Raw genomic sequence first — 143,775 nt, 5'->3', positions numbered from 1 at the left:
CTAATGTAGACTGCACTGCACTCTGTTATATTTGAATAGCTTTTATCCTTATGTTACTTGAATCTAATAAGTTATATTTGATTCAATTATGATTTGATAGGTCACTTTTTGCACCTCAGTATGCATCAGTCCCACTATCAGAGAGACCAAAGGTGATCAAGATTATTATCAACACCACCTCTCACATTCAAATAGTTGTTTAATGTGTTCATTTAAATCTCTAAAATCTATGGTTTATCTCGATAACTCACACAATTTTAATGTATCTATGATTTTAGCAAAAATCTCTTACAAGTGCTCCATGTGAACCTGCTTTCATCTGTGAAAAGAATGAGGCGACAGTGGCCAATTCTGGTGTTCTTAGATGAATGCCATTCAAGCTGCACAGCACTGAGCTGTGAGCACAGGTCCCACTAAAGAAGGTCAGGATCTCACTTCACACTCATGGAATCTCTTTCTTACAACACTGGAGGTCATGCTGTGGGGCTGTGTTACTGCTGCTCCTGTTTCTCTTTGCACAAAGGAGCAGGTAACAGTGAGCAGCAAAAAGCAAAACTACAGAAAGATCTGTTAGGATGAAATAAGGAGAGAGCAATGGTCTGTGGCCACCACCACCTCCAAAACCCTTCGCTTTTGAAGGTTTTCACTTTGTCGCATCGCATGGTTGGAAATCACTGAAAAACATCATAAAACTAAGGTTAAATGAAGTCTCATCACACCGGCAAAATTGTAGTAGTAGTCCTTCATGTTTCCATCAACATAAAGACCATACAGGGAACCATCCATTCTGCCTTTGCCCAGATTACCTAGATGTCCACTTTTGGACAACAGAAAATAGCATCTCACATACATTTGTCTGTTTCTTTGGGATCTGACTGGCATTACAGTGCAGTTTAAACCATTTCAGCCACAGCTATGATCTTAATTAGCTATACCTAAAGCCCAACTCTTCCCCAGACAAGTCTAATTAAGCCCAGCGCCTCTCCCCAGCCAGAGCCCCTCTGTTGGCTAAAAAGGAGCCCACAATCTCTTGTCCAAGGATTACAACTTGGGACATATTACAAGCAATCATTTTCCCCCCACTGCACCAGAACCCTTGGCCAATGTCCCCCCATCCTTGTTTCATGAAAAGCACAATATTATTTCCCTAATAATTTGCTCTGAGTGTGTATTAAACAGCCAAGCAAAGAGGAGAATCTTTTGCCCCCCAGGATTCTTAATAAGAAGGGCAGACAGGCTAACTGGATAGCAAAGACCAGTCGCTCTTTTGTACATGACAGCAGCCGCTCAAGCTAAACAGTTTTTTATTAGTAGGGGGGGGTTGCATGATGTGTTTTCTTAATTGGATAGTTCCCTTAACCCTGCTAGGATCTTTGATCCTTATTGTAAACTTTCATTGTTGTCCATCAGTCTTACCACAGCTACTGCAATTGCTTGGCCTCATCTTAGCATCCTAAACTCCTTAGTGTTAGTATCAGCTCAAGCTCTTAGCGCTGGATAAGCTCTTACTAATGTCATAATGGTGATGATTTGGCTGAGCCCTCCAGCGTTATGTCAATTCAGCAGAGGAGAGCAACAGCCTCAATTAGCAGAAATTAGCTAAATGCTACTGAGTGGTTCTGCATATTTGAGGGCAGGGGGCTGACCTCCACAACCCTACAATGTGTCGGCAATCAATTATATTTTCAATGGTGCAGCCTAACTTCATGATTGTGAGTATCAAGCAGAATCTTTCAGTCAATTACAGTCAAGTAGCTGATTATCTGTGGAGTTTAGATGCTTTTTGCCTCATCACCAATTTACCCTGCATGGATGAGAGCACGCTATTACAGAAATGCTTTTTATATCAGTCAGTAATACACACTCTGGGTTACCAATTCCATGAAATGTCTGTATATGAAACACATTTGAAACTGCATGATTTTTAGCTGTGTTGACAGCTTGCAAATTTTATAGCTTTAGCAACCAGAGGTACACAGTGGAAGGCGTTGCTGCCTCCACTTGTAGTTAAAACAGCTGAAATGACTCTGTGCACTACCACTTTGAAGTTCCTTAGCAGACTTGTGGGTCAGACCTCCTGAGGAGAGAGAAAGACTCAATTCATCAGGGTGCAATAGAAGTGAAAGTAGAATACTCTTCATGTCCAATCACTGAGGGAGGGCCTGAGGAAGAGCGAGTGTGTGAGGCTGGGAGTGAGAGTGGTGCAGGAAAGACAGAGCGAAGGAGTGTGTGGGGATCTCCTGCGAGGAGCCCAGCCCTGGGTGGTTCTCACTGAAAGCCTATTTGTGGATGAAAGTGCACCAGCCCTGGGGTCCACTCGCTCAGAGAGACGAGGCCAGTGATTAAGGGGGCGCGAGGGCAGGATGGCCCTTTAATTTGGGGCTGCAGAGAGAAGGGGAGCCAGCACTGGTGTATCTGTAGCCAGACAATGGCGATTACCTTCCTCTTTATCTGGCGGAGAGGGGGCTTTGAGAGAGCAATCTGAGGAGCGGAGGAAATGGCACGACACAGGATTAGTGGCACAACAGGATGGTAAATTAAATGTTGGAGATGAAAGAATGAGGCTCTGACATGCATCAATAGAGAGCATTTGCTGCATTCTAATAACAGCAGCCGAGGAGAAATACCTGTAGAGATTAGTGTGTGTATAAGAGAGAGCCGGGAAAGATACACAATCACATAAATGACTTCAGATGTCTTTTGTCATGTGACGACCCCGGGTGGGTAAGTAAACAGGAGGGGTATGTTTGTGACCATGTATGCAACACCACTGTATGGTGTGTGTATCTGTGTGAGAAAGAGACACACAAAAATGGTGTCAGCAGGTCATAACTTCTCAAACACGGCGGTGTAAATGTTAGAGCAAAGATAATCCATAGCACGTCCACTGTACAGTAGCCCTAGGGTCAGGTGTATTGTAGGCATCCCTACATCAAAGTAGCTGATTGGCTGTGGGTGACCCTTCTTTATTCTTTAAACGTGAAAACCAAAATAACAAATATTCATTATTTCATATCGGACTGATACTAGTGCAAGAGGATCAATACTTTGTTTCTATCCTCTAAGTTCAGCACGTAGCACACTGATTTGATTTAAAATGATGATGATTCATCTCATAAGTCATGACACACTGCTCTGCCCTACACAAGCTGCCTTTATAGGTTAAAAGTATTGGTACTGACATCTGTAAGACTGACTCTGTAATTACTCAGTACTGGATCGATAACAAAATTTAAAGTATTGCGCAGCAATAATCTAATGATGTTTATATAAGAATATAATGATTTCCCCTTCATACATAAACTGAATTTGAAACAGGTTTATTCATCAACAAGAGTAAAAAAGGCTATTTTAAACAAGAGAATCTTATCAAAGGATATCAAAAAATTGCTCCAAGTAACCTTCTTTAATTTATTCTTCAATTATATTTCTGCTACAAATATATCATTGCCATAATCGATTAACTTACATTCATTAAGAATATTTTAATGCATTTTGACCAATATTTACTTTGTTAAAGGAATTATATTATAATAGCAATAACAGTAATTCTATATGTTATTTAAGTACATGAGGACATTTAAATGCCGTGTAACTGAGTGCCATAATAATGTTTATACGTAAATCCAGAAGCCAAAGGTTTCATATCCTACCTGAGAAAGTTGTGAAGAAATCTGTACCATTTTGTTTTCACCAAAACAGAATTTGTTTTTGTGTTTGTTGGTTGTGATGCTGGGATGTACAAATATTGCACTTAAAATAGCCACACTGTGCGATAATCATCATCAATAAGTCCTTATTTGACTTCCGCATGAAACCAAACACAACTAAATTCTCCTAAACCTTAGCACTCATGGTCACATGGATCTAAAGACCTGTCTGTAACCTGCTGGATCCTCTGGTAGGTTAGGAAAATGTGTTTTGCCCAACTGGTTGGTGAGTGGTTGCTGGAGGTTGCTGACTGTCGCTCAGTGAAATCGGTTCCAAAGAGGCTGCTGCAACAAAACTTCATTGTGATTACTTTAGTTGCTAGCAGATTACCGCAGTCACCCATCCTTTCAATTAGGTTTCTGGAATTTGAAAAAGTGTGACACAAATCAAAAATGGAGAAAGTTCCCCTTCAAATTAAAAGTTGCGCCTTACCGCAGACAGTAGAAAACATGAACGTAGCTTCCAGGTGGGAAAAAGGAAACCAGTGCAGAAGTTAAATTTCTGCCTATCTGAAGGTCACCACTGATGGTCCTAATGGAAAATGGCGTTATGTCACGCTGTCTGTAAGCACTTTCCTGCTGAGTTTCTGGTGTTTGTTAACCGATGACAGCGCAGTTTCACAGTCAGACCCACCCTTCTTCATCACATCTGATCTTTTTGCAACAAAAGAGGACTTCAGAAACTAATGGGCGATGTCATAGTAGCTACGTCTTTGATACTTTCTACGGCTACAAACAAGTTTTTTTTACTGCTGGTTTTTAAGGTTCTTAACGGTACTGCACCTCCTTACCTGGCAGAGCTTCTTAGCATTTACCGCCCCAGGAGATCTTTGAGGTCAGCAGACCTGATGCTTTTAGATGTTCCCAGGTACAGATTAAAGACTAGGGGAGAGAGGGCTTTTGCTGTGGCTGCACCCAGACTGTGGAACAGTTTACCTCCTCACATCAGATTTTCCACAAGCCTAGGAACTTTTAAAACTGCTCTTAAAACTCACCTCTTCTCATTGGCTTTTAGCAAGGTTTAACTTACTGTTTTAACTTATTGTTTTATCAGTGAGGTGTTTTATGTACTTGCGTTTTATTGTATTTTACATTTGTATTTTATTGTACAGCACTTTGGTCAGCCTTGGTTGTTTTTAAATGTGCTTTATAAATAAACTTGACTTGACTTGACTTGAATATGCTTCAAAAGGTGCAACTTTTACTTTAAAGGTGAATGTTCTCCATTTTCAGATTTTCATTACCACTTGGTGAGTAGTTTGCGAGTGTTTGCAGACAAGTCATCGTCTTCCATGCAAACCTATGACTGAAGTATTTGGTGCGACACCATACCGTTTTTGCAACAGCTCACAGCCTCCACTAATCATTGATTAGCAGTCAGGAAATACTAATTTTTACTTAGCAATCAGATGTTGGCAGAAGTCTCCAACTGATCTAAAGGCCTGTGTGACCAAAATCTTCTATGCACACTAAGAACTTAATAAACAATTTACATGTATCTATGGTCCAACTTCTACCCAAACTAACATATCAGAAAATCCATGTATTACTCTGTGCATTACAGCAATCAAAAGGCATTATTCAGTTATATTCAAGTCATCATTAGCAGAAATCTACATACACAAATGTTCTCATTAGTTTCTAGCAGTGACTGACAGGTATTACAGATAGAAACTTAGAGAATAAACAGAGTGGCAGAGTTATGAAGAAAAATAAAGCGTAAATATGAGGCGTCTGATACACGAGCGACAGCTGACAGGAAGAGAAAGAGAGGAGGTCCTGAACACGCACAGAAATGATTCAATCAAAGACTAGCTTTATCTAGGTTATTACTACACCGAAGGAGGATGATGAAGAGGAGGTTTGCCTTAATCCTGGCCACAATGGAAGGGAACAAAGGCGTACTTACAAGCACTATCAGCCACAAATATCAAATCAGCTCTAGCTGCACCTAATCCCGCCAGACAGCATTGTTGATTCAGTGAACCTGCGGTCAGAGACATACACAAACAAATGTGTAAAGGAGGCAGATACACACTGTGACACACAAATGTACATGTACAGTGTTCGTATCACTGGAGAAAGTTTATTATATGTTATGTTATAACACTGTATTCTTATTGAAACAACCTTAATCCACAATAGCAAGAAAATTCATATAACTTATCCTTTTTTCATGACCACATTTGAACATGCGTGTTAAAGGTTTTTGAAACTCAGGATTATGATTTTTCTTGATTTAACACTGGGTAACAAATGCAATACCTGCTCAAAACACCACATCCTAATGGAAATTAGGTTGCCACTTCACCACTACACAAAGACAGCCGTAAAGCCTTATGCTACCACTATACACCGTACTATTCCCATACCAGATCATGGTTTGTGACCCCTGAACTTCTCAACAACCTTCCCCTCAGGGCCCTGTCCACAGTAACAGGAGCAGTGGAGCGATTGTCCTTGTACAGGATGTCGCTTGGCAGAGGGAAAAGGACACTGGCAACTTCATTATCCTGCAATAACAGGCTAATTATTGTGTTTGTTAGCAACAAATCAGAGCACAACAGACTGCATGTCCCTGTCCTGTTTTGAGCATCTTAATTACTTACCCCCCCCTCCATCCGCATCCCTCTCTCTGTTGCCACTGCTGCTGTTGTTATTTTGCATATAAAAGGCACAGCTAATTGTCTGGACTATAAATATTCGGCATGCAATTAGCATCCTGGCCTGCCTCTACGTTGTGTTATCACCTCGCTGTTTGGTACGTAGTGAAGACCGCACACTCAATTCTCCATATCTAATGAGAGTTTGATAGCAGCAAAGAACCTTTGTTTCTAAGAACAAATGATAGAGAGTGCTTCCCTGTTGTCTCAACCCTCCATTTTGCTTTGAGAAAGAACACATCCACAACATCATTTGAGTAAGGGAGCAGCAGAAGGTTAATGCCACTCACAATATACCTGTAAAAGGTGAGTTACCTAGGGTCATGTAAGAAGAGCAATTAAATGAAGTTCCATGAACAACGATTAAAAGATTTTTGACCGTGTTATGAGAAAAATAATGTAAACTTACAAGCAATCTGTCCTTCTGTTCTATAGAAATAGCTCTTATGGTCCACTGAGCAGGTTCGGGTGTTGGTGCCAGTTCTGCCTTGGTGCTTCTTGAGAGCTAACCAGTTGAGGTTTTGCAAATGTGTGTCCACTAATTATGTGACATCAAGTTGATTTCCATGTATAACACTCATAGTGACAACATAAGATCAAGTGAATAAGGCCCCAGTCATACATACCAAGAGACTGATCCATGACCATTTGTCAACTACAGGAAAATCAGAAAAACCACCAGAAAAATCAGTATTCTCTGACCGGCTGGCAAAAATCTCCTTGTAATTGCTTTGGTGGCTAAGATATCGCTGCAGTCCTAGTCTGAACACAAGGGATGGACTTGTCTCCAAAGGCTCTCCAGCTACTTTCTGAGTCGCAGTGAAACTTGGAAAAGTGCAACACAAACAGGAAATCAAGAAGGTTTACATTCAAAGTAAAAGCTGTGCTTCTGCACTGCAGCCAGCAGATTCCAAAAAGGTCTGACTTTTATTTTGAAGGTGAACCTCCTCCATTTCTGGTTTGCTTCACATTTTTCCAAGTTTTACTACCATTGGACTAATAGATAACAAGTATTTGCATATAAACATTAAAAAACAGGCAACAGTGACAATCTGGTAGCAACTAAAAAAAACAACTTGGTGCAGTGTATAGTTTGCAACTGATTTCAGTCAGAGAAAGCCAGCAACATCCAAGTTGGATGTTGGGAAATAAACAGTTTTCCCTAACAACTCATGGTTGCATCACATCCAATATGGCGGACAACTCTTGCACTCAATGTGCACATAGCCCCATGTAAGAAAGATCAGTACTTTTTTGGGCAAAACAAAATATGTGTAGCTGATTCCAGAATATGCACCATTGAGAAAGAGGTAAAAGTTAGCTTTGCTAGTTTAGCACTGGCCCACTGACTCCAGGAAAAAGGAGCCAAATCATGAGAAAGACATGAGGAGGGGCTGAGGAAAAAGAGGGGTCCAAACACCAGGGTGCTGTGACACTCTTTTCCACCCCACCTAAAATCAAAGAAAGTATGGAAAGGGTAAGGTGCACAAGAGAGACAGCGGGGGAGGGGAGGTAGGAGAGACTTCACGGATGATTGCAGCCCTGTTTGAGCCGCTAAAGTGCAGACGGGAACTTCTTTCATCTCCCTTCAGGGTCACTGTCCATGGAGGGAAGGGGCCTGTCATCCTGCTCTCACTTCCCCATAGCTAGCCTTACATCTTCTCAAGATCCCCACCCAACAGAGCCACAGCACCCTGTGAAAGACCAGCAAATACAGCGGGAGTAACATCAGGCAAAAGCTGGGAGCAGAAGTATGAGAAGCAGAGAATGATAGCATGGCACAGCCTGTGGAAGGCCAGAAAGAGACCACTTTCACTTTTGGATTTGAAAATATAAAACAAGTCTACAAGAGAGCCAAAAGGGTTCACTGATGGAAGAAACATGGAGCAAAAAAAAAAAAAAAAATAGCCAGTTTGTGTTTTTTTAACTTGTTTTTTGTGAGACATAAAGACATACAAAGAAACTGCAAAATAAAATTTAATATAACATTAAACTAGTTTGGCCCTTCAAAGTGAGATGAAGGGGGAAAATGGGTAAAGAAAGGCAGAAAAGAGCAGGTGGAGATTTTGGGTGAAGTTGGAGGGGGTGTAAGTAGAATGAGCAAGGCTGACCCTAGTCTGTGTGGAAAGGCTGACTGGAGCCTGGAGGCTCGTTAGAGGCAAAATCCTGAGGGCTCCTAATTGGGCCGGCCAGGGCCATGCAGTCTAAGACAGCAGAGTCAGTCTCAAGGTTTGCAGAGGGGGAGGATGAAGGGGTGCAGGAGTTAATGGTGAAACGAGGGGGGAAGGGGGGGCTTTCCAAGTCACATGAAAGTTTGTGGGGATGAATGTACCATAATTAGATTAATAAGTAGCTTAATTTATCGCAGCAGAGGATATCAGCGGCTCCACATTAGAAGCAGGCCAGAAGATTAGCCTCGATCGGCGTTTCCAAAACACGATTAGCCCCCCGGCACAAAGACCAGGCTCTTTCACAGGTTCCTACCACAAGGGCTGGGATTAGAGAAACATGTTGAATAATCAGCAGTGCCCCCGCATGCTCCTCTCAAGTCTGCACCACAGCCAGGGGCGTAGTGCAACCCTTTGCCCCCTCCCTGTCCCACTCACAACACTTATCAATTAGACTATTATAAGGCCAATTAAAGTCAAGAGCAGCCATGTTAAAACAAGGTTTGACCGTACCACCCAGGTTCAGATACACACCTTTTGCATGTCCACTTTATCCACCTGCAGATACATGAGTCATCCTTTAGCAATGTAAAGAAAATCAGTGAGTGGTATTCAACCAGTGGCATTTGCCCATGAAGTCAAGCCCAGGGAATCAGCATCTTTGTGTGAGTACGGCCACTAAGTCATTTGTATATCCCAAGAGACCCAGAGGACTCACAGCAAATTGATTGTCCCTCCAATCTTCCCTAGAATGCCAATAAAGACTTCAGCATATGTTTTCCTCCGTTCCCGACCATCAGACACATGCATCATGAATGCAGTGCTTTTACTAAGCTTTAGATCCCTTGATCCTCTGCATTCTCCACATCCGGCCTCTTGTTTGGGGAGAAAAAAATCTGATGGTCCTTGAGCCAAGATTTTTGCAAAGTATCCCATCAATAGCAGAGAGGTTGCAGCTGTTAGCTATCTTCCGATAGGGTACTCTAGGAATATCTCTTGGATTGGTCACTCAAGTAAAACTCCACTTTGGCTCACAGGATGGTATTTTACATAAAAGGACATTTGGTTGATCTTTGTTTCGTGGCTCAAGAGTTGGGAGCTTGCCTTGTAATCGGAAGGTTGCTGGTTCGAGACCCTGCTTGGACAGTCTCGGTCGTTGTGTCCTTGGGCAAGACACTTCACCCGTTGCCTACTGGTGGTGGTCAGAGGGCCCGGTGGCGCCAGTGTCCGGCAGCCTCGCCTCTGTCAGTGCGCCCCAGGGTGGCTTTGGCTACAATGTAGCTGCCATCACCTGTGTGTGAATGTGTGTGTGAATGGGTGGATGACAGGTTGTGTAAAGCGCTTTGGGGTCCTTAGGGACTAGTAAAAGCGCTATATAAATACAGGCCGTTTACCATTTGTTTCTGTTCACAGACTGCAAAACTGCAGAGCTGCAATTAGAATAACACATGAGAGGAAACTCAGGTGAACCTCTGCATGCAACTCCACTGACTTAATACTGAGCTCAGAATACTACTGCGCTCATGTGGGAGAGTTTTAAAAAGCATATTTATAAATCACTCAGCTGTCACCACCTTGTCATGGAGACAAGTTCTATTTACCCTTGAACAACCAGCAACTTTTACATTTTCCACCACTGTGCCACTACTGCATGCCAATTATCCAATGTGACTATGCAGCACCATGCATTGATATTAATGTGCGCAGAAGATGCTTGCTGACAGATGAATCTTGCTGTACTGGCCTGTACGGCTGGTTGGGATGAGGTTTGAAGGGGCTAACTTGTAGGTGACCATGGATGTATTTGTGTGTGTTTTTTGAAGGAAGCGGGTGATACCATGCTTTCTGGATATTTAGTTTACAGATCCTGCAGTGTCAAAATATCTTCAGGCAATATGTATGGTTGCCCTTAGAGGTCAATGCCACAGCAACACAAGAAATCCAGGGGAACTATTACAATTTTAACAATATAGCTGTCTGTACATAGCAAAGCAGCACAACAAAGCACACTCCTGCTAAACCTGCAACCCAATCTAGGTTAATTATGTAAAACTGGCATCTAAGGAAATACCACCTTCTCTAACCAAATAATTCCTAAAGGAAATTAAGTTTTTATTTAAACCAACTTACATAGCACATTTGTGTTTTTTTAATTACATTTTTTATGTAAATAAGAATCTTTGGTTTTAGTCCATTAGCGTGTCAGCGGTTTCTTATCCACCATTCATTACTTAAACCTTTAATGCTCCCAAGCTCTTTATTCTGCGTTTTTATATTAATTAGTACTTAAGGCAGAACGTGAGCTTAGTTTGACTTCTTAAAATAGATCGTTTGACCTTTCAAATCCCTCAGTGGCATCAGATTGTCAAATTTAAAAGGGTTGGCTGGAGTTGAGGAGATGATTTAGAGTTTCACCTGTGAGGAAGAGACAAAAGTGACTGAATGAAAGTTAAAAAGCAGTTTAGATGCTATAGAGAGAAGGCGGAGGTTCAAAGACCTTCAAAAACATTGTCCATAACTTTTAAATCCTACTTTAACTATGACTGAAAAAATCTCTTGGATGAGAATAAAGCACTATCTACAGGTTAGAGGTGATAAGGTACCACAGCCCATGATCCATGATACCATTTATGCACCCAGCCTGTTGCCAGCTTCACCACTGGTTAGCCAGCTCTCTCCAAAACTTCACTCCAACATCACGGACCAGCACTCTCTGCACTCTGCTTGTTAGATAGCAGCTGTTACTCTCTTTCCCGGTGAAGCAATGTCTGTTGTTGGACAAACGAGGGAAAACAAGCAAACCCTGGGCTTGATCAGGGCCATGTGAAGCATGCGGCGTGTTGTACACCCTGCTCCGCTCCGCTAGCTACCCCATCAGCTAACCTTCGCCATGCACCAAATTAGAAACCCTTGCCATCAGGCAGACAGCTGGCAACCATCCCCCGGGAATGCCAATTAAGTTTGTAAAACATTTAGACAACAAAACTGTACAAGAGAAAAACATCCCACAGAGGCGGCCGTCCCCACAACTCCCAGCAGTCCTCACCATAACCTCCACTGCCCCCTCCCCATCTGCAGCAGCTCCAAGAAGCCTCACCTCACAGCATATACAGGCCCAGGAGAACAGCAAATATGTTCAGAGAAATACATGAATATCAAATCAAAGCCATTGATTTTGTCATGCTAATGTGTTGTTATAGCAAATTAAGAGATGATGTTTTATTAATAAGTTGGCGCCTACTCAGTTAGATAAAGACTGGCAGCTCAGTCTACTGCTGAACATTCACATACTAATTAGCAGCACTACAACGCTGGATTCCTGATACAATCACCTATCATGACAGTGGAGTCAGAAGACTAGGTTGAATACCTCGAATCTGCCACTGTTGGCTTCTTATGCTCTAACAAACAGCTTCAAACTTTAGCAGTGCATTTGATCAACTGTCCAAAGTGGTAACCTGAGTTGTTGGCCTTGGGGGGAAGAAACTGGGTAGGGATTAGAATAATACCTAAGTAGCTTTCTGAAAATCGAACCCTTGAGTAGGAAAAGAATATGTTGGCCTTAGGCAGAGAGTGTGACCCACGCTCTCTTGCTGAATGCTTGCACTCACATTGCTGTTTGTTCATCCAGACAGCCCACTCCATAGTTGTTTCAGTGTGACACACCAGGATGTGACAGACAGACTGACAGCGTGAGTAACTAATTGCGACAGGATGCAAAAAAAAAAAAAAAAAGATCCCCTGAGCTTTAAGTAAATGGAAGTGGGAGAATGCCCTCATCTCCCAGCACTCCCCACCTCTCCACACACACACACAAGCACGCAGAGCACTATCCCAGCTTAGGGCATCTCTATCAGTGTTAATTAGCTGAGCAATGATTAATATAGACGCTAAATGAAGTTATTTCTTGTAATCTGTGTTTCCTTTGAAACATCATTCATTGTGTCAATAAAACACTGTTTGAATTCATTTAAGACAACATTGTTACAGCGAGAGGAGAGAGGTGACAGGAGCTGAAAGCATGAAAATGAAGAAGAAACGCAGCGAACGTGGTCCACAAATTACAAAGTGTAACACGCGAGCCCAATTTATTAATTCACGACAGAGATTTTCTTTCATCTCGTTTGTTTGAACCAAAATGCCTGTCTTCATTTTCATTACTAACTAATATCGATTCTCACAAGAGAAGTCGATCTTCCACTACATCCACAGGTTTTCCATTTTCTACACTAAGGTTATCCAGAAAAGTCATTGAGGCAAACATTTAAACAAAACAAACAATAACATTTTGAATAATTAAAATTAAAAAAAAAAAAACTGTAATTGTGTTGTGTAGTCCGTTACAGTAATCGCATCTAATTTAACAAGTCACGGTTATATTCCTGTTGCATATGAACCCACGTGACTCTACAGTCAAACTGCACTCATAGCTGCACTACCACACAATCACTGCTTACATAGAAAAATGCTGAACCTTGTCTGGAAATCAGAGCAAGATGGCCTCACTTACGCAACAAGAGATAGTTTGCATCAGACGTTTTTGTGACTGGAAGTACTCTGGTGTAACCCAGGGTACCGACCAGCTACAGCGTGCAGGATGCAGGACACGTGATGACCACTTATTAGCTGTGAGTTCACCTGACTCTTACCTCAGATCATCACATTATAGCATCACGCAAACTTTCTACGAGTGAGCTGGCTGGTTGAAAAACGTTGAATCCGTCTGTATCAGATCACATGCACTGCTATTGGTTAATGTGTTGAAAACAGTGCTTTCTTTTTCTAATCAGGTGAACACGTCTAACAGATATCTTTTGTTTCAGTTTGGGCATCGATAGAATCACGTGTCCCAAAAAATAGGCCACATTAATTGGAAAAAAAAAAAACTTAAATAAATACAAAAAGAAACCAAACAGATGCAAAAACGGAAACAGCAGGTCAACTAACAGTTTTAACAAGTATTGCAATAGAAAAATGAAATATTAATATGTAAATTTAATAAGACTTTAAACCAAACGTTTGCTTCAATTTCCACATTTTGCTTGCCATTGTGCATTGTGAGGGATTTGCGAAAGCTGCATTCAAATAAATGACAGTATACAGTGCTGTGAAAAATGTGCTCCCTTTCTGATTTCTTAGATCAATCGATAAAGATTCGTTGTCAGTTCCCATATGGAAAAGAAATAGTAAAAACATATATGATTTACTCATGAAAGTGGCCACTTTCTCATTACTTTCATATTTTTTTTTAGTAAGTATACAAAACATACAAGTTTCATTATATAATTTTTCATGGGATCTTATATGTGCTTTCACTCTTGTATGCTTTTCATACAAGTTTCATACAAGACAGATACAAACTTTATAAGATTTATATATATCTTTTCCATATGGGTTAATCTGATGATTGATTGCAGTTCTTGCTACCGAGGGTGGCATGACTAGTTGTTAGGTTTAGGGGGCAATTGCTTTTTTACACAGGGCCAAGTAGGTTTGGATCATTTTTTTCCTTAATAAATATAAATCATAGTTTAAAAACTCCATATTGTATTTACTTAAAATTTCAACCTACCTCTCTGCATTAGTAACATCTCGCACATTGTTCCCCACAATCACTCTTTTCTCCAATTCTAATTTGTTGGATGAGAGGAAACCAAATTATAACATTGCAAGAAGATGCAGGGCACTAAAATACTGAGGAACACAGTAGGCTGCTGACAGCTAGTTAACAAACAGTGACTCCATTCATTAAGTTAATTTAAAAAAATATAGCAAAGCTACAACAATATGTATCAAACAGCTCAGAGGAACCTTATATACTTGCCATGGTGTGATGGCCCAGGAGAATGGGTCTTAGGTTTGTCTGCTTCAGTGCTATTAAAGAAAATGCGTAATGGGTGAAGCAAAACTTTGGCCACTGGAGGCAGCGTGGCACAAAGACTCTTAATCAAACTTCCCAAGGTTTCAGCTTTCTTTTAAATCAAGAGCAGCAATCAGTAGATTAAACTGTAGCCACTGTTAGACTCTCTGTGCCTGATTTTCTCCTCCTCTGTCTCTCATCATTACCGCTATCTGATGACCTCTCTTCTATGGATGGCACAAGAGCAGGCACTGACAGCTTCATAATTCTCCTGACAAACAGCTCAGTAAATGATCACTTTGCCACTACGATAAGTGCCAGAGTGGATGTAAAGCGCACAGCCCCAGGAATGAAGCCAGAATTTAATTTCTGGCAGCTGTGTGCCCATCGAGATATACTCTTATTAAGAAAAGAAAGCTGGTAATTTTAGATACAAGCGGAGTAAATGCACAGACAACTAATGGAGGCCTATTTCGCCCCTCTTTTTGGGCTAGCAGAATCTAATCTCAGCCTATTGTCAAGATGGACAGAGAGTCTAATCACTCTTAACCTTGTATCAGTGCCATAACCCCTTCTTTTTCTTTGCCCCCCAACAATTTTAAAATGATCTTAACATAATAACGGGACTTTTTTGCATCCCAGTGACTGCACCTTCTTCCAGAATCACCACGGCTAATGGGATCTAATCTATACAATAAGGGACATTAATATATATGCAAATCAGATGCAGCTACATCTCTCGCAGAGGAGACGGAGCCAGTTGGCACACACTTGTATCATTTCTGTCACATGTGTCACTTAGTTGTTAATTACTGTTAACATTCCTAAAATGCAAATATGCAGTTCTGCAAATACCGCAGCACATGTATCCTTAAGTAATAATGCTCTGAGAAGAAAAAGACCCCTTCCCCCCTTGAAGGTCCAGCAGTGTGGGGGGAATTTGAAGCGTTGGGGGGTTGAGGCTGCAGGTCGGCTGTTCAAAGCCACTCCGTGCATTGTTGGGCAGTAGGGGATTAGGTCTCTCCAGGCTGCAGAATTTGCTTTCTAATTAAAAGGGATAAGATGTAGAAAAATAGTGAGAGGCATTACTACTGTAGAAAAGAAAAGGGGTGGAAAGAGCAATGGTGAAAAGGAGGAATAGAAGTTTGTAGTGTAACCACTGGTGCTTGATCACAAGACTGGGCAAGAGTTACCAACCTCTTGTAGCTCTGGCCTCCATCTCATCAACTTGCACACTTTAACCTCGAAACTAAATATTTGTGTTATTGTTTTCCTTTTCCAACACGGAGAAAGCAACTTGTCACATTCACACACCAGCTTTTCTATGATTTAAGCAAATAATATAGTGTATAATGTGCTGTGGTTCCCCTCTGTTTCCAGTTCCAAATCTTTAATACTTTACTCCTTTTCTGAGGGAAGTATTACAATTTTTAAAACACTACTCGTTCATCTTAAGACAAAGTATGTAACCTTTATAAATACTGTGTATGAACCAATCAAAATTAAAACCACGTTGAAGTACAGCATTTAAAGTTCAGACTTTCTGAAGGAGTACTTTTTAAAGTAGATTTTGCTGATAATACGTCTGCAGTTTTAAATCTTAAATCAGACATGATCAGTGATGAGTTGGGTCAAAAAATAAATACATAACTAAAAGCTTTTTCAGACTACTGAAACACTTCATTTGAGCAACTTAACTGTTTATTGCTGAACCCAGGGGGGCTGCTCTATGACCCAGCATGTGGTTTTATTTAACCCTTTACTCCACCCCTTTTGTCAGCATGCTGCTGTTTTGGTACCCTGTCCTCCAGCAGGGGTGCAGTGCTCCCCGGGCATCTTACAAACGAACCCTGAGTTTAAAGCATACAGAGGACTGATTCCCTTTCCCCCCCAATCCCCAGGAGGTTAACGACATGCCAACGACAAGCCAGTGGAGAGTGTGGTCTCCACCTCGCTCTCCTCCCCTCTTGGCCAACGCATGCACTGGAGTTTTGTGGTCGTTCTGCACCAGCACCAAAACCCCTCTGAAATCTCCAAGAACTAGAAAGTCCATCTCAAACTGAGCTCATTTCCTGGTAGTGTCTGGTTGCTGAAGCATCTCCACACCACCTCCTCCTCTATTTTAACCAAGCTCCATGTAGCTCTCACCTTTTGCTCCCAGGCAATCTGATCCTATTTGGAGTGTGTGACGAGGGCTATTCTCCATCACCTCACTGATCAAGAGCTCCCCCTGTAAAGCGGGCCCAGGGATGAGCAGGTACAGATTTGGGGAGATGAGGGAGAGGGGCATGTAGTGAAAGAATCTGCAGTGAGCCAAGGAGAAGATTAAACGGCAGCTAACCATCAGCACCCCACTCTTCTCCCCCCGCTTGCTTCTCCTCTCTACCTCACTGGTGTCCTGCGGGGAGACGGGGGGGCTTCCAGGGGGGAGGGAGGCGAGCATGAAAGCAGGGGGGAGGCCAGTGGCACAGTGGTAGCTGAGCCATCTTGTCATCATAGCAGGACAAGCATATTCAACCATGTCCTCTGTCCCCTCCCATCTTATTTCAGACACTCTGTTGACCTCCACTGAAATCCATCAAAACCTCTCTCTCGGCCCCTGCCCACCCCCTTGTTGGAAGAGTGCTCTCCGCTGGTGCCTTTTCTTTTTTAAAGGGCAGAGATGAGTCCCAGGCTCTGCAGTCTTTCCAGGCGTCCAAATTAATTTGCGTCTGGGCAGCAACATAAGCAGCACGGGGCTATTTGATGAGAGTGTAGGGCAATGACATGCACTGGCAGTCATGCCTTGATCTCTTGCTTTCTTTCCTTGTCACTTTCCACCTAACCTTAATGCCAGATTCATGCCAGTCTAATCCACATGGGTGGCACACAAACCAAACCTTGTGTGTCTTAGTGGAGTAAAATCCAGTGCAGCTGAAAAGACACTTTCAAATTTCCGCTTTTGTGCACGTATCAAATATCTTTCTTGATCAAAGCGTAAATGACCGATCTACTAAGACTACCATTAAAAGTGCACCAATCATAAAGTGCATTGTCCTCACGGCAAATAAAATGAGCCATTTCTTAAAAATCCCTCTGCTAATTTCCTGATCAGTACCTCAAGAACAGATCCGTTTCACAACAATAAACACACTAAGGACATCTACAAAACAGCATTCCTTTAGTTTGATAAATGGATGTCAAAGTGAACTTAATGCAATTTGACATGCATTTGAAGTTGTGATCCAAAAAGGGGACCACAGCTAATGCCTAATTAGCATCATTAAATAATAAAGCAACTTAGACTAATAATTATTGCATGTACCCATTCTACCACTTGCACTGACAATTAACCTTTCTCAACTGGTGATTCGCAATTTGAGTAAATCCTGTTATCAGCAAATATAACACATGGCACGCACACACAAATGTGTTTCAAACACCACTCAAGGAAATCTATGCAGTGTTTACGGTCGGGAAGCAGAACAACAAAACAAACAGCAGATATCCACTTTCAGTAAACACCACCCAACCACTTAGTATCTTCCCAGTGGCTGGAGGGGGTGGGGAATCAACTTTAGGTGGCTGCTGCGAATGTCATTGAACTACTTGTGTTTACGCAGGCTTAATATTGCCTTGACAAGGTCTCTTTAAACACACAAGGAACGCTTCGGAATATATCAGCCCACCCGAGGGTTTAATTTTATAAATGCCTGCTGCTGCTGTTAGCAATATTTGACAAGTAATGTTTTCCAGCCTGAAGAGAAGTAGTTGAATTTAAGAAACACGGGAGGCGGGGAACCTCGCAAAAGTGCACTCGTCTCTGGTGCCGCTGACCACAATTCTGGCCAAATCTCTGATATTAGCTCACTGAAGCCAAAAACACGATTACCCAGAGACAACATAAAGGTGAAAAGATTCAGGATTGAGCACTCTCCCAAAATGTCTCTCCCTCATCCCAATTTGGCAGCACTTGGCTTGTTGCCCACTCACATTGTGTGGACGGCCCTGCCACTGTTGCCATGGGGATGTGTGGACCTGCACAGGGCCCTGAAGGCAGAACGGCCTGGTGGTGAGGTGGGGGTTATCATCAGCAGCAGACTACACTGGGCCCCCATCCAGAGGCCTGGGTGCAGGAGAAGCTGCGAGGCAGTGGAGGCACCTCCTAAGCTCCGCAGGGCCTCTCTTCCTGGGGGATTCTGCTGTTTCAAACCCAGCAGAGGATCTGAGATGCTACTCAGTAGCGCAGGGCTCCGGCCTGTCCACTGGGGGTCTGCTGCCTGACTCCCGTAAGCCTGGTCCAGACGGGGTGGGCTACAGTGGGAAGGGGCCAGGCCAGGCGAGCTGGACTGCGGCCCAGTGCGGTGACTGCCTGTCTGCCCAGGCGCTGGGCCACGCTGCCACTCCTCCCTGGGCTCGTGCCCCTGCACTTGGATTTCAAAGGGATGTGACAGGGGGGATTGGCTTTCCCTCTCCATTGCAGGATCTCTGCCCCACAAACAGCTTCTCCGGTGCACCCCCCCTCTAAAAAAAAAAAACAGCTTTCAGTCCTCAATTTCTCCCAGCCCCCAAATGCCCCTCCAACAGCTTTTCTGTTTCAGCCCTGAACTTAGACTCCCTCTCACACTGTGCCATTCCCACCACTGCTGCCTCACATTTGGGAGGAGAAGGGGGAGGTTGAGTTGCTACACTGCACCCATCTGCCCCATGTCTTTCCATGCTGTGGACCATGATGCTGCAGCATGGCTCTCTGGGCGCCGTAAAGACTTTGGCAAGTACACTGGGCCTTCAAGCGCCCCTCCTCCTTTGTACTCCATCTCCGCCACATGTACACACTGGTGCACACCATCTGATTTCAAATTTACTTACGCAAAAACACGAATACATCCAATCACGTTCAAGTGATGAATGTCCACTAAGACAGATGGATGATTTGCATGGTAAATAATGGGAAACATCTCTAAATGTGCTGATTATAAACTGTTGAAGCTACTTTGGTTATGCCCGCTGAACCTGAAAAGATCGAAGTCAGATGCGGTGCCACAGTGTCTGTGTGGCAACCAGCTCATTCAGCAACTGGCCCATCATCAGTAATCATCCTACGAAACCAAAATGACACTGACAGGCTGCGTTTCAATTGGCTGAGATATGCTTTTCTGTCTCTCGCTCTCATTTTAGGTTTCTCTCTTCATTGCTCTCTGCATGGCATTTCTCTGGCAGGTCAACCAGTGAAATTCCTCCCCTCTTGGTCTCAGCATTCCCGCAGCCCACCTCCCTAACTGGGCAGTGTGGAGTGGCTGGTTTAGGGTAGCATGGCAGTTCCCCAAAGCTGGTCTCGAGCTACAGCTACAACTCCAGCCCACAACACATTCCTCCAGCAGCTGACCAGTCCCCCCAGCAACCAGGAGTGAGGTGAAGAGAGGAGATGAGGCTTTGTAGTGGTGCTATGTTATTGCCTAGAGATCTAAATGAGTATTATGCTGTTAAAGAAATACAAGGAACACCTTTTTGTGCACAGCTTACCCTCATCAACATTCTCATCACTTTTTTGAACAGCTCTCAGATCATCTTAAATGATCTGTTTCTTTCTACTTCTAAACAAAAGGTTCAGCTTAGTGAAAAGCCTCCTCACTGGTTCACTGATGCTCAACAAGGTACTGATGTTTCTCAGCACGTTAACAGGCTGCACTCTCCTCCACATCTCCATCCTTTGCGAGGATGTGAAGGGGCTGCACATCACAGGCTATCTATCCAAAGCTACTCCTGGACAGCTCAAGCAGCAGTAGGACGGGAGCCGGACGGTCCCCTCCTCCGCTCCCTCCTACTTCTCCCCCAAGCCGAGCCAGACGCTGTGTTTACTCTCCTAATTACAGGGGAGGGGCCGGCTGACAGGCGAGCCATCACAGATTCCCCACAGGCCCAGGGCTGGGAACGCTACAGACACCCGCCGCTGTCTCCCAAATGTGAAGGCAATGTCCAACTGTCACTGGGGAGCCTTCACTGGCAAAACCCAAGAGCCCAAAGAGAGATATTAAAGACATGAGAGGAATTGGCAGAGTTGGCACTGACAGGGGGTACGCTTGAGAAGTCGAAGTGGGGGACTGGGGGCATCGCCAAAGTGTCATTCAAAACAAAGTGGGGTTTGGACAGGGCACAAATACTCATTTACTTACACACACTCACAAACACACACACACAGCTCTCGCTCTTATCAATCCAAGGCGGGAGAGTTACACACACCAGACACAAAATTCAAGTAGTAGAGCCCCCAAAATATATGTTCACACAGAAGTTCACTCCCTTTGGGCTCCTTCTGGAGCATCTGGCCAACAGCTATCGATTCTGCAAGTACACATCGCTCATTTTGGATGGTGAAGGATGATAAGCATCCACCTCGGCTCCTGCTTTGCTCCGCTTATTGTTTCTCTTCCTTTATCTGTTTGATCGTGACTTTCCAGATTAATCTCCTGAAAGGGGGGAAAGGTTCTCTATCGACATTTTATACGAGAGGGCAAAAGCAGTGAGAAAGAGCTAAATTTGGAGGCATCAGAAGTAGCCTGGAGCTGATACGTAACTTACAATTCCAAAGATGTTCTTTAGTAGGAGACCTGTCAGTATTTGACTTATCATTAAGGACCTTTATAGAATTTAAAAAGGAATATTTTTCTATGTCATAAAACATGCTTGGAGAGATTTCTGCATATTACACAACTGGCTTGCTACAAATATAAAATGCTGTAGTTGCACAGTTTTCTACTCAACTGCAATAAAATGTGCAGCCCAGTGTGCTAATGTATGACTGCGGCTTCTATAAAATATACAGCAAGTTTAATAAACTGTACCTACAGTGTGTGTGTGTGTGTGTGTGTGTGTGTGTGTGTGTGTGTGTGTTGTGTGTGTGTGTGTGTGTGTACACTAACCCTCCTCCCAGGGAGGTATAATCCACTAGAGGTTGAAATGCTCCAGTGCTTTTGGGGGTCTGAGAGAATCGCTCTGGAAGCATGGTGCCTCACCCTATCACATATTCAGGTCAAATAAACAAACAAAAAAAATTGTTAAGAGAAAGGTTAAAACTGAAGAATTGTCTCTTCGCCGGCTCTGAGATCGCCTCCCCCATTCCCCGTGGGCAACACACACACCTCACCCCCAAGAGGCAAGACAAGAAAACCATTTGATAAATCATGAATAGTCACAGTTGTGCAAGTGCTGTGACCATTTCTAAAATTTATTATGGGGATTACACACAAAATCACACAATGTAACATTTCCAAATGTGTTATGAATGCTTCCCAGAATCCAATTCAAATCCTAGGTTACCAAATAAGCCTGAACAAATCCCCCACATTGAGTTCTTCCACCTTTGAAGACTTGAGAGGTCCGGTCTGCAGGGCAGGTTTTACCACGCCACGCAGACACCTCAGCAGCACACAGAGAAGAGGGCTAGGTGAAAGGAGAGGGTGGGAAAAGGAGAGCATAGTGGTGCTCTTACAGTGATGGCAACATAAATGTCTTTATTTGCATATTAACCTTGAATTAATTGCAAGTCACAAAATAAACAGAGGCGTGTCGATAAATAAAATTGGTTTAATTTTTCTCCAATGATACAAAAATAAAACATCAACTGAGCATCGTGTCAACTTCTAAAAAGAGCACAGATGCTATAAAAAGCAATGAGTGATGTGTCTTTGTGGCGAGACTGATAGTGTGAAGACGAGAGTTCATTCAGTCAGAGTTAACCTTGAGGCAGCAGAGTCCTCTCCCTCCTTGTTTGTCCTTGTCGGCTTTCCACCAGACTCGACTTTGTCTCCTCAGAGATGATCTGAAGGCGAGTGTGTGTTTAATTGCATCTGTTTTGTTTGTTGGCAAACTCCTGCGTGAAACACAACACAAACATTTATGGCAGCAATTAAAAGACATGTCATATTAATGGAAAGAACGAACTTGGCAAACACACACACACAGACACACACACACACACACACACACACACACAGAGCCGTGCCATTATGGCGGCACAGCATTTGAATTTATGGAGAAATGTGTGGGAAAGAAAGCCCAAAATTTCCCAAGTTTAGCACCAGCTTGAAAACTGGAGCACAGACTTATTCGACAGCGTGCCCGTCTCTGAAATTATTTAAACAGAACTTTCAGCCTAAATTCAACTTATAAAACTGCACATGCTTAAGGAGATCAACGTGCCTTGTGTGCCTCCGTGTTAGCAAACTCTTCCCAAACAGACACTGAATGGGGTTCTGCCCCTTTAATCCCCGGGGAGGGGACTGGATGTGTTTTGATGACCTCTGGGGTCACTTACATGTTACATTACACAAAGGTTTAGCTCTTTTGTGATAAGGGAAGAGTGCGGGGAAAGCCCTCTGTTTAGGCATCTTGCTCACTATGCAGTTGTTGCAGCAGCAGCAGTGGTTGCATGTATCCATCAAACCTGCCAGGCTAATTAAAATACAGCTTGTGATTATCCTTCTCCAGCTCATCTTTCTCTCTTTCTTCCTCTCTCTCTGTCACCCACACACTCACAACCAAAAAAAAGAAAGAAAGGGAAAAAAAGAAAAACACACACACACACACCAAATATCTAGCTACAGTAATTACTGCCTGCATCATTGATAAACAATAGAGTTTAACCTCAATCATTACATTAACTTAACTCTTAGCTGCGATAAAAACAATTTGAAATAAAGTAGTTTAAAACTTCATTACTACATTTACATAACAATCCTATTTTTATTTCGTTTTTTTGGCAGTTGAATGATATCTGGATGGATGGTAATAGTTTTAATTCTATAAAGTAATATTTCTGTTGGTTTATACATAATAACTTTGTGTATTTAATAAAGAGGGGAGAAAAAAACTAGAGCATGTTAGCAGAAGTAATATTGAACGATAAAGGCTGACTGAAGTGTAATCAACCTTTCCTGGGGGTAAATTTGAAATCCTATGTGCAGAAGGAAAGGCTCTTCTTGACATTACAGATTATCATTTCTATATGAATGCTTTGCATGATTTTGTCCCCATTTTAAGTCTCTTTTTAAGCTGAGAATGAAATCCACCAACACATTCCTCGTATTCAGCCATGCGAATATGAAACTATAGGTGGGAAAAGAGAAGCGAAAGAGATGCGAGAAAAGCTGTTTTGATGGCAAATATGTTATTTGAAATTAAGGAAATTTACAAGCACCTTTTTTCCTCTTTTTTTTTTTTGTTTTTTTTTTAAGTGCGTTCATGTATTCTATAATGTGTTGATTATTTCTTTTCCACGCCTGGATAAAGCACAGAGAAGTGAAATAGGGGTCTGTATTGCCTGTAATTATCCAATCTTAAAAATGCGATTTTTCCCCCCCTATCAAACAAGGGTCAAACATCCAGGGCCTGCGCAGTGCGTTTGAAAAGATGCATGGCTACGCATTAACTGTAGAAATCACAGATTGGAGCGGGCCTGGTGAAATCCTCACCCTCAGGTTGAGTGTAGCAGAGGCGGAGATAAAAGCAGTCGTCGTCAATTAGCCGGGAGTCAGTGGGAGCGCTGCTCGCCAGAGGCGTTTAACTCCTTCTCCTTTTAAACGTCCTTTTAAGATACAAAGTCCCCGAGGAGGGCCAAGCTTTACAGTTTAATAAATTATTTAGCAATTTAAACGGTGAGATCCAGCAGATAACAGCACAAGGCGTCATCATTTTTCACGCAGTTTGAGACCCTCTGCATGCAGCTGCCAAACATAAGGAAACATTAATAAAATATTTTTTTAAATTAAGGTTTTACTGTCAAACTGTTTTTGGTTGTTTTGTTTTTTGTTATTTGTTATTTAGGCGTGCACATTGTAACAGTCACAAGCACACCCTCGTGTGAAATAATGTGAAACCTCAAGAAAGTGCAGGACTTCATTCATACTTTGTGCGCTATGATGATTTTTGCTATGTTTTAGTAATAAAGCAAACAGCAACACAATTTAAAAAAAATACTTATCAAACAGTTAATTATTCCACCCGTTTAAATTTGCCTCTACGTGATAAGTTAAGTGATTAATAGACTCCTTTTCGAATAGATGAGGCAGTTCCTCTTAATCTTTCAAGAATAAAAATAAAAAATAAGCACGAGTTGCAAAAGAAAGAAAGAAAGAAAGGTTACCTGAATGTGTCGCAGCTCCTGTTTCTCAAACATCTCCCAACTTTTCTCCCCTCGGCTGTGCTGTTAAAAGAAATCCAGCTTCGTGATCCACACCGCCGCTTCCCCACGATCGAAATCTGTCAACAGAGATGTCACTGAGTTTTGCAAAGTTGATAAGGTGTGCTGTGCGTCAGACTGTGTGAGCTCCAGAGGCTGAGCGAGAACCGGTACTCTCGGCAGCTGTCACTGCACCTTTGACTCCGGCCTTGCACACGAGCCACGGAGAGAGGCAAGCGACGAGTCATAAAAGCCCACGGTCTGTCTGTGTTTATAAATCTAAATCAATATTCAAATCTGTTTGAAGTGGAGCGGGTGTGTCCGTGCAAGCGCACAGTGTGTGTGTGTGTGTGTGTGTGTGTGTGTGTGTGTGTGTGTGTGTGTGTGTGTGTGTGTGTGTGTGTGTGTGTGTGTAGGTGTTACACAAAGCCTCTTAAGATGATACATTTACCAAGCCGTGACAAAAACCCTCGGCATATTATTTTGAGATGGGCACGCAGGTTCAAAATTCAAGTGACGTAGAGGAGGCTTATGTGTCCCTTGCAGCTTGTTGGTCTTCCAGTAAATATGAAATAACATCAACCCTGCACTAAGTAGCTGTTACTAGGTAAAGACAAAGGGAATAAATAAATAAATAAATAAATAAATAAATAAATAGTTAATATTATTATTATTATTAAATCTACTAAAATGCACTTTCGGCACATGAAACAGAATTAAAAGAGGCCTACCTTCATATTCAGAAGTCTGTTTCTCTTCGAGCACATCTTCCTCCTGCAGGAACCGTTTCAAGTGCAGTCAGTGAAAAGTCGTTCCGCACGTCGCCAAACGGAGAAGCTTTTTTTGTGTGTGTAATTGCATGGCTGGCTGTACCCCGCAGGTGCGGTGGCTGCGAGTCCCCAAGTGCTCAGGTGTCTCCCCGGTGGGAACCCACCTGGAAATATTGTTTGTACATTTCGGTGCAGGGCCTGCAGCGGGCTGACGGTAGCAGACTGGCTGCTCAGTGGATGGGAGGACAGTTTTAAGGAAATAAGTCGCTCTAAATCCCCCTTTTTTTACGACGTGCTGGAATGTGAGAGGACGGTGCAGCCTTGAAGCTCCGCTTTGGTCCCCCGTTTTTTTGTTGTTGTTGTTTTTTTTTTAGGGTTTATTTGTTGTTGTTTTGGGGGTTTTCCTACATATTTAATTCTACTTATATTTCCCGGTCTTCTTCTGCAGATTAATCTGGTGCCTCAACAGAGATGATAAAACATTTTATAATCGACTTTTAATATTGATCGGTTGTCTGGAAGCTTTCGTGATATTATTCTATAAAACATCGGTGGTTGTATTTAAACTGGTAAAGTAAAGACGAGAGTGTGAAATTATTAACGCTTAAAAAGAGTTTCCCACTAAAATACTCGACATACATTAAACGCTCTGAGAAGTCTTTATTTTTCGGATATGTTTCGCCTCTCGCCCCCCTTTTTTATTTATAAATTATCTCTTACTTTAATGCTTCCTTTGATGTCATGAAAAAATATAATAAAATGAGAAATAAACTGACTTTTCTTTGCTTTAAACTCCTTCCACCTCTCATCATCCAACGGCGTACCGTTTATTTATTATCAGTGTGCCCTCTCTGCGGTGGGATGGGGATGTTGTCAGTCGCCCTCTCGCTGCCATTGGCTGAAGACTGTGCGTCAAAAAAAAAAAAGTAGCTGGAGACATTTGTTTCCCAGAAAGGAAAAAAAAACCCTCCCCACCAGTGTGAGAGACGGAGACAGAGACAGACCTCAGCTCAGTCCTGCGGCTCCCATTGGCTGGCACTTTGTACAAAATCTAACTCAAACCACTTCACTCACAACACACCAACAAATCCTAAAGGCGTACATGCAGCCTCCCTCCTTCACTCCGCCGCTGTCGCAACGCTTCAGAACCTCATGTAGGCGCTCAACGCTTAACTTTTATCTCCAGTGAAGACGGCTGCTCCTGCTCTGCTCGGGTTTGTGATATTCTCCTTTTATGCGACAGGACGTCGTCGATTTCTACTGACTTTTATTATTTCTCCCGGAGGACACCAAGTAGACAAAGAATTTTCCAGTCATCCCTGCCAAGGTAAGTTCAGCTTTATTATTATTATTATTATTATTATTATTATTATTATTATTATTATTATTATTATTACACTACCGAAATTTAGTTAAAACCTGCAATTCCTCACCTGATCACTTCCTCGCCTAATCGTTTTCTTTAGAAGAGGAAGCAAAACGTTTCAACTGGTGCTAAAATAAAAACCCACGAAGACTCTAAAAGAGATCCCAGCGAGGAGGTTTCAGGTTATTTGTTGGCATTAAATATGCCGTCTTAAACCCAGGCTGTCACTGATTTTATGTGTGCACAAATACGGGTGCAATAGGTGCACACAACAAACTGATTTATTATATTAAAGAAAAGAAAAGAAAAGAAAAGAAAAGAAAAGAAAAGAAAAGAAAAGAAAAGAAAAGAAAAGAAAAGAAAAAACGGAAATATTGTAAATCACATCAGTAAATCAGTAACTGATAAAATTACATTGTGATAGCTTCTGATACTGAAAACAAGACCAGACTCAGCGCTGGGCTGAAGTTCTCTTGATGTAATAATGGGCTTTTAAATAATTAATTGATTCCTGGAGGTCATATTTTACCAATTTCACACTCACTCACTGATCCAGGACTGCTACAAGGGCGTCTATCCATGTTTACTGAGTTAAGTTTCAGACAAAAATTTCCCACACATACACACACACTGCACTCGTGTATTCTGCGTAAATTAATACAGGATAAGGGCAGCAAAAATGGGAAACTGTGGAGGCGTCCAGGCTGAAAAGTTCACCGGAAAAAAAGAAGAAGAAAAGAAGGAACATTCGGGCCTGCTACTGAAAATTATTCCTGGGCCTCCTCTGTCTTCTAGCTCTCCTTTGCCTCGGAAAATAAATAATTCATAAGACAATAAACCAACACTTCATTTGGATGGATCCTGTTTGGGGAGGGGGGGTCACAATTAGGAGTTTAGCTCAATCAAGCAAATATCTACGAGAGTTTAATTTCTTCACTTTTGCTGATACTTTATGCTTTTTTCCTACTTTATATCAGCAAATTTGCGATGAAATCATAATTAACGCACGAGGATTTGCAGGAAAGAAATATAAAGAAAGAGAGCCGGGTTTGATTTGCAGGAAGCTCTGTGGACTCACACCAAACTGCAGCTCGGTTAGCTGCCACCTGGATCGCCTCGTTAAATTACGAAGAAAAAAAAACATTTCTGATAATTAATTATTGGACAGAGTAATTATTATCGAGCGTGTGTGCGCGCAATTGGTTGACGGGTGTGTTTTAAGTGTGACAGATTGGGATGAGGGGGTTAAAACCGTTGGATATTGAAAAGAAAAAAAATGCAACTAATCAAGAGGCTCAGTGGGGATAACGCGTGAGGTTCACTGAAGTTGAAGTGACAGCAGTCAAAATTTACCAAGGAGCAAATTTGTTTATTTAAAAGAACTGCAAAAAAAAAAAATGTGTATCGAGAAAGCATGTGTCCATTTTTCTTTCACTGGTTCAATATTTTAAAATGATCTCCTTCTTACATAAAAATAACACAATTTATTCACTAAACGAACCTGAAAATTCAGTAATTTTTACTCTAAATCACATCAATATGGGCGCATATTAATCTTCATCATAAAAATGTAACGTTGACTGTGTGCTTTGTCAGACTAAACGGACTCAGACGTTTTAGTAACAATCAGTTCAACTTCAGCTGTTTTTCTTCTCATCCAATCGATTATTACATACATACAATCTAATGTTAACATAAACTAAATAATATTCAAAAATAAAAATAAAGTTAGTTCCTAATAAAATAGATAATTTGCCAGCAACTTTTATTTATTTTTAGCTTTTATTTTGAAGAGATTTATCTTCAATTCATGGTGTTTACTGTATAAAGGAGATAGTGGCTTTAACCTGTTGCAATCACAGTGCTCCTTTCTTTTTATTCGTTTTTTTTTTTTTTTTATCTTAATCGTGGGAGGGCGTGTGGGGGTTGCAAAGATGAGGACAGCTGGAGAAGTGGCTCGTGCTTTTTGAGGAGAGCCATGCGCTCTGGAAAGGACTTATTTCGCCACAGCGTCACGTAAATAGAGCCAATATCACTTCACGAGAATATCCGTCTTCCTCTTCTTTTCTTCTTCTTCTTTTAAACAGGTGCCAGGTGTAATACGGACCACACGGCGAACAGAGGACACCGAATACTCCTCGGGAGCTCCATCAATTTTCAAAATTTTCTCCAACTTCAGCACTCAGACAAACATTAGCATGATGTCGTATCTAAAGCAACCACCTTACACAGTTAATGGCCTCAGCTTAACTACTTCCGGCATGGATCTTTTACATCCATCAGTGGGCTATCCAGGTATGTTTAACCTCTTTGAAAATTAAATAAGATGTGATCACACAGCCTGAAAATGACTTAGGGCTCCTTGCTATTATGTTACAGCAATTAACCAGCCCTTCATATACCTTTTTAATTCACGAATTATTATTGCGTGTATTATTATTGTTATTCTTTCTTCTTTTTAAAAGGAAAACAAATATGAAAAATAAATACATTTATTAGACTGACCAGACCAATACAAACAAAAGGTGATGGAAAGTAGTCTACAGAAAACTTCTAGCGCACACAGCTTGGAGTGAGGACTAATCCTCAAGTCTCTCCGTGTGTGATTTTATTTTTAGATGTGGCTCCAGAGGAAATTACTGGCAAATTACTTTGATGTTTGCATTAAATTTTTTGGCACGTTAGACTCAAAGATGTCAAGTGCTACAATTTGCCATCGGGTTTTTTTTTTTGTTTTTTTTACTCTCACAGGACTCCTGCGTAATTAGTTTCAAATTTGCCTTTGATGACTTTTTTAAAATTGTACATGTATACATAAATAACCTATGCGATTTTTTTGTTTCTCTTGCACTTACAGCCACTCCACGGAAGCAGAGGCGAGAACGGACTACTTTTACGCGCGCACAGCTCGACGTTTTGGAGGCGTTATTTGCTAAAACTCGGTATCCTGATATATTCATGCGCGAAGAGGTAGCGCTGAAAATCAATCTACCTGAATCCCGGGTACAGGTGAGTCAACTGAAGCCAAGGCATATTTAAAATATTGTTATATATTGTAGAATGAAAAAAGTGGCTTTGTTATTTTTTATTTTAATTTGAGAAGCATCAAACGAAACATTTCACTCTGGAACCTGTAAAGTATTTTAGTATTTTAAATAAATAGTATTTTACCTGTACTTGTATTTGATTTAATCTGGGGAAAATATATAACTCATTTGAAAGGAAACACAAGCATAAAAAATTTTTTTTTTTTTATTATTTTATTTATTTTTTGCTTTATATGTACTCTAAAACGCCCCCCACCTCACCCCGAACAGCAATATATTTACCGTGTTTTATAATAATTCAGTTATTAGGACTGTTCCAATTACGTTTAAATAATTTTACTGGGGCAAAAAAGCCTTTTTATACATATATATAGCCCCTTTCCTATTTTAAACGGTTAGTATAGCTTGGTTAGTATTTATGGGGACATTGTAATGAATGTGTTCAATTATGTTCCTGCTTTAGGTCTGGTTTAAAAACCGGCGGGCAAAGTGTCGCCAGCAGCAGCAGCAGCAGCAGAATGGGGGGCAGAACAAAGTGCGACCTGCCAAAAAGAAAAGTTCCCCAACCAGAGAAGTGAGCTCGGAAAGCGGGGCCAGCGGCCAGTTCACACCCCCCACCAGCACCACCACGGTCCCCGCCATCTCTACCAGCACCGCGCCAGTGTCCATATGGAGTCCGGCGTCCATTTCTCCCCTCTCAGATCCCTTATCTACCTCCTCCTCTTGCATGCAGAGGTCTTATCCCATGACCTACACACAGGCCTCGGGCTACAGCCAGGGCTACGCCGGGTCGACGTCCTACTTCGGGGGTATGGACTGCGGCTCTTACCTCACTCCCATGCACCACCAGTTGTCAGGCCCGGGGTCAACTCTCAGTCCGATGAGCACAAACGCAGTCACAAGCCATCTGAACCAGTCCCCGGCGTCCCTCTCCACCCAGGGATACGGGACGTCCGGCCTGGGCTTCAACTCCACAGCAGACTGCTTGGATTATAAGGACCAAGCGGCATCGTGGAAGCTGAACTTCAATGCCGATTGCTTGGATTATAAGGATCAAACGTCCTCGTGGAAATTCCAGGTCCTGTGAACCGAGCAATCAGCTATCAAAAAGTGCACAAACAGTGACGACCACACGAGACACAGCGCTGCCATCCCTCAACAGAACACTTCAGACTGGGTAAAAACGTGAGCCTGGTACACCGAGGCAGGGCTCTCAGGGGGGCCTCTAGTTTTTGGCATGATGGTCTTTGGTCCTCCTAGAGGAGAAGTTAATGTATTTTAGCACTGGCAAAGAGATTTCCCCTCTCCCGTTTATTCACCGGTTGTAGCCCTTCTTTATCTGTCAGTGCGTACCTATGTGCGTAAAAAACAGACAAACAAACAAAAAAACACCACCTGTTGAGGACGTCACAGAGTGGACTCAGAAAGAAAAACACACCACAGCCACGGAAGTAAAAGAACAAAACTCAAGTTAATAGTCCTGCTGAAGTGCTCGGGATGGACAGACCTTCTTAAAGCTTCTTAAACAACTTTGCCGCCCTGCCGGCAGAGTGTGTGACACGAGGATGGCGTGTGGACATGGATGCACTACTTTATTTAAGAAAAAAAAGTGTTTATAAGGAATCAATATGTAGTTTCTAAGAGACAATCAGTGTGCGTCTTATATAAATGGTACATATGTGGTTTCTTTTTCTTTCTTTTTTTATCTGTGCTAGCCTTCGAAACTGTGATCTGTTGTATTGTATGCAATTTGTGAGCCCCCCCTCCCCCTCGCATTGGACTCTCTGCTGTGATTTTATTAGATTTCTAACTTTTTCGTTTTCTTTCGTTTTTGTTTCTTTTGGGGTTTTTTCACCAACGAAAGATGCTAATGGTTATTTTTACTGCATCACAAAGAGAGACGAGACTTTCCAAGCACATGGTGGATGGTAGTAATAATCAAGGGTTAGCCATACTGGAAAAGACTCTCGGCTGCTGAGAGCTCTACACTTGCTTCCCCTCCATTGATCTCAACACACGGTGATTGTGGATCCTTTACTGGCTCCAAAGATGGTGTGACCTCACCGCTGAAAAGACATGAATAAAGGTCCTGTGAGCTTACTCTTTCATCAATAGACGATCTGTGTGTGCGTGTGCGTGTTGGAAATTAAAGTGGAACCCTGGCAATGTGCGCAAAAATCATGGTTGTTTAAGGGGGGGGGGTTCTTCGTTTTCTACGACTTTAAGACCTAAAAATGGAACAGAACCTTTGTGGGTACTATTTTTTTTTTTTTTCAATCGAGGCTGCGGTGGTATATGTGCGTGATGAGGCAAAGAGGGAAAACCAGAACTTTCGCATTAATTAAGCCAATAATGGCCGTCTGAGTAATAATTAGCCTACACTTGTGCGTGCCGACCAAACTCTGTTTTCTCACGCGTAATTAGTTTTTCTATCACGTCTTAAAAACAGCCCAACGCATTAACGCCCATGTGTTGTCTTTCGATGAGTTTCAGAGCCATCCAGTGTTCATAGTGGTAATGCGCCACATAAACTTAATCCTCTCCTTTCCCTTTATTTAATCGCAAAAGAAAAAAAGAAGAAGAACGAATTAATGCCGCATTGTTTCCGGTAGTGCAATTCAGACAGTGAAAGAGAGTGTGCGGTTTGAGAAAGCAGTGTTTAATCCCGGACTCCAAGAGATGTTAATCCCAATATTTTACCGGCGGGGGTTTCTCTGGGGCGCAGGGCAGCCGTGGTCCTATTCAAAGCCCGCGCGGCATGGCTTTCCACGCCTGATCCCTGGATGAGCTCTTTAATATAAAGGCTAATATTTAGTGTTTCACAAGTGCGCTGATATGACATCAATATATCAAGAAACAACGTTAATTTGCTCTCACTGCCCTGAAAATAGACCAGTGAGAGATACACATAAGCGAAAAATAAATTAAAACATACAACACTTGATTTTGGTTTGCTCTGTTGTGGGGTTTACAGTTTAAGAAGTGCTTATAGCAGTGCAGTTGTACAAAAGTAAGAAATTGGCTCAAAAAGAGGGCAAGAAAAACTCCGCACAATATTCCTGTAACTTTATTCCCACATGCGCGGTGTGTTTAATTAAGTGCAGAGGAGAGGTTATGTCTAAAGGGGGAAAAGAAATCAATACATTTTAGGACTCAAGAGGAGAAAGCTGCTTTTAAAAGAGGGTTTGTTGTTATTTACTTTTTATTGCTCCAACTTTCAAGTCCGACGTTACTCTTTAAGACGACAGACAATAAAGTCAAAGCGGGTATGGGATCTGTAATGACTCGACATGGTTGTGCAGCGGGCTAATTGTTAGAAGTCCAACATTCAATTAGCATCCTTGACATTGCCAATAATCTCTCTTTCATTGGAGTCTCCGCTAAAGGATCACACTAATTAAAAGCGTTGCTTGAAATAATCGAAGCGTTAAAGAGAAGAGCGACTTTGATTCCACTCCTGCGTGGTCAGAAAATAAGTGTGTGTGCGTGTGTGTTTGTTTTATGAGGTTGAACTGCAGTTTAGAAAGACTTAATTATATAACAGGCCGTATAACTTATTCAAGGTTGAAGCACAAACAGCAGATTATTTATGGGTTCTCACTGCTGGATGCTCCTTTTAATTTAGCCTATTACACACGCAGATTGCAGCGTTATTCAACAGTAAATTACAGCCTAAGTTCGCGCAGTGCACCGCCAGGTTTAGCAACATACATGTATTTCGTTATGGTCATAAACAATGAAGCAGTTGAACTCGGAAACAATAGCTTTGGTTAGTGGGTGACTGAATATTCATGAGATGCGTCAACAACTCCTTCATAGAGTCTGCTGAGGATGGAGGGAGGGGGTTCAGACTGCAGGGTCACTTTCAAATGCCAGACAAGGAGGGAAAAACTGTAAGAGAACGAGACAAGGTGCAAGAAAGGGGACTGGAGAATAAGAAGCATGGCAAAGGTTTGAAGATGACTCCCTTCAGAGACTACCAAAAGGCTGGTAACCCTGTTAAATGTAATCATACAGCAGCACATCACAAAAAAAGTGTAGGACACTTAAAAAAGTGTGAAGAACCTACAACATTATGACAGAAACAATCTCAATCGGAATAAATGTACATTCTTGAAAAGGCATGATGAGTCCCACAATTACACTTAGGCGTCCGCACATGACATGAAGAATTATATATAAATATATACACACACCGTAAACATACTTGTCACTTTCGCATTTAATGCTGAGTGATTTAACCAATAGCAGCTGAAAGGTTCCTTTTCTCCGCTTGTTATTCTGACCCCGGAGTCTCGTGTCTTCAAAGTGCACAAGTCATGAGAGGGATTAGGCGTCCGGCCTTCACAATACTTCAATACTTCATACACAGCCTACAATGAGTTTTAATCAAGACCAAAGCAGTCCTGAGGAGCATATGGGACCAACAGACGCTGCATTAATCCCTCTTGGTTTTTGTCTAACAGCGGGCCGCGCAGCGCCCCTCATCCCCTGGTCTGCTGTCCGGTCTGTAACAACTGCGAGTCATCCTCTGCATCATCGGCCTGCGCAAAGTTTGCCGGTTGAGGCCTCAACGCCCGCGGGAGGAAATGGGGAGGATTACAAACCGAGTGTGTGGTCTGATCGGGGGTTGTGAAAATTAGACAGATGAGAGTAAGTGATCCTTTTATAAAATAAGGCAAAAAAAAAAAAAAAAAAGACAAAGAAGAGGAAGAGAGAGAGATAAATATTAGCTGCTGAACTCAGTGAATTTTCATTTAAATGCAAAGAACACCAATTTTTATTACTGAGGGAGATTATTAAAATAGCTGGTTAGGAATATTGGACAGGTTTGGAAAAAGTGTAAACAATATTTAATGGCTCTGAATAAGAAAAAAAAACTGTAATTCAAAAAAAGTCTTAAAACATGTCTAAAAGCCTGCATGCTTTGTACATATAGTATACTTGTATATATTTATGGCTAAAAATGTAATAATTCTTTTTAAATCAATAAAATGATGACTTTCAGGCGAATATGTACAAAAAAAACTAATACAAAATAATAAATAAATATTTTAAGCTAATCCAGCAGTATCCCCTTGAAAGTGCTTATCCAGGCTTAGTCGACATTTTCTGAAATTATTTAAGTTTGTGACATCATCAATTAATTTGATAATCTTGTCAAAGATTAAATTAAAGGGGTTTTGTATAGCCTACATAATAACAGATTTAGATGTTTTAAAAAATGAAGTCTAAAGAGATTTGAAGTAAGCGCAGTAAAAAGCATGTTATTTTAATTTCTCAGACTGCTCACACAAATCCGTGGATTTACAGAGATCCAAAACTGATAATGATACTAGGAAGCTAGACTAGGAGGTCTCAAAATGCAAAGGGACACACATTGTTCGTGCAGCAGCAGCAGCACCGCAGAACCTGTAACCTCAAAAATATCCTCAGCATTATTTGCTCCACGGCCGATTTATAGCTTTCTGTGGTAAAAAAAAAAAAAAAATGCATGTCAAGAGACTTTTTAAAAATTCTATGGCTACTGGGTCAACGGGGTCCTTTGCCCTGGTAAGTGCTCTTTAAAAAAACTGTTTCACCAAATATGCCCAAACATTTGGCTTATGATGTTCATAAGCCCCACAGGACACAGCGGGCTTATCAGTTCATTAGCCACTTGATGGCCTATTTCAAGTTATAGTAGCTGGGAGGAGGGTGATGGATGAGGATACAACCATCCATTACTGGGGCATATTTTTTTAAGCTATTCAGAAATGTAGAAAAAACCCACCAAACCCATAAGAAGATTACCAGACCTCAGCATATGTTAAAAAACACATTACTACTATACTTATGGGTCAACTTAATACCTAGTTAGATAAAGCTCACCTAGTTAAGACTGGGCATCCATCCATTATTTAACAAAACAATTTTAGACACAAAGGTATATATAAGAAATGATACATTTATACTCTGCAATGATTTTAGTTTTTTTAATTTATTTTGTAACAGTAACTACATTTTAAAAAAGCTGAAATTCAGCATTTTTTAAAACTCTTTGGATTAAATGTTTCCCAGACATTAAAAAAAATCTCTCCACCAGACAAAATGGAAATACTTTCAGTGTGGATTACGTGTCATCCTAATGGTGCCGAACCACGAGGAGAGAAGTGCTGAAATATTAAAAGTGTAACTGGTGGTTAATATGGCTCAAAAGGTCACACATATGATTTCAACGCGTAATATATTAAACAGAGCCACATATGGCTTCAAGTGAAATACACGAAATTCTCATTATTGTCAGAGGGGTGCAAACTTGGTATCATACGTCAAACGTGCACTGAGTCCTTAACAAATAAATATTTCTGTCTGTTACGAGTGCAAAAAATAAAAATAAAAAATGCATTAAAAAAATAACCAAAACTAATATTTCACAGCCTTCCTTTGATTCCCAGTTTTCTTTTAATTTTTTTGAGGAAGGCCTCTATATTGCATAAAATCTCCAGAAACAGTTAAATTTTTCCCCCACACTGCTGTCAAATTCAAACTTTCTAGCTCACAATATTTGTGCATGGTTTACTCCATAAAATGTAAAACATCAGCCAAAATGACTCATGGATATAAACTACTGTGTTACCCACATGCTATCCAGCTGAATCACAGCAAAGTGAGGATCAAGTGTTACTAAAAACAAGTACAAAACAATGCAAAGCACAAGAAACCTCCTCGATTGTGCCACTTAAAAACATTTACACAGCGAGTAAGCTTTTAATGCTCGTTTCTGTTTTACTTACTCAGTTTTGAAGGGGGAAATAGCGGGAACAGCTGACATTTGACATTACATGCAAAACCATGATCAAACCCAATAGTTAATGGCCTCAAACACACCTTTTGATCACAAACAGCTTACAAATTTAATGACTTCATGGTGAACTGAGCCAATTTCTCTCCATTCTTGCAGTATTCTCACCACAGGCGACGCAGAATATCAAAAACCCGCACAGTATATCTCAAAAGAGAGAAAAGAAGTTGTGCAACAATATACTTTAATAATTCAAATTAATACTCTGCCCTCTTAATTCAGCAGTGTCAATGAATTAATCCATAAAAGGCGATCTACTCCTCAGAGAATAATTCGCCATCACTAGCAGCAGAATGCTGCAGCGGTTTCCTCTTCCTCATCAACATCTGTATAGATCACGTAAGTGTTTCGGTTCCCCTGGTACCACTGAGCAGCGCACTAGAACAGATACCTGTGAAAGAGCCACTTCTCTCCTCCTCGTCAGGCTGCTAAGCCCACAAGACTCGTCGTTATAACAATTAACACAGGTACATGTGATGAGACCTCCCTGATAATTTACACCTTTCTAACCAACACTCTGTGGTTTAATCTCCTGCAAACATCCCTCTCTTGTGAGACAGGCCTATAGGAAGAACCAAAAATTAATTAGCTGAATCCAACAGATTAGAGCTCAGAGACCGCAGCTCAGATGGACAACAGCTAGTTAGAGTGCAGAGATGGCGGAGAAGCAAATCAGCCCCAGAGGAAGAATTTCTTCTTTGCTTATTTCAATATTTCATTGAGTGTTATACATCAATGAACTGTTTCAGGGTGTCATCGCACAAAAAGCTAAGCCTTTTGAATTCACGGCCTTGCAAGTGTACGCCTTCATCCAACGTGCCTTGAATACATGAAAGCAGCCGTCTCCATGACACACAAGTTCAAAACACATTTCAACTTCTAGAAAAATCAATGCCAACATGACGGCGCGGCTTTTCTTCCAGCAGGAGTCAATCTTAACTTTTCACTTTAGTCCACTGCATGGTTGAATAAATGGTAAAGGTGGTTTTTATCTCTTTTTTATGAAATATTTGGGACACTCTCAAGACAGATGGGATGGAAATCCAGTAATTTAGCAAAATACGAACACATTGAGACAGTAGAGACTTGGTTTTAGAAGTACGTATATAGAAATTAAGATACTTTATTCTTGTTTCCGAGCTGGAAAATGAGAACGTTCACATATTGGTGGTAAACTTGAAAATATTGCTGCTAGTTTCAAAGCCATCAACACTAAAGCACAGCTTCAGATATGTGAATATAGGCCTTTTCATGGCAAATATTCACACTTATAATAGCAAGAAAATCAGAGTTGTAATTAAAAACAGTAATGATGGCTGCAGGGTGCAGGTATTGTGCATGAACCTGAGCTTTCGTTAATGTCATTAATTATACCTGTGCACATCCTGTTACGACGACCCAGAATGTGACAAAGGCTTATTGCCACTATAGTATGCACACAGCACATCTTAGTATTAAAGCTTAGAGAATCTGGATAGAAGATCATTTGACAGCAAATGCTTTGACTTTTCATAGCAGACTTTTCAAACCTTGACTGTAATAGGTAACATGGTTCCATCTGGTTTCATGTGTGTTTTTAAAAGAAAAAGCTTTACTGTGATTGAAGCCAGTAAACAGAAGATATATGGAGCAGCTGTTCACTTAAAAACAGTTGATAAATCTTAGAATTACCAGGATTTCTGAATTTATTACTGATGAAATGTGGTATATTCTTCATCTATACAATTACACCCAAAATCAGTCTGGCTAAACCAAACATATCTTACAGCAAGACCTACATCAGATGTTTCCACCGCTGATAAGACGACTTGGACCTTGATAAGAACTGTTCTGTCAGCATTTCTGTTAGGTCTTGATTGAACAGCTGTCTTTTGGTGGTGCTAATTCATCTCAATTCTGTTAAGGTTAGACTTGGCCTTTTCAGAACCTTAGTTAATAAACTTCGGGTCATGGGCCCTAACATTAATTCATTGCTCTATAAGTGTTTGGTAGGCATCAAGGCCTTTAATTGGCAGTGGAGACCCAAACCATGATAATGCCTCCACCATGCTGCACAGTTAGGATGAGGTGTTTCCCCCTCCAAACATACCACTGTGTTTCTTTTGAAGTGTTTTTTTTCTTCTTCCTTTTTACAACATTTTTACTCAGTGATTTTCTTACAGTGGACACAGGAAGCTTTCTGTTACCCATTTTCTAGCACTTTCAGGACTGCATATCAAATTCACCCCTAAGGAACAAGGGCAAGGGTCTTGAAATTTCTCAATTTGTAGTTTGTCTAACTTTGAATTGAAGGACACCCGGGTCTTTGAAAAGCATCTCTGTAATGCGTCTGTAATCAAAGCACAGCTCACACCAGTCAAACCAGCCAAAATAATCCTTTATATACAGATAAAGAAAACCCAGGCCGCCAATCTCATTTCTTTAACTGGAGCAGCTTTTGGTAAAGTCTTTAGCACAGATGTTAATTTACTTTGTCCAACCTAGACTGTGACATGGAAAGTACACTGCATACCTTTCGTAACAGGAAAAAATACGGAGATAATAATTTCTTTTATAAGTAATAAATCCATAAATCCTCGAATTAGTTGTGGTTTCCCTCGCAAATACTCTGTATCACTAACTGGCACAAAGATTTTTCACTTGTCTTCTAATATATCTTAAAGAACCTGCTTTTGTTTCAGTCTTGATGTCAGTGAAATACAAGATGCAGTTTGACTTAATACAAGCCTACATTTTACAGCACCAGTGATTATTTGGTCAACTGGGTAACACATAAACAGCAACAGTTGCCCTTTGAAGACGTGATGCTCTAGAGCCTGAGAGCCAATATGGCTGACAACAGGCAAAACTGCTCTTCATAATGTAACCCAGAGACTTAATATGGCTTAAGGGTTGAGAATCTCTTCTAAGCAAAATCTTCCGGGGATAGTCAAATCTCTCTCTGTCTTTATACAGCTAATTTGACAGTTTCAAAATCCTTCTCTGATCAATTTTACCTCTCTTAATCCCCTCTCACCCCCCCCCCCCCCCCCCGCACCTGTTAGTCTGGGTCTACATGCGTGCCTCCCTCTCTCCTGAGAGCATATGGAGCAGTGGCTGACCCAGAGAGTCGTTGAGTGTGGAGACAGATGCAGCCCCCAACCCTCCACCCCTCCTCCTCTTCATCTACCCACCATGACCAGCCCAACCCTCCAATCCACCTGTTTGGGTCACAAACCACGGGGATGAGTGGCTGTGCGCGTGCCACACCAGCGGCTTGGCCACTGCTTTGTTATCCAACCCAAGACAAAAGGGTATTTAGGGAGACCGGCTGCCTGCCCAAGGGGAACACAATGCCATGAGGCTGGCAGGCCTGTGGACCCAGGGACGCCGATCACGTGCCGACTTTATGTGAATAAGCGTTAGGGGGCATCTGTTGTGTGTGTGTGTGTGTGTGTGTGTGTGTGTGCACGCGTGTGTCTAACCTGAAGTATTATGCCAGACGATGGGGAATTAGACAAAGAAGTATGATGTGGGAGTTAGAGGGAGGGTACTTAAAAACAATCACATCTATTAGAATTAAAAGAGGTCTACACTTGAATAGACTGCTGTAGTAATAGGAGGTCAACTTCTGCTGCAAATAAAAGGCATACTAAACTACTGTATACTTCTATATCACTGCACAGATCCATAAAACCGAACACTGCTTCGTGATTAATGAACTTCAGTGCAGGAAAATACATTGTCGCGCAGGTATTGGGGTCAAGTCATAAAGGTTAGCGAGGTTGGGTCAAGTCCGCTCATCCAAACTGAGGATCCTGACCCCCCTGCTGCGATTCAAGCTCTAACATTTGCAGCCATTAATAACTTTCCTTGAATCAGCTTTCATCGGAATAAGTTAAAAGATAGAAATGTGACATAACTGCCTGCGATCAAGACACTGTTCATGATCACCAATGGCAATAATGGACAAAAGCACGTACCCCCATTTTCAAAGTTGAAATTTAGCATTCAAGTAATAACATCTATACTTGATCTTAAATCGGCCTTAAAATGCTGCCACACAAGTGTCAAAGTCTTGAGTCACACTTGCAACATCTGCAAACATTCATCAAAATACTGTGTATAAGGCAACAACAGAGTTTTTGCTGCTCTACGCAGCCTGATAGTCAGTACTTGATATGAGCTACTCTCTACACATATCTGGAATCATCACTCCATACGAGCTGTCGCCACTGATTTTTAGTCCAGTTCTTGGATCAACTGAAGGGCCACATGCATTTCTCAGGTCCCATGTTTGCTGGTTGTTGTTTGATTTTTTACTGTTTCTTAAGGACATGACGTTCAGATACTGTTCTTGCAGTAGATGTAGAGGGTTTATAATTTTTAGGCCTGCCACTTTTTATTTTATCCTCCATTTGTCCAGTTTCCTCAAATCTTTTAATGAACGCTGCACACCACACTGAGATATGCCAAACTGTCAGCTAATAGGTCTTTGAAACCACCTTCTTGGTGCTAAAATGCTATTTTATGCCTCTTAAACTGAGCTATCATTTTTCATAAATTCACTTACAGAAATGGGAACAAATGAGGTGTTCTTGGATGCTAGTAACAAAGTGCCTAAAGATACATTTTAAATTGGGTGCTTGTTAAGTTGTCTGTTGTATTTAGGCACAACACTGGCTCATCGCTTGAGTTAGGTGGCTTTTTATAGGCTTGAATAATTCATAGGTCAGTGTTAAGTGGTTTAACAAAAACAAAAAAAGAATTACTTCTTAAGACCCCATTAAAAAAATACAAGAATGTCTGACTCTGTCAAGTGCTTGTTGTAACTTTTTTTCACAAAAGTCTTGGTTTTATATTCCTTACATCAAACATACCAAGACATGTTGGTCTCAGAGTACGAGTCTCAAAAGCAGGTCATACAACTTGGAGCTGGTATAAATGTTTAAGTCTGTTATGATATGGAGTTCATTTGCCCGGTCCAAAAAACAAAAACACACTTTTTTCCCCCCCGTGTGCGTCTTTGTTCAGCCTAGACGATATTACATCATTCTGGCAGGGGCGTTTGTATGTTATTGTGTCTATTGTGGCTTATACAGTGTGTCATGCTCTCTCAACAGGCACGGTTACACATGGCTTGTGGCGCCCTGACCTACAACTCCCCCTCTTGTTTGTCAGCAGTTGTTTGGCCTACTTTCATAAAGACAAACACAGCCATTTGTTTTGTTTTGCATTTCCATGAAAATGAAAAAAAAAAAAAACACAAAAAAACTAAAACGGGTGGGGGGGGGGGGGGATTGTTGTTGTTGCTGAAAGGATAGAGGAACTCGTGAACGCCCTTAATAGATTCCAACCCAAGTGACAAGATTTTGCCTGTTAAATTATGACTATTACCCCTGAAAAAAGATAATCAATTTCCCATCATGCTTTTAATTATCAACAAAACCTTTTTTGTGCAAGTTTTAGGCTCTTCTTCAACCTTCTGGACACCAACTGAACTACGAGCCATTCAGCCGGCAAGCCCTCCAGCTGAATCTGCCCCTCCCTCCTCTTTTCAGTCTATGGACAGCAAGGATGCTACAGTTCATTAATGAGTATGCTCCGTAGCTCTTTAAGAGTCCTTAATTACACTGTGACACCAGTCAGCCCCAAACTAGGAGGGGTACAGAGGGGAGGCACGCTGGGGGAGGGGAACAAAGTCCACAAACCTCGTTTCATAGAAATCAAAAAGGGGCACCTAACCTAGTCAGAATTATCAGTCAACCAATCTCATTCTGAAGAAAAATCAATTGTTTTGACACGAGGAACTTGATCAAACAAAATTGATTAGGTCTTTCAAAAGGTGTGACATGGATAGCACTCTGGGGCTAGGCGATGGACTGTGGCAAACACATGTGATTGAAAAGCTTTAAATGGGTGTCAAACAAGCGGGAACATAATGTTTGACTTAAATTATCAGCAGTCCCACAGGAGGCTTGTGGGATCGCTCCCCGGAGCCGGGTGTGTGTGCAGAATACAAACAGGGGATTCACCGGTGACCAGTGGGTCAGCACTGGAAGAGGGATGGGTGCCGGTTGCTCCTGTGAGACTTGGCGACATTCCTACGGCAGCTTTTTTTAATTTGCTGGACATGACCCCTCCTAGCAGGCGCTCACAGGGCACACAGCACTTCTAACACACAGCCACGGTTGCTTTGAGTGCGTGTTTGCAGCGTAGGTGGGAGGAGAGGGGGGGTGTTGTTGTTGGGTCCCAGATGGGGTAATGGGGAGTTTAGCATCAGGATTACAATGAAATAGTGTGGCTTTGAATTGAATAGAGATTACCCCAAGCTCACAGTGGTTACACAATAACACTGCTCCCCAACACCTCCACCAACAGGACAGGGTGTGGTCAGATATTTAATTCATACCCGTCAAAATTATTCTAAAATATTAGAGCATGATAACTGTCCTGTGAAAAATTACGTCTCGACCACTTTTACTTTACACGTCATTTTAAAACCAAAAACGTTTTAATTTAGCCTCACAAATCCCCAGTTTTAGCTATCAAAGTCAGTGGCAAGTACTGCGTATGTATAAAAAAATAATAATAATAAAAAGTCCCCCCCCTTCATGGTCACAGCTGGTTATTACTGCATTTTAAAGTCAAAATATGTAGTTGTAAAAATTGCAAAATGCGTTCCTTTATGCTTTCTCAGTTATTCTCCTCTTCATCTTTCTTGCTTCTACATCACATACATACGCCAGGATGACTGACTAATCTGTTTGTTAAACATGTGTCTTGCCTCTGAACTCCCCAGCTGCTGGCCAGTCAGCCAGCCCAGGGAGATTGAAATGTTAAGAGCGGTGAAGACAGGTCCACTAATTAAATTCCCCAGGTTAATCCCAGCCGATCCCCTCACCACACTCTCCAACCCGCAAGGAGACAGGAGGAGGGCAGAAACCAGGGGGAACAACAAACAAACAAACATTAAGCGCTAACAATGGATGCATGAAAAGAAGAAAATCACAAAAAAACTGGATGAGGAACTGAAAGGACTGAAAAACCACATGTGGTGAGTCTCATTTAAACAAGCAAGCATGCAGACAAACATGCATCTGTGTGGGGAAGGGTGCAATAACTTCAACAAGCATGTGTAAAGCTAAAAGGCCACAATATTGGAGGAATCTTCATAAACAGCACACGAAAGCTCATCTACTGCTTCCACGTTGACAGCCATCACATTCCCAGGACTGCTTTGAAGAAAAGTTCATCAACACCAACCTCAGCCCTGTCATCGTCTCAGCATGTACAGTGGTCTCACGTCTGACCCTTTGCCACTGTACAACCGAGGACAGCTGACCAATGACTATCAAACTATGTGACCTTGGCAGCATCACAACAGGTGCTGCATTCCACCTCCTTAAGGTGTCACAGCTTCAGGTTGCAGAAACTACTTTCAAGCTGGCCTAAGAAATAACAAACTGGCTTTCAAAGAGGTTTCATCGTGACAGAGACCAATAATTGATCGCCCAAAACAATAGACATGAGCATGAAGTAATGACGAAAGAAAATGAGCTTAAGTTGGGAGCTGTCAAGTCTTTATACAACTTTTAGGGCACAAACACCATTACAGACAGAAAACAAATCTTATCTGCCTTTCTACAAATCAAGATATTTACCATGTCGTGAGCAATGGCAGAACAAAAAGAGCACAACCTCTCCCAAGGCAGCTCACTCTCTGGACAGTATTTACTAATAAGGAAATAATACTGAATTTTTTACATATTCACTTTGTTTTCTTTTTTCTTTTTCAGCATATTTTAAAGAGGCTTTTAAGCACAGTAAAAATCAGATACTTTAAATACACAAACATTATGCAGATGTATGTAATGGGTAACAGGTACTGATTTATAAGTACCTGGACATGAATAACTTGAGCTCATTATAAAATATCATATAGTTCAAACTAAATAGGCAGAATATTCACTTTCTCCTGACAACACTTTCCTTAAAGCTAAAACACAGTTTTCAATCAATTTCAAAGAAAAGCAGATATGAAATGCAAAAGTGAGGTCAGAGGTCAAATGTGACATGATACTGTAATGTGATATTTATAACCTCCATATACCAGTATAATTTCATAAATGTTGTCCATCCAAGCAAAGGCAGCAGAATTTTAACCACAGTTGTAAAGATAAGATATTTTATTAAAGTTTGACCTTATTTGAAGAAGCGCTCAGCGCTCCAAAGTACTGTGATATTTACAATCCCCTCCATACATGCCCCTGTATCAATACAAACAATGGAATAGCTCTATATAGCATTAGTATCATTTTGACCTTCAAATCAAGCTACTGACGTTGGCGAATAGGTCAAAGGTCAGCTGTTATATCTTTATACTGCATTTTCTATATGTTGACGATACACGCCACACTTGTAAAAATCATAGTTGAGTTTGAAAGATTTTTGTCAATTTTCTAAAAATAAATTATTGAGTTGACCTTGAAGGCCTGAGTGGATTTAAGCCAAATTTTAATGGAAAGTTTAAATCATAATTCACTGAAAACTGAACAAACTGACACGCAAACGCTACCATAAACATAAACATAAATAATTACTGTGATCCTTACTCAAGCACACAATTTAACTATAAATACCAAAAGTAACTGATTTTTGCATTGGCATATCATATATCATTATATGATCCAATTATTATAGATAGGATGATGTATATGTGTAATTATCATTTTCATTAAAATAGCTAAATTGCTAAACTTATACCAGTGAGCAGCAATTCTGGCTGTAAATGTAGCAAAGTAGAAGTCAGAATATATATTTCTGAAACCTAGTGGAGCAGAAGTATTGTGCTTTAATAAATGTTATGTTCAAACAACACCAGACTGTTATAGTTAAAAATGAATGAAAGACACCTGCAGAACTTTCTGATACATCCACAGCAGATGCTTCATAACAAAGAAAAAAAACTATAAAAGTGAAAACATTTATTATCGTCCCAACTGATCTACAGCGTTGAGCAGATGAGGTGAATGCAGGAAGTGTAGATTACAAAAGGAAAACTAGAGCAGGTGCTTTTGTACAAAGTGGGTGTGGTTTGGGGAAGATGTGGGTGTACGACACAGCGTAGGCGTGCTGCGTCACAGACACCACGCGCCTGCGTTGTGGCTTCGCTCAGAGGTGTAATGCCTGATTAGGGGATTACAGGAAAGTGCTTCTTTGCAGTTCTGTGAGAAACAATTATTAACATGTTGGTGTCTCTAATCCTGGATAAACACAGCTTTTCAAGAACAACAGCGAGTCTTTCTTCCCCTCTTTTTTTAAAAAAAAATCCATGTTTAAACCCTGTAGTCACTTGAACTCCAAAGCCTAACTAATACCAGCAGAGGAGACAGGCCAGTCTTGTGGAACATTGTCATTACAGAGGTTGTGCTCTTGGTGGAAGACATGGCTGGCCAGCAGGCCTTCACATCAACAGGGAAATCCAAATTTAGCTTGGGGAGAGAAAAGCATTGTGCTGAGCACAGCTTGTTGAAAGGGAATTAGACTGAAACATGTTCACAGCCTGTAATCTTTTATTTGTTTGTACACTTGTCTCATGTAATCTGCTTTCTAGTAATGCAGAGATGATTTCCTAAGTCATGCTGGGGAACCAGTGGATAATAGTTACAGGTGGGCTGTTATCACAAAGCACCGGAGGTTCGTGCAAATGTCAAGTTATCCACTTGCGATTGATGGACTCATAGGTCGCTACGAGTTTAAGAAGGAATTGTAACGAAACAGAAAACAGCAAGATTTTTCATAAAGTCGATGAGCCAATGCATAAAAAGCTAATAATTTTATAGATTTATGGGAATGCATTCAATATTATAAATGCTATTTAGTGCCAGTTGTGCCTGATAACAGTCAAGCAGGAAGCAATCAACCCACTGCTGATGCCTGAGCCACCAATCTACACACTTACAGACCTTACCACACACACAGACACACTTTATCATTTCAGTGTAGCCTGTGGCTCTAAAATACAGCACATCAAAACAACCTGTAAGTTTCATTTCTGATGCCCTTGAAACCTGCTGACTGGCCATACTGTCCACTACCTGACACTTTGAAGCGTGCCTCATCTCAGTCGTCTCCTCTGCCGCGTTTCTGTGAGGTCCTGAGAAGAAACGATGGACAACATGTCACGGCCTCGTTTTTCCTGCTATGTCAGTGTAACAAAACCCTCATGCACCAAATTTGAAAATTCAATCAGTGGAGAAATTGGTATTCCTCAAACAAACAAAAAATACATATCTATACTGCACAGACTGGATTTTTTTAAAAGTGTGTAAGCATATCAGTTTGCTTTTTTGTCTCTCTTTTTTACCTCGGGTTTAAGTCAGTTTCCACAGAGAAAGGGGGCAGGGCAAAAGCAGTCCTAAAGGTGCTGGTGCTTGTATGTGATGTGGGGATGTGTTGTGCCCATCTGGCAGGACAGGGTTTAGCCCTAATCCCAGAGCCCCTCTGCAGGGGAGCCCCAGACTGTTGATCACTGCCCCCCTGCTGGTTCCTCCACACCCCTGACCTCAACACCACATAAACGCACAGACTGCTGGCAGAACAGAAGAACACAACACAACTGCACATAAACAGCAGAGCAGTGGTCAGCTTTACACTTCCATATTCCACTCCGGCAAATAGTGCCTTATGATATTCAAGTTGCAGGTCAGTACTGAGTTCGGTGACCACTAAGTACACACAGGCAAAAGTGTCCGCTGCACAAACAGAAACACAGAGGAAGACGAGAAAGAAATGTGACCCTAACAGAAAGGAAAACAGAGAAACATACCCACACACATGCAGAGGGCACGGAGAGACTTGTTTTTGTGAGGCAATATGGAATAACTAATTTATCAAACACACAACTATAGACAGAGTAAATATACACACACATAATTACAAAAACATAGACGGATAGGCAAACACACAAAGACACCCAGAAGCAGTCACGCAGCCATACACACCACACACCTAACTACTGATAATCCCCCAGACACAGGAACACACACACACACACACTCACACACACATACATACAGAGCATCATTATGTTTATCACTGTGAACCAGCCCACCGACACCCATCATTCTAATTCCATTTGTCTGTTTAGATTCGTTTTGCTTTAATCCTCCCTTGTTTGTGCACATCTGCAAGCACTGCAATAGTACAGACCGAGAACGAGAGGAAGAGAGAGAGAGAGGTACAGAAAGAGACAGAAAGCAAAACAGAGAGAGAGAGAGAGAGCTCACAGGGAGCACTCTCCCTCATGACATCCTGGTCCCTGTAGCTCCAGCAGAAGGGGCAGACAGGCGTATCTCCTTGCCCAGGGAGAAGCTCCCTGTCCCAGCCACGGAGCCGTCGCCAGGCCCGGAGGCCCCTATAATCACTGCAAACAGTCAAACATCCAGTCACACAGGCTCTTACACCAACACAACATTACAGGCTTTTTACACAGTATTACACCACATCTTATTATCCCATTCAAGTCCCTCTATTAGCTCAATTGGATGGTGGGATTTTCATTTGTAAATTGGGGGATTTCAGATTAGCTTGTCTGTCAGCGATGAAATGCCCCCTGAGACTGTGAATTATGTGACCAATCACATATGAATCAATGCTTACACATGCTGCAGCTGCATGAATGGATGGTGTCAGCAAGAAGAATTAAAACAACTTTAACCTAGATTACGTGTTGGGTGTACAGTACACATATTTAATCAATGGTCACAGCTGCAATGCACAAATGCCACCGTTTCAATGTACACCCCACAATAAGCAGTGTAGGCTTTATGTGGCAAATAATATTCAGGTCTAATGGGGAATTATTAAAGAGATAAATATTAGCTTCCGTACACACCTAGCAGCAACATTATGCAGAACTGAAGCTGGTTGGTTGAAAGGAAACGAATGAATTACCCCTCTTCCTCCCCGGGCCTTCCATTCAGATACAGAGTGAGGGAAAGAGAGGCAAGAGAGAGGAAAAAAGGCACCCCGAGCTAGTCGAGAGACCCGGCAAATTATGAAAATGCCTCTCTGTGTCCTAAATGGAGGCCGAGCTCTTTAATGTGGCACAAAATTAGAACCTGGGGGAGGAAGTGTGGCCCGCTTGATTGGCGAAACCCCTCCTGGCCCACTACCCCCCTTCTTCTCAAAGCACACTGAGATATTATCCAGTGCCTAGTGGCGCTCTCTTGTACTGGGAAAAGTGAAGGACCCCAGAGAGAGCCCAGGGGCGTCCATAAAGGTGCCTAATTTGTCAGTTTACTCCTCAATTATTTAAATAGATCTAAGAAGGGAGCGGAGAATGAGGCTTTTTCCTGCCTCTTCTCAGTCAAAGCAGAGAGACCTTTCTCCACGGTAGCCATTTTCAATTACGCTCCGCACTGCTGTCTTTGATATACAGAAGTGCTGTAGTGGAGCGGGGCTGTATCAAATAAACAAATGTGTGTACACAAGATAACAACGGGAACTTGGGGATAATATTCAGCCTGCTCGAAAGAACTCAAAGTTATTTCACATTTACAAATTTGCAGATTAAAACAAACTTTGTGGACACGTGCACACACAGGAAGCACACAGACACACGCCGAACGTTTTTCATCTGCTAAAATGTCACGAGCGTATGATCGTACACACCGTACATTTACACTTTTATCCGTGAGGATTAAGGTACGGTTTGGATACAGGGGAGGGACCTATTGTTACTCATCCCTCTGCTCTCCTGTCCATCTACACCATCAACCTACAACCTCATCTCCCGCTATCCTATCAACCACGCACACCCAGCTGGAGTACCAACTCCAACAGCCTGGCAATGCCACCTCCCCGCCAGAGAGACCACTGGAGGTATATGGAGCCTGGGGGCAGAGATTACCAAGCGGTTGAAAATTGATCCTGGAAATAGAGATGTTGTATTCCCCAACCCTCTGACCTCTAATCCCTCGGATATCTTCCTCTATTGTTTGGTTTGATTTACTATTGGGAGGAGGCTGTGTGGGCTAAAGAGGACCAGGATGCTGTGAAGCTGCAGGGGGGTCCACACAGGGTCCTAATGTGACCTGATCACTCACAGGTTTTTGGTGCAGGCAGGTAACGGACCCTCTCTTTCTCTAACAGCTGTGCCACAAACCCCAAGTGAGATAAACTCATCTCTCAAACAGTAAATTTCAATAAGCACTATTTATACGTAGGCAGCATTGGCAGTGCAGGATCCAGCTGCAGTACAACGGTATAGGTGCAACCACACAAAGACATGAGCAGGAAGACAATGTCAGTTTTTTTTAAACACAGTAAAGAAACTTGCAAATACAACATACAAACAGTAACACAATGCAGGGCACTACAAACACCTGTACAAATAAACTTGCACACATGCTGCACCTGACATGCAAACACTGGCCGCCACACACTGTGGAAACACAAATCAAGAGTGATGGCAAACGGAAACCTGAGAAAAGTCAATCATGATGTCAACACAGACTGATGTTAATGGGCCTAATTCTACGCAATACACATTCAGGAGAGCAGTTAATTTAGCTAAGATAACAGTAGTGCTACCTCTGAGAGAAGTTTAAGGTTACAGTGTGCCTGCTCACAGGAGTTGGTGTTTCAGACAAACCTGCAGGCAAATGTTGTTTTTTGAATACATTTGCATGAAGGAAGTGAAACTCTTGAGATTTAGAATGACTTTTGTGGTAGAGTCCAGTGCACACAGAGGCACTGCATGGGTCCAAACTCAGCACCTCCTTACACTTAGACAAAAGTGAGAACTGTTTATCTGCTTTAAGTCAGCTTTTTTACATTTTCTCATACATGTTTACTTGATACATACAGTACTGTCTTTTGGCATGGTGTGCAATGTGTCACAAAAAAACTGAGGAAACTCGATGAATAGAGGACAGAAGAAGTGGCAGGCCTCAAAACCATCTACTGCCTAACTAAAGGCTCATCAGAAAAGGTCTCAGTGGCTGTTAAGAATTCCTTCTTGTGGAAGGGAAGCAGGGTGAAAAAAACTGAGGTATTCCAACTTAAACAAGAACAGGACTGGAAATCAGTAGTGGAGGGATGAATGCAAGCCTGGCCTCCCCAGAGCCTGCACCTCAATGTTACCAAAGGAGTGTTGGATCATTTTGACAGAAGAAAAGGCAGACAGCATCCAGAGAAATATTACTAAAGACAACTTAAAGAAAATACAAGAAAGCTTGCCTACGAGAGTTCAGGCTGTGTTGAAGAATAAAAGTGGTCATACCAAATATCGACTTTCAAGCTTGTTAGAAATGTACAAACTGTTTTTACCTCATATACTGTATCTCCATGTACGCTTGCATGTTTCAATAAACTGCTCAGGACTTGGACAGTACTGTACCTGAATAAGTCACTTTCATGACTAAATCATAGTATGAAATGAAACATACGAGTCTTAGGAGGAAAAAAAACATTTCTTTTTGCATGGGACAGCAATGTTAAGCTAACAAATATATGTGCAGACTTTGGTAAAAGGCATTGGCAACCTTTACAAGGATGGGTGGCACCTGGTAAACATCCTTGACACAGGTTTCTCATGCTTAAGAAAGGGATCTGAAGGCAAAGTTTTTCAGAGTGTAAGATTTTGCAAAATCTGTGGCCAGCTCAGTATATCATGCCTCTCACACCCTCTATTCTCTTCCCAAACACTAACCAACACACCCCAGCCCTCCGCCTCCTTCCACTCCAAGCTCCCATCCAGCCAGAGAGAGGAGTGGAGATAGGCCCAGTTGCTAAAGCTGTCTTTTCAGCCCCTGCTCCCGCTCGGTCTATCTGAGATACACAGCAAGCGGAGGTGTCGCTTTTCCGCTGGCATTTCGGACAGTATCTACTTATAGACGAGAGAAAAGGAGAAAAGAAAAACAGAAGGGGTATTATCAGGGAGGGATGAGAGCAGCAAAGGCATTTTGTCTTTTTATTCCCCTCCTAAGCCCTGGGCTTTGCTCCCAATCCGATTGGTCGATACGGCCAGGGATGTAAATGAAATGCAAAGAGGAATAAGGCTGGCTTCCCATCTCCAGTGTGTGCCCCCCTAAGTCCCCCGCCCCTCTTTCTCTGTCTCACTCTGTCTTGCTCTCTGGCTGTTTATGGCGTTGTGTTTCTGTTTCCCCATTCACAGACTTGCTGCTCTCCCTGTTTCTGTCTCACCCTCCTCACTCTGCCTCTGCGTCCTCCCCCACTTCGCGCCTCTCCCTGGCTGGGCTCACAGCTCTTATCTCCTCAGACGCCCCACATTCCAGCGTTGCCGTGGCTCCCTGCCTGCATCCCTGGTCACGGCGATTCCATGGGTTCCCACAATCCTCAGCAGCTTGCTGATTTAGGGTGGGCAAGTGACTCTCAGAAACGGGAGAGAAGAGGAACAGAGGGGTTACGGAAAGACAGAGTGAGAGGGGGTGGGAGGCGGGGAGGGTGGGTGACAAGAGGGGGATGATAAAAGGAAAGTAAGGTAAAAATAAGAGGGGATGAGCCATGTGGCAGCAGATAACTGATGTAAACATTAAACTACACCAATACAGTCAAGTGAAGTTAAAAAACACGATTTAAACTCGCATTATTAATTTGCCTGCAATGTCAAAACAACAAATATGATAACATTTTTGATCAAAAATACTACATTTGAGAACAGAGCACAAAAATACGTAAAAAAATCTTTATTGAAATATTTTAATCTGTAGAAAGCAGAATGACAGTTTCCCCCTTGTTTTTATGTGAAACCAAACCATCTGCGCTACAGCAGGTCGAACCTCATCATCCAGCCAGCTGACAGCCGCTAACCAGGCCTGCGAACACAGAGGGCAGATTACATTCGGAGAAAACTGCACATGCACTCACTGTCCCTCGCTTTCCGCTGGTATCTCAAACAGCAGGCTTCTTCGGAAACGTTTTATAAAGCTTATGGCAAAATGCTGATTTGACCTCTGCACAACAAATTTCATGGCACGAGGTTCATTAACATCAACACTAACATTTTTAAAAACAGTGTGTAACTGATGCGTCAGATACAAGGGCGTACTTCAGGGGTGTTCTTCAAACAACCCCGGTCCAGTCAGACTAAGTTTGACGGCACCTCTTCCCGACATTCACAGACCTGAGATTCCATTTTTCTGTGAGTCGAGTATTGAAAATCTTGCGTATCTGCGTTTGTCCGTGAACTTTCCATGACTTTGTGTCTCTCTAATGATCAAAGCATTTTGCTTTTCAGTGTGCCGATCTGTTTATCGAATAGGTTTATGAGCAATTCTGGCAAGGAGAGGGGGCTGAGTGGAGATTTAAGCATGTTCTCACACACATGCAGACCCAAATCAACATAGATGCCCACATGGGCACACGCACGAATGCACCTCTAAAAGGGTCCCTGGCATTGTGACATTTCACATTTCATTTAAATCCAAGAGGGATTACCGCCCTCATGTTAGGAAGGAAGAGAGAGAGGGGGGGGGGGGGGGGTAAAAAAGCACTCATCGAATCCATTAGTTTTAAACATTTAAAGGACCATCTAAGATAGACTGATGGAAGGATAGAAGGGTGGGTGGGTGTGTAGGGCTGCCACTGATGTGGAGTGAGGCTGCGTGGCACAGCACAAGTCTGTCCTAGATTAAACAGCCGCTCTAATCCCCCATTTCTGCCCCCAAATTGGGTTTCCCTCAATCTCGGTCTTGCCATCCTAATGTGAGAAAAAGAAGTAGAGCAGAGGCTGAGGCAGAATAATCAGCACGTTAAAAGCTCTGAGAGCAGAATAGGAAAAAAAAAAAAAGGGGGGGAGAACGAGATGTAACGATAAAGCAATTGAATGGGTGACTTTAAGAGAAGCGTGCAGAGCTTGATTGAGGTCAGGCAGGGCTTCCTAAAGTCATGCCCTGCCGCTGGTCAACTGTAAACATTCATCAAATGAGACGTAGCACAGTGTTAGCTCTGTTTGGTAACTTCAAACAAGAACTTATCCACCAGCATTTCCCTTCATTTCAAATTCTGACATACAAGTCCAATTTGGCACAGTACATTTAGCCAAACTTAACACCAGTGCACCAGTCTTGATCCACATAGAGCGTCACCTTAAAACCACACAAAGAGGCACATTGGCTCAGCCATAATTTCCATTGTTCCAGCTCCGTGGATCTTATGGGGTTTGCCTCCGGCTCTGTCGGAATCTGTCTCTCTCTTGGAGCAGGTGAGTAATGGCTGAGCGGATGGCGGGTGCCTGGGGATCAGTGGGATCCTTCTCTAAGTAAAGACTGAAGTGCTGGACACTGCAGGTCAGTAGGCTGTCTGCACTGTAACCCCTGTGACCGGAGCGGAGCAGCCTCTCGCAAGCCAGAGCCAGGTTCTTGTCCCAGTTTGGAGGATAGTCGGAGTGGGCCTCAACAATCTCCTTATATAGCTTCCCGGCAATTAAAAAAAACAGAGATAAACATAAAAACATTCATGCTTTTCCTGATGCATTTTAATCTGCCCTACTGTGGTAAAGTGTTTGCAGGTGGGGGTCAGACTCACAGTGTAAGACAGCTCAAAGAGGCGAGCTTTCCCCTCTCCCTGCATCCTTTCAGCCAGGTCAAACAGAAAGAAAGCCGTCTTCATCCTGAAACAAAGCACGCAGGCTCAGGGCTAAGTGCTGGATGGATGAGCCATGCAGATCTACACTCTCAGACGCACCACTCCAATGGAGTGATTTATGTAGATGCCGGCACCAAATACATTGTACGTGTAGATGTTTTACCACACAAGACTGGTTTATGGAGATGTTCTGGTGGGGCAATATGCATCGTGACACATCTTTTTATTTATGCTCGAAAGTATACATCCACTTCAAACAAGAAAACTAGCATCCGCTGTAAAGCATTCAGCATACCTGGCTTGCCACATCTCTTCATTAGCAACACGCTCCCAGGATGCAGGATGGAAACTGTTCATACATGGGGAGAAAAAAAATCATTTCTTTATCTAATACAACCTTCAGGCACCGCGCTGGCTTATTCACAGTTCCACTAACTATAAATGATTATTTATGTGAATATATTGTTCCACTTGGCTGTGCAGGTTTTGATACACTAAACATCAATGTTTGCTGCATAAACATTAAGTGACTGAGCAACAATACCAGCTAGCACATTAGACATGGAGTAAAACCACATCTGCCTTTTTTTCCCCACTTTGTTGACTGTAAACACTTGACCTCTTCTTCAAAAGAATATTTTAGCAGGGTTTCCGAGCTAATATTTGGCTTGTGGGCATCGGCAGACACGCTTGTCGTGAGGGTGCGGGAAATAATGTCACAGTATTCAGCCGTGGATATCTGAGTGAATGAAGGGCTCCTGGCAACAGCAACAAAATATGGAGCTTTGACTAATTCCACTTTTGACACAGTTATTGACAAAACGCAATAAGAAACTCATTATTTTTCATCTTCAGTCTCATTTCAGATGGCTAAGGGCCTAATGTCTTGCTCTGGTAAAATTCACAAAGAGCTGGATCACAGCATGGAGAACAGAGGACAAGCCCACTGAGGGACGTTCTGTGGAGTCTGTGGAGGGACGACTGAAGACCACAGAGAGAAAAGTGAGCACTGAGATTTTTTCTTTTCACTCCAAAGGATTTGTTTATTTTCTTGGCCAACAGCAGACCTTAAAAATTAAACCATGCTAATTTTTAACCATTTAAAAATCAGCGACGCTGAAATGTTATGAAAATTCAAATGAAGATCAAAGAGATCTAACTTTTCTAAAAACATTTAACAGGTTAGGTTGAATTTCAGAGCAATGAGGATAACATGACATCCCCAACACCAATCTAAATATAAATTATTTTAATAGTATAATCCAGGCTGAAATACGCATGAAGGTAAGAGTTAACTGTTAACCTGTTGTGTGGATCACTCCAGTTATAGATATTGCGTGTACGATGAGCCCACTCTTCAGGGTGAAACTGCTTCTGAACGGGCGCTAAGTAGTCACACACACCCAGGGGCCAGCGGGAATAACTGTGTTCCCAGCTCAGGTCTCCATCAGGAAGCCCGATGCAGGCAAACACATCCCTCCTGCAGAAAAACAGAGACAAACTCTTAAATAGAGGCGTGCCCTCAGTTTTTATCTCCGGGTAGCTGTTTATAATTACACACACAGTGACAACATGGAGACAGAAATTTCCTCACATCCCAGCACCTTCTAGGTTCCCATCAGCCCTGCGCTTCTCACAGACCCCGAGGGTTAATCCCGCAGGTCAGTGTTGCCCCCACAGAGATACATATATGTTGGCCTGGCAAACACTGCCCCCTGGTGGGCTTGGTATTAACAAGGCACTATCCAATTTCTGGATCTCAGTTCCTCCTGAAGGAGTGAATCATGGGAGCAGCAGCAAGTCCACCAGAGACCGTTTAACCAAATCAAGTAGATTAGCTGACTTTTGTAGTTCATCAGACTCCTTTTATGGCCTCAACAGTTCTGTGGGCTTATCTTGTGCTTGCACTGTGTCGACCATTCTGCTGATCTCTGCCTCATTAGATCACCCACTTGTTCATTGTTGCCCTCCCAATTCACTCACTCTCTCTCTCTTTCCATTTAACATCCTTTTATTCCCCCTCTGCTCTTTTCATGTGTCTGAGACACTCACTGCGTGTTGCGGGACAGAAATTGATCGAGACTGAAGGTGCCTTTCTCCTCGGGGTTGACCGGGTCCCACCAGCGGCCGGGAAAGTGGATCCCAGGGTGGTGCTGTGCCAGCTTGGCCACATACCAAGCATATGTCATCATCTAGTGAGAACAAAGAGCACCACCAATCCCAGAGAAATATTTATAACCAGTCGATTATCAGTTAAACAATCATCAGTGCAATTAGTTTAAAGGGATTTTTGTGTCATTATATCTTAAAGCAACTGATGAATCATAGTGATAACATATACAAACTAATAAGTATATAAGACAACACAACCAATTTATAAGGCCTCTACTTGCTGACTTAAGGGTCTAATTTATGATTTTCAATGAATTTCTTTCAGTTACCACAAAGCTGATTTTTACATTTTGCCAAAATATGTAAAACATTATATTATCATGAGAAATCACACTTCATTCACATTTTGTCCTTTATTTTTTAAATCTCTTTTGAATATAGTGCGGTTTTAATGGACAAGAAAAATAAGACAAGGAATTTTATTTATGACGAAATTGTTTTGTCTTATATTATGAAGGAAAAATCTTTTCAATACAGGGAACAGGGAAAACCTCCTGACCTCCTGATCAACCAGGCGTACATCAGGCCGTACGCCCTGGCAGTAGTGCAGGTATCGCAGAGAATTTCCAGGCAGATCTCCTCTGGTCAGGATGATTGAGTCTTTGGAGAAGGAGGCCAGAAGCTCCCTGCCGAACCTCTCCACCACAGTGTTCCCACTCTGATCACACTCCCTAAGATCATCAGCACATATGCAAGCAATTACTCTACACTAGCATCAAAACAGAAGTTGCATTTTCTCCCATTTTAAAAATGGTTAAACACATCTTTACCCCTGCTCAGAAGTGTGTGTGAGATGTGTGCAGCAGTGTATATGTGAGTGTCTGTAGGTACGCTTTCAAGGTGCTCTGAGGGTAAGTTGTCAGTGCCCCCGCCCCTTCCCCTCACTCTAGCTGCCTATCTAATCGTGGGGAGACAGGTGTGATGGGTCTGACAGCACAGGCCATGCTCTCCCCTTGATCAAAGCCGCTCAGTGATGGCTGTCTGGCACTCCCCAGCGCTACGCTGGTGTAATCTGCCTTCTCGGACAGCTAACATCTCAGACTGAGCTCTGAGAGTAGAATCTATGTGCTAACCGTGCCTCTCTTTAGCCCCTACCATGGGGTGAGCAGAGAAAAACCTGACATGTGGAGTTCAGACCTGCAGTATGAAGCGCAGAGAAGCAAAAGAGAAACAAATCAGGTTGACTCAGGAAAAACTGTGCATGGGGATTTTAGAAGGAGCTAGAAGAGGGGAGTTTTTACATCATTTAAAGTTTACAAAGCAGAAGTATTTAACTTCATTCTTCATATGCATTTGGGTTCAGTGTAGTTACTGCAACATGAATAATGTAAAAACATTAAATTGACAGATACATGGATTGCAGAGTATCTGAAAAGAAACCGTAAGACTCGAGCAGTCGGACACAAAAACACTATTAGAGCCTGAAATCACTAATAGCCTGTAGAAGAAAAAAAACAATGCAGCTACAATAATTATGTCCACTGTGATCAAAATCTTTGCTGTTAAGAATTAGTTTTCTAATTGTCTCCAAATTCAGACGTTACAAAGCCCTAACTCAGCCCTTTTACTGCAAATATACAACAGTGGAAATGGAACTGTAAGGATTTTGTAAGGAGTTAAAGTTCGGAGCGCTGGATTTTTAAATTAAACAATGAGAATACATTTAAAGTGCTGCCTTTGCGTTCCTTTGGTAGTGTCTTCATTCACATGCAGTGCAATTCTGAGGCCGGGGCCAAAATGAGTCTAACTGCAACAACACAACAAATCTTCAAATTTAAAGTCAGCATTTTAAACTCGTTGCTTGAAATCTACCATTTTAGACTTGTGCAATGAAAACCACTGTTGCACACCACAGTAATTCCTGACTGTGTATCGACAGCACTGCAGATTTTCATCACACCAAACAACAGCAAGCTTGTTACTGTTAGCGTGTGCAATAGTCACCTGTGATTGGTGTGCACCATATGTGCCAGCAGAGCTGCAGTGAAGACCCAGCCTGTGGTCTTCCACAACCCCCCATAGCCCAGCCTCCTCTCCAGCCCAGCTAGAGTCCAGCTCAAGCCGAGGCCTGCCAGCACACACACTGCAGCATCGCTCTGGAGCCAGAAACGCTCAACCTGCAGGAAGTGACCATGCAAGTGTATACCACACACACACACACACACACACACACACACACACACACACACACACACAGACACACACAGAGGCAAATAAGTGTTTTCTGTAGTTTTTTTTGCTTTGTTTTTTTCTGGGTTTGCTTTACCGTTGGACCAGGATCAGCATCAACATACAGTACGCTGCTGTCACTGTGGTTTTATTTCAGAATATTGAAAACTGAGACAAACTTGTAATTCAATGCTGAGCACAAGGTGTGATGCTTCAGCTATGATATGAGAAAAGATGTCTGAGAACATAAAAGTCTTATAGCTCACCACTCCGAGCAGTAAGGGTCTGCTAATGTCCAGGTTGGCTCTCCATGCAAAAAACAGCGAGTAGACCACCAGCATGACAGTTAACAGCCAGGACACTGAGCGACACCTCCTAGGACGGGACACCTCGGGTTATTCAGCGCACAAATATTTAACCAGCTTTCCTTTTTTTTCTGCATGCACAGTCTGCCATTTCCATATTTTTAGTCTAATGTATCACTTTGTCTATTTACTCTGTAAAAATATATTTGTTTTGAATAAGTCTGTAAGAATATTAATGCACGGACGGGGATCACAAGCCTGAGAGAAAACGTATCTGCCAGCAAGCTAAGAGGTGCATGATTGATTTTCTAATGCAGACTGAGTCATAATGAGCCGGTGCCAACCGCTGAATCACAAACTCATTACAGTACAGCTGTAAAACGTTCTTATACACCAAAAAGAAAAAATTTCCCCTCGTGGCAAAAAAATAAGCCATCGTCCGAACCTGAAGAGACAAGCTTTCAGGTTTCCTGCCAACAAACTGATTTGCTGATCTCCGTCAGCCGGACACTTATAATCACTCAAGCTTTTCTTGATTTACGTTTTCCTTACTTACAAGCACCATAGCTAAAAAGCAAATGAAATCATATTTATAACCTTACACTTTAACATGGGGCAAATAAGCATTTGCCGGGTTTCCTTTGGGCAATCTATTAGACGACCTTCCTCTTCTTCATCATCTGTCTGTGTATGTAGCCAAGTTTATTGAAGTGCACCTCGGGAGAAGGGGAATAGCTTGTGCCCTGCGGGGCTTTGGGGCATTACTGGGGCTTTATCAGCTCCACCCAACAGATCCCAGCAAAGGCTCTCCTGTAATGAATTACAGGATCACGCTGCCACATATAGATGCATACAGGCAGTGATTTACTTGTACACACAAACATGATTTTGAAAATCCAAAATACACATCAAATCCTCTTGATCTGAATGTGGAGCGTCGTGACAGTTTGACAGTTAGGTGCCTCAGTGTTGTTTTGTATTCTTTTTTTCTAAGATCAGCATTTTGTCAGTGGTTTTGTTCCCCGTCTTTTACTCCAGGGGATTAGATTTTTGTAGTTGAAGTGGGTGCTGAGATGTGCGTGACAGAGTTTGGTGTGTTGCACGCTGGCATCCAACTCATCCTTACCTGTCCAATGAGGAGAGCGCAAAGCCCATTCCTGCCAGTACCAAGACAGGAAGTGAAAGTTCTGCCAGGGAGTGGTCCAACTGAGCCCTGCACACACAAACACACACAGAGACATGACGGACACCGAAGACAAGCTCAAGTAGCCTCCCTGCTACTGAACTCAAGGACACCAATTATTAAATGCCCTTCATCCCCTATCAAAACAAACTCCTTGGACTGTGCACTCCTCCTTTCAATCGGATTGACAGATACGAATGACTGTGTCATCCACCCCCCACAGCCCCATCCTCTCCTCACAGCGCCTGTCAGTCACACAGCGCTTGCTCAGAGCGGAGAGATAGTTTCCTGCCTCTTCCTTAATACCCATCTCTATTTGACAGCTTATTGAGTCTCTATATCTCCCAATGTACACTATGTGTGAATGTGCTCATGAGCGTGTGTTCGTGTGTGTGTGTGCGTGTCAGTTATTCCAGTGGGTTTACGTCTCCAGTGCGACATGCCTGTCATGTTCGCCTCTCTTCCCCATCTTGAAGGTGTGCTTGTCCATCAAGCAGCAGGGGTGATGGAAAGGGGTGGGTGCTTGGCAGAGGGGGGCTGGTAGTGGGGGGTCTTAAGACGCACACGCACCCCATCCCGTCAGCTGGAGAAAGATACCAGGAATGGGATGACTGTGGTTGTGGTAGCAGAGGGAAGCAAGGGAGGGAATGGGGTGGAGGGGGTGGGGAGGTGCTAGAGTGGAAAAATACAATTTCTCAAGCTCTATTGCAATGTCTGTCATCACAGCTTGTCACGCTTAAACACCAGAGCTGAGTGATCATTTCAAACTGCTGGAGAAAGAGAACACAGTGATTTGGCCCTCTAAGCAGGTTCAGTTCTGCTTTGATGGGAGAGAGTGGAATGGGAAGAACAAAAGCTGCTGGGGAAAGTAAGGGAAGAGATGGGCTGCAGAAATGACTGTGGGCCCTTATAATGGCTTGGTGTGCGTGTGTATGTGGCTAAACCTGTGTAAATCACCAGAACCATCGCAAAGAGCAGTTGGGTCTTCCATCTCTAGTCCCAAACGTGCCCTCACTGTGCCTCAGATCAAATCGACCTACTTTCCTCCCTTCTCCATCCTAGATCCTACTGTCTAAATAGAAATGAAATACTCAAATCAAACATGCTGGGCAGTTTATGGATGAGAAACATACTGTTTCCTGCGAGACGGACTAAATGTGCTGCTTTGGCCACAAAAACTAGAAATTCAGTGATGTTACTTTGTTCTGGGAAACGATGATGTGAGTTTAGCTGATGGTCATTATACGCATTAAATGACCATCTTGTTGTGCCGTTTACGATATTCAGACCAGGAAGTTTCACGTGCAAACAGCAGAAAGACTGTTTACTTACTGCAGCATTGTGGTCAGGTTAACCGAGCTTTCTGTCTTTGCCTGCAAAACAAAAATCAATGTAAGCTAAGCCAACAGGGTCAGGGTCTGTTTAAATGCAGCGAGGCAAGCAACACTTACCAGACAGAATGTGCCATATTCAGCTCGCAGCAGGTGGGTCAACAGACCCGACAGGGTGGTCTGGTCACCCCAGCTCCAGTGGGCTGTGTTGAGGTAGGATGAAATCGGCAGGTAGATGTACGGCAGGAAGCCAGCGAGGAAACAGAATCCCAGAGATACAAGGCCACGCAAAGACAGCTCCTGTTTAAATACAAGGATAAGATGTTCTTAAATTCATGTTGTCCAAACCGTGAGCAAGAAAGTAAAATGGAACGTGTGCGTGTCAACAAGACTGGAGAGCCTTGTTTGGCCCTAAAAGCCCCTCTTTTCTTAGACCAACAGTAACTTTGAAGTTGCGCTAATTTCCAGCTTCATATATTTAGAATTCAGAGTTTAAAACAATCCATATTTATATCTATCTTAAAGCCATTTTAGCTCCTCTCCCTTTAAACCAACTTCCCTCTGATTGGCTGCACCTCACAAACAGCAGCTTTTAAGAGGATATGAGAGGAAAATATCTTGTTTTTGAAGTCTTTTTATTTCTGTCAAAAAAACTGCACACAGCCTATTTCTTCTTTGCCATCTATAATTCTCTTTATTTAAAGAGACCCTGTGACTTACCTTTTGAGAGCACAGTCGGTAAAGGACCCAAGGAATGATGACCAACACATACAGCACCAGTGTGTGCTGGTTACAGAGCCCCAAGCCACAGCATAATGCCCCCCAGTGTGCAATCTAACAGGGACAACCAAAACAGTGCAGCATTGTGCGTTTACATTGAATAAAACATAACCTGTGTGTTGCATCTGTTGTGTGGTGTTTTGAGTTACCTTCTTCCTCTGCGTGGCATTTTCAGCACAGCGGAAGCTGGCGGTCAAGAAGAAGAGAAGGCCAATAAAAAGGTTATTGAGGGTGAAGACCTCTGCCACCATGGACCACTGCCAGCTGAGTCTGGACACAGCGAACAGCCCACCAGCCAGCACTGCTCCAGGACCAGGACCTGCCAACCTGAAAGTGTAGAAGAAGAGGGTTTTACTCTTTAGAAAGGACTGCATCGGAGGACAATGACAAGAAGTTAATTACAATCTGGTCAACTAAATTAACTATTGTACTAATTTAACCATCTGGATGTTTCAGTTGTTTAAAACGACTGCATTAAAATGAACCTCAAAAACAGTATTTCTAAAGGCTGCAGAACTTAAACTGCTTTTTTCAATTTTTTTTTTTTTATCTAAGCTGCACTGCAACGACACACTGAAAAAAAAACAGAGAGAAAATAACAAAGTCAGCAGCTTCACACAAATTTTAAATGTTGTTGTCAAAAAAGCCACCACTTCCCTATAACTAATTTGGGGACCCATTATAATCTTCCTTCTACCCAAGTTTGCTTCTCGGACAAGACCTTGAAAAACACTCAGTGATTTGGGGTAATTCACATATCATGAGAAGTCCCTCTCGAGCAGCCGGTTGATCTTGAACAGACTGGCACAGAAACCACCGTGGTGGAGATAGCACTTTATCCTCAGCTTCTTAAATATAATGTGTGCACAAAAGTTTTCCCCTTCCTCCTCTCCTGTACTGTCTCCGTCTCCTCTGCGGTAATTGAAGCAAACTTGGGATAATCTGTCATACGCTAAGACCCACCACTTACTAAACTGAGAGACAGAGGGGGAGAGAGAGTGAGGCGACAAATGATGGGGAGAAGGGAAAGAAAAGGAAAATAGTGCAGAAAAGTGTGCATTAAAGGGGTGAGACAGTGTGCGGGATGTAGGATGAAATATAGAAAAAGGAAGAAAAAAGTTCAAGAAGAGAGAGGGGAAAGAAGAGAAAAGGAAAAAAAGGCAACCCAGTCCCCAGCATGCTGGCTCTGAAATATGAGCAGGCTCGACAATTAGGGAAGTCAGGCAGTATGGCCCTTTCCGCCATTGTGTGGAGTGGCTTAGAGTCCTCATCAGCCTATCAGCTAACTGACAGGCAGAGAGCTGCTCTATTCAGCACCGCAGATACAAGCTGCAGGCCAAACGGCTGCCAGGTCCCTTATGACCCCACAATCCCTTGCCGGTGACAGCTTCAAGCTCCATAGCAAATTAGGCGCTCTCACATTACAATCGCAGAAGACAGATTCCATTAACGGTATCTGAAATTGAGTAGAGAGCAGGCCCGTTATCAGACCTGACTCATAAGCACCGCCATTAATCACAAGGCATGATACCATTTATACATTTCCAGCTCTCTGCCTGCCGCTGTGATAGTCAGCCACAAAAGGCCTGATGAGACTTAGGCTAGGGGAACAATGGAGCTTTCTGAGGAAAGCGCGGTAAATCAGGAAAAAAAGGAGAGGGAGAGCGAGAGAAGGGTGGAAAAAAAAAACTTTAGCTTGCTGACTACTTCCCCTTTTATTCTTGGGTTTTCTCTCTGCTACTCTCCACTATTTTTTTCTGTGTTCTCTGTAAGGCAAGCCTGCTGAATGAGCACACGTATGTGTGTGCGCATGCACTTAATGGGGTTGGGGGGTTGTGGCGTCTAGGAGTGGGTCTTAATAAGCGATAGCACCGACTTCCTCGCTGCACCGCTCCAGGAATTAGTTGTAACTTGAAGGAAAAATGAAGAAGGGTGGCGTTTCTAGAGGGGGGTGGGGGGATGCAGATGGGGACTTTTGTTGAGGTGCAGAGACCTCCCGCACCCATTATTTTACCTCCTCACATGACAATTAACCCACAGCTCATGCACCTAGCGGGGGGCTGGTTTGGGGGTGGCACGGGGTGCAGAGCAGTCATGGGGGTCCCAAAGAAGGGGTTATTACACCAAGTCTGTTCCTCCTTCTGAAGCTCGTCTGATAGCCAGCACTCGTCACATATTCAAAGACACACACACAGGCACACACTTCTGTTCCTGAACTTCTTTATTCTCCCTGAGTGCCTGACAAATCTCTCTGTTAGAGCTTGTCAGTCAGTAAGAAGCCAGTGATGTGTGTACAGTGCAGCCTGTAAATGACCTGTCTGTCTGCGCGGGACCACCTGGGTCCCAGTCAGCCTCTCCACAGCTCATTCTCCAGGCTGGCTGCTCCCAGGGCGCTCGGATAAAGCAGGACACATTTTGACACCAGTGTGGCCGTGTTCCCTGTTATCACGACTCAGTGCTGTGCAGGATGCTGCCGCTGTACTGAAATGTTGTGGCTCAGTGACAATGGACTGGTTGGGACGTGGCAGGAGAATAACACGGCTGACAACGAGACTATTCAACCCTGAACTGATCCAACCTGCCAAAAAATGCCTGCGTCATCACTTGGGTAATTAAGGAATGACCAATATACTTAAAGCCTGAAACGAAACACAAACTTGGAAATAAAGTAAAAAAAACTATCCATAATTCAACTTGAATAATATGAAAGAGGAGCACAGGCTGAAAAGGGAGGATTAAAGGTAAATAAAAAAAAAAATGACAATGATACGAGAGACAATGTCCCCTTCAAGGACACAATAAAGGCTCAGTATAATCACTTTGAAGTGTCAAATTGAGAACCTGCCTCATTTACACACTCGGTTCTACAGTATGGGCCAGAGACATGCCAGCATCGGCCGTCTGCGCTAAACAGCATCACACAAAAAACCTACACCAGCACTCTGCACTGAATGAAGCTTCACAATGGAGCTGGCTAAGAGAGCCGCTGTTACACACCACCCCGGGGAACAGACAATACCACAGCTGTGCCATCGCGGATCAACAACGCACTGTTCTCTAACCGAGTGGTGGTTTGGGTTAAGCGGTGCTGGAAAACAATCACACATTCCTGAAGAGGGTAAAAAGCCCGAGAGAGAGGGGGTGGCCTTGCTCGGGCTGAGGCTGAGGTTTCCAGCTGGCCCGAGCAAACACCCCAGGGCTCCCCTCTGGCCGGGACACCAGGCAGGCTATTTAGCAGCTATTATATGACAGGGGTATGATGTATTGCTTTGAAGTTTCAAAGCCAATCTGCAACTGATACACAAACATTAAGGGATGTCAGTAAATCAAAGTATTGGCTTTGATTTAGTACTACTAAATGACCCAATGTTAATTTTCTTTCAGAGGAATTACATCATGACAGTACGATCGAACTGTTTTACGATTTTATACATTTCTGCTGTTTCGAGTTCATATGGGTTAAGTTCTTTTGTCACATGAGAGCAGAAAGATTTGTAGATTTCTGGGTTATCAACAAAAGATGCACTTCAAAAAACACGACACTGGAGTTTAAAATCTAAAAAAAAATATGCAATGTGCAGTATTACATGTAGAGTCAAGAGCTTAATTCATGCTTGAGAGTAATTGTTGTTGTGATTTTTATAAATTCATCATCTATCAGCTGCACAATTGTTTAGGTATGCAATGCTATATTTATTTTATATGGTTATTTAAACAGAAACATAACAATCGTGTTATATGGTGATATTACTGTTGATATTAGTAATATGGCAGCACTGACATCCATACAGTTACCCTTTCACTTCCCTTTAATAGATAAAATATTGATTATAATTACCTATCATATATATTTTAACTTTGCTAGCTGGTGGAATGACCACTGGAATGACGGCTGTTTATGATATTTTTCCTGATTATTTCATCTTAAACTACAATAAGAACTAACTGAGAAAATCTGATTTCTAACTGACATCCACACTGTATGTTTCAGGAGGGGAAAAAAAGTCTATCAAGTCTCCAAACCAAGCACTTCCCCATCTTTCCTTCCCCCGTGCGGTGTATGAAGAAGACGCTGTCTGTTTGCGCTGAAAGGAGGGTAAACACGGGTCCTGGCTCTGCCGCTCAGACACCCCTCCTCCAAGAAAGCGCTCCAGCGCTACAAGTGCGTGTAAAATTAATCACCACAATTCTGTTCAAACAATGCAGCCACTGACATGACAATTTCTCCCAGAATGCCATCTTAATCTCCACCCAACACACAAAAATTACAGGAAGAGGGGGGTGAAAAAAAAAAAAAAACAATTTAGAAAAATCCCGTGTTTATGCAATTCACTGAATGCCATTTTTTATTGCTGCTTTTTTCCAACAAAGTCATTAGGCACACACCAGTGATACATAAATGTTGCTGTATAGATTCCATTAACTAATTCTGGGTGAATTGTAATTGCCGAGTCTGATCCGTCTCTGTGCCTGGTGCCTTATTAAGACTGCCTGTGGTGGGTGAGGAATGTAATATTGACGTCCGAAGCAGACACAATCTCGGGCCCACGGGCAAAAGGAATATTAAACTGGTACTGTATTCTGCTGTCTATCTAGCCCTCCTCCCTCCTCCGCTCTATCCCCATCCCGTAGCCAGTAATGAGGAAATAACATCTTCATTAGACATCTGTTTAACTGTATTAGAGGATGAGTCCTGGGGGAACCATTGGTCATGCTGAGGAGGGTGGGAGTAAAGGAGGTCTGTTGGACTACAATGTGACGGATGAGATACTGCAGAATAGGAACAAAAGGTCCAGCGATTGAGGCCTTTTAAACAGACAAACTTAAAATTGTCTTCTGCATTTTCATAAATAAATTTCAAAAAATAACAGTAATGGGTGTATTCTCTATGGATACTTGGGCTGAAGATTTTATCCAAGAGTAGCAGACGTGAGAGGGAGGGGCATCCTTGCCACCTACAGGAAGAGGTGAGAGCATTACCCAATAAAACAACTCTGTTCAGCTGTTTTTTGGATACAAACCCACATCAGTGGTTGCTAAAAACAATTCCCCCACACGTCGCTCCTGACACGACCTCAACAAGACACACACAACCCCACCCCTTTGGAAAAACAACCCACCTGAGCAAGGAGAGAAAGCACCATCGGGACCATATGGTGGAGGTCCTTATAAGGAGCTGGGGATGCAGCATGCGGCAGGGGATGGCACCACGCCCACCCTCCCGTCCACTGAGGTGTCAGCTGTGCCACATGGGCTAGCTCTTGGCAGGGGAGCCTTTCGCAGGTGTGCGGTTTTTCTCTCGAGGGCCGCCGGGGAAAGAGGGAGGCCAGACACGTTTGGTGTGCTTCAACGGGCCTGTTATGTAATCATGTGATCAAACCGAAAAGTGCTGATGACTGAGCGGGGCGAAGTTGGGGGGGTTTTTCTGCTGTGATGGCTGTCAGCTCGCTAACGTGTCTGCTCGCGGTGTCTCGGGATAAGCTGGGGAATGGAGAGAGATTCCTCTCAGGTAGCAGAGATTCAGAGCAGCTTTAGCAGATAAACTATGAAACGAGAGAGCACAAAATACAGAGCTGTCTGGATTATCCCGCTACGCATTCCTCCAGAGACTCACAGCTGAGGCCTTTAGCATTCCACCAGCCAAATGTTTCTCTCTGTGAACCTCCAAGTGCAATCAATAGTAATTATCATTACATCCACCATCCTCAAAGGCTTGTCAGGCCGTGGTGTGAAAACATAACAAGACATGCAATTCGGCCATCAAACTATATGATCAAGCAAAGAAAACTGTAATTGACAAATCAAAGGGAAGCTAAATTTAAGCTACATTTAAACTTATGCAAGAGAGAGAAGTGGCTTCCAAGCCTATCAACTTACATTCCCCCACATTAAACACGGCAATCTGGCCGACTAATTTAAATTGATACATCAAAGGCTCACAATGTTGGGTATATTCCAGATGAATTTCAAGGTCTTACCATTTATTATTTGAGAGAAACTGACTTCGAGTACCCGTATTAACTTCAAAATATTTTGCCATCTGAACATAATTTCACAAAGCAATAATTTGTTTGGGAGGGTGAGGTCGGCCTATTTCCCAGCAAATGAAAAGCAAAAAAATGAGAAGTAGTTACAAAAAAAACTGTTTAGGAGGGCCAACAAAGGGACAAAAACAACAAATGACATTTAAGAAATTAATTATGTTGGGACACAGCACACTCACTACAAGGGCAGAGCAGGTATGAACGGCTGGTCAGTTTTGGCATTTCATCTGAGGGAAAGGCCTGAACAGAGGGTCTCTGCATGGCCGTGGCATTTATGCCAGTATTGTTGACAGGGTTAAATCACACAAATGCCCTGCACGCCAGAACCAAGAAGCAGGTCTCGACCATCCGGGAACCCTCGCCCAGTTCTCTCATCTTTTGCCCTCTCCAGTAACCCCCCAGTAACCTGAGTGTGCCAACTGATCCACAGCCTCATAGCTCATCCCAGTCTAGGCCCTGAACAGATAATGACTAAAACCTTTTATGCTTATTTCTCTAAACTGGAAGCGTAGATTATACATTCACACTTAAGAGCTTATATGGTGTAACTGGATGAAGTCCTCACCACTCATCAACCCTAGCTGGCGGTTGTGGGTAAGGGGGATTGCAGAGCCTTTTAATGACTTTTTACTTGACCATAATCCACAACTGGATCTAAATCCCCCGAGATTATAAACTGGGGCTACGGTTAACATGCAAAATAGGAGCCAAATATCAGCAGACAGCATGGATATTTTCGGCCCTCAAAATAACTGTAAATGTCTGGCCAAGAACGGAGTCCAATCAAAAGCCTGAATACCAGGGAAGCAATAAGGATGTCCAGTTAAAGCATGACGAAGAAGTGCAGTGTTTTAACACCCCCCCCCCCTTTTTTTAACCCTCTTTTTATTGTTTTGTCCTTTTTGCCTTGTCCTGGGAACACTGGTGAAAGCTCTCAGAGACAGTAAGACAGGGCAGGGTCTAAGACTGATGCAGTCTGGGCTTAAGGCCAGTCCCCTGGGTAGCTCTCCCTCTCCAGTCCCTGCCCTACTTCAGCAGGGATGACCCTGTACCCTGACCTTCTCCAGACCTCCTGCCACATCGCACACACTGGCCAAGCACACAGGAAGCCGGCCCAGCACTGCGCACTTTATAACACACACAATTTCATTTTCACTTGCTGTCCTCCCGCTATCACAGAGTCCTCACAGCCTGCCAAGGTGTGCAGCAAGAAGAAATTACATCATATTCAACAATTTCTATTCTGGAAATAGTAACTTAGAAATATATGACATGATTGGAAACAGCCCAGTATGCACAAAGAGGGACAAAAAGGTAAAATGTTGACACTAAGCTGCCACCAAAATGCAGTGTGGAAAATGACTAAAATCAGCAAAAAGTGTGATGTAAGGCAGTCTGGTTAACCATGCAAGATAAACACACAGACAAAGCAGGAAGGGGTAAAATACTCCTTACATGATACGGTCAGCAGCAGGCGAAGCTGCAGGGTGGGTAGATGGCAATGCGGGGACCGTAAACTGTGTTTATGACTGAGCGAGGGGAGAGGTAGTTGACGAGAGGGGAGAGGGAGGAGCGCAGAGAGTGATCCTGTTCCTCTCAGACCCAGGAGGCAAGAAGGGGAGAGATTAGAAATCGTGCCATGTCAGGATTGGGAGCATGCTGGGCAGTGGGGGGGGGGGCAGAAGAACAGGGATGTCAGGTTTGGGGGGGTGGAGGGCACAATAATTGGGATATACATACACATACACGCATTCTCACAACGGGTGGCTGATAGGTAAACAGGGAGGGTAAGGTGCTGGGAGGGAGGACGGCGACTGGGTTCTGCTTCTGAATACTGAACAGAGGATCAGGGAGACCACTGCCTGTCAGTCAGGGCCCAAAAATACCACTTTCTGTTCCAGACAGCTTCACGATGCAAAAAGTCAGTAGGGGAATGTTTAAAGACTGCCGCCACTCAAAAATGTCTTCTTATTATTGTTACTTCCCTTGATGTGAGTTAGTCACCAGAAGGCTCCTCTGCTGAAGGAAAGAGGCTCTTTGTGCCTTCCTTAAAGTTCTGTTTGAGAATTTAGTACTTCAGTTACTGATACCTACTCGATTGCAGAGTGCACCAATGTAATTTTTTATACAATAACTAAAATCCCAGAACAGAACATAATGCATCAAGAAATTCTGGAATTGGGAAACACATTTTTCATATGCCTACCTGCAGACAGTAATGCAGAAGCCACCACAAGCTGCAGCCCCCAGGAGGCTACTCATCAGGTTAACGCTGTGGGCTGGAGAGAGTGAGGGCAGCAGACGCATAGCCATGTGAGCCAGTAGAGTGAAGAGTGGGTATCCTGGAGGATGGGCCACCTAAAGACACAAAAACAAAGACAAGGGCCATTTCACTCGTGAACTTTTTATCAGGTGCTCCTTTCTTACATGCTGCATGTAGCTGGAGATGCGTTCTTACTGCTATACTAGAGGAAATACTCCATTTGGTTTCGGAAGGGAAGCAGCTTTGATAAAGTGAGTAAGGGGCAAAAACACGTGATTCTGCTCACTACTGTTAAATTCAGTGATCTGCTATTCACACACTGGCACAATCCCAGAGATCTGGCAGGCAAACCACTGATGTTTAGAAAAAGAGCTGCAGTATGTGTAAAAATAGCTCACAATGTGATGCTATCACAATAGGTTTACCACGATGATGATTGTATCACAATACCTTATACATTAAGAGACAATAATCAATGATATATGCACCTTAATTGTGCAACTTTAAAAAACAGAAGACAAATAGAAGAAAAAATGTATTTATTCCCTGCAATGTAGTGCCAGTGTGCATCACTATGAATTACTTTTACTCCATTTCAGTAATGAAACTGTTTAGTTTTTCAGCTCTCTTTTCCCCTTTTAAATTTCTTCTTCTTCAGCTTCTGTTTTCCCTTAATTATGTGATAAGCGCTGGTAGTGACTCCGGTACATCGGGACTGTGTGGAGAGTCCCTACAAAATTTACTTTTAAAAACTCTGATTTTTAACAACAGTGTACCATATCTGTAATTCTATCGCACAAGAAAGGGATTTAATATATTGCTGTATCAACATTTTATCCTCAGCAGGTAAGCACACGTGAATTTTGTGAGGAGTCAGAAACATCCTGCTTGGCTTTACTCTGACTGTGCTGTCATACGAGAGCCCTACACTCCCTTTCTTTTCCCCTTTTCTCACTTCTTTGCTGCGGGCCTCTTCCCAAGGACAGTGCAGCTCCCTAGAGCCCGTGGTATAACACGTGGTGCTCGCCAGCCTCAACCCCCAAACCACCGCAGAGCCGTAGTCATTTTCGCCTGGGAGATCTTGGCAATCGCAGCAATTAGCCACTAAGTCTCTTCCACCCAGATAAGGACTCAGTCATTAAACACAGACTCATTCCCTGGCACAGATAACACAAAGCATGCAGGCAGTGAGAAGGGGCCGCTCTTCGAATGAACAGAAAGCCGAAAGGTGAGAGTGTGACTGACTCACCAGTTACCTCGAACACGGCAAAGGATCTTTTTGCAGACATGCAAACAGCTTTGCTAAAATTTGAGTGAGGAGCTGGAAATGGAAAAGGCGCGTCGCAATAACTCGATGAGCAAAAAGCGAGGCTGTAAATATGAGAGAAAGAGAAAAGCTCCAGCAGCGAGAGTGGTGAACTAAATGGTAGCATCACGCAGGTGGGTAACGTCACCAAAATGAAGAGCGATTAAGAGCATGAGGAAGGACTGTGTGGGCTGACAGCAGTGTACAGACATGCAGCTAAAGGACAGCTGAGCGATAAAGGCCACAGGGAGCAAAGAGAAGGAGAACTCTCAAGCTCTGGGGATCAGAAGAGGGGGGCCAGCAGCCTGGGTCCCAGAGATGGCCTGCAAGGCCCTGGGGAGGCCTGAAAGGCAGACAGGCAGGCCACACGGACTGCAGCACTAACGGCAGGATTACTGGCATAGTGACACCGACACAGCCTCCCTAAAAGGATCACAGCGGCGTAATAAACTTTATTAAATAATAAAACTTATTATAACTGTTAACCCGATTTAGTTCATTCTTCGCGGCTTACACACACACACAAAAAAGAGGGGTGGATATAATAAGCCTTATACCGTACATAAGGCAAAGCCTACAAAAGCCATCGCCTTACCATTGACTTTAATTGGATTTGAAAAACGGGTTGCAAATTATAGCATTCTCTACTTGCAACTTATTTTACTAAGTGTATAGAAAAGAAGGGGAAAAACCTGTGGACTGAAAGTAAATTAATCTGCTTTCTGCCCATGCTTAATTAAACTTCCTTAATGCTTATAAGAGTTAATGAGTGAATTGATTAAACAATACAGCTAATACTTACCCCCAGCTCACAAGCAGTGGTGATCAGCTCTCCTGTGGAAGAGAATAGGGGAGGAAATTAATGTAAACCCAATAATTATTATTAAGAGACAAGTCTGCTCCCAAAGTTTTCCCAAATCAAATACTTGCACTGGGGTTTTGCATTAATTTGCCAGGATCAAAACCTGCAAATCTTCCCAGTGTGACATTTCCTAAGCGGCACGCTCATTCTCTTCATCTTTCACTTCTCCCCCGATGCCTCCCTCCCTTCTCCGGCACATACACACAGATATAAACACACGCACATACACACAAACCATTAGACTCCCCCTCCAATGCCTTGTCACACAAAGACACACATATGCAGATCTGAGAATAATGCTTCCAGTCCCATCCTCCCCATGCATTAAGGTCCTTTCCTCTCCTCTTTCTTCTGCTGCTCTACGTGCCTCTCTCCTGCTCCCACACTCCTAATGTCTCAATGTCTCGTTTAGTCCGTTGGGCACAAACAGAAAGGCTACGCCGGTGACAGTCACAGAATGAAGTAAGCTGTAAAAATAAAAGCCGGCTGCACAATTTTTTGACAAGCTCTGTGTGAGGCGCAGCACAAAGTGAAAAGAAAACCCCTAAAAGCTTTTTGAGGGAGCTTTAATGTATCTGGGCACAAACCCATTTGTGCCAGAATACACCCAGAGCATTTCAAATTATACTGATTTCTCACCCAATGTTTGCATCTCCCACTCATGAAAATTGAAATTTGGTTCAGATTAAATGACATTGATAAATGTTTAGGTTCAGGACAGCCCCCTCTACTGGTACCAGACGGGTAGTCCCTTCCTCCGTCAAACACATCCAATGAAACGCTGGCCTTGTTTCTTGCAGACTCTATCACTTTTACAAGCTATGTCGAATCCGTAAGACACTACACGCGACTCCATTAAATCACATTAAGGTAAATTAATTTATATTGCTCTCCTGTGTTCACTGGTTTTCAAACATATAGCACGTAAGAAAGAAGAAAAGAATACAGCTGTTTCAATCTGAGCAGCTGTTGGTGCTGTTACATATATTTAAAAACAAACAAACAAACATCTGCACAGTAGGGACATGAGCAGGGATGCAGTAACAACCTTTACAAAACAGAAGGGCTGGATTTCAGATGGCACTGGTTTCCTCTCATATTTTGCAACCTTGCTGATACAGTGAATTACGATGCCTAAATTTCTGCCACATGAGGAGCCCTAACTCTTATCAGTCTAATGGACCATGAAGTCAGAACTCCTCCACCTGCACAGCTTAAATGTTTCCACAGCTCCATTTCACCTGGCATGAGCCGCCAGCTACCTGCCATCATTTAACATCACACTTTCTCATCCTTCATCGGCTTCTCAATTTCAGTCATTTCCCCCTTAGAAGTGGCACACTTTTACACCATTCAACACTGAAACTCAAACTAATACCAAGCCAAAACATCCATCTCAGTGCAACAGAGATGCAGTTCTGCAGCCCCAATACTAAAAAGGGAAAATATTGACTCAACGGGGTAGCAGCATGGGTGCCAAGAGTCTTTGTGATTGTGGAGCATGGGCACCCACACCAGTCTTCCCATAATCCCCATCATTTCCACACTCCACATTCCTAGACAACAGCGTACCCGCGGGGCTGCGCTCAAGCCTCTCCAGGGCACATCACACCTAAAGAGATTAGGACACAGAGACGGAGACCTGGAGAATTCGGAAGGGTGTTCAGCTGGCACTATCAGAGCGGGCATCCTGCACCGTCCCTAAACACTGTGGAGAAGGGGCTGGCCATTTTTTCAAAGGCCCTGTTCGTTAGACAGCAGCACAACCAGCAGGGCTACTCAGCACTCCAATTGCCCGCTCTCGCTTCATCTCTGCTCGCTTATATCTGGCCGAGCTTTTCTTATGCTTTCATTCTGCAAAAATGCATTCCCTTCTGCAGCTCGCACGCCAAAGCAGTAAAAACCTAACAAGCAGAGCCTTCATGCCCTCAAGTCCATAATTTACAAGTTTGTAACCTTGGTATCACTTCTAAACACTGTTTGTAATTGTTCAAGGCACTCCTTCATAAACTGCATTACAAGAATGTTGGGAAAACACATCGGAAGGTACTGAGTGGAATACATTCAAGTCCACAGTAAGCCGTGTTAAATGTAAATTAGGTTTATGCATGCACACAAAATATTGAATTTAAATAAACAAGGACAATTATTTGTAGTGAGTGGCTGTCAACAGTGCTTTGTCAGCAATTATGGTGTCTGTGTTACCCAACAGTCAGAAAAATGAAAAAATGCATAAAATGTGGAGGAAAAGTGCAATTAGGTGTGAGTCAAACATGGTTTGCAAAAACATCTAGCAAACAAAAGGTTGCTGGTTCGGTCTGGCGAGAGACACAAATACCTTTTGGGATTGTATCAGGAAGAGCATCCGTTGTTAAAAAATTAATTAATTAATATGTCACAAAATAAAATGAAAATGTTAACAGTTCTGAAAAACATAATATGCAATTATTTGATCTTTTTTTTTTTTTTAAATTGCAATTTTATATTACAGTACCATTGTACGTATGTGTAGCAGGTAACATTGGGTCAAAGCATATTTTTATAGTAACGACTGAATCACATTTAAGTCATTAAAATGTTTCCTTTTCATTCACTCTTAATAAAAATAGGTGTGAACCAAACTGTGACTTTGGAGAACTGTTATACCTCTACAGACTTCAACGAAATCCAAATAAGTTATGTTATAGAATTACAAGTAAACAAGTACAAGTACAACTAAAAGCAGCTGAGTTTAAAGAACAGAAAAGCATAAGCTACATTAAACTACATCATCCCAAATAGGACAGGAAATTGTTCTTTACAGCACCACCAACTTACGTCAAGATAATTGACGTTAAGATATTTTAAAAGAATAAGAAAGAAAACAAAGAAATAAATACAGATTTATATATATATGTATATTTTTGCATTATTTGTTAATTACAGTGACTGAATATTATGAAATAATGCCTTTTGTCTTTACCAGTCAGCGTTGATTCCAAAATCAGCCTTAAACACTGGAAGTAAAAAAGGTATTAGTGTCTCATTTAGAGGTTTTCGTATTTACCGCGGACGATTTAAAAACATGAATGAAAGAATGATTCTTTCAATTTATATATGTGTATCTCAAAGTCTGGCATGTGTTTGTTTACGTTGTCACGTCGACAAACGTCGCTTTACCTGCACTTGCAGCACCATGGACAGCACCAGTCAAGCTGCAGCGGTTTCATCAACAAGGTGCAATATGATTGGCTCCCGGCAACACAACAAAGCCACGTGACCAAATGAGCGTTAGCTAGCCTGCTAGCACCAACCTGAGTCTCCACCGGGGACCGTCCTCTGCACACAGGGCACATACAGAGCGGCGACACAAGCGACCACGGTGCCTGTCAGTATCCAGCTTGCTCTGTGCTCCGCGGACATTTTGTTTCTTTCAGGGGAAATACGGACGATTTTCACTGAAATGTCTCTTAACTAGCGAGCTAACGTTAGCGTCCATGTATTCCAGACCCTTCGGGGTATAAATAAAACTTTGATCTACGTCTAAAACGATGTTGGGTAGAGATTAAGTAAATTTAATTTAGTTCTAAGTACAACCTTTGCATAGTCTTCAGCACACTTGCAGGAGAGTGTGCTAAGTTAGGTCCTTCCTGCCCGCGGAAAGTAGCAGCCACATTCACGCCGACTGGCTAACCTCGCGATATTACCGGACACGCTTTCCTCATAAGTTGCATTACTCATTGAATTGCTGTTTCTTGCTTTGTAAAGGGAAACAAAAACGAGCGTTTCAAATGAGGACGACCAGTGTTTTATCTCGGACGTGTTGGCCAAGCAACATGGTTATGACTACTTCCTGGTTCACTCAATGTCATTCAGGAATGTACATCAGTCTTCTTTCATCACTTGTATTCACAGAGCTGAACGGAGAGGGGTTGGGTCTGCATCTTTACGCTAGCACGACAGTTTATTTTTCTGTCAAAATTAGTCTAAAAATTGAAAGCCTTTCCTTTTTGCGCTTTACTCATAAATTTAAAAACATACTCAAGTTTTCAGGTTTTCTTCCAAGTATAATATTGTGTGCTAAAATGTACAGAAATGGAAAGAACTCTCAATCTGGCTAACTTGTAAACTGAAACTACATATGCTAATGAAAAGTATGTGTTAAAGTCTAAAGGTTCAAACCAGCTGTTTGTGATTACTATTCATTGCCAGGCACCATTTTGAAGGATCAACATGCAAATATGCATTTTCTAATGCATATGATTTCTCAGTGCATTTCAAGAGCTTTAGTTGAGAGGGACTGCTGAGTATCTCAACTCAAACATAGCCTGCCTTCCCTCATTTGGAGGGGTTGTTTTAAGCCTTACAGTGAAAATGGCATTATTACTGGATTAAAACATTATTATATTAAAGCTGTTACAGTACCTGCTTCAAATGCACAATTACGTGCACAGTAGAGCACTAGATTATGCCAGAAACAAGATACACGAATTTGTAAATGTATCACAAGTGTCCATATTTCACAGGTTGAGAGGTGACTGTAATAAAGAAATTGCCCTATTGAACTGATAATAATCCCAGCCCACCATAAATGACTCTGATCCTTCAGTAAATTGAGCCCTTGGTGAGGTGGAGTGGTGTCAGCACCTAACCAACTCTCAGATGGCTCTCTAATCCTCCCGTCCCTCTCACCACCACCCTCACCGTCTAATCAGACTTGAACACACACATAACACTCACACCCATCTGACACACACAAACCAAAGTACTCACCCTTCCTCATACTGGGGCTCAGCCATCTCTTCAGTGTGATGTCACTGCTAATCCAAGCTTGGTTATCCACTGGGGTGCAGTGCTGGCAAGAGGGATGTGGGGAGGAGATGGGATGAATTTGTGGTGGTGGATGGTGGGGGGTGAGGGGTAATCAGGCACGTCATAAAGACTTCTCTCTAAAACCATCACTTCCATTAGCCCCTACCACATAGAAAGCTAGTCTTGTACCCAAACTGTACACATATGCGCAAATGCTCATTGGAGCGCCAATATGGACACATTTCAGCTCTGATATTTGAGATAAAACACAACTGTAGGCACATTCGCAGCCATGTAGCTCATATTTGGGGCACAGAGAAATCATTAGAGAGCCAGCTGGATTAAGACCCCCCCCCCACCCCCCGTTCTATCCCATGCATTCACAAAATAAACGCAGGGCCTTTATATTGACAGCTTGTCCAAAGAGAGGAATTACCCACATGGTTGAGGCCCTCGCTCCATATGGCGGCAGGCTATTAACAAACATTAGTTGACTGTAATAGCAGCAGTATTAAATTCATTATCTTTTTCAGATTGTATGTGAGGTGTGTGACTTTGTATGCGTGTGTTTGTGTTTGTGTGGAGTGCCCACACTGTGTGCCAGCGTGTGTGATTAGAGAGTTCTAATGTTCCAGCTCTGGGGATTTGTAGCATAAGATAAGAAAGGGCATTAACGGTGAATTGTGACGGTCTAGTGGAGCAAAACTGTTGTTTAAAATGTGCGTATGCTTTCTTTGCCGAGTCCTTTTTACATGAAAAATTAGCATTTTGTCTCAGATTTTTGTTGCTGATTTTTTTTTAACTCAATGCTATACATACAGAAAAAGAGCAGCCACGCATGAGAAAGTGGCTGACTGCAGTTCCATCTATTTGATTTTGTATTTTCCTCACTTAACCTACCACATATCTGTTTTAATCTTACCTTAAGCATCCTTGAAATGAGGTGTAATCCACTTAAGCCCGTTTGAATCTGCTTCACAGCCATATTACACCCATTCGTCGACTCATAAACATTCTCTCTGCTAAACAGCTGCACATTGGCGGTGTCCACGAGCCAAATTGTACATTGTGTTGACGCAGAAAGATTAAAACTCTGCAGTATTTGCACTTGCAAAAAGAGCAGCCATGTTTACTCAACCTTCTCTCGCTTACAATCAATGGGCAGCATGCAGACAGGGTGAGAAATAACTGGATAGGATGTACTTTTCATAACATTGGCTCTGTGGGCCACTGCAATGCATATGAAATAAAACAATCAAGATGCATTTGATGTGCGCACTCTCAGCTTTAATTGAGGGGGTGGAACAGTTTTATACACAGCCCTACCACCTCCTCCCCCTTTGGCAAAGTCTCAGATGCAATTGGACAAATTAACATAATCATAAATAAAATGCTAATTTTTAATACGTTGTCAAGAATCCTTGGCATGCTGCGCCGATTGGCTGAAGCCTGGAACCCACAGACATTAACCGGGGGAGTGGATCTCTTGTTGTTGTTTCTGGTTCTTTCTGACTTATTTGTCTTCATTCAGATGCATGCTGTTAATATATCAGCCCATGGATATTAGTGTACAGTGAGCACCATAAAAGTGTATAACATGTAATTACAGTACATAGTGCCAAACTACTTTTCACATCCCTGAAAAACAGTCTCACTTTTTTGTCCAATAAAAAAACAGGTTAATGCATGTTTGGTCACATCGCTCTGGGAATATCATTTGGAATCGTAACGAGGTAATTTTATGTTTTTGTTCATGTTTTGTGTGTTTTTAACAAAATTTGGTTAATAAAGTTAGATCATTCTTCTCTGTGTACGTTCACTGTGTCCTTTCATTTAAAGCTGCCTCTCTTTTGCTCCACACAGCCTGGCCCAAATACTAGTCAAAAGACAAAGCTGCGAGAAACAACAAGCATTAACGCTGTGCTCTTTTGCAAGTGGAAAAAATACAACCATTCCCTGTAAAATGTACATGTAGCGAGGCCTTGAACCACAGAATAGGTCTTCAAAGAGATTAATTCTCCTCTGTGATCCAGTTCTCATTACAACAAGCAGGGGACTCAAACACACATAATAACAGGGCTGACTGCTGTTCCTTTGTAACATGTGGCTACTTAAATGATCCTAAATAAAATAGATGACAAGGATAAAGCAAATCATAATCGGCATTTTGCACAATGGAACATAATAGTCTGCGGAGAACAAGGGACAACATACAGAGCTCCTGTTTTCATCGCCTGGAGCTGCACACCTAGTCGAGAGCAATTAAAATGAGAGGATTCAATTTTGTCAAACACCAGGAACCTGAGATAAATCTTGTATCTCATTTTCCAGCGTGAGGACACTCCCTCGTGTCGGTGCTATCATGTTTGTTATGGTATTTTTAAGAAACAGCTGGCTGCCGACAGACTTGGTAAAACAACCCCACCCCTGCCACCCTCCCACCCTTTCCCCAAATCATGCTAATCCCAATCATTTCAGTGTGAGACGCAGGGGTGAGGAGACGTTAGAGTCGGGTGAGGCTGTGAATAAAAGATGGTTTTAGACTGAAAATTTAGACAGAGCAGAAGGGGGAGGAGGGAGAGAGCAAGGCGGCACATCACTGCATGGTTTCCATGTGGGAGCAATCCACTTACTTGAACTGATAAAGATTTAATTAACACAAGACTCTGCAATTACTCCATAATTAAAGTAATTTGTCCTCTTGTTTGGATGAGTAGGCAAGACGCCGCATGTGCCCGTGTAAGAGCAGACAAGAGAGGAAAAAAAAGGGGGGCGTGAGATGCTCAGAGAGGCAAAGTATGCCCCCACTTTAGTATTTGAATTTAATGCTTGATTTTCCAAACCTATTTTTCCCCACATATGTTCTAATGAAATATTTGTATCGGCTTCTCTTTAGCCCTGTGTTTATTTGCCTTTTATTTGACAACTCATTTGTTATTCATTGAGAAAGTAATAAGCTGAGTAGGCTGAGTACAAAGTATCATCAAGAGCCACATGAAATAGTAAATAGGCCTGATATAATCATAATCCTCTTCAAACTGCACTGCATACAGCTTTGAATTGTGTAGTGCTACAGAGCTGGCTGCAAGCTAAAGGAGACAAATGCACGCACACACATACAAAAAGTGGGATGGTTTTGTTTGACAACTCAAATTGCATGACTCAGAAGTGAGAGGAGAGTCCTGTGTGAGGTGTTTGACCTTGGGCCTGGATAACAAAGGCTGGACCTGACTTAAAGTAAGACATGCAGGTGTTTGATTGAAGCAACAATTAGTGACTAATCACTCGAGACAGAAATAGCGAGGAATTAGCAGCAAAGTCCAATATGTGGCACTGTGCTGTGGCAGTCCAATTTGCAAGAAGATTTAAAAAAAATAAAAAATAAAAAAAGACCTGCCAAGTTTACTATTAAAAAACCAGGGAGACAAATGTGTCTTGTGTTAGCTTCTGAGGGTTGTATGTGCTGTTACTTAATTTACACGAGGGGAAGAGCACTATCTCTTATTTACAGATGATGATCTGCATATAATTTGCCTCAGTTGCACGCTGGGTAATTGAGGTAAATATCACAGCATTCAACTTGCCAGCTGAGGTATCCCGCTGATAGCTTGGCGTACAGCCCGCAGCCACCTGTGGCATTTCACATGTTGGGTGAAATCACAGGGCAGACAGACAAAAAGAAAAAGAAAACATGTAAGGCAACTAAGGCACAACTCTGAATACAACCTTCAGATGTGTAACAGCTGGATAATTGACAACTGTTGTTGACTTTAATCCAATAACCTATATATTGCTGGCTGTTGTTAGAGGGGGAAAAAATCTCATCTAAATATCTGAGGAAGTGGCACGATCACTGCTTAAAAGTTTCAGTGTTTTTTTGGGGTTTTTTCCAAGGCTGCATGCACTTACAACTGATTGCCCCCCCCCCCGCCCCACCAGCCACATTTTGAAGCCAGGCCTTGAAAACTGTTTGGATTTCATTACTATCACTATGTGCAGGGGCCTACCCAGAGGAGTGTGGAGATGTACAGCATATACTTTTTCACTGATCTCTGAGAAATAATTGCATTAACCCTATACCTATATAGTTTGCAGCTCACTTCTCTCAGCTATCAAATTAAAACTACTGGAATGCTTAAATACTTTATTTAGTAAGAGTGAATTTCTTTTTGCCATTGCCCACCCAAAAACTCTAAATGCTCTGTCTGGATACAGGTAATGGTTTCCTCTTATGCTGTTAATATTCTTAAAGACGCCACCAATATATCATTACAGCACTGGATAATAAAGTTTCTTCTAAAACATCCTAATTTTCCTGTTTGGAAAACTCACTTAACAGGAGCAAACTTGCAAGCTATCATTGTCAATACACCATCTTGTTTTAGGCAAATATGACAGCTTTGTGCTCTCTGATTGCTCAGTCAACCAAACAAAAGGAACTTTTTAGTACAATTATAATACAACGACTCCCACTGAACTGCAAAATGGTCCCATAAAAGTTAAAAAAAAAAAAGGGGTGGGGGGATGATAGGAGGATCATCGTTTGTGTAAATTCTCAGCATTAGTGCAGGACATGCACCTCATTTCTTACTCATGAAACTGAGAGAAGGGAAAAAGAAGTATCATCCTGCTTTATTTGCATAACCCAGCCCTGCTTAGGGGCAGGGGGACCCACCAAGTGATCTCAAAATTAGCATGCTGTCACCTTCAGTGTCTCTTCTGTCATTAAGAAAAACAGGCAAGTGTGCAGACATATGAACCTATTTCACATCTACTGCAGAAATGTTAATTAGGAAGCACGGCATCCCACAGCTCCGTTCCCCTCCCTGTGCCAGAATGACATGTTATGCATTTAAATCCTTTTCATGCGTCCTTATTATAGAGAGGATGAAGTCACATGCGAATGATGGAAAATATCATCATGGTACAATATTTTTGCATGTACACTAAAAAATATATATATATATATCCTAAAAGCTAAATATTGCACACAACTATGCACTCCTTATACATCACGCCAGGATTTAGATGGGGATAAAAGACTATTATAATTAATTTGACTGCATAAGCAAAAACATATGGTATGTAATAGATTATATATTTAGTTTGAACTGATTAGACTGTTCTGATAGCCTAATTGGAGGATTTTAGTCCTCACTGGCATGCCAATTTAAATAATTCAATTTCTGATGTTTCATATGTATTTTTGATGCATTTATATTTAGTGTTTTTCATAACCAACATCAAACTTTTATTTATTTGCTGTGTTTTCAAGCTATTGGATCCCGCAGGCTCAGTAGCTTGAGAGGCATAATGCCAAAGGCGCTATTGTTGAGGAAACAGTGCCCTCCTGTGGTTTCATAGGGAAACTGCATACTTAAAAAAAACTACTGAAAACAAGGGGCTACACTCATGCAGTCATTCTCTAATAAATATTAAGATGAAGCTGATAAGATAGAACAAGAAATGTGAATAAAACAGACTTGAAGAAAATTCTCTGCCTTATCTGGAAAAAAAATACTGATAGAGCAATCACAATTCAGAGCCATTTTGGCAACCAAGATAGGAGAAATGCTCATACAGAGGAATGATGAAACACATATGTAACTGTGATTAAACATTGCTGCTATGTTGGTTGTGCGAACACAGCTGAGACATCTGGAGTGTTCAAAGGCAGCCACTAAATAAAAACCAACAAATCCCCATCAGCTGCACGCAGCCCTTTAAAAAAATCGGTGGATCACTTTAAAAGGAGTCCCTGAACATTACCCACAAGTATGAAATAGAAACTGTCAGTCAGAGTGAGAGAGAAATCCAACTTGGTGCAGAGTGTTTTTAAAAAATATTTTATTCTTTGCAAAGGAGACATTAGGAGCATCAGTGCGTTCTATGGCTTGTGTACAGAGTTCCTGCTAGAGACACAAAAATAATAATAATAATCATAGAACAAGCCCTTGGGTGAACTGTGGGCCCCACCCATGTTTACCGAGGAGGAATGTTTGAGGCAGCTACTCTTGCAGCTGTTACAGAACACAGTCTTAAGCAATGGACACAGTGTTTGAGCCGAACGCACGTGAGGTTAGAAGGGAATGCTACCGTACAGTATGTGGCCTAGTGCTTGACCCAGCATGGCAGTTAAATAACATCAGCAGAAATCAAGCGAGTCTGAAATGCTCTGTGGTTAGAGGAAAAGTGTAATGCTGCTGACATTCTTAACAATGCCAAATATGTTTCTCTTCAGAGGGAAGCGGAAAGAAAAAACAAAATAAATTAAAAATACCATGTCCAGGACAAAGGCAGATTTCCTCCGCCTCAGATATACCTCTGAATTTTTTAATTATCATAATAAAGTCTGGGAAAACCTAATGCTATATAATAGAACATCGCCCTTAACATCTCATTGTTTTAATGCTCACTATTGTATTTCATAATCTAATGTTGGAAACGACACTCGTTTGGGCACAGTCTGGAAAGCTAACATCACGGACAGATTTGTCCCAGATTCTTCAGTTTTCAATTCATCTGCTACTTTTGTTTTGGACAACTTGACTCATCCACACACAATAGAACTTACCAAATTTGGCACAGAGTGTGATAATATCATTGTTCCCCATGAAGCGACTGAACAGCCTTGACTGTAATCCAGAGCTGTCAACATTCCACCACAGCAGCAGCAGTTTGGGGGTAGCATTGTTTACAGAAACACTTTGGATTGGAGGAAAAAGTGGCCGTCGCATCTTGCATGCGGAGAGAAAACAGCTCCTCCTTATATTTGGTATAATCTCTGGATGCTGCTGAGACTGTGCCCAGGTTCGACAGCGTACAAATCATTGGATCAAACCCAGGGTGGGGATAAAGCTAACAACAGTGCAGATTGAATACAGTGTGTCTGTGTGTGTTTGTGTGGGGCAGTGACAGCTAGCAAGCAAGCAGGTACGCTTGATTCATATGGTTGTACGGCTCCGGCGATTTATTTAACTGAAAGCAGGCTTCGATCACACCTTGAAAGCAAGTTGTATAATCAAAGCACCACCAGCGAGAAGGGTCAATGCATTTCAGTACATTCATTGTCAAGCCCCTGCGACCTTGTGTTAAATCCTGCGTTCTCTCTGGTAGCGTTTTGGGGATCGGGGTGAAGCGATGCAGGGTGATTTTAACGGCCCGAGGGCACCCACGCAGTCCAATCCACATGCACACAATCACACAAACATGCACGCACACATACGCTCAAGCATTCTCACATACATTATATATGCTGGAGAAAAATATATTAACATTTGCATTAAAAAACAGTACAAGGGCCTCAGTGTAATAAAATACCTCTGGTGTTAGAATCTGTGTGGGTCGTTATTTTTCTTACACCTTCTGCAAAACTATCTCTCTCTTTACCTTCAACAAAATATCTTTTTGTCAACTATGAAAAATATTCCCATAGTTTGATGGGATTTGAGGCACTGGATTATATCTCTGTACATAAAAAGTCTTCCCCCCAACTCTCCCTCAAAGTTTGTTCGGCAGTTAGAAACCGCCTCCGGAGAGCTACAAGATGTTGATGCCGTTACGGGTTAAGGACCAGGATATCAGTGTGGACCATTTAACAAGTTAACTATTAAAACTTCCATCTTCACCTGGCTTTTCTCTCAGCCAACAGTCCAGCTGTCTGGCTCTGTAAAATCTTGGTTTCAGGCCCACCAGGAACTGAATTATATACCCTCCCCCACCCCAGCCCACATATTTCCCAGAAGACTCAACTACACCTGCTTGCTATAATTTGGTTCAGTCTGATTCATGAGTAAATTCAACTCATTCCTTCTACAACCTTAGTGTTACAGCCCTCTGATGGAAAACCAGCAGGCATTGTAGTTTACAGCCCAGCACTGGAGCTTTGTTTAAAGAGGTTTGTTGGCAGGACAGCTAAAACAGTATTTAATTCTGGAGGAGCCGTGCGTCTGTGGTCCAGTGTGCTTCACATCTCTGTATCCTGCAGTGGCCATCCAAACAGCCACAAAAGGCCCCGAACAATCTGTAATGGCTCTCTATTGTCAATCCACAGTACATGACCAGAACCTGAAAAAGGCTCGCTTCGTTCCAGAGCTGGCTTACATAAATGAAAGAAAGCACAAAATAATCTTTCACTGCATGTCAGCATTCCTGTTTAATCTCCTCTGCCAGAGCAAGACCCCTTAAACTCAGTCCACCGGACCCTGGAAGATTAGCTTGGAATAGCCCTGAGTTGGGCCAAGTTGGGTGGCGCAAAAGGGGCAGGCTGCGTGGAAGGCGTGAGTGCCGTGGGGCAGAGGGATCTCTGACCAGTACTTGACCGACTTCTCTGAACACACATGTCCGCATGGCACGAAGGCGTATGTGGGTGCACCTGTGTCCACGTAGAAGGCCGGCTCGCAGCCCAGCCACAGTGGCACGTAGGGCCCCACCACCCGGCACATGGGACACTCTCGCTCAGTGTTGGCCTCCTGCTCCGAACGGTGGCCCCAGTTGTGGTAACCGTGCACGTGACCGCACGCCAAGTACACCCAAGGCTGCTTGTCTTCCAGAGATGAAAGGGCACGACTCCGGTGCATGCTGGGGAAGGCGAGGGTATTGAGACCCACAGGGCACTGGGGGCGCGCTGCATTGATCTCCTGCCTGAGTGCCTCCAGGTGCTTTTGCGTGGGAGTGTGGAAGAGGCCTTCAGCAGTGCGCCACAGCAACGTTGCTCCACACAGATCCACCAGGGAGCCGTCCTGTAGAATATTGCTCTCATTCTCCACCTGCGGAGGATAGTGAAGTGCGCACACATTTACCTTCTACATGGGAAAAAAATCCACTGCCTATGACATGCTGATATTTCTTATTACTACATTGTACTACAGACTGACAACCTTTAGTTCCTGTTACTGCTGAGTTTCAGACATAAGTCCCACCCAAATGCCATTTAAACCTTTTGTGTACAATAGGCGACTCAGCAAACATGGATTATTTCAGACTTTGGATCAAGATAATTACTTATTCTGATTTGGGACTCATTCAAAGCTACTCTAAAAGTGGCTGTGGAAGAATTAAAATAATAAACATAACAGGACCACTTTAATATTCTAAAGTATTTCTCTAACATCACAGTGTCACTGCATACATACACTGATACATTTTAACTTTTCAACTACTCACCAGTTTGCCTGGGGTCTGTGCTGAGCGGGTCTCTCTCAACGTGTAAACATCACCACAAACAGAGATCTCTCTCCACACGCCGGGCTTGGACTCCTCAGTGAATCCCCCCTTAGGGTGCATTACCAGCACACCATTGGTTGTTAAGCCGTCCATGTGACCATCAGGGTTTTTCCATTTTGCAGCTTTTTCCTACAGGCAAGACAGAAAATGGATGATGACACAAACTGACATGATGTGTGGCATTTCACTTTTTACGTAACAGTGCATATGAAACAGTGGTTTTCTTTATCTGGTTACAAGCTTCAAGGATTAGAAGCACTAAAAAAGAAAAAAAAAAAAAAGGCAGCCATGTAACCTTACAGGCTAAAAAAAGTAGCATAGATAGAGATGGTGCATAATCACAATGGTACACCGAGTTGTAATTACCCCAAGGAAGATGTTTTTGGACGTATCAAATCCGGCTGCATAGATGCGAGCGGTGTAGGGCGGGGTGCGTTCGCAGACAATTCGGCAGGCAAAACGAGAGATGGTACTCTGCGTGATAAGAGTCTCTTCACCCTCCTGACCCCCTGCTATTGTATCAGTCACCACAAAGTCTATGGGACTCTCAGTAGAACGCCCAATCTGCAAAAACAACACAAAAATAATAATTAATATTATGCTGTACTGCACAACAGTTTCGAAAGAATCTCAAAATAGTGCAATCAATGAAGAAAGGTTCTTTTTAATTCATACCAGACACAGCAACTGTTCTGCATCCTGCTAGCTTATGTACGTGCACAAGCAAACACACACAGAGTATCCATATATATTTTAATGGGCATAATTTTCAGCACTTGGAAACAGTTCAAGCTGAATAAACAGAGGCAAAAATAGGCTTTCCTCCTTTCATTTCCTCTTTTTCCCCTTACACTGTCCTGAAGTCCAACATTTTGAGTGGCTTCCTCTTCTCTCTGGTGCGTTCAGTATTGTTTAGTCACATGGGGAAGATAGGGTGCTGAATATGAAGCATGTGTCTGTAACATTAACATCCCTTGGCTCATCACTGCCTTGCTGTACGTTCAGATTAATACTGGAGCAGTGTAAACCGGGCACAGATGATTTTTATTTATATGATTGGACGTGTTTTTGAACATTTATACTTTTTGTGTGTCTTAACTTGCTTTTCTGCTATTACAACACTTAATTTTCTTACTTTACTTATTTTACTCTGTGAAAAGCATTTTATACATAAATGTTTAACTTTGCAGTCTAATCAGGTGGTTGTGTATAACCAAAGTGGCTAAAAGAGCCCAAAGACACCTTGTCAATCAGTCAAATTAAAGCTTACATCCATATTTTCATTTATCCCATTCATAAAGAGCCATTTGAAATGACAATCTAAAGATATAGCAATTACTGTTCTGACAGCCTTTGAAGCCCCTGTAGGCAATATAACAGAACACAAACAATAAAAGGGCAATAAAATCTTTGCAACAACTGTCAGTCCTTAAAAAAACAAAACAGGTTAAGTAGCATCAAATTCAAACAACATGTCTTAGCCACAGAACTAGCAGCTCTCCTGCTGTTAAAAATACAGCCACATCCTGCCATGGGAATGGGGAACAGGCTCTGACCATTTTTGGCTGTCAGAGAGGAAATACTCCTCCTGGCTTTACTAGATCGAAACTGGTAATGTTAGGTATAGAAGTACATTAAAAAAAAAGCAGAACAAAAGCCTTTTTGTTCTATGTTTTCTGACTATAAAGAAGTACTGTAATCGCTGAGAAACTAATGTACGGGGTGTGAATGTATCTGAATGCAGTTGTGTGCCAAAGTAAAAGTGAACGGACTTTTACCTGAAACATATCTGTGTCTTTATCATGGCTGTACTCTACCACTACGGTGTGGTTCCTCGATAGCGTGTAGGAGATACTGTGCTGACCTTTACAGCTCACAGCCTGAAATGTGAAAACAAACAAACAAAAAACCCAACTTGTTCATAACAAAGTACACAGTGCAACAGTATAATAAATCATCATCCAATCTGTGGCTTTATCACCGGATCTGAGAGTGCCAAACAGCACAGCAGAACTACAGTAAAACCTTCCTTGCACAATCCTTTCCTCGTTGGTGAGGTTAAATTAAAGACCAGAGCAAAAGTCAAACCCACTATTAAAACACATGGCACTTAAGTGATGATTCACTTCCTTAGAATCAACAACTACGAGGTGCTCCTGGAAGAAAACATGTTATTGTCCTTATTTTTGTTTTGTTATTGACAACTTGGAACATTTCTATGGATTATTAGCGTGCATGTGCGGTTTTTTACAGCTCACAATTAAGCCAAAGCTCTACAGGCTTATTGTGTAATTTTGTCATGATGTTACCAAAATCCTAAAACCTATTACAAGAATTTTTTGGGAAGCGGAACAAAAAAAAAAAAAGACTGTGTAAAGTCACACTCGCAAAACAGTGACCATAAACTCCCTGCTGGCCTCGGTTAACACAAGCTCGCCAGGCAACTGAACTGCTTCATGTCAGTGTAGCGAGGAAGGCTTGGTTAAAGCCCGGCCCCAGCTTCCATCAACACTGTACCACATGCCATCTCTGCTCTAATCTGCAAAATTCCATTTCCTAAACATCCCCCTCCTCTTCGTCACGTGCAGGAGGGAAAGCGGGAGAGGGAAAGTGGGTCATCAGAGCTGCCACGGTCTGCTGTAACATCAGATGCACACGGGGACAAATGTCATCATCGCATGCAGTCTTGTCTTGACTGCGCTGCTACAAACAAATGGTGCTCCACCTGTTAAAGAACTAAAAAAGGAGCAGTGCACACACAAATATGTATTTTTTATAAACGCTACGCCCCCAAAATATCCTCCCCCAACCTTCCCGAGTGGTAGGAGTTGGAATCATAATGTTTTGAATACGAGGCTGGCAGTGGCATCATGGGAGCTCCTCATTATCTGCCATGAACACTAGAGTGTGCACCGACACGTGAGCTCTCCCTCTCAGCCGCAGAGACTCCTCAGCTCATTCGTATGCTGCACTGGAAGGGAGCAAGAATGGGTTACAGGGGGTGGGCTTCATTTTAGTGATTCACCTCTTTAATACCCCCTTCTCCTTAAAATAAGCTGACCACCCAGCTCGTCTCTTACAGAATGGCCCTTTTTTGACCGTTTATACACCTGGATGAGCCAGGTCAGCATAAAGCAACAACCCCTGAGCTCATCCTTCAAGTCCCATAACACGGTGCCAGGGTCGAAGTGGTCAGTGAAACAGCCAGTAAGTAATGTAATGCACAGTAAAAACAGCCACATCTAATGCAGATAGCAAACTATCTGAGACGTAATTTATGATGTGGAGCAGCAGAACACTTCAGCCATATTTCACAGCACACTGCAGCTCAAACTCAAACAAAATAAAGCGCAATCTCTGCCATGAAAAAGCCTCTGTCACTGAATCGTCCCAGAGCAGATTTCTGGATTCCGCAACCTGACAGTAACCTGAACCAGACAGCCTTTTAGCTAAAAATGTCAAACACTGGTCTCCAAGTGGTGCAGAGGTATGTAGGTCTTGTCTGATGTTTAGCAGTTTCGCCTAGGAACCGAAGGTAGGAATGCAGGAAGGCAAACACGTTTTACTGGATGTGGCACTTCCCTGCAGGCAGCCTGCCGTGAAGAGAAACTCTGAAGCCCAGCTAGGAACTAGTCATTGTAGTGGAAATGTCAACATTAAGGTCTGCCAACAATAATGTAAAGTGCTTTTCACAGCACAATTTACTAGCTACCACAATCACTAAAAGGCCATTCAGCTGCTGTGGGAAAAAAAACAAACAAAAAAAAAACCCCAAAAAAACAAAAGGGGTTCATTTATAGAAATTATGCTTTCAACTTCATATACAGCCAAATCTTCTTATGTATATATGTAAAACCAAAACCAAAAAAAAACAAAAACAAACAAACCCCCAAACTATTACCTAAAAAAAAAGAAAAAGAAATATCACCTCCTTCTTCTGTTACGTTTTTGCACACTTTCATACATTTTGTCTGAAGAAGAAAGGCAGACAGATGTTCAATCCCACTGAGAGCCTGTTCATTAAATCACTTTAAATCATCCTTCTGTACCTTGGTGGCCTGGGGTGTGTTGAGGACGTGCACAGTGCTTGGTGATACACCATTGGGTTTGATTCTCTTGTATAGAGCAAATCTGCTTTTCCGTCTACCGCGATCTCCGTTGGGCAGGGAGCCATTGTACCTGTCAGAGACGGGACAGGGTGGAGAGAAGGACAGCAAATTGACAGTTATTTATTTATTTCATCTGTGTGAAAATGCTAACAGCTTCCATAGCTGCAAAAAGATGTGTCTAATGAGATTTACAGGCAAAAGTCTTGTAATCATATAAGAAGTAAACACGGAGAATTAGAAACATTCGTGTGTTCTGAAAAGGAGATTTGCCACGCATTACATCACTGACAATCTAATACACCCTATTAGTAATCTAAGCGTTACCTTGGATAACGGCTCTTATTACATAATGCACTCTGGTGCTGGTGATTTCAGTGTGCGTGCACTGTGTAAACTGCAGCTGTTCTTTTGCTCTGTGTCCCAGGCAGGAGCACGTTTTAAGATGCATGTCAGGTTTGCTATCATTTTGGGAATGCACGGTCTGGGTGGATGACTCAGACACATTCTTTCAAAGATGAATTTTATACACGGATACAGCTTACAAAGCTATCTGTTCCGTTTCCAAAATCATTTAATAACAGACTCCAGTTTTGCCCTTTAGTGTGCTGAGAGGCACCTAGCCTAAGCTGCTCTTTGTGAATGAAGAAGCCCCTTCCGGTACAACTGGTCTTCTTTCTATCCACCAGCTGGTTCCTACAGCTGGGACACCCCATGCTCGACTATCATCCAACACACAGACCTTCTGTCACACACTCACATAAACCACAAATGTGCTGAACAGACACTTTGCACAAGATACACATTTATATTATATGCCTCAAGTTTGCACACCAATGTATCGGAGGGGAACAGAGTCTACGAGCCAAATGTAATCTGACATTTTTCCTTTCTGTTTCTGAACAATAGCAACAGAACCTCCTTCTGCTCCTTCCCACCTCCCTCCCAGGCTAGTCCACCTGTCCCATGTCTCCACACGGCTGGCCAGGCAAAGAAACACATGGTCCTAGCCACCCACAGAGAGCTAGAGAGGCACTGGAAGATTCTATGGACTAAATGCAACAAATACAAAGACAGAAAGACAGGAGGAAAGTGTCAAATGACAGCAGACCTGCTTACCTTCTCTCCTAAAGTGTTCAGCTTTTACTTTTAGTGGTGATTACTGTCTGATCGTACTCCTTTCAAGGCCATTTCAGGGATTCTATTTCCATGTCATTAGACCAGTGCACACTTTAAATGCAGACCCTTACACAGTTGTGAAATCTTGGGCTCCAAAAGCCTGAGCTGGCCTTCTCATGCTGCTTTCAAAATAAAGTACAAGTGTACAAGACATAAGTTACATTAAATCTAAAGAAAAATAAAATAATGCCCACTTTCCCCCCATTTATATAGTAATTGTGTTGCTTTCATTTACAAGTAATCTGTAAGAGAAAACAAATAAAGCCCCTTTATTGATGCACACATTCCTAAGCTAATTTCACATGGTTTGTTCTCTGTACTCCACTTTTATTTGACCTGCTCTAAAAACACCCCACCTAAATAAAGACCAGCCAGCCCTACATAAAGATGTCTTTTCAGTTTAGGGGGGTCTACTGGCTGGCTACCTGCCCCTGTGTGTCTCATACAAAGCACACAATCAAATGCTATCCAGCTTAGTGTTTTTGCCATGATGAATTCTGACTGGAGAATATAACCCTAGCTCTGCAAGAAACGCAGCATATGCTTTCAATTATTCAGCATTATACCGAGGAACAATATTCTGTCATGCAGGAACTGCCACCGTCACATTAGCTAGGACAGGCTCTTTAAAGCTGCGTTCCAACTAATTGTGATCGCTTTCCCTTTTGACCCGTGCCAGACAGACAGCGGATTTACCTTCCAATACTTAGCAGCAGGGATTAGAAGACTCTGGCATATCACCTATCCTCCAGGGTTGCGGTAAGGAGCCAACAGCACCTCCTACTTCCTATGCTAACATGAAAGGCTAGTGTTCACAGAATGAGGAGAAGATATGCTGAATAGCTGTAACACTCATTAGAAATACAGAAAGTTAGGTTAGGCTTACAGGGTCACACAAGATGGTTTCTAGGTCACTAGGACTTCATCTAAATCAATCTAAGCTGTAAAAATACATAAATAATACATCATTAACAGACAACCAGATGGCATGATGAGCAAAGACAGTATGAGTCAACTAAATGAGCATCATCCATCCATTTTCTTATCCATTTATCCAACTTAGGGCAGCAGGGGTGCTGGAGCCTAGCCCAGGCGTCACGGGGTGAGAGGCTGGGCACATCTTGGCCAGGCTGCCAGTCAATCACAGGGCTGACCCAGAAAGACAGACTACCACATACTCTCCAATGCATATTTACAGCCAATTCACAATCAACAAAAATCCCAGTGGCTCTCAAACCTCTTCTGGCATACCCCACTTTACTTTATATACAAGTAAGCACAATAGCATTAGCCAAATCTTGTTTGGTAATAAACAAAAGTCTCTCTTTTGCCTAGTTGTTCATGCCCTGCAGTTTCTGAACCTCTGAATTACCTTAACATGAGTGTGTTTGGACTGTGGGAGGATCCTGCTGCAACTGGAAAAAAAGGAAAAAAAAAAAAAAAAAAACCTACGCAGGCACAGGACGTACATGCAAACTGCACACAGAAACGCCTCAATCCACCAAGAGGTTTGAATACTTGTTGAGTGGTGATCATGCTAACCACTGCACCACTCTAGATTAAACCAGTTACACCTGAAATCTTTAAATGCTTCTATTGTAGTACTGACAAAAAACCCCAGAAAGAGATGTCTCTTCTCTTTATACCATTTAAATTACATAATATTAATAAAAAGGCACGATCTATGTCAGTCTGTACCAAAGATGCTCCCAAGTTGATTTGTACACTTTCCTTTAATGAGTGGTTCTCTAAGGCAAAATGTAGAAAGTTCAATCAATAGGCCTAGTCTCCCTGCCACAATGGACAGAGGAAGCTGAAGAGAGGCAAAGGCTGAGTCCTGATCAATCCATCCTTTCATTTGCAGGATACCCATGCAGCACCCCCCTCCTCATCCTGCCTCCTTTCACTGACCAGCACCAAGCCAATCTGCGGCGGCAGAGATGGAGGGGCAGCCATGCAAGTAATAAGAGCCACCACGGTCATGGCAACAAACCGCTGAGGGAACTGCTGCTCAAACAAGCTTTGTTCCATGCTGTCAGCTATCTTGTCTACCATCAGTTTTATCAATGGGATGTGATGTCATGGCAGTGATTATACACCCGTCACATCTGATTCACATATGTGTCTTTATGTCAGGAGAGGGAACAAAAGTACCAGCTTCAAACATGCCACATACCGAGCCTGGGGTAATAAGCACTCAGCACTTTTTATCCCTTACAATAAGCACTATGACTGCGAGTGTATGGGTGGAGGGCAGTGTACAAAAACACAGTGTAGTCTGCTCTCTGTGTAAGCCATCATTTCAGCACCTTATTTCAAATACTGTAAAGATGAAAGTCACACAGCCGCATGGACACCAGTAAATCTGAACTATAAAAATTTTATAACTTTTATAAGCGCCTCAGGACTGGCCATTGGCTAAAGTTCAGTCACTCATGTTTTCCATCATCTGTTGGCCAAGACAATACAGACAGGACGAGAAGGTGACTGTTTAGAAGGATAGCTTGTGGCAATTTGTCCTAAATGAATTCTAAACAACCAAACAAAAACACACAAAACAAAATGAAAAAACAAAACAAAAACAAAAAGAGGACAAAGCAGTTATGATATAATAAAGGTAAAAGTTACACTGGCTTTATTCGGTGACAACACAGATGTGAGTAACTGCTTATTTTGTTTGCCTTTTTACATTAACAGACTGTCTGTGTACTTTCTGATATTATCCAGTACAAGTGGCAACTGGATAGTTACAGAATGAACGCCAAATAATTCAAATACTTAACAGGAGTAGGTGTGCTCTTCTACAAAAGGCTTTTAAATGTAAAGAGTGATGTGAAAAACAAAGATTACTTCAACAAATAGCTTGAAAATGACCAGCGCATGCCAGCTATCAATACATCTGATGGGCAAAATAACAGACGGACAGAATATTACCATCTTTTTTGATAAATAATGCTTTAAGTCATAATTCCTTGGCAGTTTCTTTCCCATGTTTTATATTTACCTGAAATTATATCAGTAAATGTATGAGACTGACTTCTTCTTTTTTTTTTCCATTGGGTAAATTACTGATATTTTATTGACAACAATACAGTTAATGGTGAGGCTCTTATCAGTTTCTGTAGAGACTCCTGACCAGTTTACTATATAGAAAAAAAATGCACGTCTACACAGGTTCTTGACACCAAGGCAAAATTTCCACTGCTGCAGGTTTGACGTAATTGTTCTGCAATGTGAAACTGTCAGAAGAGCCTTGTAAATACCTTGAAATAAGTAAGCGATAAACTTAAAGGCAAATAAGTATGGAGGCTTGACAATAAGGAACTGATTACTGATCATCTATCAGAATCAGAATCAGAATACTTTATTGATCCCTGGGGGAAATTATTTTTTGTTACAGTGCTCCATTTTAAACCAACATTAAGACAAGACAGACAATACGCTAACTAAGAATAGTACAATATATACATATATATACATACATACATACATAAGTCACTTATAAATAAATAAATCTACTGGTTGGGCAAGAAATGTAAAGATGACAGTAAGGCTTTTAAGAAGCCACATAAGATGATTTAAAGCAGATGAATAATAAAAAACACATAAATAAATAACTAAAGAACTACAGCTCGGCTTGTTTTCAACACTCTGTGAAAACATGGTGGTTCTGTGCCTGCCCAACAAAAATTACTCCATACTGAGATATAAACAAATACAAAGATGGAAAAAAACAGCAGAAAGGTAGCTTGACTGAGCAGCCTTTGATGCTGTTCCCATAGGCAGCTTAGACTCTGCTAGTATAAAGCAATTTAAGAATATATCCTGTGAGATTAGATAAACTTGTCCACTGCTTTCCCTTGTTTCTCTGACTTGCACTGGAGCATTGTGGGTAATGGCAGATACTGTATAAGGTATGGAAATCAGTAACCGACTCCTTACTACTTACTATACAGTATAATTCAGCACATACTTTGGCTGATTTTCTCTATGAACAGAAAAAATGTTTTACTGTATAAATAACATTTGAATGTTCCCCACATCAGGTAGCATATCCCAATATCATTTTATCGAATTACATATATCATTACAGAGTACTTCATAAGGCTCTCGCTGTTATCCGACATTTAAGCTCCCCTTGTCTGTTAAATAAGGAATATAAGGTAACTTTTTGCAGGTCAAGGAGTGTGATTTTAAACTCGGAGAACAGCCGGCAGTACGTGCGTGCGTGACTGCAGAAGTTGTGTTAAAGGAAGCACCCTGGGGCTGGGGGAGGGGACCATCACTACTTCCGAATTCCTAAAACCCCATGAATCCAACTTTAAGGTAAGAAGGAGCGTCCGGTCAGAGTTGCTGAATAAATTTCACTGGGGTTCCCAAAGTTGTCCCAAATCTGTCCTATTTCACGGACACAGATATGTAGACACATGCAGGCAGTTTGTAGTTATCAGGGTTGACAGGGAATGGGATATTTAAAACGTCCACATTTGTAATTGCGCACGTGTCTGATTTGTGGGATAACGTGAGCTTGTAAATTTCTAAACAGAGCTTGACGTGCTCCCTGAAAATCATCACAGCGCCTCTTTGATGTTATATAATGTCGCCTGTGTTGGAAGTTGATCTTGAATTTAAAAAACAAAAATACACAACGCATCACTGCTAACTCCATGCTATTTTCAAAAACTTACAGTCATGTAGCTTAGGTAGCAGTGTGAGTGGCCGTTTGTGAAACTTAAAAACAAACACTCGTTTTCAGTTTCATGTCCACACTTACTCAGAAGCAAATACAACAACGATTCAACTTACCCCAGAACCACCAGCTCTCCGTATTTCACTAGGTCTATGGATGGGGCGCAGTGCTCCTCTTGGCTTAACGAAAACATGAGGCTCCTGGCTTCACTTCACGGTTAGCTTTACAGTAATAACGGTTCACAAATTACCTAAAATTCCTCCTTAAAAAGCGCGACGCAGACTCGCTTCAGATCGCGTACACGGCAGCATGTGTTTCAGTGTCCTCACGAATCAAGTTTGCTAAAAATAAACTGGTCTGAAACTTCTTCGGCGTGACATAGCAAAACGTAACTTACTTGGCGGTTGAATGCGCTCTAAAGCAGATACAAAAACAGCGAGGACCAGGGCCGGAACGTACCATTCACTTCTACTTTACTTTGTATAGGGGGGGCTCTCTACCTACGCCTTGGTTAAAATGGTATGCCTGGTCAAATTTTATTGTATCTATTCATTAAACACATAGATAATAGTACATGAGAATGCTTCATCTTTAATTAATTCTCGTGTAGACAAAGCAGTTGAATCTACATTGTAATAATCATTTTTGAAACCACCCGTCTTGGTTTATGGATCGCACCTTCTGTTATGTAAACAAACAGTAAAATCTGGGAATTCTTAAAGGGATCATACTTTTTCCTGACGTGATTGCAGTTTCCTATATTTGACGGAAATAAAGGTTTAAACGTTTTGTCATTGTATTTACATTTCTATTATTTACTGTTTCAGCAAAATGTGCCAAGGATCACATGATTTATGAGTGCAGTAGTTATGCCTACCGAGGACGGGATATCAAAAGTGGGAAAAGACATGGTTTTTTAAAAAAAACTATTCAGAATCCTCCTGGTACATTTTCAGCGAGTGTGTGAAAAAAAATAAATTGTGAAATCGGATTTTGTAATTTTGCTGGTAACCCCTTAGGATCTTGTGTTATTTGATTATGACTTTATTGCAGCTGGCTAATGCATGTGATTGATTGTGCAACTTAATGACATCACTACGGATGTGCATGCCTCGAGGTTTTATTTTCACCACACCATTGCTCATTTTTGTCTCTGTTTTCAGCATGAAGCCTTTTGTTGGCTTCCGGTCCATGAGTGCATGCTTATTTCATTCTGTAATGTCAGTCAACTGGCTGATGCGCATTTGTCAAATAATAACACCAAGGCCTAGTAATTTGGCTAATTGCTTTTCTGAGACTGACTCAGAAATCTAATTTATCCAAATGTCCACACGTGACGCTACTAAGAACCTCTCAGCCTCTAGTAACACCTCTTTTAGTACATCACACATTCACTTTTTTTTCCCCCTCATGCTTTTCTGGTGAAAGTGCCACTTTTGTCTAGCAGTCTCCTCCACGCTTTAATGGCTCTGTCTTGTTTAACAGGAATCTGCATGGCTGGAGGTGCTATTACTGCTTCAGCCCTGTTGCCTCTGCAGTAATGGCCTTCTATTTGAACTGGTGTCCAGTTTCAAAGTGCAATAACACCTACAGAAAACAAAAGGTAGTCAGGGAATACAGGAGCCGGAAGGGGGGAAAAAGCCTCCCCACCCTCACGAACAACAAATTTAAACTTCACCACAATAAGACAGAGTATTGTGCATTTGTAAGCATTACAAGTCAAATAGTTGGCATTTGTTGAATCCCTTTAATGGTGCCACTGATAGCACGGATTAACATCAGCTTCTTCGGCATTTGTGCATAGGGATCAAGCTGCATTTGGCCTGGAACTACAAGGGCCAGGGACTGATCTTAATGCTGTGGGTATAATGAATGTTTACTCCTTTTTTGTGTCACTGTCTCCTTTCTCTTTGCTTTCATCCGCCATTGTCTTTGTAATAGAGCTCTATGGTCGTTTCTGTGTCTGTCTGATTCACGTTCCCACATGCATACCCACAGAAATACATACACAGATTTTTTTTTTTTCAGGGGGGGGATCAAAAGCTTTCTACCACATACCACACTGATAGGGAGCAGATGCAGGGAGTGGGCTGCTTTTCTGGAGCTGTGCTGGTGTAGTATGAGTGTAAATCTGTGTTTAGGGGGAGGAGTCAAGCGTTAGCAAGCAAGAAGCATGCAGAGCAGAGGCGTACTGCAACAAACTAAATTGCACAATTGAGGGTATGAGTGTTAGCAAAGGAAACACAAGGCCCCTGTCAACTTCCTCACTGCTCTTTGGCAGGCTTTACGTGATAGCATCTCTATGCAAGAGGTGATTTGCTATTTTATCTAGGGATTGAGAGTAACGTAGTTTCTATTCTCTGTATGTCCTGTACATGTGGCAGAATTGACAATAAAGTTGACTTTGACTTTTGACTTTGAAAACAATGAGCATGTGTCTGACAAAGTGAAACCTCAGATTTATGACATTTTAAAATCTCTGCAATTTCCACACAAAGGACATCATATTGATTACAATGGCGGAACTGTAGAAAATATCCCTCATTTTAGATATACTATCAAACGTGTACATTTTTAGGCGTGTAAGCAAATGACTGTATAGTAGGAAATACCCACTTTGCAGTCAGTTGTGCACACATGGTTAAGCAGTCTGCAACAACAGGCTGTGAAAGGTGCTTCCTGCGCGATCCAGTTTAACAAGCATATCAAAGATGCTGTGAAGCATATTTGTTCGCGAGGTTTCCATGAAGGCAACAGCTAGACCTCCAGTCAGCTGACTGGAGCATGACAGTGTGGGAGAATGTGAGGAATGTGCTGATTCCATGTTGCCTGTGTTCCTGATCTGACCCGCACCCCTCCTCCAGGCAGCACAACAGTCCTGTTGTTTTAAAGGCCTTTTAACATGCAAAAGATGAGAGCAAGAGCTTTCTGCGAAGAGAAGTCACAGTCAAGTCATGTCTAGTCGCATGCAGATTTATCCTTTTGTCAAAAATAAAAAGCCGGAGGTGGCAAAGAAAATATGGAAAATTTAGAAAGAATACACCCAGGCCTTTGTGCCTTTATAAGGGCTCAAGTAGAATAGTAAAATTTCACTTTCAAATGATCACAGTAGAGTGGTACTTTCCAGCATTACAGGTGTCATCCTTGGTAGGTTCTAGATTTTAGCTACTAGTTCTTTCATAAGAGTTGTACCGCTGATAGAATTTGTAAGCCTCACACAAAGCAGAAAAAGTGTCCCATAGTGAGGGATTATACAGCATGTTACTATCACAGGAACCTGGTCACACCCCAAATGTTCCATTATTGAGGGCACGCAATATCAAGCTTTTTTACTATTATACAAAAACACTTACCCAGAATAACGCCTCTGCATGATGGACATGTTTATTCTGCATTGTCATGCTGAATTTACCTGCTAGCAATCGCACCATTAACAGAAGCTTTGACTTTTCCTTTCCCCATGTTCAGGATTGTTAAGGCTATAAACAAAATCAATTCAAGTTCCAACTTAGGTTATATGCTGCCCCACTGTGGCGAGAAGAGGGAAGTGCATTGGTAGAAGGGGGGGGGGGGGGGGAAGCAGCACAGGAGGCTGAACAGATTTATCAAGCATCCCTTTTATTAACATCACCCGTTACAAAAAGAACAAAATCTTCAGTGTTAATGATCTTAGCAACAATATAGCGAGTGCTGATTACAGATGATATGGGACGCTTATTCCTAGAGTAGTTGCAGTAGGATTAAAAACCCCTACACTGTTGACCTGGCCGTACACAGCCAGGGTCACACACACTCCCTTCTGTTTGGAGCTACAGTACAGACTTGAGTACAATTTGTCCATGCATCTCCATAGTTACAGTCACGTAGTGACCCTTCAGATATGCTGAGACCTCTTCTGATCTCCCTTCTCCCACCCAGTACTGAGCCAAGGTATAACATGGAGCTATGAATGAATAAATGCATAATGGATGCACAGTTGGATAGTTTTCTGATCAGGAGGAAAACAGATCAACAACAGTGTATTTCAGCAGGTCCTAACTGATACATTTAAACACTACATATCTTTAAGTTAAGAAGAAAAGGACTGAAAAACCAAAGTTTGTTTAGTCGAGTTGGAAATTCGTATCACTGCCCTCTCTTAACACAAATAACAACAAAACTACTGCAGTACTCAAAAGGATTTCAGTGAAAAATACAAGCAATTTAAAACAGAGGAATGGTTTCCACATAGTTTAAATTATGCTGGATGTCATTAAGTTTAGAATAAAAATTAACTGGCATTGTTGCTAAAAGAAGAGGAATGTGGTGGGAGTGGAATAGTGTGTATTTTGGTATAGTGCCTGGAGTTAACTGTAACCTCTGCCTGCTCCTCTGTGGCCAGCAGTGAGTCTGGGAGTGGTTTGCCAGCGTTTTGGCCAGAGTCAGTTTGAGGCTGCCTACAGTACAAGTGCAGTGATAGAGGTTGAAACGGAGGAAGTGGCTGGGTGTGACAGTATGCTGTGATGTGGTCAGGATGAGACCGAAAGTCAAAGGTGGTCTCTGTAATACAGTCAGGGTGGCTGCGTGGGGGTCTCACTATACCTTGGGCAGATCTTTATCAGCCTCCTGAGGGAAAGCACAAACATTCAATTGCAAAGTTTAATCTTCATTGGCAAGAGGAAAGACAGGAGTATGATACCCAATTGTGAATAACAAAGCGCACGATCAAAAGGCCTCACCCCCTCCTGTCTCTTAGTGAGTTGCCGGCTGACAGTTTGTAGCAGCTGCTGCAGTTCGGTGACTGTCTGACCCAATCCTGCAGTCATTTTCTCGTTTCTGTCAATCTCCTCCTGTCACAAACACAATTTTTTGGTCTTAACATGACATTAAAAGGATCAGATGTCACTACATAAACATTTGGTGTCACAACAGTGTTACAACACTCAAACTGCCCTTACTCTTTGTGATGACAGACTGCTGTTCTCGATCAAGTCATCAGCATTGTCTGTCACTTTTGAGAGCTCCCCTTGGATCAGATCAACAGACTGTTGGGCCTGCATGAAGGGACAGCAATTTCCGCTTGTTAGCATTGTGGCTGGCAGTTTGACCTTTATCAGAAGTGTAATGAAATCCAGATCATTCCCGTTACCTTATACAGGTCACCAGCCACTTTTTGCCTCTCATTTTCTTCTGCCTCCAGCTTCGACAGCGTCTCAGTGAGCTGGGTTTTCAGCTGGAAAGAAACCAGACATTTAGATATTTTGCACTGTTGACCTGGCCTTTGAGTCCCGCTTCTAGTTTTTCAGAACATATACAAATCCTCCTGCCAACATAACTACATTAAACAGTTCAACATTTGCACAGATTTCATTTTTTCCCTGGGCCTGCTTAGACAATGTTCAAACCAAAAATAGCACTAAGCTCATGTGGGCTTTTTGGTACAAGCTGAGAGGATGAATCATAATCCAGGAAGTCCTGTTTAAGTAATAAAGTAATTCCCTAAATTTTATCAGACATTGCAATACTTCGTGTGTACTTCAGAAGAAATGACTGTATCACTGATAACTTTCCAGACTTTGCACATTTCTGTCTCAGTTTTTCCACAACTGTAAGATAAATCCAGTCATTATGTCAATCACTTAACACAAGAACAGAAGGAATGCACACCAATTGGTATGAACCACATAGCAACGTGATCGTCATTCTTATAGTGCTATTGTTGAAGTGAACACAGCCAAAATATTGCTTAAAACTACTAAAGATTCATGACCACCGAAGACATTCAGTGACTATCAGACAAAACAGACGCAAGGCTTGCCTGAAGGCATCAGAGAAGTTAAATTATAAGTGATAGACAAAGAGGGGGCATACTTTTGGCCTGGCAGAGAAAGAAGATTTTTAATTAGCAAGCCATTTGTTAGACACAAGTAGAGTGCAGGTGCAGAAAAAGAAGAGTTAGTATTATAACTCAAAGTAAAGGTGAGTCATCACTCAGAAGCTGGAAATCCCCCCCCCCCCCAAATCTTATTCATGACTCCACCATACAAGTCCAAATCTACAGAGTTTGTGAATGATGACCCACAGTTTTGCAGTAGATAGAGAACCCCGTTCTGTTGCAGTCAGTGTCGCGCCACTGCTGAGTGCAATAAAGGCTAAGATTTAAAGGAGCTCTAGCTAGAGGGTGAGCAACGCTTACCAAAGTCAGCTCCTCATTCTGTCTGATAGCCTCTGTATATGAGCCATCAAGTCTGGTCTGCAATTCAGTCAACAGATCTTTGAGCTGAAATTGAGTTTGACAGGGTTTTGTTTAATGTGGGTCTGTCATAGGTGAACCAGGTCAGCACTACCAGCACACAGTTTATGCAGTCATAAGGCATCCACAGCTAAAAAAAAAAAGGTCATAAATGAAGCAGAGGGAACCAGTTGTGCATGACTGCAGATAACCAGATTCATAAGTGATTAAATTCACACAAAACAAAAACCTGTGCTGTGTGAACTTTATATTCCCAGAATAAACAAACGGTGGGATGCCACAAAACACCACACATGGAGCAGTTTTCACACATGAACTTTGGACAATTTCAAGACTTAATTTGGGATATTTCTCACAGTTATCCGTTTCTCAGATGTAGCACAGAGCAGAAAATGCTGAAATAGCCTAAATTGGACACATTTGCACTCATGGAAATACTTAAGTCTTTTTAAAGTGAGGGGGCTGTGTGGGTAGAGCCTTGCACATGACATTCACTAGCTAGTGGTGAATGCACCAGGATGTTACCTGTGCTAACCACACATCAGTGCGATCCGACATTACAAAGACTTAAACTGCCATCTCTGTAGTCTAATGTCCAATCAGACTGCATATAACATTTGCAGTCTCAACGCAACCTCTGTTGGGTGCTCTCTGCAAATGTTCAGGGTAAAGGTGCATGTGTGAAAACAGCTCAACTGTTACACAGAGGTCGCACGTTCACCTCAAGAGGTTAAACATGACTGAAGGAGTCCAGTTTCTGCTCACCTCTCTGACTTCTGTCACATAAGTGGCACTCTCGCGCTCTGCCCTCTCCAACTCAGACTCCAAGTGCTGTTTTTCTCTTCTCAGCTACAGAGCACAACAGATGAGCAGAGATACAAATGACAGCCGCTCTAACAGGACATTTGCGAGTGTACATTGTAGACTTTTTGTGTGTTTGGTTTACTGACATTTTCCAACTCTGCTTCATCAGTTAGTCTCTCGACCTCTTGCTCCAAAGCTGCGACTTTCTGGCTCATCTGAGATCAAAGAAAGAAGAACGATCCAGTGAGAGAGAACTCTCAATATTTCACTTCAGTGACTGTGCATTTTGGAGTTTTATCTCTTGCTAAACCTGAATCCATACCTCTCTTTGTTCTGCTTGCGATAGCTCCAGCTTCACCCTCCAGCGAGACTCCTCCTGCTCCACACTGTTCTGGAGGCGCTGCAGGATGCCCTCCTGTGGACACAACAGAAATGACAGCTCCATTTGGAAGGGAGATCACTGTGCTGCCATAATGGCAACTGATGGCAACTCCCTCACCCCCCTAAAAAAAAAAAAATAGAACCCCCCCAAACAAACAAACCCAAAAGCAAAATAAAAATAACTCTTACTGTCTCTGCCAAAACCTTCTTGTACGTCTCACAGTCTTTCTGTAGAACCCTTTGAGTTTCCTCAGCTTCTTTCAGTTTCTCAGCCAGTTCCTAGAAAGTGGATCGTACTTACTGATGGACTCATTTGAAAAAGGAATGATGTTCAACTTTGCATTTTTTCCAAATTTACCTCCGAGTCTCCTGATCCAGGGCTGGATTGTGGAGCTGAGTTTTCACCTGCTGCCCTTTCAAATCTTTGGAGCCATTCTTGATGGTTCTACAGGACAATTAAGGTGGAAAAATGAAGTAAACATCAACCACAAAACATGTAGCTGTAGTGTAAAAATGCATTTAGCATAGAGGTAAATGTTTCCTCTCATACCTGTTCAGAAGGCAGAGGCACATGTGGCAGAAGTCTGTGCAGAACATCTCGGCACTCAGCCTGACATACAGCCAGCGCTGTCTGGTTCTCCTAGAAGGTAGGGAGCAAATTGTAAAGGAATAAAAAGAGAAGAGGAGATTAACAAATGACTGTTTAAATACTTAAGATATTTTCGATGACAAGGTCCAGTGGTCATCCAAGCAAATATAACCACCAACTTTCTCTTAACCCCCATCAATCTGTTTCAAACCAGTGATCAGACTGCTTCAATCAAAATCCCACAAATTTTATAATGCCAGCTCGTTATCAAAGGACAAAAATCTCACTCCCAGTTCCATTTACTCTGAGAAACCATAAGCATCAATGGACCACAGCTAGGCCATGTGTCACATCAGATTCAGAGCATCTCTCATTTGTGTTCACAAATTTACCTTGATACTCGCCAACAAACAAAAAGTACTGATCAGTCCTCTAATAACACACCATCAACTCTGAGGTCTGAAAGGGGGAACGCATGCCATACACGAGCCAGCTGGCTGTCTAACCACTGTTTGCATTAACACGCTGTCACAAGACAGCTTTGACACAGAGTGTGGAGCTGAATACAACCAACCAGCATGCACCGATAGCACACAACAGCTGCCAAGGAACTCCCTGGCTCAGGCGCGAGAAGGTGCTTTCTACTGTACTCAAATGGCAGGAGAGCAGCTGCTGTGCAGATAGTTCGGCATGTACCCTCACCTAATGTAGGAGGATGACTGAAATAAACGTTACTGTAACTCTTAATAGCACAGCTATCTGGGAGCAAACTCTACATGAAGTAGAAATGCATGAAAAGAACAGCTGATTTAGTTGCACTTTGTTCACCCTGATAGAGAACAAAGATGTTTCAGTTGTGAGAACAGAGCATTGAGAAACATTAGAGGACTGCTGCATATTCATTACAAGCTTTGAATGTTAACACTTCTCTTATACAAAAAGGGAAAAAAGGACTAGATTTGAATTAAACAGATTTTCTTTGATTAACTGGTGAGCTTAACAGTACAATGTCACAAAGCATGCCACATGACAGAGAGACGACAGGAAGCTGCAAATGATTACAATGAATCTCAATCTAATGACATCTAGTGAATTTCTAAGTCACTGCACACTCATTTCCAAGCATCGACCTAAGCTTTGGGTAAGGAAAGGAAAAAATAAACCTCTTACACTTAAAAGCGTCAAGGAAAGTTATGTATACACACTTAAGAGGCCAATATTTGTTAAATAAAGTCGGAGATGCCCGAGGGGGAGCAGATTACTGTAGTTCAACAGCTCAAAAACAGCCAATTAAAAAGTTGAGGCCAAACAACAGAGCGGGAGGAGTGAAGGTAAATGAGTATGCAGCGTTGTTATGGATGATGGCAGAAAAGAAATTTCACTGGGTCGATTATGGCAAAACACAGCGTTTCGGAGGGGGATGCATCAGATTGGAACTAGAGTGAAGCAGACTGAGGTGAGGTGTCGAACCTTGACAGCTTTGCTGAGTTTCCCTTGAAGCATGGACTCGGTGGCTGACAGAGCTTCCATTGCACTCCAGTTTTTCTCCCGAAGCTCCTGTTTTGGTCAGTTCCAGAGAGATACTACTTTCAGTTCAGCCTCGGGGGGGGGGAATGCATTCAGTGACCCTCAAATAAAGACTGGTAGAGTAACAAAACGAACCAAAGGCATTTCTCATCCATGCTCCACTAGCTAAAAATATGTAAAAAACAAAAAGTCTTGATAGTCCTACTCTGACACCATGTGTGGTTTAAAACAACATGCACAGCCTGCACAGGTATATTTAGTAAAAAAATATTCGTTTTATTTCTAATTAAAATAAGTGTCTTCAACTATAGTGTGCATATAATAATACAAATATGTTTATATGCTTCTCAGATTAAATAAACCTCTCTCAAAAATAAGAGAGACGAGTTTCTAATGCTCTGAATCACCCACAAGCACAAACAGGCTTGCTGAAACAGTCATGGCCAGCGGCGAGCACAACAAGAGTAGGCTGGAAGCCCTCTTATGCAATGCTCAGCTTAAGCAATCCAAAACAGACACTGAACTGATGTGTGTGTAATCGTGTTACATACACAACCTGAGCTGAAGAAAAATGTGTATTTGGTTTAAAACAAACAAAACAAGGAAAAAAAGCACTATTTAAAATGAACAAAAAGCGAGTGGCAGACAACAATAGGCAGAATGAATATATGCAGTGTGCAACACTGTGGGGGGAGTGCTTTGTGAAACACAATGGGCAGGGCTGATTGCTCATAGGGTTTGACCTGTGCCATTCCACAGTTCAGGTCATTGCTATGTGAAACCTACATCATTCTTCTTCCTTTGAAGGTTTACGGTGTTCCTCAGCTCAGCCAGCTCAGCCTGCAGAATGGAGACCTGTTTCTCCTTCTCTGACAACCTGACAGAAAACAGCAGAACCACACATTACAAAACTGATCACACTTCCGGTACAATACAGTAAACAGGCCTAAAAAATAAAACAGCGTTGGTATTGTTTTGATATGCCATTCAATACTACTCACGCTGTAAGGAGCTCAGGGCTTGGCACTACCGTGTGGGACTGCTATATGTGCGGGAGAGAAACAGACAATGAAAACCAGCACTGAATATCTCATGACACTAAAATAGGAACAGCCAAATAAAGAAGCTATAGCATGACGACAACCTTTAACATAGTAAAGAGAGCCCCCCCCTCCTCAAATGACATCTGGATGATTTTAGCCAGAAAATGTGTAACATGAGCACTGTTGCTGTACCTGCTGAATCTTCTCGCTTAGCTCCTTCGTCCTTGCCTCCAGCTCACTCTGTAGTGTCTGGATCTTCTGGTCCTTTCCCACCAGCCTGTTGGTCAAATGTTGGTCATCAAAAGTCGGATTTGAAAGGCGTGTGCGTAGGGAGCTTACACTGAGGTGCTGATTTAACTCACTGAGCCTGGAGTTCTTGGAGCTGAGTAGCAGAGCTGGTCAGCGCTTCTGCTGTCTCCTTCTGTCTCAGCTGCTCCATCTCTGCCTGCAAGGCAGCCAACTGCTGCTCCAGAGCCTGTGAGACAAAAACTGATTCAGACAAGAGCCCAAACAAGGACAACACTGAAGAACAATGTGAAGAAAGGGTCTTTTGAAATCTGCCAAACTGTTTATACTGATACAAGGAAAGGGCTGCACCTCAACTGTCTTCTCTCTGGCCGAGCTGCTGTCTTGTGCTGCCTGTAGACTTTCCTCCACCATTTTCAGCTTTGTTTCCTTTTCTTGGATCCTTTGAAGCACAATAAAATAAGGGTCATTATATTGTAAAGCCTGTGAAATCTGCTTATCTTCACAATATCAACAATGAGAGGACATTCAACAATAGACAGCCTCTTGTTCCAATGGGAATGGATGTTGAAAGAGCTACTATGAGGGGTGTGTCTTAGGAGTGTCCTGGACTGCCAGGGGGAATTCGTTTTTTTATATGCTTACAGAGTCAGTAGTAGCCTTTGTTTTCATGAATAGGATATGGTTGGAACTAAACCTTTGTACTAAATAATCAAAATAAACTTTATTGATCTTACTTGCTCTGGAGTTCTTCCACCATCAGCTCTGAAGACACCTTTAGTTAGAGGGAAGAAAAAAGGAAAAAAAATATATACAGAATAGGAATCAAAAATTCAGGAAATACTTCTTAATAATCATTTTAGAACCCACCTGTTTATCCATCTTTTTCTTAAGGTCCTCAATTTCTTGTTGAAGTGACTCATTCTCTTTCCTTGCAGTCTATATTAGGGGAAACAAATTAGTTTAAGACTTCATATCAATTAAAGATTGTGGTTAGCAGGCCAACAGTATTATGCAGAGTCACTTAGGGGAAGCTGTGGTCAGATAAATATGTTTATATGAGCCAGCATGTTTTGATTGTGTCTTTTAGAGAAAACAGATACCTTAAGCTCCTCCTCTTTGTTGGCCACCTCAATCAACCCTTTCTCCAACAGGCCCTCTACAGTTTTCATGTTTTCCTCCTTCTCCCGGACACTGTTCAAAGAATTATGGATCATTTATTTCATAGACAGATTAAGACGCTGATGTATTTAAAATGTGCTCCAGTTCTCATACCCACCTCTTCTGGAACTGGTCCAAAGCCAGCTGGGATGCAGTCTGCAAGAGGACATCCAAAAGTAGATTGTTTTAAATGAAAAACAACCTCTCAAACAAACAAACAAAAAACCCACACCAACATATAGTGGATTTTTTTTCTTAAACAGTAAAGCAAAGCAACACAACTAACCTGATCAGAAATCTGTGCCTGCAGATTCTGAATCTCTGCCTTCAGTGACATGTTCTCATTGTGCAAGGCCTGCAGATGAATGCAGGCGACACTTATTATGCCAAGACAGTGGAGGATCTGACATACTGTGCAATCACTTGGAAATTATAAAGAATTCCTAATTCTGTCTTAGGTTTACAATACCAGGAAGTGCATTAAATCAATTTGTCATCTGAACCCAAAATATCTGCAAATCTGAGCATGCCCTCTTCCCGTGGGGAAGAGGACTTCAAAACTACATTTCCACTCAACACAGCAACACATTCCTGCAAACTAATGAACTGGTACAATGTTAGTAAGAGAAGCTGTAGTGAAGTGCTCTTCTGAAAATACCTGCATGTTAGTTTCTCTACTAGCCCCACTGCTCCTCTCAGCATTTAGAGAATCCTCCAGACTTTTTCGCTGCAGCTCTTTTTCAGCCAGACTAGGCAAAAAAGAAAAACAACAACAACACAGGGAAAGATGAAATATAGCTCAGTGATACAGCCTGGAATGTGATCCACAATATCTGAGAAGATAAAATCTTCTTACAGCTTTTGCAGCTCCTCAATGTGGGAGACATGAGTGGCCTAGATATCAAACAGAAATGTCATTAGCCTACATTCTCTCTCTCTCACACACACACACACAGAGCCATCTAGGTACTCATCCCATATTGACTTTAAATGATAAGTGTGTGAAGTTGACCCATTTACCTGCGTAGAGATCTGGACCTGAAGACTTTTGTTCTCATTCATAAGTTCCTGTTAAACACAAGTCATTAGTGAGCATTAGGTTGAGGACTATAAGATCATTCACATCCATTTTGATATCATTCCATGTAACTACAATAACAGTTTCATTTTTCTTGCTGCAGGTTTGGCACTGCGAGTTGTGAGCACACCTGAACTCGGGCCTGGAGCGAGTCGTCCTGCATACTGTGCTTGGACATTTCCATCAGCTCCCTCACTTTCTGTTCCAGCCGGTCCTTGGAGACCACAGCTTCAGTCAGGCTGCTGTGTAGAGTCTGGATCTCCTTGTTCTTGTTGCTCATCTCAGCCTCAACTGCCAGCAGCTGATTGTGGAGCTCTGCAACCACACGACAGCCGTCACTGAGCCACCATCATTTTTTTTTTTTAGGGTTCACAAGAATTAAAACTTTTGTTTGGTGCAATGTTATGTTTTATCACCTTGTTTGGAGGTCTGAATTTTCTCTCTTTCGGCATTGACACTGTGGATAAAGTTTTGCAGCTCCTCCCAGCGGCGCTTAGCATCCTGCAGCTGTGCCTGGAGACAGATACAAACTCTGTGAACACCTTCCTTCCATACATTTTCATTGGAATTGAGCGATCGTATAAATTTTGCAGAGGAAATTAAAACTTTATGAAATCCATTAGAATATCTAGAGGCTTATGTGCAGATTCTTTCTCTGATTTTTTTCTACACAGTGTAATTCTCGCACTAAGGCTCTTTGCCAAGACTTGTTTGTGTCGAGCCAGCAATTTAAATCTCCATCTTATGATCGTGGTCTGCGACAAGCCGGGAAAGGCTCATCTGAGTGTCTAGCAAGAAAAGTGTTGTTTATACACAGCACAAAGCCTCAAACATTCCTGCTTCCAAAGGCAACAAAAATCCTTCCAGCTCAGGTTCTGTTTCCCATAACCCTCACCGGGACTTCCACTACAACCTCCTCCCATTTCCCGAGTAATGCTGCCACACCCGCTAACCAGATTTGAAGCATGACCAGGTTTTGCACAACTCGGTTCATTTTTGTCTCAGCTGGGGAAACTGAAGCACAGGCTAAATAAACACGCTGTGCATCTGGATTAGCGTACCTCCAGCTGGGACACGTTCTGCTTGTAGCTGACCTCCAGTGACTTCCTCTGGTGCTCCTCCTGCTGCAGCTTGCTGTTGCTGTCTGATAGCTCTTTCATCAGGCCGGCATACTCGGAACGCAACTTGTTTAGTTCGGCCGAATTCCTATCAAGCACACGTACATGACACGAAAATGCGTTTGTTAAGGGATATGTATGGGAAATTGCAGCAGAAGCATTCTACAAATAGCTTAGACTATTGTGTAACGAAAGATAAGGTAAAAAGACAATGAGGTGACTAAGAGAGATAGCTGGAATCACTATGCTTCACTACGCTGAGCATGAGAGATGTATGGAACTCTAGGGAGCGTGAACAGCTGTGTAACACTGACTTGCTCTCCATCTGGTTGGTGGCGGAGCTGACTGCGTCCCTCAGGATGCTGTTCTCTTGCTGCAATCGACTGATCTGGCCTTCCAGCTGCTCCCTCACCTGCTGAAACTACACACAATTAACAGTACTGAGTCTTCACCAACTCTCTCTGGAGTGCCAAAGAAGCTGCCAGAAGTTTTTTTCTTCATATTTTTGAAATTCCTCATTTCTTAAACAACACTAGCAGTTACCCAAGTGTTATCAAGTATAATACAAGCCAGTACTTGCTGTACTGAAAATAGTTGAAATGTAAGGCTTCACCTTTATTTGCATTGTCTGGAGCTCTTGGTAGGTGCCCTGTGCTTTGACCTGCATACTGCCCAGTTCTTTCTCCATCGCTGCGCGTTGCTCCCTCATCATTGATTCCACCCTGTTTGTCTTCTGCTTCTCAACTTGCAGCTCCTGAAGCAAAGTATGAAGATAAATTAAGCATTTTACTGAACCAAGCGGAATTATTCCAGCATTACAGAGATTAAGTTGGAAGGAAATCAGTCATGTCACAATCATTAGGGGGAACAAAAAAAAAAAAGAAAGAAAAAGATTGGACTCTAGACCTGACTGAGCTGTTTCACTTTGTCTTTGGCAATGGAGGCCTCCTCCTGCAGAGTTGTCAGAAGCTTTTCCCTTTCCTGGGCAGTCGGGTCAGGCCTAGTTGAGGACTGTCAGCGAAAGAGAACACATTTTAAAAGAAGGCATAGAAAGTCCAACTACAAACACTGGGTGGCCTGCCAAATGCAAACAGTGTGGAATGTTGTTTGTGACAGCACCCAATTCAGCTTATCTCTTATTAATCTCTCACCTTGTGCCAGGCGTCCACGGCATTAGGGCTCTTCTCTCGCAGTAGAGCCATCACACTGACGGCCTCTGCATCTGACAGAGCCAGGCTGGACAGACCGGAGAGCAGCTCCTTCAGTTTCACCTCTGTGTTCTCTGTTAAGGCCAGCAAAAACGAGAAACTGAGTTTAAAAGGGCTTACAAATATTTTGGGATTAAAAACCCACGCTTTCACCTCTTACCCTTATCAGTCTCGTTTTTCTGCTTCTTGCCAGACCCTTTGGATGGTGCGTCATCGTTATGGGCTGTCTGGTGGTTAGCAGAAGCTGCTGAGTCTGGCAAAATATGGGCTTCATCAACTGGATTTCAGAAAATACTCTTTATTAGATTTTGTCTTTAGAGTCTTAATAGAGCCAAATTCTTCAAATTTAATGTTATTAATTAATAATGCAATATTTTATCATCATTACCATGATCAGTTTTCTGCTTCTTGGCAGAATTCTTCTTTTTGCCACTGGTCACGCTTTGAGTTGCACCATCTAAAACTTTGGTTTCAGCCACAATGGGAGCTTCTTTCTTGACAGTAGCTGGGGCCTGCTCCACTTTAACCTCTGTATGCTGCTCATCTGCTGGAAAGACAGGACGGCAAGTTCAGAAAACCTTCTCAGGTTGCCTTGATTGATTAAATAAGAATGCTCGATTATCATTAAAGTTACTGGCACAAATATCCGAACTTGAGAAAGTAGCAACTACAGCAATATATCTTCTCAATTTCACCACAACTGCTGTAATTTCAAACAAATACTAACCAAATGAAACTGCTACTTGCAGTTCTCATGTTTTTTCAAAAAAAACCCCCAAAAAACAAAACTGCAACCATTTTAAACATTACCCTTGGTTACTAACCAGACTCCACTTTTTGTTTCTTCTTTTCCTTCTTTTTCCCAGAAATCTGGGGAGGTGTCTGAGCTTGAACGGGAGCCTGAACAGCTTGGATCTGGACCTGAACCTCACGTTTCGGTGAGGGTGTGCTGGACTGTTTGCTTGCAGCCAATGGTGCCTCTGTCTTGCAGCTGACTGGCTTGGAGCCGTTCACTTCTGGCTCCTCAGAGGGAGAAACTGTGGTGGCGGCGGTAGCGGAAGCAGCAGCGGCGGCGGCGGCAGCAGCAGCTTTGGCAGCCTTCTTCTCCTTCTTCTTTCTCTCTCTCAGACCAGTAGGAGCCTCTGGTGACACCGAAACAGGCACGTAGGGAGTGGGTGTAGGTAGAGCAGGATCAGGGGTAGCAGCTGACACAGGTTCCTCCTCTACCTCCACAGTGGAGCTGTTGGCACCTTCAGCCACATCGAAATCCCGCAAATCCTCCTCTGACTCCCCCCCACCTCCGGTTCCTCCGCCGCTTCCCCCACTGGAGCTCTCCTTCTTCTTGCTCTTCTTCTTTTCATTCTTTTTACGGGGGTCTGGCTTGCTTGGTGGCAACTTGAGGTCACGCTTCTGCTTAGCAAGCACCTCATCGTAGGAGGTTTCTTTCATGAAAAGCCAGAAGAAGAGGAACATGAGGGCGATGACCAGTGAAGGGGCCAGGATGAGCAGGTACTGAGAGTCGTAGATATCCACCGCCATTCTGAAAGTGGACAATAACCCAAGAAAAACAAAACCAAGCTTAGTTTAGGAAACTTATCTTGTTCAATTTACACTTAATATTGGTTTGAAATTTTAATAGATAAAGTCTAATAGACTGATAAAGACAGCTAAATAGCAGATCCTGAGGGGATAAACTGCTCAAACATTGAAACTGATATAATGAGATTTATACACTCAGTCAGCTTGCCGCTGCTTTCCATCTAACAAGTCTGGCTGGTCTCTCAGCGAGCATATTAAGTTTCAGTCACAGGAGCCAGAGTGATGGCTGAATGTGACAAGTGAAGGGTGGATCCCTCACAAAGGCTAAGAAATTGCATTCTCACAGGCTAGCGCTTTTTCAGTCACACTGTAAAAAAATATCCCAGTTTATCTGCCTTTTGATTTTAATGGGGACTAGAATACGCAGAATGAACAACATGCTGCATTCACAAAGATTTGAAACTTGCAACTGCAAAAACAGACTCAACAGGAAACTGCTTACTGAGCTCACAGACAGGAGAGTGAAGGACAGAGCTATAGATCTCCTTGCAAACTGACATCTTTTTGAAAACAGAAAAGAATCCCGGTTTAATTCACTTGGACACTGAATTCACTATTCAGACCCTGAAACTGCATGCATCTTTACACAAACTCTTTGGTTATAGACCTCAGAACAGTGTTCAGACCTGATTCTCTAGGCAGAGTTCATGAGTGGAAATTGATTATGATAGGTGTACATAGGGGCCGGAGTGTAAGCACACCAGTAATGCTGAGAAGGTAGGAGAGGAGATTCTTCTTCTTCACACCCTGCCCCCTCTTAGCAATATGATCCAATTAGAAGACAGTCCCCCAGCCACACAGCTTAACGTATGTACACATGTGTAACTTGTGTACAGAGAGACACGCCTGTGCCTAAAACACTGACTGTGAGACTCAACTTTGTTTGCCCTGGTTTAAAAGGGGACCAAATAGGTCAAGATCATTAGAAAGGCAACTAGGCTAAAAAGAAAATGGCTCACGGTGTCTTAAATAGTCACCTCCCTCTTTCAGCCCCCACAAGAATGACACGGTGGTTATTCTAAACTCATATCGGACCGGATTTGCAAGGGGCAAAAATACACCTACGTCCAAGTGTCACAGGATGAGATCTGCTGCAGCTGCAGTTCGGCCCCCGCCTGCATAAAGCCAAAAGAAGATGATGTTCTTCCACCCCAAACAGAGTTTACAGAGTCAAGTGGTCCTAAGACATCATCAGCTTTGCATCTGCCAAAGATATTTCTAGGAACTATGTGGTGAGTTTGAGCTGACTCCTCAAGGCTATGCAGCAAGAATAAACTAGCACAAACTGGCATTTTCCCCCCTAAATTTCCCCTTTAGGCTCCAGTTTTTCCTCCCTAGTTCATATCTTTTTCACTTTAATCGCCCCGATAAGATGTTTTTGTCACATCCTTTGCAAATTTCCAGCAATGGCAGCAACTTTACTAAAAATAAATAAATAACGAACCATTTTACAACATTGCTGCAAAGTACCTCTTGCAAATCAACACACAATGACACCACGTGCAAAACGGCGACTTATCACAAAAATTAAACCACCGTGTTTTGACAGTGGGGGTAAGTTAAGCCCTGGGTGACGGCAGCAGTATTGTGTCTAACAATGCAGAGTGGCAGCGACAGTGAGTGACCTGAAGTGCGACACAATCCCACTATACTCAAGATTTGTGGCAGCAATACAGCGTAGGAGTCACTGTTGTAGAGCAGACGTCTTTAGTAATTTGGATTAAGCAGATTACCCATGATAATACATTTAAGAATAACTTTCCACTGCAGGGCTTCCTGTGGACTGGCAGGCTTAGTATAATGTTGATACTGTTTCACTCCCTTCTCCCCTCCCTGCCTCGCCCAACCTTTCCCATTACACGCAGCGCATAAAAACACATCAGGCTCATTATGACTACTATTTGATCCAATTTTGAAAAATTGTTTGTCTTTGAAACAGCACGCCTTTCCTGTGAACAAACTACGAGCTCCCCATTATGTAACATCTTTGAAACATTTTTTTTTGGGTCCAGTTTTTATTATATAACATTTTTACTTTTACTTTGACTCAAATACATCAGATTGTCTCATCTTAATAATTGATTGAAAATGGCTGTCTTATTCAACCAACCCAAGGACTGAATTCCTTCACACTCACAGAAAACATAAACGGTGTGCAAAGACATATCTGTGAAAGCATGCACCAAGATGTGGTCTTTATAAGAGATTTTACTCTGTGCTGGTCTTTTGTACAGGTATCTTATCTGTGACCTCATTAGAAAATGTGCCATTCATTCAGCGTTAAAGCTTTACACTTGAACCAATAAGAAACACTTAAAAACCAAAAATATATTTCACAGTTCTGGATTAGACTGCCCCAAGCATTAACTACCTGGAACACACTGCAGGTTTTATATATTAAAAAAAGGTCAAAACATAAAGAAGCCCTTTTAAACTATGTACTACAAACACAAGTTTCTAGTGTAAATAAAATCATTAACTTTCAGTTGCTGCTAGATCAGGAAATTGCTGATTGCATATTAGAGGACACTCCCATGCCAGAGTACATTATGTGCCAAAATAACTCCGCGTTTCTTCCTGGTATTTAAAGTGTGGGTGGGGTAAGCAGTATGAAGGTATGAGGCTTGGTTGCTTTGAGTCCCTAGCCTCAGACTGGAAGGTACATGAGATTTTTTTTGTACGGCCTGAGGCTTGTTCCAGCATCAAAATGAGCCCGCAGGACAAAGCCCTCCCGGGTTATTGGCTCCCCGGAATCTAACCACTTGGCTGGCCAGCCCTCTTGATTTTGGCAGACATGGACACAGAGACAACTCCTGATAACTATCAGATCCAAAAAGCAATACAGAGAGTAATTGAAAATCAGGCCATGCATACATAATAAATGTATAATAGGCAACAAGTCATTTTAAAACACATCTATAGTCCAGGACACTACAGAAAAATTGAGCTTTTTTAGCAAGTGTGCAGTTTCTCTACAATACATTATATAGCCAATGTAAGTTTAATAAACACTATGAAAAATGAAAACTATTTTTCTGGATCAAACCTACAGTAGAATGGTGGGGAGACGGCCAAATGAAAATGTGTTACAAAATGTAATTAAGTGGTAATAACATAATAAATTCATATAATCGTTATGACTGTAACGACTGTATCTGCAGGATTTTTTATTTCTAGCAGCAAGTCAATGTTCACGACAAACTGTAGGAGGTGCACTAGCAGTCACTTTACCTTTATGTTTTAATGTTATAATTACTTTGAAATGATGAAGAACATCTTTGTAATGAAAAGAAAATTGCTTCTTTAGAGTGCGCCATTTTCAATTCAAGTTTAGTACAGGGTTACAGCAACAGTCACTTCAAGACAAAGACTTTATTATTAGAGGGGAAATTCCAATGATTAGATGGTCTTCCCTGAGTAAGCACTTGGCGACAGTGGGAAAGAAGACCTGCTTTTCAACAGGAAGTGACATCTGGCAGTACTAGGGTCAGGAAGGGGCAATTTACAGGCCCTACCATTTGGAGAGTAAATGGGTAAGAAGACAGAAAAGAGGAGCACAAACCACAAACAAATGGGGGGTTAAAAATGGACCACTGTTTTTTCTACTTCCTCCACCATTGTCTAATAAAGTAAACTCTTGAGCGTGGGGGGTTTTTTTGCCCTTCAAATGAGATGCCATTATATCAACCTCATCCCTACATGTCATTTGTATTTTATTTACATGTTTTGTGTCTGTATTCTGATTTATAATAATTGCATAGATTAGCTAGACTGTTGTAATATGTTGTTTTATTCTTAAAATTTAAGAAATATCATATTCACCAACAACACCTTTTACTCACAAAGAGTCTGATAGTCAGGCAATTAAAATAATCTACCTTAGATTTATTGTTAAGTCAAATGGAAGTTGGCTCTCTCTGAATACTGACATTCATCTTTATCAATCTTCTGGCAATAAACTACAGAAAGTACCAAAGTACACAGTGACTGTGGTTTTGGTTTTATTAGAAAACATTAACAAAAAGGTTATCTGCAAGGATATGATCCTGCCTGTCAGGCTTTATCCAGGAAAGTATGTCAACAGTAAAACACTTCAAATTAGAACCCATCTACAGACAGACCTCAAAGAAACTAAAACGAGCACTGTTGTAAAGCAAAGCTAACAATGCTTTCATCAAAAGAGAGAGGGAGCTGAGGCATAACCCTAAAGGCTTTTTAAAATAGGGGCAGTGAGGTCTTGGAAGAAATCTCAAGCTCCTTCAGAGACGTACTTTAGTTTTGTGTTTACTTAGTGAGTAAAAGTCAGTTTAACAAAGTCTCACTTTTCAACAGTAACGTGTTTGGTCGCTAACCCCATTATAATCCCTTTTTATTGTGCTTGCCAGCACCTAAACTTGGTGATATAGCCCCGAGTCACCTCAACATTTACCAGCTGAGCCCTAAATGTCCCAGCATGCTAGGTCATGCCACACGTAGCATCGTGGGCCTTGTGCTGACTAGTCAGCAATGGCAGCTATTCTTACACTTAGAGGAACACTGTCAATGATCGCAGCATGTAATCACAGAAAAAGCAGAAGTGGCCTAAGCTAGCCCAGCTAGGTCATTTATCACACGTCATACTCAAATAAACCTCGAAAACGAAAGAAAAGACAACACATGTCACAAAGATGACTTCCCAGAATGACGAGCAATAATGTCCAACTGCTGGACATTAACTGTGTTCCGGCCACGGTCATAAACAGTTGCTACTGTGTATAAATCCATGAGCGAAAAGAGCCGTCACCACTTTTTAAGTTCGACTAGGTGGCTATAGCTCAACACTATGAATGGGCTAGCTAACTAGCAAACTAACGACAGCAAGGCACTAGCCTTAGCTGCCCAATCCAATTAGTACAGAGGCGACAGAACTGACCACACAAATGTTAGCCGAAATACTTTGACTCTCTTTCACACTCTCTGGAGGGGTGGACATTTGCCCACACGGGCCTCATTCCTCCTCAGATCCTAGCCTCCGTGTCTCTTGAAATCTCTGACCCGTCCCCATCCTTCCGTTAAAGTCCTGAGGGCCGTTCCCAGGCCTACGTGAAGAGCTAAGCTGTGCTAAGTACGGGATGAGCAGCTTTTTTCACAAGAAACGAATAGAAGATTTCCAGAAACAGCCGCTAGAAATACCTGTAGCTTCAGTTTGCTGTTCCCTTAGCTAGTAGTGAAATGGCGTTGCTCTGCGTTGACACCAGCACACTCCTGCCTTCCCAGGGCAGCTCCAACCCGGCTTTCTTCTGCGCTATCCGTCACAGAGAATCTGCTGTTTCTGGTTCGCGGGGGCGGGTCACAGTCAGCCTGCTAAGGAGCGTTCATTTTGAGACTCGTGGCACACCGAAGGCCACATGTCATCACATTACAAATAATAAGTAAAAAGTACCGCCCTTTCGAAACATTCTTGGCTCGTAAATCTTACGATACTGAAAGAGGAGTGGTCCAGCGCACTTCCCCAAAGTCTACAGACCAGAGTACTATAATTGTATGACAAGTTCCAGCAGATCTTTGCTTACCATTATGGCTTACGGCAATATTTATGTAATTGTAAACTAAGAGAGTGAGATGTTATTAACTTAATGCGCATTCTGCTATGTTTTACTTTGCATTAAAAATCACAATCACAACAAATTTACACAGAAACTATTTATTATGACATAGTTTATAAAAACATTTGTATATCTGTTTATGTCAGATAAGGTCATCTTTAAACTCAGGGTGTCATGTCGAGATCACAGACAAAAAAGAAAGTGTATAAAAGCTCCTCCATGCTGAAAGGCTTAGAGTCAAGTCACTGCTCCTCTGCAGCCACTGCTTGTCCTGCAGTCTGAAGCTCTGCCTCATACTGCTTCTTTAGCCCTTTCAGATACATCCGCAGGCTATCGGGGTCTAGTCTTGAGTTTCTAGCAGTCTGAAGCAGGCGTGTGGAGAGGTGGTACACAGCTCGCTGCCTCTGAGTTTCTGGATCAGTGTGATGTCTAGCCTGAAAGAATAAAACATGTTAGGTCTTCTCTTTTTATCCAGCAATTCTCTGAATTCTCTGGTTATTATCAATGAAATACATATTTAGCCATGATACAGCATTTGTCTCTCAGTGTCTAACGCTGGCTTTCTGTTGATTATAATTTGTAATACTGTGGCACATAAATGGGACCTTCCATATAAGCACAGGTAAAAATGAACTGTTAATTTTAAAGGCACAGAGAAGACGTTGACGACCCAAAGATGTTAGGACAAAAAGTCAATAACTGAACTTTCTAAACCATACCAAAAACTGCTGGCTAACTTTTGAAGCAATTGTCTTTGCCTCTTGAATTACGCTTGAAGGAAGGGCTGTCATTTCTGCTGCTCTCAGTCCTAGAAAAACAAAAACAAGCTCTGTGACTGATTCCATGAAAATTGCCAACAGGGCTGTTGTTGGATTTCACTGACTCTGTACCATAGTGTCTTTCTTCAGAAGACCCTCGATTCAGCAAATATGTGTATACCACGCTCTCTGCACCAGTGTCACCACTGCGTGTATGCTGAATCTGCATGTGCTGGTTTTCCACGTTCGGGTACAGAGACTCCAGCTGGCACAGCTCAAGGAAGTGTGTAGCAAACAGAGTGAACGCCTGTAAGAAAGAGGACACACCTTGAAAATTAGGAGAATGCCCAATCTCTTTGTTGGTTCTACCGTTCCACTGTTGATCTAACAGGTGTAACAATAAGTTATAATAAATTAAGTAGCTAATATGGTGCATAAGAACCGGAACCATCTGGTTTTCAGTTTAGAGAAAGGAGTGGTGATGCAGGGCTGTATTAGGGCATACTCTACCTTCAGGCCAAGGAGGAACTCGCAGACTGAGTGACAAATACCAATCCCTTCCTCAGCACTGGTACCACGCCCCAACTCGTCTATAATAATCAGGGACTTGTCACTTGCATTGTGGATTATGTAAGAGATCTTTTGGACAGACACACTCAGTTAATTACATATTAATGATCTTTTTGATTGATGTTTTTTGTTTTGTTTGCTCAAATATAACTTAGGAATGTGTACCTCCTTCATTTCTAACATGAAGGTGGAAGAGTTGGTTTCAAAGTCATCATCTACACCAATTCTGGTGAAAATCTGATCAGCAACACGAAAACAAGCATACTTAGCAGGGACGAACGAGCCTGAAATAAAAACACACAGTGTTGAATTAATGCACAGAAATGACCAGGCCTACATTTAAAATTCACATGGGGAAGGTGGGTTTATAACTTCCTGCTGACCTATCTGAGCCATGATCTGACATAGCGCCACCTGTTTGAGGTAAGTGGATTTGCCACTCATGTTGGGTCCTGTTATGATGACAAAGTTGCTGCCCTCAGAGATGTAGCTATTGTTCGATACGGGCTGCTGTCTGCCAATTCGCTCCAGAATTGGGTGACGGCCCTGTTTGATGGCCAATGTGTCTGTAAACTCTGGACGCACTGGCGGGCAGAACAGAAAAACACAAAACAATAACTCTGTTTACATACTGAGCCTTACATTCATTTCTAATGTTTCGTGAAAAAAAACACACACACGTGCCATCTATAAAATTATATTTATATACACCATTTATTACTCGTTCACTTAAAGGTGTCATAACATAGTAACACACCGATTTCTGCTAGAGGTAAGGCAGTTAGCTCCTCTGCTGGGTAGATTTGCCTCGGTATGTACAGCACATCAGTGCGCAGTTATGTAAGACGGGTAATCTGAGTACAAGCTGGCTGGGATAGAAAGGGGGCAGGCAGTCAGCACGTGTCTATAACGAGACACTTTCAGACAGCTGAGGGCCAGCACTCACCACCCACATGGCTGATTGGGTTGGTGCTGCCCACGACAGACACAGAAAAGAACTAGGGCCAGCAGAGCTGCCAGCTCAATAGAGGCGCTTCTGGCTGTCATGTGTGATGATGGCTGGGTGCTGCCTTGTGCAGCACACAGCACACCTTTAGACAACAGTTCAGGCTTTGTCATGGTTAATATGACAGTCTGACTGACTTGAGAGCTGGAATCAACAGTGATTCATGCTTACCGTAGTCTGAGATGGTGCATGCATTTGCCAGGGACAGCAACATGTCCAACATGGATAGAGCATCAGAGAGCTTATAAAGGCAGTGAATGTGCTCATGGATAGTTCTCAGCAGCTGGCATATCACCCTGTATGGAGACAGGTTACATGATTCAGGGAAATAAAAACTGAACTGAACAGAAACTATGGCTAATAAACAGTGCCCCCTAGTGGACAGAGAGTATAATAACGTTTAATAGATATGTCCTTAAAAGCATAATTAAAAACAGAACTTGGCCACAGAGAAAAATCTACATTCCCCAGTTTATTGCATGAGTTGAATAATTGGTTTTAAAGGAGTTAAGTAACCCCTTAAATAACATCAACTGGTAAAGATCAGTAAATCAGATCAAAGTTCTGCAATTACAATACTGTGCAAAAGTCTTGACTCAACCCTTATTTCTTCATATTTTGCTTCCAAAGAGCCAAAACTTTCTGTAATTTTTCTTTTATTTGTCTTGAGTAATAGCTCTCCAGGCTTTCTGAAGGTCTTTCAAAGTTTTTCTTTGGACACTGGCTGATTTTTCACAAATTTTGTACTTGACCATTTTCCCACGAATATTGTTTTGCTTGTTAAGCGACTTATAGCTGATCTATGAATCATTTAACGCTTAGCAAAGAACCCATTTTAAATTGTATATTTAGAAACTTTGTTACTGACAGCCTATCACAAAAGACATATTTTATTCCAATGTCTTTAGGTGAATCTATAAAATTGCCAAAAATAATAAAGTTTTACAACGTAAAATACTTTTGCAGCAACAAGGTGATTCTCAAAAGGCTAAAACTTGGCACATCTCAGCATGGTGTGCAGTGTGTCTTTGATAATGAACTTGATATGAAATTTGATAATGAACAAGTGAAAACAAACCAAATGGCCTAAAAGACTATCTACAGCAGATGAACAGTATCTGAAAGTTGAGTCATTAAGAAATTGGGAAAAATTCAGCAAAGACCCCACACAGGACCTCAGAGATGCACCTGGACCTTTAGTTGATCCCTCTACTGTTCAATGACGCCTCATCAGAAATGATTTCAGTGGCTGTTAAGGAGCCATGAAAGAAAACAGGGAGGAAAAGAACGAGGTATGCTTGAATATCACAGGATTGCACTGAAAATTGGTGGCGACAGCTCTTATGGAGAGTTTAACCCAAATTTAAAAGTTTTGGCTCTAACTTTTAGTTTTCTAGCAAAACAAAGAAATGAGGGGCAACTCAAGACTTTTGCACAACACTGTACAAAACTGTAAAACTGCTAAGAACAGTCATGCCACAAAGCTATATTCCTTTACCTCAATTTTCTGTTCATGTTTGTAAGTCACGAGATAATGATCAACTCACACATAAGATATGTGAAAGATTTCCCTCAGGGCCTCCTCACACCGGCTGTTCTTCTTCATCAGGTCTGCAGTGGTGAAGCCACAGTTGTTCTTGTGCTTAGTTACCTGAGGTGAAAAGATGTTGAAATGCAGGTTTGTCCCTCTTCATTCAATGTCAACCTTATTGTCCCACCGGCGGCAATTTAGCTTCCTTTATTAACAACTAATGCTGAGTTCGATTTTTTGCTAAAAGTCTGGCTGCCTTCAGTGGACCTTACTTTGATGAACTCTGAGGGGAGTTTCCCTTCTGGTAAGGTTAGTCCTTCAAGCTTCAGCTGGATGAAAAAACCTCGAGCTGTGCTGAAGCTAGTACGCATTGGCAAGCCGTATTTTTCCCCCAGCTGGTTCACAAGCTCTGTGCAGCACAATGACATGAAGCATGGCTAAAGGTAAGAACAGATTACCTAAACATCGCAAGACAAAGTTATCTGGTAAACACTAAACATTAACACCTGCAATGTCGTCCACTATCTCAGTGTAAGCTTTCCGGGCAATGTCAAGAAACTTGTTGATGTTCGGGCGCACAGCGTAACACTTCTGGGTGCGCATTTTAAAGCTATCTTTGATGTAAGTTGTGTCATAATTGATCACAGTCTTGATCTGCTCCAGTATCATGTCAAACCTGAGGCAGACATAAATGTACACAGTGGAATGAGTCTGTAGACAGGAGATTGTAACTAGCAAATTCAGTTCATCGTACATAAGCACAAAATTTACAACCTGTTATCCTCAAGTGTTGTACTATATGCCTTGAGCAGAGCTGTGTTCCCGTTCTTCAGCAACATCTGTTTAAATGGTATAACACTTTAACAAAGACTCAGTATTTGCATTATAACTAAGTCACAATTAGCTTTTAATGAATTAATTGTTTTCTTATTCTGTCCATGGCTACTGGGCGATTTTGTTTGAGGATGTTAGCGGCACAGACCCTTAACCTCGGCACCAGGTCCAGTGTGTATTTCAGCTGAATGATATGTGCAATCTTTGCTTCAGCGACTTGAAACTGTCGAAGAAAAAAGTAACAGTAGTGACAAATGCACAGAAGTAAACAAACAGAATATTGTCACAAGCACTGAAAGTACTGCACGCACTGTTTCCTTCTTTGGGATTTGGACGAGAACTGAGAGCAGCTGATCAATGTCAAGGAAATGACTTATGGCTAAAAGGGCCAGAAGAACAAACAGTCAATGCAGATATGCTCCAATTTTCAGTATGCAACCTCAAACTTTTTGTGCCTGCTTCCAACCATTCTTTAAGCCAAAGAAAAGCTCCTCATCTTCCAGCAGCTCTTGTATGGTGTCCAGGCGAGTGTTGATTGTTTCCACATCAACTAGAGGCTCCAAAATGTTGGAGCGCAACCTTCTGGCACCACCAGGTGTTTTTGTGTGGTTGAGTACCCCGAAAAGAGTATGGTCACTCCTAGAACGAAAAAAGAAAAGGCACAGTCAGACTGCATGACAGAGGAACTACATAAAAAGATGTTGTTCTTATCATCGCTTTCCATCTCACCTGTAGTTTCTATTATTAACCACCAATTCCAAGTTAGAGGCAGATGCTGAGTCAATCATGGCTGTCTGCTCACTCCCTTTAAAGCTCACTTTAAGGGACTTGGCAACGTAGACAGAGTTCTGGAGGAACTCTAAGTACTTCAGCAAAGCAGCTGCAGCTGCTAGGCAATAGTACCTAAAAAAAAAGTTATTACATTGGGTAATGACAAAATTATTAGGCTACAGTATCTCTCTATCTATCTATAGCATACTTAGCTTGAACTTCCATAACAACAGTGCTGAATTCTGGGGCACACAGCTGCTGAATGTACTCCAGCCCTTTCTTCTCATTAAAATACTTCCTTTGCACTGGAGTGAAAGGTACACCCTAAAGAAAAAACACCCAATAAAATTTAGTTTGCACCACAGCAACTCAGTGAATACTTAAGCACAAGTTGGCTACTCTCTACTTTAAGTGGAAATTTGTTTAAAAGAATTGTGTGTTATTGTTGCATTTGTACCGGAAAATTCTCAGTGATGAGATTGAACAGCTTTGTTCCTTTCCCCTTCTCACTGGCTGTGTCTGGCATCAGTATTTCCACTGGGACCAAGATGTGAATCTTGGTTGTGACCTTCAGATGAATAACACATGACTGAAATATCAATTCCATGTGTCTTTAAGTGCTAAATGACAGTAGGACATGGGTGTTTTACCTTGGCATATGTTCCTGTATCTGCAAACTGAGAGAGAACAAGCTCTGGGCATTTCAAATCGAGACTAGCCATGCCAATCTCTCCTCTGGCTAAGCCGCGTCCTTCAACTACTACCACAACCACAGAAGCACCAGCGTTTGTGGATCCAGATGAGCAACTTGTTCCTGCATAAAAAGTTCTTTGTTAATAGTAATATCTTATTTTAAAATATGCTTAATTAATACCAGAGTAATCAATAACTCTGTGCAGGATATGTACCAGTAGGTGCCCCAGCAGACCCTGGGGTCCTTCTATGTCTCGACGTTCCTCCACGGCTGTGGAAAGATGAGCTCTCTGAACAAGATGAAAGGAGCAATGAAGCTGGCTTGCCTATTCTACAGCTGCTCGGTAATTGACCTATAGCAATAGGAAACATAAGAAAAGAGGTGTAGTACAGTTTTATTACTGCTGTGTCATGCCCAGAGCCAAATTTTGCCGGGTGCCCCAACTGCTCTCAATTAAAAAAAAATTGATCATTTCATAACAGAAATGTCAATGTTAGCAAGTTTTTTGTTATATAATCTCACTCTCCCCCCCAAAATAAAACTTGCTAATGTTAGCACATCACCTGAGGCCGTTCCAGATGATGGGCCGTGGCGGGAGCTCGTACTGCCCTCATTTAAACTTTGCTTTGATGAAGCAGAGGAAGCTGCTGTGACACAAGAGGAGGTTTCGTTCAGTCCACTTTTGTCCTTAGGTACAGTACCCCACGACTGTTCACATGCTGAGGCGTAACCATCAGTTACCTCCTCTGTGCTGCTGGCAAACATTTTAAACCTATGCAGAGGCAGGACAACTAACAAACACAGACTCAGATGTACATCGGTAATATTCAGTTACTACACTTCGACAAACAGTATGAAGTTGCTTCTCAGCTGCTAGTTCTCTCAGCTAGCAAGCATAATTACCGCCGCCACACCAATTGCAGTGGCGCGCGAACACGTCACGGCTTCCGGCACGTCAAGTTAATTGTAGTAATATTAATGTATCTATTTTTTAATATTATTTTCTTTTTTCGGTCATTAATAACAGTTATTGTGAATTACAAAAAAATAACTACAAATAAATAAACAAATAAATGTTCAAAAAAATTCACTTCAAGTCGGGAAGACACAAAACAATTTTTATTATTATTATTTTTATTGTTGTTGTTATTATTATGAGGTCAAAAGAAAATAAGAAAAAAAGAAGAAATCCCTATAAGCCTTCACTCTCTAACAGAAACCATGGTTCTTGGTACGCTTCAAATAATTTTAAATAATTTTAAAATGTGCTACGGTGGAAGGACCCGCTAATCATCGCTCACGTTCATGTCTTTAATTTAATTTAACTTAACTGTATTTTATTTTTAAATTTTTTTGCAACTTCTGTTTAAATTCTGTTTGATTTTTTGCTATTAAAATGTCATTTTAATTGTATTATTTTTTTAATAAATATTAAGATAAGTATTTCTTGTCGTATCTTGTGATGCCATAGAGTTTTCATTGTTTATGATTGTATTTTTAAAATAATAAAATAGAAATATTAGAAATACATAACTTTTTAAAGCATCAAGCACAACTCTGTGCACCAGTCCTAATGTTGGGCGAGGTAAGTCTTTTATTTAGAAAAATCTATCAGACCGGAAGTTCTATTTCTGTTTCTGTTTTGGCCAACATGGCGGCTAAGGCGGACGAGAATGAATATTTTGTCAGAGAAATAGACAGAAACGACGGTTGTGCCCTAAAAGTTAAGCAGTGCTTCTTGGGAGATGTTGGCTGCGTTGTGTGGGATGCAGCTATTGTTCTCGCAAAGTATTTAGAGACAAAGCAGTTTTACGATCCGTCTTCAGGTGTGAACGTTTGGTCTGGTAGGACTGTGCTAGAGTTGGGAGCTGGTACGGGAGTAGTTGGTCTTATGGTAGCAACGCTAGGGTGAGTTGTTTTTTATATGTGATCTTAGTGTTGTGTTTAAATATCAAAATATTTAAACGTCATTCCTTGCACTACTACTATGTTTTAGTAATCATATGGGAAAAGTCAGTATTGGTGATTTATTAATATTTTTTAAAACAAAATTCCTGCAGAGCACAGGTAATAGTAACAGACCTAGAAGATTTACAGACCCTGTTGAAGATGAACATCCAAGAAAACCAGGCGCTTATTAGCAGTGGATCCATAACTGCCAAGGTACTGAAATGGTTTGTACTTACATTTCCTATTTGTCTTATGCTCCTAATATAAATTTCACAGTAATACTTCAGCGGGACATTCAGCATATGCTTAATATTTTATTTTCAATATTACAGGGGTGAAGATGTGTCTGAATTCTTGCCTCACCCAGATTATGTCCTTATGGCAGATTGCATCTATTATGAGCAGGTACTTTCCTGTAGTTTTCAATCCATTATGATCCCCTACAAGATTGCAACATTACAATCATTCTGAAAAAGTGTTGTATGTCTCATTGTGAGTCATCTTATTTCCATACAGTCAATTGTTCCACTGGTGGAGAGCTTGAAGCTGCTTTGTGGACCAGAGACCTGCATTGTTTGCTGCTATGAGCAGCGCACTGAGGGTGTCAACCCAGAAGTGGAAAGGCAGTTTTTTGAGGTTAAATTATGTTTTTTTTCCCCCCACAAACTAAGTGGAGATATTTGTCATAGCTATCGTCTGACCTGCTCTCATTTCTTTTTAAGTTGCTGCAACAGAACTTCTGCTGTGAGGAGATTCCTTCAGAGAAACAAGACCCAGAATTTAGCAGTCCAGACATCCACATTCTGCACATTCGAAGAAAAGCCTGATTATCGGACTCCGATTGTGACATTGAAACTTGCAACAGTGTACTGAGCTTGTTTAAGATATTAAATTTTTTAACTTTTTAAAGGGGAGCATGCTGTTAAATTACTGTGTGTGTTATTTGACTGGAGCACACATGATTAAATCAACACACAGACACTATTTTTTCCTGCTCTTTAAAACAGTAGAGTTCCCTTTCAGTCCATGTAGTTCTGTTGCTGTGAAGCTAGATGGCAGACATGTGAAGGACAGCTCGGAGAAACAAGTGCATTGTTTGAGCAAGAGGCATCATCCCCCTGGGTCTTTGCAGTTCGTCTTGTTTATACAAAATACAGTTAAGCAGATGTGAAAGTGAAGCCTTTACGCCCTAGGCATCTGCAAAAGCTGCAAACATGAAACCTATTGGACTTCTGCTCTTGAGCACAGACATATTTTCCCATTGTATGTCATTAAACTTGGAATATTTAGCAAGTGATAATTAAATAATTGGATAATATGTACAATTACATGTTTACATAAAAATATAGATAACCTCATGCAGAAATAAGCACCTGATGACAGTGATAAGTGGTGTTTAGAGTGGTTTTCTTTGTGATTTTCATCTTGTGAATTATGTAAATTCAGACACTTGTAAGAAGTAGTTGCTTAAAATCTGAAACTTAGGAAAGGATTTAATTGTGTGCACTGATTAATTAAAGAGCCAGGCTGCTCGCTCAACAATTAAATATTAAGATGTGAAGACAGTTTTGTTAACTTTTCATATGAAGTGAGGTTAGGGTAACAAATCTAATGTATAACTAAAAATTTCAATCTATATCTTTATGTGGGGTCCCCAATCTTTAAAAATGGAGGACAACAGAGATCTGCAATGCCAGCTTTTGCCGTCCATGTGAGGGGAATTCCACTCAAAGCCCCAGATTAGGTGGAAGATTATGGTTCCTTTTCAAGCATAAAACCATGAAGTACGCCCCATACTCCCACAGGCATGCAGGGGCCCCCTCACAGCCTTTCATGCTGCTGTCTGTTTACACAGTAGAGCTGTAGGGTAATGAGCACGTTGTCCTCAAACACTCAGGCCAAGTAAAATGTTAATACTGAAGTTGACAGGATGAGATCCCCCTAAATACTCAAATTGATTTATGAAAGAAATAGTACGATAGATCCAAGTTTGATTACACATTAATGAAATGGTCCAACATGATCACTGGATGAATGCAACACTTACCTATTTTAATAGGCAGAAAAGCCCACTGTATATAAATTTCCCTGAATTTAAGAGTTGGCGTTATTAGTAGAGCAGAGCAGTGGCTAATAATACTACATGTGCAGGTGCTTTAGCTTTGTGTATAGAGTCAACATGAAATCAAGCAATCTGAAAACATGAAGAAAATTGTATGTGTATACCTTTCTGTTCCAGCTAACAAACCAGTTAACCAGCATTTGATCAAGAGAGGCAGAGGTGTGGTGGGATCGAATCAGATTACAGATGTTGGTCGATGAGAATGCCTATGAAGAAAGGAGCAAGTGAGTTTAATTGCTTTTTAATTTTTATTTACAGTTACTATAAATAACTACAGCGGATCATGTAAGATAATCATTCCCTGTGGCCCTCCTGTGCCACTCTCACTTGCACATTGTGCAAGTGGACCGTTACAGTCAGAATTTACTTGCGGTTAAGGTCTGCTTTGGTTTGGCTGGGACACGTTTGCCTAATTAATTTGACTCACAGCTGGGAATAAGTCCATGCCCCCCAGTGTGGTGGGGACAGGACCCAGAGGGGTTACTGAGGAGATTAGAGGGGTAAAGGGGAGCTCCATTATTCTGTGTCAACACTTTCTCCCCCACCCCATCCATAGGTCTTCCACTTAAGTAACTCAAAATATATTTCCCCATCCCTGGTGTTTTCCTTAAATGTTAACCAAAAATAATTAAAACGGTGTAGTTGTGCTGTTCCTGTAGATGACTAATTAGGCTCACACAACAGGGGAATAGGAAGGCCCACTGTAAATGAGGACAGCCCACAGTGAAGCAGCAGCAGTGTCTCAGTAATCTGTTATCATATATATCAGACACACATGCACATGACTGTGGATTCTGGTAACCATCAAGACAGAATGGGGGCATTTTCTGCCAACAGATGGTGCTATAAGTAGGAATAACTCTTAATGGTGTGGAAAACCTGTATTTGGAACACAAGTCCATAGTATCTAATGCATACTGGGATTTTTTTTTTTTTTTTAAAGTTTAATTATTGTCTTGGGCTAGTGAACACCTGCAATGGATTCCATAATCAGCATTCTTGTAAAACAATTTAACATGAGGCAGCAGTGCAGCACTCCCCCCAATACCAGATGGGTGGAGGAGAGTCTGACTCCAGCAGTCCGTGTGGTGTGCTCAACTCTGCTGCATCACAGCCAAGTGACACAGAGGATCCTTTGTGTCACCATCATCACGCTGCCTGGAGCCAAGAGACACTGCTCCAGAAAGGAAGACTCATTTTCTCACAAACTTTAAGGGAGTGGCTCAAGAATAGACACCAAACTGGGCTAATTAAAAATAGAAGAAGGCCTGCATGAAAGAGTGACTCCTCTGATTCCGCAAAGGTGTATCCACAGACATAGACACCCCCCCCCCCTCTCCATTTTACATAGCAATCTGAGCCCGACTGAACTTTACGGTGCACCAAGAGGGAGCAGGCCAGACCTCGCTTACCAAGCACTGTATTTGTTTTCTTTCAGCTATCTCTTTATCCTCATCTGGAAAGATGGGACACAACAATGCTAATAATCTGCAGCACTCATTGTTCATTGGATCTGAGAGCAAGAGGTGGTACCGTGCCAGGGAAGCAAAGCCCAATGGGACAACTAGCTTATAGAAACACAATGCTCCCCCCCCCCCCCCCCCCCCCCCAAACACACCCCTGCAGGGGAACAGGGGGAGGGCGGGGGTGCTGTTAAGACAGCTGTGCTGCAGTTGAGAGGGGAGCACTGTGAGAATATTGCACACACTTTACTCTCCTTTCATCCCTGTTAGTGCACTAATGTCAGCGCTATGCCTGTAATGACATTTGTTAATCAAAGGTCATTTGATTGTCTTTGTAGGCAATATTAGGTTTTAAAATAATATGCATAATATGCACGCACATGTATATATACATATGTGCAGTGTATGTGGCACAGTCATGGTCATTTACTGATGTCAGCAAAAAATGTAGTAGTAGTTTATTGATCCCTTGGTTGAAATACCAAAGGTCCTGTGACTTCACTTCCTGTGACTGCTGTCTCCACGGCATACTAGAGCAGTGATGAATTTGTCATTTTAAAGATGTGTGGTGGTCCAGGACAGAAGGAAGAATTTTAGAGCAGGGAAACAGTGTAGCTGTGTGCTTTTGTGTAAAGTTTCCCTGAGTCATTACCTCATAACAGTCTGAATCCGGACTGCGTGTGTGAGTGAGTGTGTGTCGCATCGCCTGGCTCGCCACAGATCTGAGACTTCCTTCCAAACCCAAACTGTTGTTTAATCCAGATGCACTGTCACGCGAAACACTGACTCTGCTGTAATTACAGCGATCTTGTCACATACACAGATGTAGTCAGTCATGGAGTGTGACAGTGTGGCGGCGAGCTCCTGAGAAAAGTCTCTGAGTTCACTTTGCATGGATCTTCATCATCCTGTCAGCGAGTGTGTGAAGGCTGTGGGTGACTCCATGCGGTTGGTGGATACTGCTCCTGGGTGAATGACTTCTGTCTATAGTAGTACACAGTGCAGTGTTATAATCACTGCTTAGTGGCTCATCCTTTAACACTGTGGAGGTCAGTGTTCTGTGTACTGTATGAATAGGCCTTAGGCCAATGCATTAAATAAGCAAGTAATCTAAAAAAACAATCAAACTGATTTCATTTTACTTCAGAAACAGACTTAAATTTCTGTTCCTTGCAAGCAAGACGCTCGAGAGGCCTCAAACTGCAGCACCATTTATGCCTGCCCCCCCTCCTCCCAGTCTGTAGCACCATTTATGCCTGCCCCCCCTCCTCCCAGTCTGTAGCACTTCTGACACCTGAAAGCAACGATGGTTAACACTCTTTACTCTATTTGTGGTGCTGTTCAAAAAGCACAGTACATTGTTCCACAGTTCAACTGGTGCACACATAAACATTTTATCACTTTTCAAGAGTACTCTCTGGACACATTTATGTGTAACGGAAAACAAATAGCAGCTCTGAGGTTTAAAAAAAACAAAAACAAAAACTGAACAGATTGGATGTCAGCCAGCGAAACGGTTTTCTTTGTGACCTAAATTAGTTAATGCCTGTATGAGCACTTTGTCTGTGCAATAACAAACAAATTGGATATGTCAGGTGGACTTCCAACACTTAACAGTTATTTTCTGGTTCTCTGAATTTGCAGTTTCACCACAGTAAGCAACCCTCACTTCAGATATGAATGGAATGCGTTTTGGACTTATGCCCAGAGTGCACCTTGGATATCACAGCCTCATATTTTCAACCTCATGTAACTGGCCTGCACTGCACAGCATTACTCACTATCAAAACCACAACATGCTTGTAGGAAACCTCATTTATGAGCAAAACCTACTCCAAAACACCTGCAATCAAAACAAATTCCAGCCCCAGCTACGGTACCAAAAGAGAAATGCAGCATTTACAATGGCATTCTACAGTGTTAACCTCAACAGGAAACCTAAAACGACTTTCAGCCACTTCCGGACCCGTTTTAAACTGAGCTCTGTGCAGTTCATTATTAACAACGCACTCAAAGAAGGGGCACGGGATTTAACCAGAGGACAGAGAGCAAGTGATAGAGGGTAGTTTCATAACCAAAGAGGCTGTTTTATTGTCCCTGAGAATAAGCCACTGAACTAAGCTCTGCAAACCATGGCTTAAAGTAGGTGTTCCCTCCTACCATTTGGCAGATAAATAATAATGGTGTTTAGTGTTGTGCATGCATCTCAAATCCTTGAGTGATTAGCTAGAAGGGTGTGGCTGTCGTCCTGCAGGCCAACATTAAAGTGGCGATGACTATATTCAGGGCCTGCAGTCAGAAAAATGAGCATTGTGAAGGTAGCACCTACCTTCACAAATGTTATCTGCAGCTGGAGTTTAGAGGAAGTGAAGACAAGTGAGGAAGACAAACCACACCCCTGAAAACCACAAGCACAATTCAATTCTAAGCATGGGAGGAGTACAGCTACAATACTACCCACAACAGATTCTCCTGAGTAGTTTAAAAACTTTTGAAGTTGACTAATGAAGGACAAGCCGTTATTCAGTTTAAAAAATAAAAGGTATTCCAATATTGCAGAACTTGACTTGCAAAGATTAGGTTATCTTTCGATTTCTCCCCACTCTTCCTCTTTCCATAAAGAGTAGAGGAACTCATTGGAAACGTGCAGCAGCCAGCCACCAGTGTGATACCAAAAACACCAGGCCACACTGGCAGAGGTCCCATCAGGCCGTTGTCCTGGGAACCACACCAACAAACACGCGTTTTGGCCGGCTAAGACAAATCTGTCATACACATTCTTGCACAGATCAGTGGAAGTTTAAGCCCTACTTATTCTGCAAATTATGACACTGGTGACTCATGAGAAACAAGTGCTGATTATCCTCATTTGCTGGTGTGGTCCTGACAGAACCTGTTTCTTTGCTGCTGTAAAAACAGTCAAATTTGCTACATTTTTTTTTTTTTGCAAAACCTGACAACCCTAATGCTTCATAAAAAAGAAGAACAAGCTTCATTATTCATGATTTCTGTGACCTAACACCCATTTCTAAGCTATCCTCACAGGAAATGTAAGGAATTTTTGCTGAGCGCAGAAGGAGTTGACAGAAGGGCCGGGAGGTCTCATCTTTACAGAGAAGAGGTCATAAAACCTGCTTACACTCTCTGTCCTTGCCCCGGGGCCCAAGTGTTGCCAATAAAGCTGTAAGGATCATATGGTTGTAATGAAGTGGTGGGAACCAAAGTGGCCATTACAGCCCAATTAAGCTGCCATCAGTGTCTAATGGAGGCCCTAGACCTAGCTCTTACTGAAAGCAACTATTTACATGTACCCGAGTGTTTGTAGCTGATCATAAATCACTGCTGCTTTACGTATGTGGGTTGCGTGAAACATCAGTAGAAGCAGAGTCATATTGATGTCACCTGACCTGTCTGACGGAAACCTCCGTTGTGCTAAAGCAAACATCCTGAGGCCCCTGCAGCAACGCACTAAACACCAAATTTTCCACAAAACAAATGCTGCCACGATAAAAAAAGAAAGAAAAAAGATAATACATATGAAACAGAATGCATCACCTTGCAGTAAATGCAAACATGCACTTTATGACTAGCTTTCATAGTGTCAGTTTCAATGGAAAAGACACAAGGTCATTAAGCATGCTGAGCCAAAAAACTCTAGGACATCTGTAGAATAATGCTAGCTAACCTTTTGTTGCTCTAAACACAGCAGCTAGATGATTGGTGAACACCAGCAGTGCTGTCTTTGGCAAAAAAAAAAAAAAACATTTCAATGGAAACATTTGTTTTCCATGTCCTAACTGACAAATTAAAATATTTACAAGACATACTTTGCAAAAATATATTCTATGAGGAATACTAACCCCTAAACATTTCAGTGACAATGTAGTGTACAACTATGTCTGCTTAAACTAGGAAGTAGTGCATACAAGCAGCAAGAAAGTCCATGTTTTAGAAGTATGAATTGAACAGACTGCAAAACTATTCCTAGTCTGCTAGTTGGTACTTATGTTTGTGTTTATCTTGTAAGAGTACACACTGATTATTCATGGTACTTCCCTTGTTATACAGCTTTTGGCATTTTCAAAGGATGTAGAAATGATTTTAACGTGGTCATGAGAGGCTCCTTAAAAAGTAGGACATCTGTTCCCATCAGCAGTTTCTCCGCTATATCCAACAGGCAAACTATATTTTCACTTAATCACAGAGCATTACTCAGACAGAGTTTTCATTTCTGAACAGCAGGGCTTCTATTGGGCAGCTTGAATAAAAGCAACCAAGACTTTTTTTTTAAACTGCTGGTCCCAAGCAAAGGCAGACTCAGGAAGTTACAACTGACAGCTCAGCATCAACTTAACTATGGCTCACAAGCAACATGCAACATTCAAAAAGAATTCGCAATTCAGCTGTACATCTCCGCTGCCCTTCCAAATGCCATGTGGCTCTGTTGTTGTTCCAAAAAGAACAGCAGTCGGGACTTCCTGTTTTGTACATCCCCCCCCCCCATTTACTGGCAAGGGAACTGAGGCCAGCAACTTAGTCTAAGGGGTGAACATATAAACATTTATGGAGAATACCACTGAGCAGAGGGAGAATTTTTAACACTTGAATTGTAAGCTTGAGTTTCTCACACATTGAAACAAACTTCCTATTACATTTTTCTGCTTTTAAAAGTTTACCAAAACCTGAAAATGTTGCGTCAACCACCAACTACATTTACTCTTGAAAAAACAGAGACATAGAAGATTTAAAATCACTTTTTTAATAAGACATTACAATGACATTGTTCTGTACATGGTACCCCCCAGTCAAAATAGGAGTAAGAGCTGCACCACAAAGTGTCATTCAACATTTCACCAGTAAACAGCTCCCTCTGACTGCGTGACAGATGGATTCTGATGTAGGGTTAATGTACTTTCGTACTCATGCTACAGATATAGGCTATCATATAATGTCCCATTGCTGAGGCTAATCAACTGTGGTATCAGATTGAGAGCTCAGAACTGAATGACATTCCTTTGGAAAGATTGAGTCGACAGACTACGCATTACCCAAAAATCAAAAATGCATCCCGACAAGCATGTTTAAAAGTTACTGGAGGCCTATTTGTTGAATATTCAGCACAATTAGGTATCAAGACATGACACAAAAAGGTCAATCAGTTAAATATATAGCCCACATAAGGGTACCGAGAGGGGTAACAAAACATGTCCAAAGTCATTATTTTCCCTCCTCTGATGCCCCAACTGGTGAGAATGAAATGTAAGCATTGGTGAAATTTTTTTTTCTCAATACCATTGAGAATGAATACTTTTCATCACAGTACTGTCTTAAAACAAATGTCAAAGTCCTCCATGTAGGCTACATAACATTAAAGAGCTCACCTTAGAAGAAGAAGAAAAAAAATCCAAGTTCAATGCAACAGAGACCGAAGAACCTTGAAACAAGCTTTAGTCCAAGAATTAAGATAAAAACTTCAGCTTCATTAGAAAAATTATACAAAACAGGAGAAAGAATAGGCAAAGGCGGTGATTTCTGTGGCTTCAACCTTAGGACCAATTAACTCAATATTCATCAAGCAAGCCCCAGAAATAATGAATGTGATATAGGCCTGCTACAGAGTACAAGCGAATTTTAAGCCAGCAAACCCAGTTAGAGATAAATTAGTCATGGGGTAAACATAGTAATAAAAAATAAATGGGAAATAATCAACTTTTCTTAACCATACTCATTTTGAGAAGTTATTTGTTACTTGCAACTTTATTATAGTTTTGACCTAAAACAGTCAGCAACTCAATCATTAAGATTTGTAATTTGAGGTTAGCCATGTCAAGCCCTCATATAGTCCATCACCTGTGGTCGCACAGGAGGGCTGAACATACCAATTCCTATCTCTGATGCGGGTCAATCCGAGCTTCTCTTGGATTTCGTGTGGCTTCATGGCATCCGGAAGGTCTTGCTTATTGGCGAATATCAAGATGATGGCATCCCTCATCTCCCGGTCATTAATGATGCGGTGAAGTTCCTGCCTTGCTTCGTCGATGCGATCCCTGTCCGCGCAATCCACCACAAAAATTAACCCTTGGGTGCCCGTGTAGTAGTGTCGCCACAGGGGGCGAATCTTATCCTGGCCTCCAACATCCCATACGTTGAACTTGACATTTTTGTAGGTCACAGTTTCCACATTGAAGCCGACTGTAGGGATTGTGGTCACAGACTGTCCGAGTTTCAGTTTGTAAAGGATTGTTGTCTTTCCAGCAGCATCAAGTCCAAGCATCAATATTCTCATCTCCTTGTTGCCAAATATTTTTGAGAGCATTTTCCCCATTTTGAACTCTTGTGCATATATATTCTGCGCCTACTGAGAAAAGTTTCAGATACCGTTTTGGTAATTACTCACTTAAGATTACAACTTCAGTTTTTATAATATATTTACTGGTGAAAACATGTCTCTGAAGAGCGACTGAAGGTTAGAAAGTCAAAAGTCCTTAAGCATGTCAAACCTTATCAGGACTTCGGGACTTCTCGTTAAAGTCTGTCAGGATCCTGTTGAGAGCGGGGACATTTACCTTCAGTAAATCACACGGGTTTCGGGGCCTATACACAACATGGCACGGTGAGGTTAAGAACTTGACACCAGCGGCTGCTGTGCGTTCATTGTATTGTGTAAAACAACACAAAGCGGTGTGTGAAATTTGGGCACAGTCGATTTAAAAAGTGAAGGGTAGTAGACGCTGTGAGTATATAAGGCCTCCCCTCAAAAAGCCGCGGTACTTGTGAATTCCTTGTGGTGTCGGTGTCTGGCGGTCCTCTTCACCGGGTGCGCCCTTGTTCTCTACCAAAGGAGAAAAGCTGCTTTCTGTGGCTACTCCATCAAGCGCTGTGCGGGGAAACTTTGCTGTGCAGGAAGGGACGACTTCGAGAATAACCTCTGTGACTCAGCAGCACATGTACCCACTCGCGTAACTCCTGTCCCCCCTGAAATGAGATTCGGTGGGAGGGTCAGACATGAAAAATTAGCTAGCTATCGCTCGTGGCTGTTTCACACAGGTAGTAGGCTAACATTAGCTAGCTTGTTGCCTAGCTAGCTAGCCGCGGGCTAACTAGCTAACGGTAGTTAGCTTAAGAAAACTAATCTTATCTGGACGAATAATACACACGTCAATGACAAAATGACTGGGACATATCTTTATCGGTTAAACTGTTAATTCCAATATAAGTTACCTACCTCTTATCTATCCCTCCTTTCTCCAGAAATACACCCAGCTCTCGCCTTTCTCCTTTGAGTGGAGCTGGTCGCAGTGCTGCTACACCGGAAAGGTGTGGAGCTGCATTAACAGCCACTTCCTCCCGTCTGCTTCATTCAGCTACTGCCGCCTAGTACAGCACTGACTGTCTGGGTCATGAGGATAAACTATAGACAGTATTAAAACGCCGTTTACAATCAAATTTCACTTCTGAAATAAAAATAAAACGTAATCTGACACTGCTTTCTTTTACGCCGTAAGTTAACAGTAAATTAGCTAATAACAATTAAGGTAACGCCGCAACGTGATTCCTTATTCCAAACTGTTTCCAATAACGATATTAGTATCACGTTATATATGAAAATGTTCTTTGTTAACACACATAAATGGAAATACACTCCATGCCTAACATGTTCAGTTCCCAATGTTTCTATCTGATAAGTCTACTGACGCTGTAGTAATGTTAATTAAAGTAAAGTAACACCGCCCCCTTGTGGCTGTTTAAAGTTGCTATCCAAACGTGTGATTGGCAATCATTTTGTGCAGTTCTCTTTGTCTGTCCTCTGTTGTATGGGATGCAGCAGGACAGGTGTTTTACTAACCTTTGCTGCGTTCGTTGCTGCCGCTATATATAACCATGTAGAGAAAAAAAGGTCTTGCATTTACTGGATTTATATGCAAACACTAGTGAACCAGCATGCATCCACAGTGCACCACTGATATCTGTCTGCACTGACAAATGTACTTAAACCTTTAATGAAATAGTTTATGAAAGCACAGTGATTTTATTAGATGTTAAAATCATCAACTTGTACACTTTAAATTGTCTATAAAATAGTCTAGGAGAACAATGGTCCTTTTTTAATTGTAAAATGAACAGTGTTTAAAACCACAGTAACTCTGGAGATTTGATCATTTGCCCAGACTGTGTAAGTAATCAGACCCATGGTCAGGCAGGTGATTCAAGAATCTCATAGTCGTGTGAAACAGGCCTTAGACAGAATAATGTTTTTTTTAGTAAAGGTCACATGAAAGCTTGCTTGGGGTTTAGCAAACAAGAAGGAATGTCTGGTTAAAAATCAACTCTTTAAGCAAAACTCCAAATACTTTGCCTGCAGTACAAAAATCACTGCCATTCTATGGATGAAACTCAGTGGGAGTAGCATTCAAGGAAAAATGAAGGAGTGACACTTTATAAAAATATCACACCATTAACTATTAAGGCATTAGTAAGGCTCCAATTTATCATTTATAAGGCATTACTCCTCCCTAGTATGAAATTTATAAATACAGATAAAAATGTTTATATTTTTATGCATGTCCATTTAAAACAATAACCCTATAAAAAAGAAACAAAAAAATAAAATAAAGTCATGATGAATATTAAAAGATGGAATACTAGAATACAACAACTGCGGTGCCAAAAATAATGTAGCAGTATTTTGGGAATCCTGATTTTATTTACATTATGGCCATTAAATATTGCTATTTATTGATTTAATTCGGTAGCATCCTTGTTTTACAGGCTAGGGATTTTAAGATTCCATGGAACATGCCCATTGATTTGGGATTCTCCATGATGAAGGAGAACCACTTCTTAACCTGATCACCTCCTTACCCCAAGGAGGTGCTCTGAGTTTTCACTGAATGGGAAGGAGGAGGCGATCATCCACTGCTTCTTTCATTTCAGCTGAGTTCACCTAATGTGAAAGCACTTTGGAAATGAACGTGACTGGACTTAGCTGACTAAAGCTGGCTAACAGAATACAAAGCAGAGGAAAGTTGAACTTCAGGAACAAACTAAAGAAATTCCAACATCAGAGATATTTTCCTGTATTATCAGTTTAATGTGAGGGACGCTTTGTTTATGGCGTTTACACTTGTTTGTGAAGCTCTGTGAAATATCCACTATTTTTTGTGAAAACTATATTCATCTTTTATTTTAAATAAAGCAGCTTAAGTATATTTAAGTTAAATTACCCCGTGGCTCTAACTGGTTGGTGTATCTTTCGCTCTTAAACTCCTGTTACTAGTTAGACTCTGGTCCGACCTACACTTCAGTATTCTGTAAACCTCAGGTGGGTTATGTTTGAGTCTGGCACTAATTATTTCTGCGTTCTATATCTCTTTGTGGGTTTTCTGAATCATTTTCTGTTGTGAGTACAGCCAAGACTTGTTCGAGTCTTAAGGTACTTTCATTTTCATTTATAAAAGCTTTATAAGGCAAAAATAGTCCTCACTTTAGATGAGGTCACGCAAAAATACTTAATTAATAACCAGTAACTGTGTGAACTAACCATGAATTACAATGTGAAATGAAGTATTTATCTTCTCCACCCATAAGATCCTGGTGTACTCAGCAAACCTTCAGACAAAAACTGGTTCAACCCAGGACAAATTGGGTGGACCTAAACACAAGCTGAACAATGTTGCGTAAGAAGTGCAATGCAGTGACGAGTGCTCAGACTCGCCCAGGAAACAACAGAATAACCACAGACACATGCACGACATAGCAGAGCCAGGACTTCAGGATAGGACTCAGTAGCACTTAAAGGACAGGAAATATCCTTAGAGGTTATTAAATGTTCACATTTTAGACGGAGAAGACAGTTGGTTTGAGAGAGATGAGTAAAGATGGCCGTCTATGTCCACTGTGAGTGGCCAGCACTGAACATGGGTTGTGGTCTGTCATACTAACTATCAGCCGTCTATGAGATGTCGGCTATCTGGTGCCTCTTCTTAGGCAATTCAGCTCCCACTCACACCTTGACCCTTGCGACCTTAATGACTCAATGATGACAGGTTGGGTCAACCACCTGCAGCACCACCTTCAAGGTAAAATCCCCACTTAGGTTAAATATCCAGTCCAGTTGCCTTCAGCTAAAACACTTAACCCTGTAATGCCTGAACCAGGAAATAATTCCCAGAAAATGATTATTATTTTTTAAATGGAGTGTTTATTGAACCTTCTCTGGATCATATTTGCTACATCCAGCATTTTACTGCTTAAAAATGTATTGTGCAATTTATTATTATTATTATTATTATTATTATTATTAATTTATTTTTTAAAAATAATTCTCTAATTAATTCTAATTCTCTTCAGTAACCTTTCTGAATACTTTATGAAGCAGCTTCATGTTTACTAGTAAGTTAATCGATTTTATTTATATAACACATTTAAAACCAAAAATCTTTACAATAGAAGAAACAAGGTATTTACATTAAGTAACACAACAACAACTTTTCCTCCATCCATGTTTCCAGAGATCAGCTGCTTCCAGAAGCTTGACATACAGGTCTGTTTTCAGCTCAGATTTCAAGATAGTCACGTTGATGCTTGTCTGAGGTTACTTGCAAGATCATTCCACAGTCTTGGCAAAGGCACACACAAGACACTTTACTGTTTTGATTTCAAACAGCACCAATTTATACCACACTCTCTAATGCACATAGAGCCACTGTAGGCTGAAGTAATCTGAACTCTCTTTTGTGTCCCAGTCAGTAATCTGGCTGCAGGATTTTGGTCTAATTGTAGACGAGCAAGAGATGACTGAATAGCTCCAGTATACAGTGCATTACAGGAGTAGATGCAACAGAAGTATCCATGATTCTTTTCAGATGGGTTCTAAAAATAAAGATTTTATTCTGAAGATTGTGCTGAGCTGAAAGAAACTGCAGTTCACCGTGGCATTATTTTGTGTGTCATAGATTATCCCAAAGCTTTTAATCTGTGTTTTTATAGCCTTCCCTTTTTTTTCCAGTCTGTCATTTTATTATTTATTTATTTATTTTAACACAGACTTTGCTCTTAAAACATATAAACTGATTTTATGTCAAAGGCCTGATACTAGGGTATTTTGTTAAAACATCAAGATAACAGACACTGCTATGCATCATCACAAATTTATAATAAATGCACATTAAATTTCAGTAAGCCCACACTTCTTTTACAACCGAGTTTTAAATGTTAATTTAAAAAAAAAATACTAAAAATATGCATAAATTTCATGATGCATGTATATTTATTGCCCCAAACAAAAAACAGAAATTGCACAAATTGGAACAATTGCACAAAATTATCCAGAAGGCAGGAAACTGAGTTGTCCGGACTCCTTGACAACACAGTGTCCTCCTAATGATCATAGGAATCTACCTTCATGCATAAGAGTCAGAAACTATAAAACAGTAAACGTTTTTTAAATGAACTCCAAATGTATTTTCTTTAGCTCTCAAACCAAAAAGTGGAGCGTGCCAGGCATCCTTGTGGTTGACCCGTAGGAAGTTGACCCTCTATTAATCATGTGCGTCATCACACTCACAGTTTCAACTTAAAAGGGCCCGATTTGTCTGTGTCAGATAGTGCATGCTGAAATAACCAAATAAAATATGCAGTGAAAATGTCAAGCTAATGTCTTCCTTCTTTTCTATATTGTACCCAAAACAAAGCTTCCCATACAGGTTAACAGGCGGCAAAAGGCACCTTTCCGCATTTATGAGCCCACATTGTGAGAAAGGTGCACACAGACATTTCTCTGAAATACACACATGCCAGAGGGTGTTTCTCCCCCCATGTGCCTGCGAGGAGCTTTACAAGGAAGTTACCTGCCTGCATTCTCTGTGCTCACTAACTCAGGCCCCTTGAGCACAGTGAAAAAACAAACTAAATAAAAGAGACAACTAAATAAAAATGGCATAATAATTAGTTCTCATGCTGTTTGGGTGCATTTTACTGCACTGTTTTGAGTACAGAGTACCCAAATTAAATAAACAGGTAAAAGAAACTGTGGGTGGATGGATGGATAACATTTCAAAAAGGATTACAATACATTACAATACACAATAATTGTAATGGTAAGATTTCCTTCCAATATACAGCTACTACCTGTAAGAATTGCTTTTAATGGTAAAGGTCGAATTGTTCTGGAAGTTATTATCAGAACAGTTTTTCTACACGTGGAAATAATTGTTCAGGAGATCCAAATGAATTGTATGAAAATATATACATTTATTATGTAAACTGCTTCTTATCAAGGTGAGAAGAGCGACAGCAGTTATCATCAGCCTTGTTCTGAAAATCTTATCTCACACAGGTTTATAGACCCACTGTGCAAATAGGAAAACACAGTTTAGCTGCTATTTGCCCTTGGGGCCCTCATGGAGCCGAAATGAAAGGGATGACAAACAGAAGACAGGTCAGTGTACGTCAAAAGGATCGATTAGGTTTGATCTTTTATAGTTCCTCCCTAAAACTGTGTTTGTTTTGTTTTATTCCATTAGTTTGAGCATGCAAGCAGCAGTCATTTAGGGAAGACAGAAAAGTTTTGAACTGCTTTGCATTTGGACACTGCTTGACCTCCACACACCCAAACACACCCCCATACACAGAAACACAAAATCTTTTCCTGGTAGTACAAACATTAACCTTTTTGAAGGTAACACACTCTAAGACTACTAAAATAGTACCACACAAAGTGCTTTACTCCAGTAACTACTTTGATAGTGATATAAAATGTGCATCTGCAGCTTTATAACAGAAAAAGATCCGTTTGGTGCTGGTTTTGACCCAGAAGATTTTTAGTGTGGCGCGAGGGATTTATGTTGTATACACATAACTACAAGGCTATAAGGTTACATACCATATTTTATGTAACTATTATTTAAGTATTGCAAAAG

The 143,775-nt window shown here is 41.9% G+C and overlaps 7 protein-coding genes across 12 annotated transcripts; 2 read left to right on the top strand and 5 right to left on the bottom strand.

Moving 5' to 3' along the window:
* The first annotated feature begins 28,891 nt into the window (after positions 1–28,891).
* Positions 28,892–30,827, top strand: otx2b (orthodenticle homeobox 2b). Its single transcript, XM_085342362.1, has 3 exons — positions 28,892–28,988; positions 29,551–29,702; positions 30,204–30,827. Exons 1-3 carry the CDS (start codon positions 28,892–28,894, stop codon positions 30,825–30,827), a joined length of 873 nt encoding a protein of 290 aa, XP_085198488.1.
* A 22,918-nt stretch (positions 30,828–53,745) lies between these two features.
* tmem260 (transmembrane protein 260) lies at positions 53,746–75,996 on the bottom strand. Its single transcript, XM_085343178.1, has 16 exons — positions 75,888–75,996; positions 72,535–72,566; positions 70,370–70,521; positions 62,269–62,446; positions 62,060–62,173; positions 61,460–61,639; positions 61,341–61,381; positions 59,952–60,038; positions 58,787–58,895; positions 58,296–58,468; positions 56,851–57,022; positions 56,232–56,371; positions 55,483–55,659; positions 54,475–54,528; positions 54,120–54,204; positions 53,746–54,006 (listed from the first exon to the last, which is right to left on the bottom strand). The coding sequence occupies exons 1-16, from the start codon at positions 75,994–75,996 to the stop codon at positions 53,746–53,748; spliced, it is 2,064 nt and encodes a 687-aa protein (XP_085199304.1).
* A 9,226-nt stretch (positions 75,997–85,222) lies between these two features.
* Positions 85,223–96,992, bottom strand: peli2 (pellino E3 ubiquitin protein ligase family member 2). The gene is made up of 6 exons (XM_085343725.1): positions 96,702–96,992; positions 90,660–90,789; positions 88,389–88,490; positions 86,977–87,174; positions 86,551–86,739; positions 85,223–86,153 (listed from the first exon to the last, which is right to left on the bottom strand). The coding sequence occupies exons 1-6, from the start codon at positions 96,776–96,778 to the stop codon at positions 85,575–85,577; spliced, it is 1,275 nt and encodes a 424-aa protein (XP_085199851.1). The 5' UTR covers positions 96,779–96,992; the 3' UTR covers positions 85,223–85,574.
* Positions 96,993–100,205: 3,213 nt separating this feature from the next.
* Positions 100,206–118,865, bottom strand: ktn1 (kinectin 1). 5 transcript variants are annotated; one of them, XM_085343720.1, is made up of 36 exons: positions 118,744–118,865; positions 112,797–113,512; positions 112,361–112,519; positions 112,133–112,249; positions 111,916–112,046; positions 111,671–111,775; positions 111,378–111,518; positions 111,079–111,185; positions 110,708–110,852; positions 110,063–110,159; positions 109,777–109,961; positions 109,589–109,636; positions 109,425–109,462; positions 109,227–109,317; positions 108,855–108,923; positions 108,687–108,724; positions 108,511–108,601; positions 108,278–108,346; positions 108,145–108,182; positions 107,759–107,849; positions 107,524–107,636; positions 107,354–107,438; positions 107,120–107,160; positions 106,905–106,995; positions 106,062–106,148; positions 104,553–104,642; positions 104,361–104,447; positions 104,192–104,281; positions 103,944–104,036; positions 103,768–103,836; positions 103,583–103,666; positions 102,761–102,844; positions 101,714–101,797; positions 101,523–101,618; positions 101,304–101,414; positions 100,206–101,190 (listed from the first exon to the last, which is right to left on the bottom strand). In XM_085343720.1, the coding sequence occupies exons 2-36, from the start codon at positions 113,509–113,511 to the stop codon at positions 101,161–101,163; spliced, it is 3,810 nt and encodes a 1,269-aa protein (XP_085199846.1). In that variant the 5' UTR covers position 113,512; positions 118,744–118,865; the 3' UTR covers positions 100,206–101,160. The 5 variants fall into 5 exon arrangements, with proteins under 5 accessions (XP_085199846.1, XP_085199848.1, XP_085199847.1 ...); XM_085343722.1 differs by having other exon boundaries at positions 112,133–112,225; XM_085343721.1 differs by having other exon boundaries at positions 112,361–112,516.
* Positions 118,866–119,398: 533 nt separating this feature from the next.
* Positions 119,399–126,085, bottom strand: msh4 (mutS homolog 4). Of its 2 annotated transcripts, none has more exons than XM_085343111.1 (20): positions 125,884–126,085; positions 125,535–125,672; positions 125,277–125,440; positions 125,084–125,215; positions 124,835–124,950; positions 124,585–124,758; positions 124,322–124,494; positions 124,167–124,234; positions 124,004–124,078; positions 123,796–123,860; positions 123,526–123,697; positions 123,294–123,428; positions 123,038–123,141; positions 121,662–121,786; positions 120,868–121,068; positions 120,650–120,768; positions 120,425–120,553; positions 120,047–120,221; positions 119,876–119,964; positions 119,399–119,590 (listed from the first exon to the last, which is right to left on the bottom strand). In XM_085343111.1, the coding sequence occupies exons 1-20, from the start codon at positions 126,083–126,085 to the stop codon at positions 119,399–119,401; spliced, it is 2,748 nt and encodes a 915-aa protein (XP_085199237.1). The 2 variants fall into 2 exon arrangements, with proteins under 2 accessions (XP_085199237.1, XP_085199238.1); XM_085343112.1 differs by having other exon boundaries at positions 123,294–123,430; positions 123,528–123,697; positions 125,084–125,194.
* Positions 126,086–126,941: 856 nt separating this feature from the next.
* Positions 126,942–128,107, top strand: vcpkmt (valosin containing protein lysine (K) methyltransferase). The gene is made up of 5 exons (XM_085343205.1): positions 126,942–127,228; positions 127,381–127,494; positions 127,603–127,675; positions 127,787–127,906; positions 127,993–128,107. Exons 1-5 carry the CDS (start codon positions 126,972–126,974, stop codon positions 128,095–128,097), a joined length of 669 nt encoding a protein of 222 aa, XP_085199331.1. The 5' UTR covers positions 126,942–126,971; the 3' UTR covers positions 128,098–128,107.
* A 7,533-nt stretch (positions 128,108–135,640) lies between these two features.
* On the bottom strand, positions 135,641–138,162 carry arf6b (ADP-ribosylation factor 6b). Its single transcript, XM_085342343.1, has 2 exons — positions 138,081–138,162; positions 135,641–137,830 (listed from the first exon to the last, which is right to left on the bottom strand). The coding sequence occupies exon 2, from the start codon at positions 137,178–137,180 to the stop codon at positions 136,653–136,655; it is 528 nt and encodes a 175-aa protein (XP_085198469.1). The 5' UTR covers positions 137,181–137,830; positions 138,081–138,162; the 3' UTR covers positions 135,641–136,652.
* Positions 138,163–143,775: the final 5,613 nt, after the last annotated feature.

The sequence above is a fragment of the Diplotaxodon limnothrissa genome, linkage group LG19 (assembly GCF_057381915.1).
Source record: "Diplotaxodon limnothrissa isolate DT_005_m linkage group LG19, D_limnothrissa_male_GT1.1, whole genome shotgun sequence".
In the NCBI taxonomy this organism is placed as follows: Eukaryota; Metazoa; Chordata; class Actinopteri; order Cichliformes; family Cichlidae; genus Diplotaxodon; species Diplotaxodon limnothrissa.
This window is presented reverse-complemented; position numbering and strand designations above follow the sequence as displayed.

Coding starts and splice junctions, on each gene's coding strand:
- msh4 (XM_085343111.1), bottom strand. CDS start 126,085: ATGTTTGCCAGCAGCACAGAGGAGGTAACTGATGGTTACGCCTCAGCA. Junction 124,079..124,166: donor AAATCCCAAAGAAGGAAACA/GTGCGTGCAGTA, acceptor TTTCTTCGACAG/TTTCAAGTCGCTGAAGCAAA. Junction 121,069..121,661: donor ATGCACCATCTCAGACTACG/GTAAGCATGAAT, acceptor TCTGCCCGCCAG/TGCGTCCAGAGTTTACAGAC.
- ktn1 (XM_085343720.1), bottom strand. CDS start 113,511: ATGGCGGTGGATATCTACGACTCTCAGTACCTGCTCATCCTGGCCCCT. Junction 110,853..111,078: donor ACCAACCAGATGGAGAGCAA/GTCAGTGTTACA, acceptor TGTGCTTGATAG/GAATTCGGCCGAACTAAACA. Junction 104,448..104,552: donor TGCCTCTGCCTTCTGAACAG/GTATGAGAGGAA, acceptor ATTGTCCTGTAG/AACCATCAAGAATGGCTCCA.
- tmem260 (XM_085343178.1), bottom strand. CDS start 75,996: ATGTCCGCGGAGCACAGAGCAAGCTGGATACTGACAGGCACCGTGGTC. Junction 57,023..58,295: donor ATGGTGCACACCAATCACAG/GTGACTATTGCA, acceptor TGATGATCTTAG/GGAGTGTGATCAGAGTGGGA. Junction 56,372..56,850: donor TACGCCTGGTTGATCAGGAG/GTCAGGAGGTTT, acceptor TGTTCTCACTAG/ATGATGACATATGCTTGGTA.
- peli2 (XM_085343725.1), bottom strand. CDS start 96,778: ATGTTTTCGTTAAGCCAAGAGGAGCACTGCGCCCCATCCATAGACCTA. Junction 90,790..96,701: donor GGAGAGCTGGTGGTTCTGGG/GTAAGTTGAATC, acceptor CGTCTCTGACAG/GTACAATGGCTCCCTGCCCA. Junction 88,491..90,659: donor ACACACCCCAGGCCACCAAG/GTACAGAAGGAT, acceptor TTCACATTTCAG/GCTGTGAGCTGTAAAGGTCA.
- otx2b (XM_085342362.1), top strand. CDS start 28,892: ATGATGTCGTATCTAAAGCAACCACCTTACACAGTTAATGGCCTCAGC. Junction 28,989..29,550: donor TCCATCAGTGGGCTATCCAG/GTATGTTTAACC, acceptor TTGCACTTACAG/CCACTCCACGGAAGCAGAGG. Junction 29,703..30,203: donor TACCTGAATCCCGGGTACAG/GTGAGTCAACTG, acceptor TTCCTGCTTTAG/GTCTGGTTTAAAAACCGGCG.
- vcpkmt (XM_085343205.1), top strand. CDS start 126,972: ATGGCGGCTAAGGCGGACGAGAATGAATATTTTGTCAGAGAAATAGAC. Junction 127,229..127,380: donor CTTATGGTAGCAACGCTAGG/GTGAGTTGTTTT, acceptor AAATTCCTGCAG/AGCACAGGTAATAGTAACAG. Junction 127,676..127,786: donor ATTGCATCTATTATGAGCAG/GTACTTTCCTGT, acceptor ATTTCCATACAG/TCAATTGTTCCACTGGTGGA.
- arf6b (XM_085342343.1), bottom strand. CDS start 137,180: ATGGGGAAAATGCTCTCAAAAATATTTGGCAACAAGGAGATGAGAATA.